The sequence below is a fragment of the Grus americana genome, chromosome 1 (assembly GCF_028858705.1).
Source record: "Grus americana isolate bGruAme1 chromosome 1, bGruAme1.mat, whole genome shotgun sequence".
NCBI classification, from domain to species: domain Eukaryota; kingdom Metazoa; phylum Chordata; class Aves; order Gruiformes; family Gruidae; genus Grus; species Grus americana.
In genome coordinates this window covers 197025468-197169646 of record NC_072852.1, presented here as the reverse complement: position 1 = coordinate 197169646, position 144179 = coordinate 197025468, and the positions used below count along the sequence as shown (strand labels likewise).

At 43.5% G+C, this 144179-nt stretch overlaps 3 protein-coding genes and 2 non-coding genes across 7 annotated transcripts; 4 read left to right on the top strand and 1 right to left on the bottom strand.

Moving 5' to 3' along the window:
• Positions 1-51702: 51702 nt before the first annotated feature.
• Positions 51703-94908, bottom strand: USP12 (ubiquitin specific peptidase 12). 2 transcript variants are annotated; one of them, XM_054821927.1, is made up of 9 exons: positions 94571-94908; positions 81298-81378; positions 75121-75334; positions 71368-71594; positions 65018-65094; positions 64710-64793; positions 62022-62219; positions 59527-59605; positions 51703-57413 (listed from the first exon to the last, which is right to left on the bottom strand). In XM_054821927.1, the coding sequence occupies exons 1-9, from the start codon at positions 94616-94618 to the stop codon at positions 57312-57314; spliced, it is 1110 nt and encodes a 369-aa protein (XP_054677902.1). In that variant the 5' UTR covers positions 94619-94908; the 3' UTR covers positions 51703-57311. The 2 variants fall into 2 exon arrangements, with proteins under 2 accessions (XP_054677902.1, XP_054677910.1); XM_054821935.1 differs by lacking the exon at positions 62022-62219.
• RASL11A (RAS like family 11 member A) lies at positions 94657-124528 on the top strand. The gene is made up of 5 exons (XM_054821950.1): positions 94657-94686; positions 122929-123085; positions 123213-123269; positions 123346-123425; positions 123629-124528. Exons 2-5 carry the CDS (start codon positions 122965-122967, stop codon positions 124079-124081), a joined length of 711 nt encoding a protein of 236 aa, XP_054677925.1. The 5' UTR covers positions 94657-94686; positions 122929-122964; the 3' UTR covers positions 124082-124528.
• Positions 110690-115223, top strand: RPL21 (ribosomal protein L21). Of its 2 annotated transcripts, none has more exons than XM_054821973.1 (6): positions 110690-110785; positions 111936-112014; positions 112638-112699; positions 113554-113666; positions 114108-114258; positions 115087-115223. In XM_054821973.1, exons 2-6 carry the CDS (start codon positions 111948-111950, stop codon positions 115174-115176), a joined length of 483 nt encoding a protein of 160 aa, XP_054677948.1. In that variant the 5' UTR covers positions 110690-110785; positions 111936-111947; the 3' UTR covers positions 115177-115223. The 2 variants fall into 2 exon arrangements, with proteins under 2 accessions (XP_054677948.1, XP_054677937.1); XM_054821962.1 differs by having other exon boundaries at positions 110736-110814.
• On the top strand, positions 113268-113342 carry LOC129201974 (small nucleolar RNA SNORD102). Its single transcript, XR_008575551.1, has one exon. It is a non-coding gene; the product is annotated as a small nucleolar RNA SNORD102 (small nucleolar RNA).
• On the top strand, positions 113726-113858 carry LOC129201988 (small nucleolar RNA SNORA27). The gene has a single exon (XR_008575566.1). It is a non-coding gene; the product is annotated as a small nucleolar RNA SNORA27 (small nucleolar RNA).
• Positions 124529-144179: the final 19651 nt, after the last annotated feature.

The window sequence follows — 144179 nt, the reverse complement described above, 5'->3', positions numbered from 1 at the left end:
TTTGGATTTGTGAGTAAAACAGCGCTGATAACACACCAGAGCTTTTGCTGTTGCTGAGCAGCACTTGCACCACATTGACTTTTTCTCTTTTTCCCACTCTGCGCCACCAGCGAGTAGGCTGGAGGTTGACAAGGAGCTGGCAGAGGCCACAGCCGGGACAGCTGAGCCAGGCTGACCAAAGAGTTATTTCATGCCGTACGACTTCATGCTGCAGTAAAAGTTCAAGGAAAGGAGGAGGAAGGGGGGACATTCATGGCTGTGGCATTTGTCTTCCTGAGTAACCTTTACGTGTGCTGAGGCCCTGCTTTCCAGGAGGTGGCAAAACACCTGCTGCTCAAGGGAAAAAGTGAACAAATTCCTCTTTTTGCTTGTGTGTGCAGTTTTTGGTTCACCTACTAAACTGCCGTTATCTTGATCCATGAGTCTTCTCACCTTCCTCCTATCTTCTCCCCATCATGCAGGAGAGGGGAGAGTGAGCTGATGTGTAGGTACTTGGCTGCTGGCTGCGGTCAACCCACCACAACCCCACTCCCTGTCCTTGGTAACAATTTCAGTGAGGATGATGGGGAATTGAGTCTCACTAAAGTAATGTGTGCTAATGGGGTCCAGCTGAATCCCCTGTTACCAATGTGGCATCAGAATCCACATTTGGGCAATAGGTAATTTCTGCTTCATTTCACCTGAACTAGCAACCTTTTCTTGGTAGATCTCCTCAAGGGGGACACAACAGAAGACACCAAAGTTGAACTGCTATGTGGTTTTGTTGTTCTTTTTTTCTCCTTTCCCTTATAGTTACATTTTCAGAATAAAATTTGTTATTGATCACCAGAGCTCTTCTCCTCATCTAAGCTGGTCATTCCCAGCTGCTCCAGTGCTGCAGGACACTGAGGAAGGCACCTGAGATCCACATGCTGCAGCATGGTCTGGTGACAAGATTTCCATCCACCTCACCACAATACACCATTGCCCAGTTGTGGGACCAGCCATGCATGAACCTATAAGGTACAAAAACTATCTGGATATTATGTCTAATGTCCACAGCTCAAGAAAAACACTGAATAATCTGTGCATTCAGAGAAAATGCCACAAGAAGTAAGTGATCACAGCAAGAAAACCTAACCAGTTACTGCCTAAGGCTCTGTGGAATGGGTTACGTAGAAAGTAGATCATCTAACATCCAAACGGACATCTAAAATCTGCCCAATGAATCATACCTCAAAGTGCCTATTTTTTACCTTTGTTTATAAAGGGTGTCAGACAAGTCCCTCAGAGACAGATGCCATATTGCGATCCCCTAAATTCAGATGAGATGTCTGATCAGTGGTACAAAGAACATCACTCAAAGGGGTCCAAGCAAGTTATCAGCATCTGGAAGACTTTCCTCATAATCTATGTTCACCCTATGTTTGGTCACATTTTGCTGTGTAGCTAGAGGTTCTCCTGAGCTCCAGTGATCTGGCAGAGAATGGCTTGCTCTGGTCATTTTAACTAATTCAATTCATTACAAACTTTGTTGTCAGAGAAAATATGGAAACCCAGAAAGAGGCAGAAGCAAAAGAGCTCCTCTAAAGCCACAGGAAAAAGATGATGTAAAGTAGAAGCCAAAGGGGAAAAAAGTGGAAAAGATCTAGCCTAAAGTCAAATGAGGGGGGGGAAGCTGGCTAGAAAATTTCATTAATTCTGGCTGGAAAGAGAAAAGGAAATGAAAAATGATACAAAGAGCAGAACTAGCACTTGAGAGAGAGAGAGACGAGAACGATGCTGAAAAGAAAGATGCTGGAGAGAAAGAAGCCCAGTAAATTAATTGAAATGCAGCAATATATGCTGCAGAGAAATCCTTTCAGCAGGCTCAGAGAATATGTCTCCATTAAAGTTTCATAGTGAAGGCTCAGTGGGATTTTCAATATTTAAAAAGTGTTTCTGAAGGTAGCCAAGGGGAGATACACTGGTAACTCTTGAAAGGCTAATGCATTAAATTTTATTATGTCTTCAAATAGCATGGGACACTGTCTAACTCTAGGTTGCTTTAAGAGAGCACTCATGTCTTGCTGTGCTCCCTCCTCTCATTAAAATGTCCCTGTCTGGGGTGTTTTACATCCTCTGCTTTTCTCTCTGAGGATCAATGGAGAAGATGAGACAGGTTCAGGAAGGTTGAAGGCAGAAGCTGGGAATTGTGGGGCTGCTGAAAGGCCGCTGGTCCACCACCCCACAGCGCTGGGGTAAGAACCTCACACCTTGCAGAAAGGCAGAAGTGGAAAGACAAGGTCAAGGCAAACGGTTTCACCATGTGGCCCCTGATGCAGAGGAGAAAGAACACTGGTTTCATTTGTGCAGACAGAAATGACGGATGCCATCCTGGTGATTGGCAGGTGGTAGCTTCGACTGCCTTGGCATGGGACACAAAGTCCCCAGGCAGGGACAGTTTGTCCTTTCTTGAAGTCCTGTCTAATGAGGAGGAGCGAAAGCCCAAAGGGAAAATTACTCACAAAAGCCAAAGCTCTTACAGGCAGGGCCATCCCACTTTTGCCAGGTGCATAGGTGCCAGTCTGAGAAAGAAGGAGTGAATGTGTGCTTTAAAGCCGAGAAGAGGAGCAGCAGCACAGTGGAGGGGCAGCTCTCTGCATGGAGAAGCATCCCTGCTCCAGGAACAAAGCCCAGCTCCTCGCCCCTAGTTTGGTAGCAGCTGTCAAGCTCTCTCCTCCTTCTTGTACTCAAAGTACCAGGCCAGTAAAATAACTACTTGAAAGTTGTAAAAGAACATGATTTAGTCTCATGGCACACACTTCTAATCCTCAGCTTTTAGGGTCTCCAGAGATGCTGTGCACCCCCCGCACCCAGCCCCGTGGCACGTTTCAGGACAGTGCACGCTTTCAGGGCTTCTAACACTAAACAGCCCGAGTGAGAAATGTAGCAACCTGTTCCCTGGCAGGGAATTTTTTCCCGGCGGCGGACCGGAGCCCCGGTCCCCGCCGGGTGGCAGCATCGCCCCGCCGGGCAGGCAGCACCGCGCCCCGGCCGGAGCTGGTGGCAGGCTGGGGCTGCTGGCGTTAGCGCTCCCTTCGTGGTCATGGCTTCGTTTCATGGCACACGCATTTCTTTTGTGCCATCCTGAATTTCAGTAACTTTAAACAACTTTCTAGAAATAACATTGCATGTGTCACGGTCCTTGCCTAAACAGCATAAATCTCTCTTACTGCCTCACATCATAGACTGCTGCATTGCAAAGCATTCCATACAAGGATCGGACTCCAAAAGCTTCTACATTGACTAGCACTTACAGGAGTTATCCTGTTTTTACAACAAAAACATTTGGCCCAAGATTAAGACATCTACATTTAGGCATCCACCTGCACACTGTGTAACACAGAATCACAGATTGGTAGGGGTTAGAAAGGACCTCCGGAGATCATCTAGTCCAACCCTTCTGATAAAGCAGGATCACCCAGAGCAGGTTGCACCTATTGTCAACAGAGATCTCATCAATGCAGCCTGCTGAGCTCAGCTGGTGATTTGGAGGACTAGCCTGTAGCCTTGGGGTTGGCAGCACTGCTTATAAGGGGGGCTTAGAGGCTGGGCTTACATGTAGCAACCTGTAGGCAGGCTGCTAAATTTCAGGGGTTTCATTGAAAATTGAACTGCTCCTCCCATGTAGCTACTTGAGGACAGAGTCATCTCATCCTTTCACATCCAAGCAGGGCAGGGCTCTAACACAGTACAGTCCCACCGGGCTGGCACTGAACCAAAGGTGGGTGCCACTTGGCCAGTTTCTCAATTAATTTAGAAAATGACAAGCTGGAGGCTGGTCATTCAGATTCAGCCCCAAGCTCCATCTACCTCCTTTCTCTCGCAGATACTGTTAGTGGTGGATGCCAAGGACAGGCAAGCATCTGTAATATGTCCCTCACCCAGTCCCTGTTATATTTTCAGCTCAGAGCCTTTCCCTGGGCTTGGTACCCCTCAGCAGACCCCTCTTCCAAGTGTCTATCTGTGTAATGAAGACACAGGTCAGGCCATGGGATGGGAAGGAAGATGTGGCGCTGGGCGCTTTCTTGGCATGACTTGTCTGGCCGGAATGTGAAAGAAACCAAGTTCCCTCCCACAACTACACAAGGAAAATAAGGTGGTAGCTGAGATGCAAAGGTCTCAATTTGGCACATGTATAAAACCAGGTGGGAAGAATCCCATCCTCACAGAATCGTGAGCTCAAGAAAGGCACCTCCACCTGGTGGCCACTCTGTTTTGTGCTGCACGGTTCTCTGTAACTGCTGCTCATTGACGATTTTTAGTATTACATATTTTTCAGTGAGAAAGTATGCAAAATATTATCTGTTTAATGGAACACGGGGAACCATGAATGCTAAGGAAATAACAAAAGTAATAAGTAATTGTTCTTAGAAAATGTGATCCAATGCTTGCCTGAAAATTTAATTATCGTAATGATTGAAATTCAAACAAAAAATGGGACAAAACTTGAAGTGAGACAGCAAAGAGCACTGAATGTATTTCAAGATTTTTTTCATCATAAGCTAGCTGCCTGTTGAGTCATAGTGACCAAACCTGAAGCCTGTTCTCCTTTGCGTGACTTTCTTTGATGTGCAATTCTTTCCTTTTGGTATCTGTGAAATACTGAAAGCGAGATGGCTTTATCTTTCTCCCAGACAGCTCTCCTGCTCCAGGTTTCCTAATCCGATGCCAGGGATACAAAGACAGAATGAAATGACCTAAGAAACCGGTCATTATGAGGAAAGGACAGACTGCCAAACTCTCCTCCAGCTCCCTTTCTCCTCCGGGACGGAGCTCACGTGGGGCTGTGGCACATTTGGCTCATAGGCAACACAAGCAAAGGGGTATCTGGGCTGTCTCCTGCTACAGAGCTCAACACAGACATGACGAAACCTTGGCCAAAGTCTGAAACCTTCAGTTTCCAAGTGACTAATGCTGCTTAAAAGTAGAAGCCAAGATAGGACAACAAAAAATTATTTGTTGTCTGCCCCAACAGCAGGGCAGGGTTACCTTTTCTCTCTGATAAACTGAATGGTTTTGACCCAGATTAAAATCTATGGTTTGAATTTAGAGATAAGTATCATCGTATCAGCCTTGCGCCAAGGCTCAGAAGCAATTTGTGGCAGCAATGATGCAGCATTTCACAAGGCTGGATGAGCCAGGTGAGGCTGCAGGATCTGGGCAGCTTGGTCAGGCAGATGCTAACCTCCACTCCACATCTGGAGGGGCCCAGGGGCAGGGAACAGTATAAACTCTAATGAATCCGTATTGCCAGTGGCGGGAATAGAGCTAATTCCAGGTACTTGAGATTTTACAGCCACAACCGTGGATTTAATTATCACTTTACTGGGCTTTAAGTGAGTTGTAAGACTAATCTAAATTTAACTTGCATTACAGGGTCGGCAGTCTCTTTACAAGCTTCCTCAACAGACAAGTGTCAAATTAGGGCTATATCAATAGATAAAGGGGAAAAAATAAAGCTATTGATGGCCATAGATTTCCTAGCTGATATCTTTATACTCTGCTATAAAAGCCTATCACCTGAAAGAAAGTGAAAATTGTTGACATCTCTTGCAAATGCTAATCATTAGGAAGCAACTTGAACTAAATATAATTAGAATCAAATAATGTGCACCTTTTATTGAGGAGTAACAACACTCAATATCTTCTGCTATTTACGCTTGCAGATAATGAGTCATTACTTTGGGACCAAATGCTTGAGCCCCTCCAGCTGCTGCAAGACCGCGCCTGAGCGTTGCAGGTGCTGGTGCCAGCGGGACCTGGTGCTGTGGCTGGGCACTTGATTTCTAGCAGGTTTTGAAAAATGCAACGCTTTGCTTGGGCACAAATGCTTTCCAGGGCGGAGAGGACTCTGCTCTCGCCACCCGCCTGGAGCCAGGGCAGCCCATGGCTCCCAGGGCCTCACCCCTGGGCGCAGTGGAGCCGCCCGGCCGCAGCAGCAGACCTCCGTGTGCCATAAAGGGGTGGACTTTGGCAAAACGCTGCCCTTGGACTTTCATGCACCTGCACCTGCTGACCTGTCTAAGAGGATTTTCGAGGTCACGGTGCCTGTGAAACGGGCCAGGCATGGGCTCTACTGAAGGGTTGCCCCAGGCTTTGGGGGACAGCTCTGGAGGTGGGATCCCTTGAGGGACACCCAGCCCCTGGGTTGGAAAAGCCCATCTCCTGTCTCACTGACCTGATCTGCATGACGTCCCTTCCCACCCTGCCGCGGGCAGCAGGAGCCAGGGCCTGTCCACGTGGCCGAGATCCCTGGCAGGCAACGGAAGGAGGGGAGTTGCCTGCACCACGGCTGGGACTCCTGAGCAGTCATTTTGCTCACATAGATTTCTCTCTCCTGGCTATTTCTTTACCAGACAGGAACACACTATGTCATATGTCTAGTCCAAGCCAGTTGTCCAAGCCAGTCAATGGAGAGAGTTAGGTACCTCCAGGGGGTTATTAAACCTGGTCTCTGATGAACTGTGCTCAGGAGATGCCTGTCCATCTCCCTTGCTTGCTCAGAGCGCTCAGATGACCAGCTTAAGGCTAAACACCTACATTTGGCAAGACTGACATTAGCCATCTAGTGAGATGAATCCTCCACAACCGTGGAGAACAGTCCCTGACAGGCGCCAACTACACAGCTACTAGAAATAAACTATTTAGCCCCCTTTATTCAGACTCTTGTATAAGAATATAGCTAAACCTAGCACACAGCATACCCAAACTAAATTATGCGTTTCTTCCCACCATCCCTTCATCCCAGACCATTGATATCTGTTGTACTCTCACCATAAATTCCTCCCCTTTGCAGAGCTTAGGGACCACCTCTGAATGACCCTGGCTGCTTATCTACAGGGTCAGCGCAGAAAAGAGATGGTGGTGCTGCCCTGGATCTTTGCAGAAGGGCAAACCTTGCCCACCCTCAGGATCTGAAAGAGCTGAGGTTGGAGGGAGCTCCCTGGTTTTTTTCCTCCCAGTTACCTGGGAGCTGAAAAGGTAAGCACAGCCCTGGCTGAAGGAATGGCCTCTGGGTGAACCCCATGTTCTGCATCTATTTGCATTCCTGAGAAGTGCTTCTTATCTTTTGGACTTTCAAACCACCGAGTTTCAAGAAATACTGGAGTGAAATTATAGCTGCTGATGATTAAAACACTATATTTAGGCTTCACTGTAACTTAAACAACAGATTATGAACTCCAAAATATTTTTTACATAAACTCTCCCCCCATAAACAGTGAGCTAAAATACCCAATTTGTTCCATTGACTTCAGCCAAGTACAGCACAATTCTGGTTATACATTAGACCTAGGGACAGCCTCGAACCTTGAATTAACCAGGAAAATACAGCGAGAATATCCTAGCTGCAAACTTCAAGTATTCCTTGTTAGGAGGAGCCACTTGGCTTCAGTCAGCATTCAGACTGTGAGGTTTGTTGGTTTTTGTTTCAGAAAGACCCCACGAAATTTCAGTCATGTGAGACCCACCGCCCAAGGTGAAGTGCCCGAGTGGAAACCTAGCTTTGAAGGGATTTAGTCCTGGGTTGGGGGTAAATATCTTAGGTAAAGCAATGTGGATAAAGCCCTGCTGAGCCAGCTGACCTTGAGGAAGGCAGACAGGGTGGTTATCTGAACTTCACTTATCTGAAGTTTCCTGTTGTTTGAGGTGGGATTATGTTGTCCACCTCACACTGAGAGAGGGGATTCTGTGTGCCTCAACCAGCCTAAGGCGCATGACCCAGTGTCCACAGTTACATCTCAGGAAGGCAAGTGTCCCTCCTCTGGAGAGCGAAGTGGTTTAGAAATTAAAAGCCAATATGATTCAGGCTGCACAGCATATATGCAGTCATGAAGGGGAGCAGCACAGAGAGGAAAGAAAGAGGGAATAATTTGGGGGGGGAGATGCTGAGCTGAGATACAGTGGTGAGGCAGTGTGACACCCCCCAGGCAGTCGTGAGGATTGCATGCCTCCAGGGTTTTTCCAAAGCCTCTGGTGACTGCTGTGCAACACCAGGACAGGTATTTTGGTCACTTCTATAATGACTTTTTATCAGTCATCTCTTAAAAGCCTGCTGGTTCTTCTCTTCATTGTAGGAATTTGGAGCATCCCACACCTATCTCCATCCCAGCTTTCTCTGTAGCTATGCCCAGCAGAACAGCTTCCCCTTGGTGAGCCTGAACCTGGGACATGCAGTGGCTCCATCCAGACTAGCATATAAAAGGACCACGGTGAGTCCTTGGGCCCAGAGAGCAAGTAGCATGGCTGGCCTGAGTCCATACAGCTAAAGTCCCTGTCACATCCATGCTGCCCACTGGGAACTGCAGAAGAGCAAAGCCTTCTGCACGCTGGGCAGCTCCAGTCACTACCTCAGGAACTCTTAGGCAGTGTTGTTGGGCAACAAGTTCCCCACACAGACTGTTCACCTCCTCCCCATGCCCAGCTCAGTTCCAGTCCTCACCTGGAAACCAGAAGTGGAAAAAAGTCAACCATCTCAGTCTAATTAATTCTCCCCAGTCAGGAAAAATAAAAAATACATAACTGATGACTTAAGCTGGAGTTCCCATTGTTTTCAAAACAGCAGTGTCCGTCTGCTTGTAGGTCTGATGGTCTCATGTTGTACTGCTGACACAAAGAGTTAAATAAAAAATAAACCCCACAAACAAACCAAAACACTAAAGAACACTGAAGAATTATTCCTATTCCCCTTTTGCTTCACAAAAATTATCTTATAAAAACTTCTCACACAAGCAACAGTGAAAGAAACAGTATGGTATATTTGCAGTTAATTTTCGGCTTATGAAATCACCTCGTGAATGAAATGTGTGTCTGAGTTGTGTGAGAGTCAAGAAGGGAGAAAAGATAATGCCAGCGAGGGGAGAGCAGATTTATATAGTGTCTGCTGGTTGCCTTTCATTTTCTGAACAGCAGGAGGAGATTAATGATATTGTCACAACAACATTAATGATGCTGTAAAATCATAAGGACAAAGAGAGCCAGGATTTGATAAAAGTGAGATTTACAGCTGCATCAGTCAATTTAATTATCTTTTACTAGGCTTAAACTAAGCAGTAAGACTAATCTCCATTTAACATGTTTTACAGGGTCTGCAGGCACTTTACAATCCTCCTCCATTCAGAAGTGTCAAATTATGGCAATATTGATAAAAGAGTGGTGTAAATGGTTGTCTAGTCAATCCCCGAACCAGTTAATATCTTTCTTTACTGCATTGTAAAAGCCTATTACTCTCAAGTTTTGGAGTGAAATTTGTGGACAGTAATCTGAGTTGATAATGTTTAGAAAACAAGTTCGGAGAAGATAAAGATCCACGTCCACCTGCCTGCGCTCGCTATAAAAGGCAGCACTGGCTGCCTCTGTGCCGGCTCTGCTGCCTGCCCTCCTGCCCTGCCAGACCTGCCCCGGACGGGGCTGCTTCCCCCCCCAGGAATGAGCTTTTACACTGCGGGGAGGAGAAGCAGCCCCAAGCACTGTCAGGGCTTGGCAAGTTTTTTAGCGTGGGGTGCTCTGCAGCCCAGGACGATGGGTCCCCACTGCCCATGGGGAGCAGCGCTTCTCCCCAGCATCGCTTTTTGACCAATCCCTGGGGCAGAGTGGGACCAGGCACCATGGTGGTGGCCCCATCAGCTCTGCTCTGTCAGTGCCCCTGCTCGCACAAGGATGGTAACTGCACCGCGAACCCCCGTGCAGAGTCTTGCCTCTGCTTCCCAGAGCAGCAAACACGCATGGGGATTAAGCGATGGGAAGCCAAATGATTACCTAAGTGTATAACGGGATATTTGTTCTTATTACCTCCTGCAAAACCATGGTAGATTATATATGTTAATTTTCATGTGCTGTTTTTAAAAACCAAGTCCCTCGGGTACTTCAGGTCGCTTAACTTGATTTTTCACTCTCCATCACTTTGTGGAGTTCCTTATACTTCCACAAAGAGGGGAGTAAAGCCCAACCACCTCCACTTGACAGGCTGTTTTATGGCCGCCAAGACCTACCTTTGCACAGAAGTATCTTTCTTTGAGCTACAGAGAAGCAAGCTTCTGGCATCAGGGACAGAAGAAAAATGCTTAAATTTGCATTTTTTTTATGTCTTTGATTTTCAATGAAACCGAAGAAAATGTAACTCACAAACCAGACAGCAGCTCCCAGCAAAATGCACACTTCAAGCCTGGGGAGTCACTTAGCAGCTCAAGAAAATCTAAATCTTTCTTAATGAGATCAGATTCTCCTTCCCTGCTCTCCAAGCAGAGGAACGCCAGTCTGTCTCTGGCCAGGTATGGCTGGCACTGAAGAAATGGATTGTCTCTGATTTACTGCAGGCTTTTGCTCCGCGAACTTCGTGATGGAAATTTAGATCCCACTTTACCTCTATTTCACACTGTTGCCTGTATTTAAGTGCTGTGGGCCAGCCTATTCTTTAGGCCATCCTTTCTGCTGGTCAAGTGGCTCTGAAGGCAATTTCTGAGATACTTTGGTCCCACTAACCCATGTTACTGGGCATTTTTTGGTTGAGGAGTCAGGCTTTCTGGGAAACAAACTTCAGGGCGCAGGCATGCCCCATGACATTGCAGTACAGTCGTTCTGCTCGTGCATTGCTTTAAAAAGTCAACAAACATAGAATGACTGAGCCCAGTGTTTCCACAACATCTTATTTTTAGCTGCCTCAAAAAGTTTTTCTACTAATAATGAAATAATCCTCTGACAAGAGCCTAAAAATATTTCTCTTCCCAGGCAAGGAAAAGAAGCATACATTTTTTTGACAATTTACCCAGAAAGTTTACAGCAAAATATAGTAACAGAAGTCAACTTTTCTGACTACTAGTTATGTCTGAGACACCCTGCAGCCTTATTGCCTGCTTTCTTTAGCTTGCTGACACATCTAATATCCTAAATCATGGCAGGTGTAATGTGCTTCTGATAGCGCTGAGTGTTCTGCTCATCTTGCAGCCTTTAGGTCTTGGGACAGCAGTGCCCAGCCCAAGGGTCAGTGCTCCTGGTGCAGGAGGTGCTGGTGGACATGCTCAGGAGAGACATCTCCTTCTGCAGGACAGGTGCCAACTCAAGCCCCAGCTCAGACCAACTCCAGGATCTTCCTGGAGGACGGACTGTTAGAAAATCAGATGTGTTAAAATCAGATGCATTGTGTGGGACAGGCTTGGCCGGCCTGTCATGCAGTCCACGTTCCCAGCTGCTGTCCCACTGAGCTCAGCTGGTGGGACACCACTGGTCAGCAGATCCCAGCCCAGAGGACCACAGACTGGAGCAAGCCAGAGCTCTGCAACAGCTGGAGGGAGGCCTTGTGCACCGGAGTTTTGAAAAATTGGGAAGCTGGCAATGCATGGCGGTTCTCATCAACCTGAGCCCACCAAGACCAATGATCCCCTCAGTGCTCCTCTGTCCAGGGACTCTCTGAAGAAGGGTTTTCTGGCAAAGTGCTGGCTCACCCTAAATCGATGGACTCAAACTTTACTGGCCATTTCAAAGAATCTCCACTAAGCCTAGGGGAAGGGGTGTAGAAATTGATAGGAGTTTTGTCCAAACAAGGTCTTCAGGATTGCGCCTCTGTCAATAAGTCCTGCAACGTGCTTGTCCATGCAGGAAACAGGGAAAAAGTCAGTTTGGGATTCTTATCCATCCGATCTTATCAGGGTGGTAAATCTAGTCTTTGATCTTTTGTCAACAATGCACAAAGTTGGAGGCTGCTGCCACCACCCTGCTCAGCGATGCAGTCATCAGGGTCTCATAAACCATTTATGAAACCTGTCATAAACTGGCCTGATAAGGAGCAGGACATTGGGTTTCGGGAGTCAGCAGCTTCTTGGGGAAGATCTTCCCTCTAACTCCAAGGCTCCTTTGTTTGAACAGCAAACACAAGCCACCGATTGCACCCTGCCATAAAAGCTGGGGGCAGGGAATTTTCACCAGCCCTGGTGCCTGCTGAGTTTGTGTGGCAGGTCCTGGCCTTCACCATTTGCCTTCCCCACTCGCCAGTCCTAGGGTGGGAGGGAGAAGAGGGGAGGAAGAGAGGAACTGAATAAAATTGTAACTGAAGAAGGAAGAATTTATCTACAAACGGATGGTGGGACTGTTTCTAGAATAAGGAAGAAACGGAAGTTTGAGCTGAAATACTTTTGGTCCTTTTATTTCTAGTCTTGATGAATTTTGCAAGATTCTCTGGGTTTGGTCCCATATCTGAGCATGGGGTAGGACATGATGAAACCCACCTTCTGTTCCCATCTCCCCCCAGTTACTGCAACTATGACTCTGGACGTGTCACGGTCCCTGCCTCTTCCTTGCTTTCTTTATAAGGAAATGAAATTGGCCTGCCTGACATGTTCTCTGTGCATATGTTTTCTTTCACAATTTTTTTCCAAAAGACTAAGTCCCTAACAGAAAATGAGGTGCCTCCAGTGTCCACCCTGAGGCACCGAAGTCTCAAGAACATTGTTGGGACAACAACATGATCACGCTGCGGTGCCGCGCAGTGATTTCCACTCACTTCAGCAGCACAGCACCTCTCAGAAGCCCGATGTCCGCATTAGCACCATTATCTTCCTGAGCTAGAAGTTAAACAGCTGTACCATGCAGGGGACCACGTCAACCACTCGTTGGGATATTTCTTGTTCTTTGGAACAATTTTGGCCTGGGAGATGCAGTTGGAAGAGGAAACTGCTGCTAGTGTGTATGTGTTGCAGTCTTGTTATTTACACAGAGGATTCAAAACCTTGATTTTCTGAATGCACAGAAAGGGCAATGACAAAATGTAGCCTATGTGCACAACTTAAAGCCCTGCTTCTGGTTAGCACTGAGATCAAATCCTTCTCCCTTTGCTGCCATGAGGCCACATTTTTCATGCATATTCCAGCTATCTTCGGGAATTTTTTTCAGGAAAGACACAAAATAATACATGAAATATTACTTGGAATGCAGAGACACAAAATACTGTCTAGTCAATCTCCTGGCTTATGTTTTTCTTGTATTTGCTTGTGTTTTCTGCGATGATGTATTCACAAAGTTGTAGTGCAGACCACTGCTATTTCTGATATCTGACTTTGTAAAGAGGCTTAATCGTTTCTTATAAGCAAGTTAAATCATGCGGACTACACCCTACCATAATAAGATATATTTACAGCTACATATTTATTTTATCATGTAATGTCTACAAGATAAGCAGCTGTGATGTTCTAATTGATACTGTTGTATTATTTAGCTATGAAGCTACTTAGAACTTTGGTGGTGCAATCACATTTTCTCTACCTGTTAATTCAGTCTTGTTTCAGGGCATTGAAGTCACTAATAGTAGCAATCGTTCAGTGCTAGCCAGAAATTGGCATTGGAACAATTCCAAATGAGCGAGAGAGATACATACAAAGATACCTTAATTAGGTATCTGTTACGAGTTGCTTATAGTAATAAAGCACTAATTCAACTCTTGCGTATAACCACAAAACAACCATAATAAATTTCAGATTTGGTAATAAAACTACTATATACCTTGATTAGGTGATAAAATAAGACACTTTTTAGAAATATATATATATAATACAATATGCTTCTAATCCTAAATATTTTTTTGCATGCAACATGTTGGATAAAGATTCCAGGGGTACCAGAGAGCTGCCTGTATTTTTCCATCAGCGAAGGTGACTGAGTGAAAGACTGATTGCGTTGGCTAGCCTTTGCCTCATGCCATTTAGGCGACCCAGTTCTCTTCCTCGCTTCGTTGCAAGCAAACTCAAGACAGAAGAATCTCTACTTGCTGCAGTCAGATGCAATTAGTCAGTTGATCGATCAACCTCTCTCGCTTTGTAGCACGTCTTAATTGTGTGAACTTGCTCTGTCCCTGTATCAGGTTATGTTATTCGACAGGGGGAAAAAAGAAAAAAGGTCTTTTAAATGTTCACACATTATCTAACACCACTCAGAGGGATACAGGCAATGTACAACACTTACTCTCTTGTATGGTAGTTTACAGAAAATGCAACAGTGATGGAATTTTGTACACACTGGTGCAAAGTCAGTGTCCAGCATCCTGCATGGGTGGCCTTCTAGTGAGCCTCAGCACTCTGGAGGTGACCAGAGGTCATGAAATTGCTGTTCCAGGGCTTGCTTTTGGATTTGAAAGAAGGGTTTGAATCAACTAAACTAACGAGGAGGACGGGAACCTCCTGCTCCAAACAGCATGACTCCAACCAGGGACTTCCACTGGGGAGCTGTAGGATGCAGGCCCACAACATCATGTTAAATTATCTGCATGAAAAATCCTGGGTACCTTAGTGACAAGACATGCACAGAGAGCTACATGCAGAGCAAGATGTCTGGAAAACCTAATTTAAATAGGTACAAATTCTAGACTGCACGTGCCTATGACATGTCTTCTGACCACAGGAGAAAAGGTGGTGCTGAGGCCGTGGCGCAGGGTCTGCGGAAGCGCCCGCCGGAGCTCTGCACCAGGAACAAGAGGGATCCTGCATGAGACTGCGCAGCGATGGCACGAGTGCTTTCTATACCATGACCTGGCAGTTTTGGAAACTGAAAGTGCTGTGTGACTAAGTGTTTATATGGGTCCTATAAATCAAAGGACCGGAGACTCTGCTATCTGTTCTTCAATTCTCTGTTCTTTTCAGCTCTTATTCCCCCTCCCTGTTCAAAGGAAACTGCTACCAAAGTTAACCCTTATGCTCTCCTCTGATTTTTACACTACCTTCCAGACTTTTCCACTTCCATACTTCTCATTCTTGCCCTTCGGCTTCTCTTTACAGCCCTGCATTATCCTGGCAGGCCTTTGTCTGTGTTATATTTTCTCCTACTTTCTGCCCTTATACCCTTCCTACTCTTACTCGCCTCTATCCTATCTTTCTGCTCCCTGGGCTGCAGTTAGGCTGCTTGCTCAAAGTGCCTCACTGAAGTGTTGCCATCGCTGGAGGAAGGAAGTGATGCCTGGCAGCCCTGGAAAGCAGTCTGGGTTGCTCACCACTCGCTTGGCCTTAGCCACCGTGGTGGTCACAATAACTAAGCTGCGTACATACAGGAGAAACGCGAGTGCATCTCTGCACGTTGTGTACTGGGGTATATACCTACAGGGCTCCCTTCCTGGGAGCAGAGAAAAGCAATGTGTAGCCCCCTGGGCTGTCCTCGACACTGATAAAATGTACCGGTGGCATCATTGCCTCCAGACGGATCTATACCAAGTGAAGAGCAAACCCACCTTCCCCACACCCTCAGAAGTTCAGTGCAGCGTAGATCATCTTCTGCTTTGCTACGTGCCAAGTGGGACTGTGCCAGACCCTAGTAAAAGCTAAAGGCAAATGGTTACGGTAACTGGAATCAATGTGATGTGTTGTCCCACCAAACATTAGCCCAGGAGAGTCAGGGTTTACAAGGTTTCTGGGACTGCTTCATTTAAAAGCAGAATTTGAAGACATTTGCCAAGGGTGCAGAGCTCTCTGTTTTGATCAGCTCGACGAGGACACGCTGGCCATTCTGTTCTGCTGTTGCACAGGATGAAGATTAGGAGATCAGCTGTTACCGGGAAAAAAATCCCTCTCCTCCAGTCAGAACTGGGAAAGTGTCCCCACAGAGACGTTTTGCACAGCAACTTCACCTCTCTGTCCCACAGGGATGAACTGGACATTTCCCCTCTGCGACGAGGGTTGCTGGCCTTCAGGAAGACCCTAAGAAGACAACCCACAGAGAAGTAAGTGCACAGCCCTCGGTGCACACTTGCCCTCTCTCCACTCATCAAGCAGCTCCATTTTCAAGATCTAAAGATGGCTTCACGGAGGGAAAGTTTTACACCCTTTGTGCCCCCTCTGGACACATGCTGCCTTTTCTTAGGCACCAGAGAAGCCAGAGAGCAGAGAGATGCTGGAAGTGAGCTTTGTTCTTGCGTTCATGAAACAGCTCTTAATTTCCCTAAATTGTTCTTTCCTGAGCACACGGTGCTTTCATTCCTTATCGACTGCAGTGAAATAAGCCTTTACTGAACATGTATATTTTATATCTTAAGGATGACTCCCTGTGATGTAGTTGGTAAAATGGAGCAGAGCTACATGTGAATTATGTTCATTATCCCTAATGAGTAAAATTTGCTTACTACAAACTCTGAGTAATGCTGAGGAAGATTATGGATAAATGCAACCAAAGTGATTCAGCCCCCAAAATTTCAAAGGTTTTCAGAGTATGCACCCAGACAGCTGGCTGTAACTGATGAAAAGGCTTTTGTCAATAGTGCGCGGCCTTCTTTGCACCAGTTAGTGCCAAGTGATTTTGTACCGCACATAACTGTCATTTCTGCAAAGCATCGGGATCTGAACTGGTGAGACAGCAGGGGAGGCTCGAAATTCTACTGCTGTTGCACACACACACACACAAAAATCAACAGAGCCCTTTCCTAGTCTCATGAAAAAGTCATACCTTTCTGTGTTTCAGGGAAAGAAGGATTACAGTAGATAGCATCCTGATTGCAGCACACAGTTTTCTGCAGGAGTTCAGCCTCCTGGAACCAGACAAACCCCTTTGTTCAGCTCTGGCCCCACCAAAGCGTGGACCTCAGCAGCCAGGATCAGGCGCTGTGCAACCTCCTGTGCTCTCTGGAAGCTGCTACAAGGGTTTGATTAACTCCAGCAGAAACCGAGTCTGCCTGGTCTAGCTGACAGGCCTGGCTGGTGTTGATACCAGGTTTGCTGTCTGTTACTACACACTCAGGCTTACCCAGAACTCTGTGCCTCACGTAGGCATCACACAAGGCAGTGGACCATAAAATCTGGATGTGTAGAGATGTGACAAAACCAGCTGAAACTCTACTGGAGTGATGGTGGGAAATAAACATCCTTCCATTTCCTAATGCCTTCTTGATAAACGTGAAAGAATAAATCTCTCAGCCCGAACAGCTTTGTCACTAATCAGAGTAGAAGGAACATGCTCTTCAGAAGGGTAGACAGACTCTCGTGTTGGAGATAGCCATCTCTGCTCTCTCGTTTTGACCTCGTGGAGATGCCTTCTGTGTAGCACAGCTGGTGCCCTTTCTTAGAATTGGTGCAGGTGATTCTCATGAGTTTCTGGTACTGAGAAGAAGGAAACATTTTCTTTATTTGTGAGCTCTCAGGAATGTGTTCCAAAAAGGAGCTGCTCTGAGTGACTGCATGGTCATGCACTTCTTGTAGACTCACAGACCCATAGAACGGTATGGGTTGGAAGTAACCTTTACAGATTATCTAGTCAGAGACCCCTTACCCAGCAAGGCTACTGGGTTTGAACTCCTAATTCCACTTCTTTATGGACTTTTTACTGTCTCACTTTCACGGGATTTGAAGCAGATGTCTACCCTGAAAGTTACCAACCAGAAAGGATATGCAGGAGCCAGCAAGATAATGGCTAATCAAAACAATTGACAAAATGGCTCTGGTTCCTCTTTGTTTGAAATTATTTACAATTTAGGAGAGCAGAAATAGGATAGTACTTAAATTCTTGAATGAATTCAAGATTGAATGAACTTCTTGCTGAAGCTCAAGGCTTCAGCGAATCACCAAAGGCTTCAGGAAAAGTTTCCAGAGTCCTGAAAAAAAAGAAAGAAAATAAATGGACTTAAACAAAGACCTCTAGGAGAAGTCTTTTCTGTATGTGTGAATCTCGTAAGATTTGAGTCTGAGATTTCATGTGTTCGGAGCAGTGCACTGAAGACAGAGGCACCATCCCATTTCACCTGACTGCTCTTCAATCCCGATTCTGTGGTCTTACAACCGCAACATCTATGTGACCTCATTATCACCCGAGGAAAATTCACCAGCCTGCTTCCTCCTCGCCCTGTGTCCCTCGGGTCACCCGCTCCCCCTTGCCTGACGGAAGCAGGAGTTGCTCCATTTTCCCAAGAGGCCAAGAAGTACAAACGGGCAGTCCTGCAACGCTCCGTATTGCTGAGCTCTGAACCACGGCCAGCTGGCTGGCTGTCAGCACGCAATCCAAACACCGGCCAAGGCTGCGCTGGCTGCAATAAACCCTTCAGGGCTGCAAAACAGGTCAGAGATCTCAAAGAATACAGCTCTGCTTCAATAATGATTAACAGGATGGTGGCAAAAGTCCCTGAGGCTTTGGCCGGCTCTGTGTGTGTGCATGTACACACGTGTATACCCCAATGGGAAAGTTTACCTGTCCCAAGCCCAGAAAACCCTTTGCAGGGGCAAAGCCTCCCTCCTGGTGGGCCATTCACTCAACCCATACTATGGCCCAGTGTTCCTGACGTTCTCTGCGTTGGCAGAGATTCCTTACTGTTACATTTAAAACCAAGAGCAGAAACAAGCACAAGGGATCAGGCTGGGTTAGCATTTCCTTAACTTCTGTAATGGATAAATATGCAAGACCAGATTCCAGTCTCTGGTTCATGAACGTAAATCTGAAGTTGGAGACAACTGGAGTTTTCTTAACTTTTGGACCCCCTGACTGAGAGCAGAATCTGCACATCTGACCTAAACTGACGCCATATAATCTTTTGACTGTTGTGTTATGTGCCAGTGCATATCTTAAAACCAAATGATTATCTGTTAAATTGCTAATTTCCAAAGCAAAATAACTTTCCAGTTACTTGTGGATCCCATGTGAATTTTTACCTTGTTCTTAACTTCTCCTTCATGTGTTTTAGAATCATAAAGTCTAGGAATTTTTCCCGTATTTTACAAAGCACGCTATTGCACCTTTTTTTGAAAACAGGTGTTTAAAAAAATCCAACTATACTACATAAGCTGGTTACTCTTGGTATATAACTCTGTGTGTGTTTGTGTGTATATATACTCATATAATGGATCTATAATGGCATATAGATAGGTTCTGTTGTTAGATGGACAGCTAGAAAGAATAACACTCATCATGACATCTGAATCATTAGAAGTACCTATTATCACTTTCCCTATGCTCCATTATATTAAAGAAGTTTCCAAAAGTTGAAATACTGGGGGCAAATAATGGGAACAAGGTGGAGACAGAATCCCCCTCTGACGCTTCTTGGTTTCCCCTTGGTCGAGGGGTCAGCAAACAGACACGCAGGGACACAGCTGTGGCTCAACCCCAGCTCTCTTCTGAATGATCTGAACCACCTCGACTGCTACTTGCAGTTGAAATTGCCCAAGCATGGCCATAACAGGTAGTCTGCAAGCTACACCAGGCACCCACTGCCAGCCCTGGCTGAGCACGAGGTTCCATCCGCGCTGCTGGGGCACCTAAAGCAGCCAGCGATGGGACAGCGAGCCCTGCAGTGGGGCAGGGAGCTCCGCAGTGGGGCAGGGAGCTCCATGAGGAATGCCAAATCAGGTCCCTTGTAATCAATGACTGTTTCCTTCCTTTGTCAGGATCTTGACTGGCAATCTGATCTTTGCAGGAGTTTCCTCTATCCCAAGCCAGTGTCAATAGAAAAGCAAATGGATAAAATGTAAATGGAGACCACAAAACTCCTGGGTAAAAGCGGATAACATTCCTTGACCTTCCCGCTCATAAAGCTGCATTACTTCCTCCTCTACAATGAAGATTAGTAGTTATATAGTATTTACATTAGTTTATATGGCTACATCCTCAAAGCCTTTATTCAGCTCAGTAAGGCTCTGCCAAAGCCCAGGTGCGGGTTTGCAGAGGCAGTGGGAGCTGTGGCCTCCCATTAACACGGCCGGCTCTGGCTCATGCTCTCACTCATGTACTCATGAGAGAGACTGGAAGACTTTGAAAAAATAAATGCCCAGCTTGTAGACAATGATTGCTAGGCTGGATGAATTCAGCCCCATGACAACCTGCTTCATTTAGCTTAGGCAAAGCAGTTGGAGGGGAATAGAAAGGCAGCTGAACCCAGTTTCAGCAGCAGAATATTTTTGGGCGCATTGTTTAAGTCTTCTTTTGTATGCATATGAAAGAGGAAGACAATAGCTGAAGGAGCAATCACTGGAATTAGGACTCCGGCTCTCCAAGTGCTTACACCAGTTGAAAAAAGCAATGCTTCTGAGAAAAAATGAGCTGATGTTGGTGTAACCCTGGAGGGGGAAACAAGCCTCCCAAATGAATGTAATGCAGCCCTTCTATTTGTTCTGCACTTGTCCATAGCAGAAATACCAGGAAATGTCTTTATTCTGGAGAAATAAACACTGTACCAGTTTCCCCTTTTAAATAAGCATTCTATTAGGGAGCTGATTTTTTTTTTTTTTAAATTCTGCTTACTGGTTTATCTCTGAGAAGATAAATAATTTGCTTTATGATATTACTTAGATTAATTAGCTGGTGTTTACATGGCACACTAAGTATGCAGAGCACTATAAACGCTCATACCTTTTGTAGAAGTCATTGCATGCAGCTTGGAGCACCTTTGGAGTATTTTTTATGAAAGGTTAAAATGTTCTGGACTCCGTTCATTCCTTTCTTGAGGCTCAAACAGATGTTTCAAACACTCTTCACTGACCTCTTAATATTATCCAAGAATAACATGGGAAAAAATGTAATGCTGCCTCAGACAAACTCCATCCCATGTTCATCCATCCCACACCTCTCCCCGAACCTTCCAGGAAGATCCCTAAGTGAAAACACTATTGAATTGTTCCTTTCAGTTACTGGCTGATTTCTACTTTGTGATTAAAATATTTATTGATGATAGCACCAGGGTGTGAGGCCCTCAAATAAAAACAGCTTTGGGATCTTCCTGAAAGCAAGGTTTTAAACCTTACAGTATCTGATTATAGGGAGCTATGAGCACAGCTCGCTTCCTTCCTTCCTTCCTTCCTTCCTTCCTTCCTTCCTTCCTTCCTTCCTTCCTTCCTTCCTTCCTTCCTTCCTTCCTTCCTTCCTTCCTTCCATAGCTGTGCTTGTGTTTTCCCTTGCTGCCTTTATTTTGCATTTTTCAGCCTCTTCATTTGCTTCTTAGCAACACATTTTCAAGGCAACAGTGCCTACACTCTTGTCATTAAGCCTCAATATTCATCGCATAAAGACACAACCACACAGTTTTTGGTTTAGCTGATCCCTGTGTTATGGTTAAGGGAAGCGGCCCGGGAAGAAATAACAGCACACCGAGGTGCCAGAAGGGAGTGAGGCTGGTGGCCAGGTGTCCCTGGCCTGTCTGATTCCTACCAGGCATCTTTGATGGTCACCTTTTCCTCTGCCTTCCCTAAAGTCAGCCTGTTGGGGCTCTGGGAAAGGGCTCTACCCGGAGCACAGATGTCTGCAACGGGGCAGAAAAATCACTCCCTAAGAAATCCCTTTTGCTCTTCAAATGCTCAGATGACCTAGAATCATTTTGTTGCACTCTTTCTTTCTTACGTACGCTGGCTGGCTGCACAGCAGGCAGTACAGACCTCTCCTGGAAAGACGGAGATGTGGATTGAAATGTGCTCAGTCAAGGACTGGACTTACATCTCCACCATTCTCGAGGCGTGCGCTGGCCACAGAGCTGAGCAAGCAAAATTGGGGATGGCATTAGAGGAAGGCTCTGTGATGGCTCATCTGTGGTTCATTAATGACAGTGTCACCAGCACATGGGGTCTGCAAAGCCACCCTGAACAGCAGATGCCTCTTCTGGCTCTAGGAGGTAAAAAAGGGATAAGATTTGGGTATAAAAGAGTGTCAGTCTCAATGACAGCCATTAAAGGAGAAAGTCACTCCTCCAAGGACCATACTAAGAATCTAGGATCACCCCATGTTAGGATCCAGGCTGCCACATCATATGAACAGTGAGACCAGACTCTACTTCACACACCCGGGCACTTTTCCTTGTATAGCCCAGGCCCATCTGGAAATGTAAGGCAGGCACTTACATATTGCACACACCTGCAGCTGCCAGCACAGGCTCTTTGCATTTCATTTCACACACTTGCAGTTTGCAGAGAGGCTTAGCCCTTTGGCTCAGGTTGATCTCCAGTGCCTGATTCAAGGGAGCCCTAGAAATATGGTTTGTCACTCTAAGGATGTGTCCAGCCCCTCCCATGTTTAAAATGCCTCCCTCCGGGGATTCAGCAGGCATTCTCCGGTGTTCAGTACAGAACATTCCCTATCGGCTGTTTCAGGCTGTGGCAGGATGCTGTGTCCCCGCAGGGATGAGAATTTGCTCCCCCTCTGGTCCTGCAGATATTCCTTCTTTCCACACTCTGGTCTCCACTCTGGCCTGTCTGCTCTGAATCCACACTTCCCTGCACAGGGACATGCTCCGTGTGCGCCTCACTGTTGTGGGGTTCGTACGCCTCCAAAGATTTCCTTTGTGCTTAATGAATGGTACTCATCGGCCTTACTTAACATTTACATGGTGTTTATAGACAGGTGACAGGGGATATTGCTTTAAGGCTAGAAAGATACGGAGAAAGCTGACAAAGGTGATCAAAGGTACAGTAAGGCTTCTGTATATGAAAAAAACCAAGTAGAAAGAACTCCTTAGCCCAAAAATGAGACAGGAGGATATGCTAGCAGGTTATAAATTACAAACAACATGGAGAAGATGAAGAAGGAACCACTCATCAGCCTTTTTTAGTACAAGAGCTAAGGCAACTCATACAAAAGAAGCAGACTGTAATTTCAGGAAAAACAAAATGAGATTTATTTTTATACAGTGTGGAATTTAAACAGTTGCACAGTGTTTAAATTTGTGATGCTACCTGTGAGAGGACATTATGGATATAAGGTAAAGGTGCACAGTTTCACGTATGTTTTGGACATGCTCAGGGAGGTGAAATCCACTGATGTGCTTTAGGTGCAAAGGCCCCAGAGGCCCCTGAGCCATAGATTGCTGCATGATGGAACAGATTTTTTGGAAACATCTCAGTATACATGCTTGGTCCTTCTACTTTTTCTTGAGCCACTTCTGTTGGTTTTCGCCATTGGAGGTGGGCAATCAACACAACCTTAACAAGAGTAAATAGCCTTCTTCTCTCTTCAGCCATCTGCTTGGGACAGGGTGCTAGGCTGGCTTGGTATGGCCGCTCCTGTGTTCTCACCATCATCCGTATGCCATCCTGGTTTAGTGACAAGCAGTGGTCTTCTGAATATTTTGAGAACTGCTCAGGAACTGGGTCAGGTAACTCACATCATACTCCAGCTGCTGGATTTACACAGACCTAATTGCACATAATCACCCAGTTGAACATGGGACAGAGTTGCACTCGCCCAGCTGCTCTCCTGTTGAGGGTCTGCCAGTGCTCCTTGTACCCAGGGATGCTGAGGATTGGGAGGAGGAATGCCACCCCCTCAATCTCCCTTCCTACATCCTCACCCCAGAAAAAGGAAGGGTGGGTTTCTGACTATGCAATTTCACCTTTGCCTCTCCATCACCTGTTTTTCTCATCTGCGTTGTGTTTCAAAACAGCTATGCACAACAACAGACATGGCAGAGGTGGCACCTAGAGGTAGGCAGATTTTAGGAGTGGATGATCAGTGACTGGTATCAGGCAAGACAAAACTACTCTAGATCTGCCCAATTAACTCAGCAGCACAGAGCTGAGTGCTGTTTTCTTTCTTTCCCATTTCCCCTGAAAGCTAATGCTCTTTGCAACACCAGCAAAATGTCAGCAACCCCATTATTTTTTTACCCTCGCAGCAACCTCTGAGCACAAAGCTCCCAATCATTAAAACCACTTGAGTTTGGCCCCTGCTGCTGGCTCCACAGTCCCACTGTTCAGTACAAACCATCAGATGTAGACGCTGTGGTGCCCGAGCAGCCCCAACACAGCTCTCACCGCGGCTGCAAAGCAATCCAACAACAGCAAGGGTGGATGCTCCTCCTAGGAAGAGGGCTTGTGTGACAGCAGCTACTGCCGAGAGTACAGCTGGGACCACGGAGGCTTGGCTTGTAAAACATCATGGAAAGAAAAATTACTATGCCATGGAGAACAGGGAAGATGGGATGAGAGACATGAGAAAAAGGTGAGACCTGCTGCGTGCCAGGTGACCAAGAGAGATGAGGCTGGAGCACAGATCTCCATGGCAACACCATTTGGGGAGGCCTCTGCTGCAGCCGGTCCCGCTGGCATGACACGTTGCCTCAGCTGAATGTGTCGGGTGTACTGTGGTGGGCAAGGATGCGCTGAGCGGGACAGAGCCCAGACCTTGTGTCTGAAGGGTACAACAGCCCGTTAGCCCCCCTCAGCTGCACGGGACGCAGCCTGGGCTGTGAAGCAGTGCTTATTCACCTGGACATCGCACAGACACCTCGGGAGTAGAGACACAGCTATGGAGCCGGGTTGCTTCATTTTGGATTTGGCTATTGTTTACAATATCAGCCACCCAGCAGCCCACACGTGTTGGCCAACAGAGCCATCAGCATCACTGCCTCACTGCAGGGTGAGACTTTGCTGTTCCTTTTGACCAATGTGCTGCTTTTGACCCTGCCCGAGCCGGGGCTCTCCTCAAGAAAGGAGGCGAAGTGGTGGTAAGGCAGATTTGGAGCTGCTCAGGAGCTGCGCTCAGCCCCAGGGCTCCCAAAGCCTGCCTGCCTACAGACCTGCCTTGTTACTGACTCCAGCATCGAAGGCGATAATGCCTGACTCCAGCTCTGCTTTCGGCTGGAGGGTTCATAAGAGCTCTCACTTGTGCGGGTTCCTTGGCGTCTGACAAGCCGAGGGCTCAGCTACAGCTGTTTGCTCAGCAAAGCTGCTGAAAAGGGTCCTTGTCTCCGTCCGGCTATCCACTTTCAGGACATGTATACAGACACAATTTTCTTTGAAAGCTCTGTCCGACTGCCAGGTCAGACTGAACTCAGCCAACGTTTTACACTGAACACGGAGGGGACACTACCAGCTCAACCGCTCTGCATGCTCAAACCAAACAAGGCTAATAAGTAGCTACCAACAATTAACTTCCCATCTTGGAGGACATGTGAGGAGAAGCCTAATATGGGTCTGTTCTGATTAGGTAACATTCAATGTGGTCATTGATAGGACAAGTGGTAATCATTTTAAAATCAAAGAGGGTAGATTTGGATTAGCTATAAGGAGGAAATTCTTTACAATGAGTATGGTGAGACACTGGAACAGGTTGCCCAGACTTGTGGATGCCCCATTGAAGTGTTCAAGGCCAGGTTGGATGGGGCTTTGGGCAACCTGATCTAGTGGAAGATCTCCCTGCCCATGGCAGGAGGATTTGACTAGATGATCTTTAAAGGTCCCTACCAACCAAAACCATGCTGTGATTCTCTGCTTCCTTGATTATGGGGATGATGGAGTAAAGGGTGCCCTCATAAAACTGGCCCACGTCAGCAAACCGGGAGGAGTGCTCGGGAAGATGGAACTAGGATGTCATATGAGCTGGACTGACTGCAGAAATGGCCTGATATCAAAAAGATGAAATTCATGCAGAATAATATGCAGAGTTTGACACTCTTGATGAAGAAAACAGGGTGATATAACAAGGCAAGCACCAGGTCATTACAGAATGTAAAGTGACCGTGTTCTCTATCTCTACCAGCAGTAGGACAAAAGTAGCCAGGCTTCTGTGAAAACTGTGGAACACAGGAACACTTTCCAGGGTCTAGATCCAGCTGCCATGTCCCAGCTGCAGTTTGTGATGGGATCTGGGTGCACATACCCTTCATTCCCTGAGATCCTGGTTTTGGAAGGATGGCCAAGCGCAAGGGACAGGGATGGAGATGTCACATACTCCAACAGTCTCTGTGGAGAAGGCACTGGCCTCACTGCTTACACACAGCCTGGTGTGCAGCAAGGCTTTGCTGAAGATTTATTTGCTTTTGAAATTAAGACTTTTCTTTTCTAGGATACTCACGACTCAAGGGAAATTGTAGAATCCATATGTAGACCACAGAAGGCCAGTTGGAGGCCTTTGAAAAACAGGCAAGGCAAAATTCTGTCAGAAGGTATCCAAGCAGACGAGTTACACTAAATTATCTGCTTCAGCCTATTATACTTGATCTCTGATTGATAAAAAGCCAAAATATTCACACATTTTCTTTTTCAGAAAGGGGAATTTTGTTTATTAACATACAACGAAAACCCACCTAGCCACACTGCTTTCAACTTGCCTTCGACTTCAGGAAATTGTGATCATGCTGGGAACTTCTCTGTTAATTCTATCAGTGCTTGGAAACCAAATACCCTGGGGCCTTAAAAATGCCATCATCAGACAGGCTAAATACGTAAATAGACATTCGTGAACCAGAAAGCTGGCAGCATGCATTGGGTAGAAAAGTCTTTAAAAGAGATTCTCTTTAATAAAAGACAATTATAACAACATGTGACCATAGCAACAGCGAAGCGAGATGTGGCATGGAAGAGGTAAATATTCCCTTTAGCAGATGAATGGCTCTGCTGTCTTCCATTGAAATTGTATGCTGAAAGGCTAACATCAAAGATTTGTTCAGAAAATTGTTATCTCGGAATGCCCTGCACACACACAACTCCCCTGAGCCTCGGAAAAGCCTTTTCTCATTTTACAATGTGAACGCTGTTTCACAGGGATGCATCTGTATTAGTCCTTAGAGGCCAAGCCTGGGAAATCTAGAGGCCAGCGAGTCTCCCTCCTGCCTGGTCTCCCTCAGCAGTGACGCCGGGTCTCCCCGCCATCCCCAAGGAGATCCCTGCTCTTCCGCCCTTCAAGTAGCTTCAGCAGTTTGGGCCCTAAATCTCTGCTCACCATCTCCAAGCTGGTGTGAAAGAGCAAGTGAATTCTGTGAGAAATAAATAATACATCTGCCTGTTCTGCTCCATGCTGCATTTGTTCCTCTCGGAAAGACAGAGTGCACAGGAGTTTCTTCTCCTTCTGAGAACCAGAGCCACCGACCACGGGGCCAGGTCCACCATGGCCACACAAGCAGAGAAAAAAAACCTCCCATTGGCAAAACGAGGTCCTGCAGGCCTTTGATTTCAGTATTTATTCTTCCCTTTCGATTCCTTGCATGAAGTATTTCCAGGTGACCCTGTGTGGGTCAATAAATAATATATCATCCCCTGATGAAAAAAACCTAGTTATGTCAAAGGCGCCTTTCAGTCTGAGGCTGGCTGGAGTTTATCTCTTACCTTCAACTGGCAGTTTAGAAACATTACGACAATCAGATAACCAGAAATGAATAAGCACTTCGATGGTTCAATATCTCACTCCACAAGTGACAATAAAAAGCTCATAACTTTTCCAATGGCACGTTTATATGTGCAGCAGGCAGGGGAAGCGGAGTGGCAGAGTCTGCTGAGCCCAGAGAGGTGGCACGCATTGCCCGCGTGCAGGTCACATATCTACCACTTAGTGGAGAGACCACAAGCACGGTTCTCCACAAAATGTTTATGTCTCTTCAGAGCATGACTCCACAGACTATGTTGTTTTTCCTGGGGACCTCATTAGGCTGCAGAAAAAAAAAAAAGGCTCCCTTGTTCTTACCATTTTGCAGGTAGAAAAAAATGAGGGTGACATGCAGGGGTGGCAGGACAAGGTTATAATCCACAATTTGTGAGACCACTTTGGCCCCTCCCCATGTCCCTGACTTCCCATCAGACCTACAGCGGGAGTTTTATAAAACCTCAGGGAAAATGCACGGCAGTTTCTGATGGAAACGGGAGGGGGTGAGTTGTAACAGGCTGCAGTCATCCCTGATGAAAGCAAGGGAGCAGGAGATCTGCAGCAGCTCCAGCAGCGGTGAGTTTAATTTGCCTCTGTGTGCAAATGTGCTGCATATAGATGGCAAGGCTGGAAGCAGAGGAGGTGGAAATCTCACCGCTCTCCGAGAAACACTCCTCAGGACTGCACAAAAAGTGGCTGCAGCCAAATTTTCTACTGGGGGAACGTCATCTACACCAGAGGAGCCTTTTGGCTGCATTATTGCTGGTTTCTTGCTAATGCTCCTCCGAGTCACCTGTACAGGAGGAAACATTGTGCATGTTCAGTAAGCAAAGACATTGCTTTTCAAGGTTTTTCAGATTTGAGGGGTGGGAGGAGTTGGTAACTGCTTGAATGGCAATGGGAACCAGATTTTTGAAATCCAGATCTCCCCTTGCTAAGCAACATCACTAGTGTGGACTGAAGGCCAAGTCACATTTCTCTCCAGGTTGATGGGCAGAGCTGATAAACTGCCCTGGTTTAAGATCAATCTGTATGACACAAGCACATGTGTCACGCTGCCTGCTGTTACAACACGGGGTGTTAATGATGACATTTAAAGTGTTCTCGGGGCTCAAGTCCCCCATTTATCTGCAGAAGAATGAACTGGGTTTGGCTGGGATAGAGTTAAATTTCTTCATAGTAGCTGATACGGTGCCATGTTTTGGATTTGTGCTGAAGATAATGTTGATAACACCGGGATGTTGTAGTTATTGCTGAGAAGTTCTCACACGGCATCAAGGCCTTTTCCGCTCCTCACGTTGCCCCACCAGCAAGTAGGCTGGGGGTACACAAAACATTGGGAGGGGACACAGCCAGGACAGCTGACCTCAATTGACCAAAAGGATATCCCATACCATACGATGTCATGCTCAGTAATAAAACTGAGTGGGGAGGAGGCTGGTGGGGGCTAACTATACTGGGTGACTGGCTGGAGATCAGTTTGGTGGTGGTGAGCACTCTTTTTTTTTTTTTGTATCACTTGTTTTCCTTGGGTTTTATTTTTCTTTTTTTAAAAAAAATCCTTTTTAAAAATTATATTGATTATTAAACTGTCTTTATCTCAACCCACTAGTTTTCTTACTTTTTACCCTTCTTTTCCACCCCCCCCCCCCCACGCACACACTTGGGGGGGGATTGAGCAAACAGCTATGTGGGCCTTAATTGCCTACCGCGGTTAAATCACGACAACCCACAAAGCGTGCACGGAGGGGGCTCACCTGCCCTTTGAGGACCGGGGAGGGGGAGACCGGTGCCGGGGTGATGCTGGGGTGGGATGGGGGGTGGGGGGAGGGGCAGCACAAGGAGCCATTCTGCTCCACCAGGTGGCGCTGTGGCACCGCAGCGCGCTCCCCTTGGTGGGGGGTGTCCACTTCTTCCCCCCCGAGGAGACCTCAGAGCAGCCTTCCAGTACCTGAAGGGGCCTACAGGAAAGCTGGAGAGGGACTGTTTACAAGGGCATGGAGTGATAGGACAAGGGGTGATGGGTTTAACCTGAAAGAGGGTAGATTTAGATCAGATATTAGGAAGAAATTCTTCCCTGTGAGGGTGGTGAGGCACTGGAACAGGTTGCCCAGAGACGTTGTGGATGCCCCCTCCCTGGAAGTGTTCAAGGCCAGGTTGGATGGGGCTTTGGGCAAGCTGGTCTAGTGGAGGGTGTCCCTGCCCATGGCAGAGGGGTTGGAACTAGATGATCTTTGAGGTCCCTTCCAACCCAAACCATTGCATGATTCTATGATTCTAAAGTTCATGTGAGCTGGATGGTCCTACTGGCACAGAGAAGTCAGTGATGGAGGTCTGTGCATCCTCCCGGGGTCCCGGCCAGCCCATTGCAAGGCACTGGCATAGGGATGTCCTGAAGCAGAGTGAAGGAACAGAGTTGATGGAGATAATGAAGTGATTTAGATGATGCTGGAAGGACGGGGACAGGTGAGAAGAGACAAACCTGTAAGACTCAGCAGTGGGGTTGGGGAGAGTAAGTATGCTAGAACAGGAGAGTGTGCAAATAACTACTGGACCAGGGGAACATGGACACACACACGTGCACACTGGCTGATTTGATGGTGGAGGAGAGGGAAAGCGAATACCAGCTTTTGCAGAAAGGGAGAAGGGTGAGGAAGAAAGAAAAGAGGAAGAAGGAAAATGTGGACAAATGGGGAAGGCAGAAAATGTTTCCCAAAAGCAAGGGCTGGTGCCAAGGCTAGGTGGGCACGGGAAAGCTGCAGGCAGGGCCAGAGCCGGAATTTTTGGAGTGGGGCTTCCTAGCCCATGGGGAGGAGGCGAGTGGCTGCTGTTGCTAGATCTGCCCCCCAAAACTACTTTATGCTCTGTGATGCTTCTTTGGCAGAACAAAGTTCCAGAGGGCTGGTATGTATGTAAGGGTTGAGATACCCTTCTGTTACCCCAGACGTAGGTCCCCATGCTCCTGTCTAGGCTGCGCTGTCACAAAATTAGAACAACACAACTGCACCTGGGAGTACGTGAGGGACCCATTTTTCATTCTCAGGAACTAGGACTCTTTCTTGAGAATCGTAAAAACCTGTTGAAGAGAAGGCCCAGAGATGTTACAGTCGGTCTTTCTGCCAATGCTGAATTATTCTTAGAGCACATTCTTACAGCTCTATTTAGTTACATTTTAAACAGCCAATAAAACAAATTCACTGTCTAATCCATCTTCCAGAAAGCTCGGTGGATATACAGATTTAGTTTTAATTTTGCAGCTCTCACAAGCATTTCTTGTCATCTTTGAGATGATTTGGGCTTAAGTATAAGCAAAACAAGAACAAAATTAGTAGACTCATATCTCTCAGTCAGTTTGGACTTTCAATATTGGCAACACACTGCTGTTGTTTAAGTTCAGTCTGGTGCAATAACTCTAGCTAACATACAGTAATATCTCTAAAAACATTCAGTGTTGCAAACAGAAGCAATAGGAGAATGAGCAATAAAAAAAATCAATCATACTCTGACTCTCAGGTTGGTGCTTCTTTGGGGAATCGCCTATTAGCATAGAGATTGCCCTTCACATAGTATGTGATGTACCCTGGACCTTGAAAAGCCCGAGAATAAATGGGCTTGAACTTGAATAAGTTGAGGTTGGCAATCAGAATTTGAAGAGTTCTGTGAAAATGAGAGTCTAGGACAGAGTCTTCCTGGATGAGCAGGAAGACCAGACCCAAGTTGTCTCCCCGATGACTTGAATGACTTGCAGAAAGGATGAGGAGTTTGTCAGCCGTGGCAGCAGGGGACGTGCTGCAGGCCTCTGCTCCTGGAGCACTCAGGTTTGCTGATTAAAGCATGAGGGTCACCCAAATGAGGAATAAAATGAGAAAGGATCATTCCTACTCTGAGGAATGGAGAGGAGGTCGCATGGGGGTGGCACTTCCCAGGTGCTGTCAGTGTTCTCAGTGATGTCTTCTCTGTCATTGCAAAGGGTTTGTAGGACAGGTCCTTCCTTCCTTCCTTCCTTCCTTCCTTCCTTCCTTCCTTCCTTCCTTCCTTCCTTCCTTCCTTCCTTCCTTCCTTCCTTCTCCAGAGTATGTATCAGCAGTAATTCCCCTCTGCTGAACCTCAGGGACCTCACACAAGCTTTTGGTAGGGATGTGGCAGCTGACTGCGTGGCTTTTTGGCCACAAGCTGCTGCAGAACCCACGGGGGATGTCCATGAGCCAGTGCTCGTGTGTCCTGACTGCTGACCCCACTCCTTCTCCACCAGCTGATGGTGGAGATGTTGCTGGTTGCAGAGGAATGTGAAGACTTGCCAGTGCTGGGTCCTGTTCCAGGTTTCAAGAAAGGAGTGTGCTGTACTGGTTGCAGGCTGTTCTTCGTCTGCTTATCCCCTCCAAGCTAGCTTGACCCCTTCTGCCCCTGCTGTCTCCAATCTGTCTGTCTCCTAGTGCCCTCCTTCTCCTCCCCCCATGACTTTTATCCTCGGATGAACTTATTTCTGTCTGGCATTTGAACAAAGACACTTCCTTTCCCTCCTTGCTTCCCTGTGCCAGTGGGAGAGGTATCAAAAGCAGAGGTTGAGAGGCTTTCTGGCCTCTGGTCCATGGCATTCAGCAGCTGAAATCATTCCAGAAATTCCTGCTCTGACATCGACCTGTGGATGAAGCATGGGTCAGTGTTCACTAGAGATGGCCTGTGTGCAGGATGGGCAACACACCAGGGATGTGCAGGGGCAGAGCAGGCTCAGCGCCGGCATAAACATCCACAGAGAAACTGAATTCGGAGAAGTCTCTGGGGAGCATGTGAGATCTGAGAAACCAGACGCTGATAAATTTCAAAAGCATTGATGATTTGTGGTGGTGTTTTGAGCCCAGAACTTCTACTGTCACATCCCGTGATGTACGAAACAGTTGTCTGCAAAACATTTCCGCCTAATTTAGTTCGTGGAAACAGCTGAAACACCACAATCCTGTTACTAATAACAAGCTCAAGGCAGACCACCAGCATGGGAAAACTCAGTTCAAATGATGCCTACTTGGCAAAATTGTAAAGCCACCAAAATCACAGGGATGGCATAAATGAGAGCCTAAGCTGCAGGTGGCACAACGTGGAGCATACTTTGAAGTGATAGCTACCAGTCTGCTAGATAAGCTAGTGCCATCGTGCTCCCTTCCTCCTTGACATCCACTAGCAATGAGTCAGTAATAGCAATTATTTAGATAAAAAAACAACTAAACAACCTTTTATTAAGTCATCAGAAAAGCACATTTTCCCAAGCTGAGTCACCCCAGCATGACTGTCCCTCTGACTAATGAGGTTCTCATGCCACAGTCCCTGCCGCAGCATCCCTGCTCCAACGATCTTTCTGCTGCCTTGCTCATTACTGCTGTATCTTTTGCCGGCTTTCATGTGTAACGATGACTGAAGCGAGGCCTAGGGAACAATCTGCCTGCATTTAACACCAAACATGGTGTGGTTTGTGGTGATTCTTATCAGTGGGTTGAGGTACATTTTCTGGATGGGACTGAGAAAGAAAAAAAAAGAAAGAAAATAAGCCCAGAGCAAGCCTATGTCTGGATACTTCTCCAAGATGGAATGTGGCACGGCAAGTAACTTCCCCAAGGAGAAAGGGCAAAGTGGCACTGCTCGATCTGTATCAGTGCTGTTCGCTTCATCTTCCTCTTACTCATTTGAGGAGAGATGCTCCCCAGATCAGGACAGTCCTTTTAGACAAGGCTGAGCCTTTCCCCCCAACCCCGTACAGACACTTCTTGCAATGAAGGTTTTATTTGTGCATAAATTTTTCAGCTCTAATTCTGTGCTGGCTTTTTCCGGGATAGGTATTAGATGCAGGTGGACTAAGCCAAAATTGCTCTGTTCCATTGCCAAGCATGAAATGAAATGAACTACCACGGGTTTTAGCATTACTGGCTTCAGAGGACCTTTTTCTGGAGAAACATTTGCATCCCCAAGGCTGCTGGCCAATGTGACTGGCATGCCAGGGCTGCTTTGAACCCCACACAGCTTTGGCCAGCTTCTAGACCTCAGTTGGCACTTGTTTGGCAGAGAGGTCTCAGTAGCCACCATCTTCTCCCCCTCTGAGCCCACTATGTTCAGACATGTGCCTCTGCACAGCTTTATGCCCCCACATCCACTCACAGCTCCAGTCTCCATCCCACACGGCTTGGGCTTGAGCTCTGGACCAGCAGCTTCTCCCTGGCTACCCGTGACCTTCCCAACTGCTGCTGCTGCATCAGGAGTGAACTGTCGCAACACTACGCGGGGCTGCAGGCAGGGGTAAGAGGGCACCCCTGGGGACTGGGCAGGAGGATAGATGAAGTGGCTGTGAGAGGCAGGCGGTGCCAGAGAGATGGGGAAAGTAGGGCTGGTGGGGTGAGATGGGCAGAGACACAGGGTACAGAGGTGTGTGATGGCTGTGGGATGCTGAGAAGGGCTACGAGGATGATGAGGGGACTGGAGCATGTCTCGTGTGAGGAAAGGCTGAGAGAGCTGGGTCTGTTTAGCCTGGAGAAGAGAAGACTGAGAGGGGATCTCATCAACGCTTATAAATATCTAAAGGGCAGATGTCTAGAGGAAGGGGCCAGACTCTTTTCAGTGGTGCCCAGTGACAGGAGAAGGGGCAATGGGCACAAACTGGAACACAGGGAGTTCCATCTCAACATGAGGAAAAACTGCTTCACTCTGAGGGTGACCGAGCACTGGGACAGGCTGCCCAGAGAGGTTGTGGAGTCTCCTTCTCTGGAGATATTCAAACCCTGCCTGGACGGGATCCTGTGCAACCTGCTCTGGGTGATCCTGCTCTAGCAGGGGGGTTGGACTAGATGATCTCCAGAGGTCCCTTCCAACCCCTACCAATCTGTGATTCTGTGATTCTGTGAATGAGAGGCACTGGGAGGGACGGGGGCTGCTGGGAGCTGTTGGCATAGACAGCCCTCAGGGTGATGTTTGTTGGCTTCTCAGGAACTCAAATGTCCTTTTTACCTGAGTGGGTTTGGTACATGTTGGTTTTGCATAACAAATTTTCCCAAATGGTCTCTTAGGGTATTTCCTGTAAGGCCTGAGTGTGGTGGGCTGAGTGCCCTTTAATAGGACCAGCTTTTGAAGGAATAAGATGTACTTTCAGCTAATTGCCTGTGTGCTCAGAGTCGCCCCTCATTTCTCAACTCCTCGAGCAGTGCAGTTATCAGGAGGGCAGAAGTACTTGCTAGAGCTTTCAAAGAAATGATACAGAGAACGGACTGACATTGTTACCATCCATTGAGAACAATCTATTTTAAATAACATCATTAAAGCCCCCACTTATTAATTACACTTTATGAGTTTGTAGATATAAGTTTTCTGAAGAAGCAGCATATGTAGACCTATTGCTTATACCAAATCCACAACATGAAGCGTTATTATGTTAGCACGTGAGATATATGACTGAAGTTTGTGAGCAGCTACTGAAAGTGTGGTCTTTTTCGAAGACAAACAAATCTTTTTCTTTTTCTCCATCTTTTCCCCCATGCAGGGAAAACTTTGGTGACAATGAAGGATATGGGCGCTGGGGGCTACCTGAAGTGTCGGTAAAGCTTGACTGGTGCAAAAGAGACGATTGGTTACTGAGTGTGCTAAAAAAGCCCAGCATCCCATAAATTAATCTCTGTCCTTGTCTAAATTAATAGTAATTTCCATACAAGTGAGAAGTGTGCATCTTCCAGTAGCCTGCCGTGTAATCTCAGGCACTTCTGTTTGTTTGCTTAAGGTTGTAGAGCTGCTGGACGGCTACATCTCGCACCCTTCGCAGCAGCTGTGTCTACCCACTACCCACGGGAAGGCTCTGCTGTTCCTGCGTGGCTCTGGGCGGGGGGACTGCGTTCCCCAACTGCTTGTGCATCCCATACCTTCTCCCCAAGGGCTGATTTGGTGGGGTGAGAGAAGGGTGGCTCTGGTTCCCGAGACCTGGGAGAGGCCAATGCAGGGTTGTCCCTTCCCCAAGGGAGTGAGGGAGGAGGTGGTATGGGGCCAGGAGAGATGCATCCTACCAACAGCTCCTGGAAAGCCCAGCCCCTGCCCACTGAAGGCCAATACCCATCCTCAACCCCCTCAAATATGTGCCCCGCCATCTGCCCCCACACTTCTCCCTCCCTACTGCCTGCCTGCTGCCTGCAACAGAAGTGAATTTGCCTTCGCAGCTTTGAGCCAGCTCTGGCATTTCTGAAGTTGCTGAGAAACCGTTTGTTACTGAATAGAGGTGCTTGGGAAAGCAAAACAGTTACCTGGATCCCCTAGAGCCGGGAGACACAGGCACAGTTTAAAGTCCACTGGCTTGTGAGCGATGTACTTAGCTCCTCCAAAGAATGTGTCTCTGGGCTTATTTCTCAACCCAGAAAGCTCAAAGGAATATTTTCTACAGCATCATTTTCTTGAAACAGTCACACACACCCCTCCCCAGTCTTTGCTAATTATCTTTCGTTCTGCTGTGAAAATCATAACTTAAAATACAGTTTTAAAAAATTCTAAACAGACAAATGGAAGAAAAACACTACCAATGACATCAGCAAAACAGATACTAATAGACAGATATCAAAGGGATGCTGCCTTCAGCTACACACTTGAAATACTGCTGACGTCAATCTGGGGCACATTTTAGCCTCCTATGCTTTGCATTTAGGAAGCTGAAGTACATTACATATAATTGGTTCCACCTACATACAATTTGTTGTGGAGAAAAGCAACAAGATGCAGGTTCTCACCACGGCTGTAGGTACATGGCATGTTCCTGACACCCCAGCAGTTTTCCTGCAGACCGGCCTTGGTTGAGCGCCCGCAGGGCAGTGCTGGTTGTGCTGCCACAACTCCCAGCCACCACCTCCTGGTCCTTTCTCGGCCGAACTGCAGACAGGGACTGACTTCAGTACATGCACAGGAAGGACCAGGAGTCCATACCCACATACCACATACAGCAGATGACAAAGGGGACACAACTGTTTACCAGGACCTGTAGTGATAGGACAAGGGGCAATGGTTTTCAACTGAAAGAGATTTCAGTATAGACTGGACATAAGGAAGAAATTTTTCACAATGAGAGTGGTGAGGCACTGGAGCAGGTTGCCCAGAGAAGTTGTGGATGCCCCCTCCCTGGAAGTGTTCAAGGCAAGGTTGGATGGGGCTTTGGGCAACGTGGTCTAGTGGAGGGTGTCCCTGCCCATGGCAGGGGGGGTGGAACTGAATGGGCTTTGAGGTCCCTTCCAACCCAAACCATTTTACGGTTCTATGAACTTTCACTTGCATTTTCAGTCCAGGAGCTGAGCAGGTCCTGTCCTGGACATTACAGATTGCTCAAGAAAATATTGATATGGCTGCAGAGAGTTTTTCCCCACGGCTGTCCCAGTGCTGATGGCACTGACGTACTGACTCAGCTGGGTGCCAGAAAGCATCCATGGTGGACACAGGACCAAGAAGGTGGCAGGCCCAGGGCACTTCAGTGTTTGGATCCCAGGTTTCTGTGACTCAACTGACAGCATTAGTGATGGAAAAAATATGTTGAAGGCCCTTTCTATGAAATGTGTGACTGTTGGCTTGATCACCTTAATCAGAAAACAGGTTAATTGAAATAAATAATACTGCTACAGTATTTATAGCTGCACAAGTTCTATCCCAGCAGGCAGATCAGGATCCCATGTGGGCTGATGGGAGGAAAGGAAGGCAGACAGGAGCACACTGCTCTTCTGGTGGAGAGGAGCAGGGACTCCTTCTTAGCAAGAGCCTTGCAGCAAGATGCTTCATGGTGGCAGGGAGCTGGCAAAAGCTCTGGCTTGCCAGTGCCCCCCCCCCCCTAGAAGGACCGGACATAAATGTTTTCGCACTCCCGTGACACACTGCAAAGTCTCCCCCTGGGCCCCCCATCAAATTTGTGTAGCAAGAGATACTGGCCCACTCCTGCTGTGCTGTCTTGTACTTCCCAAATGGAGATGGTAATGCCAGAGGGTTTCATAAAAACCTTCATGCTTATCTGCACATTTTGAAGAAGCAAATGCCCAGGTCTCTGAGGTGGCCACACCAAAGTCATTCCCCCAGACAAGTGGGGGATGGTGAAGTGGGCTGTAGAGAGGTAACATGAAGACTTTGTGTCTTCCCACTGCTGTGCTGCTCCTCTTGTGGAGTTGTTGCGGGATATTCCACTCATGTGATCTCATTTTAAGGTGCTCCTCTTCTCTCTTTCCAGTTGCTGTTTCTCCCAAGCAGAAGAGCCCCCAGGGCGTCTCCAACCTCCCAACAGCAAGAGCCTTTCTTGGAGGAGACACTAGCGGGGTGACTCAGGGAACCCCCTGAGGGTACCTGGACTGAGCTGACAGACCCTAGTGTTTGCATGTTGTTTCTCCAAGTTATTCTGCCATCCCCCCTCAAAAACCCCACAGTGGCCCACGGTTGCCTTGCAGCCATCAACTCTCACGGCACTCACCCCACAGAGCTTCTCCTTCCCTCCCCATGCCCCTTCCAAGCAGCTGCATATGGGTGAGCACTCCTCCACCCTTCACATGCTTGAGCTCAGCACAACCAGCTGAGGAGCAGGAGAACAAAGGACAACCCTGAACCAGTCGCTGAATTGGATGAGCCCTTTGCTCTGTAGGGATCTGATATGGCAACTGATTTTGGGCTCTTGCAGACCTGCAGAGAAAAGGCTGTGTGCGCGATGTACCGGGGCTCTGATTCTTCACGCACACCAGGAGCTCCTGACCTTTGTTGAAGGCAGCAGGTAGTACAGGTAGGTTGGACCTTTGGAAATTAGATCTTTTACCGTTTTACTGTATCTAAAGGGAAGTTGGCCTATATCTGAAGACAGCAGGCAGAAGAGGGAGGAATGAAGTTACATTTGTGCTCAATCTGACCTACTAAACCAAACAGCCCAATGCGAGCATTGCAATATCGTATCTTCGCCTCCTACAGACTTGGATTTAAAGAAAACAGTTTTGCAAGCCTTCCTGTAGGTTTTTCTGATTCTTTTACTTGTCTGTGCCTTAAAATAAATGTGCTGCCTTAGCTAACCCAAGCTGGGTCTGACTGTCCCTTTGGGGAGATCCTATGTGACCCTCTGGAAGGGAATGTTACCTCTGCCCTGTCTGCCAGGGGACATGAACACCCTTGTCCAGATGAGAGCTTGTCTACCGAGCTGTGGGTCCAGGGCTGCAGCTGGGGCTCTGCAGAGCCGTAGGGAGATGCCTAGCAGGTGCCCACCTGCAGCCAGCCCCGGCTGCCCGGCATCGAGCTCCTCAGGGCTCCTGCAGCTGCAGGCAGCACCTCCTGCTCGCCCCTGCAGGCAGTCCTCACTGCACGCCATGTCTGGGCACCTCTCATTCTTTAATTACATCTGATACACGTCATATACCCGAAACAAGGCCATTTCATGTGAAGTGGGAATAATTGACAGAAAGTTCTGGTAAGTGACCAAGGCACTTGCAGTGCAGACTCACAGCACCTGTCCCCTCTGATCTCTCTTTCCCCACCAGACTAAAACACGCTCTGCGGTGGCATAGAGCAGGGAAAAGACGCTCAAACCCAGAGTCCTGCCCTCTGAGCAGGGAGCTGCATCCAGCAAGCCAGCAGAAAATGCTGCGGAGAGCAGTGACCCAAACCTGCCCTCTCTTTTCAAGGCTCCTGCCTCCAGCCCGCGAGGCGATGCCCATGTCCACTCATGGCTCTGTGCTCACACGGAGACACCAGCCAGGGTGTGGGATACTGGCTGAGTGTGTGGCCTGAGCACTCCTCCTGCAGAACTGGGGCATGGTACAACAAATAACACAGCACACAGGTGGAAACCGAGAAAGGGGAAATCTTCTCATACTCAACTGGTGTTGTCCTCTCAGCCAGAGGGACGGGGTTCCTGTTCCTGATCTCTTTATATAGGTTATACACAATAGACCTGGGTAGAAACAAAGCTGGAAGGGAGGCAATGGTTGCCTTTAACACCATTCCCTGCAAAAATCCCTGGCAAGGCTCTGCGGTAGGAGCACTTTGAGGTGGAGGCCCTCTTCATGCCCATCCCCGAGGACTTTTCATATCATTCCAGATTGAGCACATCTCCGCTCGAGTTTCAGTATCATTGTCAGAACTGCTGGAAAGCAGTTTTTAGCATTTTCAGTACAACCTGATTTTCACAGAGGCCCTAGCCACCACAGGAAAACACGGCTGGCAGCTGCTACGTTCAACGCTGCCCATGCTGCCTGTATACCTACTGCTCATCGCAGCTGCCCATGTACCACCGCTCATCGCAGCCCAGAGGCCTATTCTTGCTTTCTTTCTAGTATTTCTACCTTAAATAACAGAATCATCTATCTTTATATTCTAGCAATTTGTAAAACATCAATCAATTAACTAAGAGATGGGTTAACCAGATGGACCTGAGCCATCGCGGTGCTAGTGTGCCTGTCTACTAGTGACACCATTATATTGTTGCCTGGAGAACTTCTCCTCCTCTCCCTGGTACTTCCTTGCAGTCATTGATTTTCTAGACATATTTTTCAGAAGAATGGGTTGTATTTGTCAGAGGTAAAGAAGAGGGGGACAATCTGTTTTGCTAACAGCAGCACGCAATCCTCAGCTGCCTGGGGAGAGATGAAGAACCCCAGTCCCCAATCTCTGCTGCACAGAGTCCTCCTCCTTCCCCACCGATGGCAGCGAGCCGACAGACCGCTTGTCGTTCTCTTGCCTTAGTCAGACATACTTGTGGGGCTGGCCCAAGCCCCCCACCAAACCGGCTGGTGTAAACCACACTGGGAGGGATCCTCAAACATGGTGAGCAAGAATTTATGACTGGAAGTCCAAGCCACTGCCTACTTCAAACAAGCAAACTGTGGCAGAGTGGGTGAATAATTCATATTAAGTGGAAAGATATTCATGGATGCAACCGCAAAATCCTTTCCATGGGTTTATCGTCAGCTCTAAAAATAAATGACTGCCTACTCGGTTCTTTCTGCCTTTGATGACAGCTGAAATATTTGTGGGACTTTAATACATATGTCTAACCTCAAAGCAGGAAGTGCGATTCAATGAGTTAGAGGAGCACCTAAAGAAATGCAAATGCTGGCCGGACTCGGCTGCTTGGATCGCTGCTCAGGGCAGCCGGTTGGAAGCGGAGACGGCTCTCGGCTTTGTGCAGAGCAGCAGCACGGCAGCACAGCCTTGGGGCTGCCCTAAGGCAGGTGGGCTGGTCTCAGCCAAGGCGTCGTACTTGGATGCTGACCTTAATTTCAACAACTTTGTCCACAGCAGAGGGCTCAGGGGTCAATTCGGCCGCAGACTCCTGGGATATTTGCTTATACCAAGAGTATGCCCTAGTTCAGGATGTTTCTAAGAGAGCTACACACCAGCAGAGCGCTGCAAGGCAGACTGACCAGAACTAAGGCCCTAGCACTGGTACCAGGGTTAGTATTTTCATGTCATACCTGGAATCAAAACATCCTGTCGTTATTTAACCCTGTCCCACCTCTGACTAGCCTCCCTGTGCTGAGGCTTAAGGGGCCCTAATGGAAGCTTCTCAGAAAAGACCCAGCGTAAACGTAATGAAGGACTATAAATAATCAGCAAAAATGAGTGCTGACGTGTGTTTTGATAGAGCTATTGGAGGAAGAATTTTTTTTTAATGGAACATACAAACTCAGATGGAAATAAAATGAGATATAGCCTAAAAAAATGCATAGCCCCTTCTGTACAGGGGAAGTGCTGTAATAAAAATCCAAACTATTTGAAGAGCTTGGGAGGGCAATGATGTTAAGGAGACATCCCTGGGATTTGAGGCAAAGCCACTGATACTTGGCAGGGAGCTGGTTTTTCCGTCTTCAGCTCTGAGATGGTTTTCACTCCCCAATACCTCAAGAAAAATGAAAATTATGAAAACTTTAAAATAAACAACTAGTGGAAAAATTAATTTGGGTCTTCTCCTTTACCCATCCACCAGCATGCATGAAGCACTGAGAAACTTGATGACCTTTGAGACTTCTGCGCCTTGCCAAGGTTTGGTTCAAAAGTTACTGGAGAAACAGCACAGAGAGAGGGCTGAGGGTGAGGCACAACATTTGAGGAACGCTTTCCCATGGTATGGTCTGGCTGGGCACAGAGGGTGAGGAGAGGATCCTGCAGAGCCCACCGGCACAGCAGCCGGCACGCCAGCACGTCACCGGGGGCCGAAAGCCCAAACCCCGCTCCTCTCTGAAGCAAAACCAACCCATCTGCTCGGCTCATCAAACTCCCGGGTTCAGCACCTCCTGCCAACCTGTCCGCCATCGCTGACCTGCATTTTGTTCTTGCTTCTATGGTAAATGTCAGGGGAAGAGGTAAACACCTTCACCTCTAGTTTCCCAGCCTTCAAAGCTCTGGGAAATGTGCTTCTCACCCAGGACACGGCTGGCAGCAGCAGGGATGAGGGAAAGGGGGTCCTGAGCCCACGGCAGTGCAGCAGGGAGCCAAGGGCAGGGAAGCTCAACAGACCTCCTGGTTGATCCAACCTGTTACCAACAACAGTGATGCCAACCACCAGGGTTTCCATGGATTTTTGATCCATTGGGGATCACGGATGAAACCTTTCCCTGTCATTCATGGTGAGGTCTCCCCCAGGCTGGGAGGCTCGGTTAGCTGGGGCAGGCTGTCACCCCAGGCCCCTGGGGAGCCACCGGCTGGCGGGGAGGGTCCGACACAGCAGTGGCCGAGGACCAGGAGCCTCCTGAGCATCCCCAGCACCTCACAGACGGACCTCACGTACCGGACAGCTTCAGTGCCACCCAGCATCTCTCTCTGCATGGCCCGGCATTTGGTGCGTGCGCTTTCCCTTTGGAAACACGGAAGATGAGAGTGTGATCTAGAAAACAGGTTTTTCTAAAGAGAAGCAGCTGCTTCCTCTTTCCCCAAGATTTCAGCAATAAATATGGACTGTCTGCACCCTTTGCATCACAGCTTGTCAAAAACACTATAAAATATAACTATGAATCCCGAAATGACATCCACTTCACAGGAAATTTTAAAATCTAAAAATTGGCATGTTGAGGCTTTCTGAGTCAGAGGAAATTTCAGTTTTGTTCTCAGCTGGAACAGAGAGGAAATAAAATTCAAATATCCAAATCTCCCTCAAGCCAGTAACGTCCATTTTGCCCAGCGCAACAACCACCAAAGCAAACCAAAACGCTGTTAGAGGTAGCACCAACATCCAACATCTTCATCCGCCTTACAAATGAGAAAGTGCGGTGTGCTTGTCTCTGCTTGAATTAATAGCAGGTAGTTAGCACATCCCTACAGTACTGCTGCACAGGCACCAGCTGGAGGGAGAGATTGCGGCTCGGGAGCCGATTTCCCAAACAAGCCATGGCAGGCACGCAGCACAGGCTGGGGCTGGAGCCCAGCCAAGCGAGGAAGCGGCGCTGCTGCCATCGGCTGTGGGGAAATAAGTGCAATTTTCAGTAACTGTTTATAAAAAAGATAGCAATATATTTTCATGTTTCAGTGTAATTGGAATGAGTCCTCTTGACTTTGCCAGAGACAGTTCTTAGATGTGTAGCAGCTTAAAGTGAATGGGGTTTGCCATAACTTTAGGTGATTACAACCGAATGTCACATTATTTATTCATCAAGGGGGATTTGTCAGGGGAGGAATATCACATTGTGAATTATCGCTGGAGAGAGAGGTACTGACAACTGTGCTCAGGTTTTTAGTACCTAATTAGCGACATGCTGGAGCTGCACCTCCTCTCATTACTCCTGATTACAGCCTCATGCCGTTTTGTAAAGAATTAGCACAATGTTTATAAAAACCCTTCCTTGAGAGTTTGTTTCTGAGGTTTTTTTGCCTTGCTGCCAAGCTGCTCACCTCCCCTGGGCGGGGACGAGAGCTGATATTTTGACAAGGTGGGGGGTGCTGGGGAGACGGTGGTTAGCCGTCCCGGGGGAGCTGCCGTAGCAGTGGGCTGGTGAGGGAGCAGCCGCCTGATGCAGGAGCAGCAGCATCATCCTGTGAGCAACCCGACTGGGAAAACTCCTCTCTTCGATGAAAACCAGTGCATCAAACTAGAGTGTTGTTTGGATGATAACTCACTCCCCATCATGAACACAAAGGCACAACTTTTCAGGGAACGATCCTGCATTCTCTCATTACTTATCAACAGAAAAATAGACTTTCTCAATGCCGGTGGCGTGCTCTTCGTTAGGCAGAAAGCGGTCCTCTAGCAAGTTCGTTCTGTCATTGCAGAAGAGATGAGACAGACCTGCTGTTAAACCCAGCAGCGGTACGACAGCTGTATACAGAAAAGCTGTTGTAACGCACAGTTTGTTTTATCGTGGCTTTTCCTCCTCGCCTTACCCGGCATCTGTGGGATTTCATGGGCAACGCTGTCTGGGCAAGCTCTGAAGCCAGGGATTGCAGCAGGGCAGCCGGAGCACTGCGCCCCACATCCGCCTCCCTGGGACCCCCTCCTTGATGCCCCCCGCCTCCACCACCACGGCTTAATTACAGCAGCAGGAAACCCCAACGTGCCTGCTATGCAGAGCAAAACATTAAAATAGCAATGCATTACGTGGAGCCGAGAACAAGGAATCCTATGGCGGATGGAAATTCCCACCACCACCAAAGGAGGAAAAAATATAAAGGAATTAGAAATAATATTGAACTAATTTCATCACAAAATAAAAAAAATGTAGTTTCCATCATTGTCATGGGGAATATAAGTATAAATCTGAGCTCAACAATAATGAATGCCTCCTATTTGAGGGTCTAATATCCTCCATACATAGCGATTGCTGCGATTGCCCTTCCACAGCGTATAGGGCCCCAGTAGAGGTAATAGCCTGGTGTCCCCCCCCAATTTAAGGACAATGCAGTAAGTCACTGGGAGATATAAATGGATGAGAGAGGTGCAAATTTAAAATTAGAATATGAGAAAATGATGATATTATTAGCAGCAGCCACAGTACATCAGATGATTTTACAGGTGAGTTTGAAGGATAATTTTGCTTAGGAAGAAGATAATGAAGTGAAGTCATCTTGCCAATGCTTTTAGTTTACAGCTGACTAAATTCTAAGCAGAGCACTCATACTATACATAAATGGAAATGAAGGAAAAGGTATTGTGACTTTGTGAGGTAAATGAAGTTGACAGGGTTGTCCAAGCCAGAGTGCAGATAGAGCTGAGGACCAGACCACTGAGAGGTAGGGAGTCCTGGGACAAAAGCACATAGCTTTTGTACAGTACAACACAAACACTGCACAGGGTATCCAGGCTGAAAACAGTCAGTGGTAGTGTCCGCTCTGGCAGGCAGCGTTGCTCAGGCCCTGGCGAAGGGTAACCTCACGTTACATGGACCAGCATCATAGAATTCTATCTACCTTGAGTCTGTGAATCTGCAGCTCTCAAAGGTGGGACTCGTGAGTCAGAAGCCAAATGCCGGGGTTGCGGTTGGGGTTAGACTTGAATCTGCAACAGACGCACCCTCTGCTGAGCCTGGGCAAGGAGAGGCTGAGCACTTCTAGTATGGATGCAGAGGGAACAAGTCTGAGACCAACTCCAAAGGAGGAGAGAGTGTGAGCAAGAGGAGAGCAGGACTAGAGCTGGTGGGACGAGTTGGGCTGGGAGTCGAGGCTGAAGAAGGCAGCGGGAGGAATGGAGAGCTGAACCACGTGGGTGCAGACATCTGCTCTGAGACACAGGTAGAGTTTGGAGGTGGGGAGCAGGTCATATGGAAAATGAGACTCACACAAAGAAATTGGGACCAGAATCAGGGAGAGTGATGGCAAACATGGGGAAGGAGACCAGTCAGATGGGAGGGGAGGAAATTGCTGGTTCAGACTGACCATGTATGAAGTAACATGAGAAGTGTGAAGGCAGCAAGAGAAGGGTTCCAAGTTCAAATAAGTCACCTGGTTAGAAACACCAGCAAGAGGCACCTCAAAGGAAGAGTCATGTACCACTTAGAGGTGTCCCACAGGAGCAGCTGGATGAAATTCATAGCTCGGCGATACACAGGAGGTCATGTTAAGTAATAATAGTTCTTTGGTTTTAAAACACGGAAAATGGAAGCCAGGCTATTCTCTGTGGTACATGGTGGGAGGATGAGAGATAATCATCATATACTGAAGAGAGAGAAGTTCAGACTTGTGAGGAGAAACTTCCAGAGCAAGGACAGTCAAGCACAGGTTGCTCAGAGAGGCTGCAGAGTCTCTGCCTCGGGCGTTTTCAAGACCCGAAAGGAAAAAGCCCTGAGCAACCCAGTCTGACCACAAACACTGTCTGAACACAGCTTTGGGAAGGGAATAGTTCCTGCTCTTTCACTAACCAACTGTTTAATTCCCCAGAGTTAAAAGCAAACAAGAGGATGGCATGGGAAAGCAACTTAAAAAACTTGCCACGGGCAGGTGTGAGACAACAGAGGATTAAGTGGGAAACAATCTCCTCCAGCCTGGGGAGTCAGCAGCTCACTCCAAGGTCACCTATCTTCTTCAAAAAGTCTCTGTGAAGCCCATTTTCTATCTCATATGGCTCATTTCTTTTCATACCAAACTATTCAGAAGATAACCATCCTATCTCTTGCTCTGTTAGCTCAAATGCCAGGTTTTTCACACAGATCCAAAGTTTCCAGTCCTTCTAGATACTGATAAATTATCAGCCTAAGAAAACACATCTGCTTCTCCCTGTTGCTTTTCATTTAAATCCAGAAAGCTACAAACAAACTCCAGTTAATATTATCAAGTTTGTAACTTCAAGCATGCGAAGGGTAGAAATGGGAGGAAGGCAATCTTGATCCAGCCTCCTGGTGCATACGCAGTAACACCCAAATACTTAGACTGAAGCCACTGCAGCATGTGAAGACCTTGAACAACCACAGCAGCCTCCAGATATTTGTACTCTCTTAAACCCTCCTGACTACCCAGTAGCCTGATGGACTAAGGGCTCCACCAGGTGGGATCTCCTGCTGCTGAAGAGTTCACATAGCAAAGTTATGTCCGAGTCCTAAAATCTGGGCTCCCCATAAACCTGTCCGATGAGCTGGCAGGCAAGCAAACGGGTTGCTCTCTTCGCTCTGCAGCTGTTTCACCACAAAATGGTGAATGACATTCCCACAAAGCATTTCAGTTTTCCCAACTCACTGATTTCTGATGAAATTATCTTTGCTGGAAAATTCCTACCCAGATGTAGCTCTGAAGACACAGCTGCACAAATACAGCGGGAGCTCTCCCTCCCCAGAAAGCGCTGTACCCCACTAGTGGGTTTTACCCTGGCCATTGACGGTTTGGTGATCTCCAATTCTTTGACTCTAACCAGAGAGAGAAGGATGAGATTTGAGAAAGTTTAGGAGCATTGCATTGGCACGCTGAAGACCAGGAATAGCACGATGGATCTGAGCCAGTATCTTACTGGAAGCTAGCGCAGGGCTCAGAGCGCCGGGGTGTTATGTTTACCGTGACGAGTGCTGCCTGGTAGGTGGCCCGCTGCGTGCTCAACAAGCTGGAACTCCTTCAAAGCTCCCTCCTGCAATCCCATTGTTTGCCCAAGCAAATTGCTGGATTTAATTTTTGACACCGAAAGAGAAACATGTTTCAACAGAACTGGATTCCCTCTTCTCACAAAGCTGCTCGTGCAGCCCTGCTTTAAAAGGCCTGTATCACTGACATGAACGCAATTGCTTTCCCTCACAACAGCACTCTAAACCAAAAAATCCCTGATACACCATTACTCATCAGTGAAATTCCTGATGACAATCAAACGCTTAGCACATAGTGTGTGTGACGCTGCCTTGGGAGGACCGGTCTAACAAAAGTGTTTGAATTCTGCGGCAGAGTGTAATGTTCTTCCTCCCCCAAGACAGCCAGAGCCGTCCCTGGAGCACGGGGAACCGGGCATCCCAGCGGGACCGCCTGCTCTCTCCAGGCAGCACCGCTTGGGAGGCACTGAAGGTTAGTCCCAGGGTGAACCTTCAACTGCCTTTTTCATGAAATCGTGAATTTGGATAAATCTGTTCCATAACCATAGTGTTTCGGTTTGCCTTGTTCTTGAGGAATACGGGGCGACACTAATCATAGTTTCACAGTTTGCATGAAAGTGAGGGCACACGTTATGCAGAGCGGCCAGTATTCCTCTTTGCTTACTAGCCCTAATCCAGCGACAGGAACACCAAATTTAGTTTTTATTCTCAGGGTGCTTTGAAAAGAGCACAAGACAAGCATCAGGGAAAGGCCAACAGTTACATCCAGCAACCAAAGCATGATGTACAAAGCGAAAAACCCAAACCCTCCAGTCAGCTGGACATTCTGTAGCTCAGAATTGGGCTTTATCAATCATCATCATCAATGTTTATTTCAGTATTTTATCAGACATACACACTTTCACAGAATTATATGTATATATTTTTATAACTACAATTTTGTAATTTAGTTTGTTACACGTCATAGAAGGGGGCTTTTCTTCTCAAATAGCATGTATGCTTATCAAAACCAAAAAAGCTAAGGTCAACAGTATAAGAAAACAGAATAAGCACAGTTCTCCAAATATTAATACTTCAGTTCTGAAGATTTAAAATGCTATATGTAATAAGAGAGCTATTAGTGAACTGCGAATGAACTAATCATAACTATGTTTGGCTGCATTCTTCAACTCGGTTCTAGTTTGAAACTCATTCATCTGAACATATACAGGAAACCAAATTTATTGTGGATGATTTCTGCAAGCCCCAAACGGTATCGGAAGGAGACTAGATTAAATTCTGGTAAAAGATTTGTGCAATTAACTGAGCACAGTGAAGTTATGAGCAGAGACTGTTTTCAAAAGACTATTTAAAGAAGACAGAACTTCTCTCCCACACTTCGTATGTGAAAGCTCTTGCTGTTGATGTTAGTATTTTTGTATGAAGAGGATTAATCATCCATAAACACAAATCCGTGCTCCCACAGGTTTGAATACGCTATGCTGTAATGCCACGCTTAGAGCATTCCTACTGCGCTGACCATTGCTGTTACTAGCTCCACCAATTTTAAGAAAATGAAGATTTAATAATGCAAAAATTTCTATTCAATTATATGGAGCTGTAGATTTTCACCACCACCAGTGAGATGGAATCTTTACCTTACGTGAAACTACCGAAAAGTTCTACTAATAAATCAGGTCAAAATTTTCAACTCTGTGTAAAAAGTTAGGCTTCCAACTCCGCGTTAGGCATCTCCAGTAAAATGACCTTTCCAAAGACCCTGAGAGTAGGTAGCTCCTTTCCATTTCAGAGGACTTCTACACTTAACACTGAAAAAATATTCAGAAGACAAGTAGAATTTTAAAACATACTGAGACAATTAGCTGCAGGCACTTGCATTTCAAAAGTTTTTGTTTTTAAATACATAGCCTGTTTTCCAGTATAAAAGTAGCAGCTTGAAAACATCCATATTTAGATACTGCAGAGTTTAAGCATTTGCATGTCTACATTCAGCTTGCATTTGCACAGATATGTCAAAATGTTTTTTAATTCCTCCTCACGCTTTAGGAGAAACATTCAAGAACTGACAGATTTGTGGAAAAAACCCCTCAAGTCGGTCATAAGCAAAAGTCAGTGATTTACATATAATTATCTAGACATCCACAACAGACCAATCTGCCAAAGAAATGGAATGCCAATGTGACAGCTAACTTCTGATCGCCACATCTTCCTTACTATAATTAAAAAAATAACAGCAACAGTGGGAAAACAGCATTGATATAAGGCGACTTAGAACTTTAATTCACTTAATCATCTATTAGAAGTATTTCAGTACGTTATTAATCACAAAACATCAAACTAATTTTCAATGAAAAATATCTCCAGCCTCAAAATTCACATAGACCTTGCTTACAGAATGGGAAAAACACTTCATTACTTTTAATTTCACTAGAAAAGGTAAGACATTTACATTGAATCAGCATCTCCAAGACGATGCTTGGGGAGAGCTGTTGCTTCGAGGGTCCATATGCTCTTAGGGAGCACCTGGAAGGTTTGCTCTTTCAGATATTCAAGACCAGAAACTTTCAGCGCTCCTTGCTTCAGCAGGAATTACTATGGATTTTGCACTACACTATCTTTGGTCCTTATTGATAAAGGTATTTAAAACACATGAATCCTATTAAATCTAAAGATTAATTGGATTTTTGTAATCTCCCTGCATGCTGACCCCTACAATCTTATCCAGCCCTTGAGGGAACTAATCAGAAAATCAGTGCTGCTCTTAGTACTTAGGTAAATAGCTATGAAACATCAGGAAGTGCTTTCTAGCCATGCCCTGCCAGCAATGGAAATTGGAGTCAGACCATGGTTTAATGAGCTAATCTTCATGAGCAGATGCTAAATGCCCCTCAGTTAGAAACCACCGAACAGAGCAAGTTAGAACAAGGCTGACTTGAATACAAAATCCACCAAGGATACGTGTAAGTCCTAGAAGCTGCTGTACCTGTTGCACACAAGTGGAAGAGCAGGCAACCAGCTTACGCAGCCTTCTGCCCAGTCTTACCTCTAATTTTGCAGGGAATGTTTTATAAGATAGAATTTGTACGTGCACTTCGCGTAGGTGGCTGCAACGCTAGATTACAGCGGAGTGAGCAGCAAGTAGGCTGGAGCCCTCCAGGGAAGATTTGTGGCAAACATTTTCTTCTAGGGAATCACCAAAGTGGGACTGGATTATTCAGGACTCTGGAGAATGACAGAGTGTCTGCACAAAGCCAAGAGTTCTTTTTTTCTGGGACACGTGGCAGCTATGTTTTCACATTATTCCTTCTCAATTTCCAAACTAGGTATTTGTGGAGTTAAAGACAACTATTCATGTGCTGTAACTATTATCATGGGTACATTCTTTGTGGAAGTTGTCCATTGACTGAACAGCTGAGTCTTCTGATGTATGTGGATGTATCTGACCTAGAGCATAACCACCAGGAGATGCCATTTTTGGGACACGCAGGCTCACAGTGCAGGCAGATAATCTGTATAACACAGACTGCTCCATCAGCCTGGACGGTCACCGCTTTTAGAAGATTTCAAGGCTATGGGGCTTTTTTCATTTCACTCTAATCCTTATTAATAAGCTTTCAGTATGCTAGTTAGTTTTCTTTTTAAAAGTTACCAATTTTTCACAGCCAAAAACGGTGTTTCACTGCTTTATATTCTTTAACAGTTACTATTACTCACTGAAGTACAGAATTATCATGCATTGTAGGGTTTTTTTTTAAAATGCCCAAGTTCTTTTTTAATCTTTTTTTCCCCAAATAGATCTTGCACACAATCCCATAATGAAGAAAGACAAAAGACGGCTTAAGAACTATAGTCACTTTTGTCTCAATTCGCCTCTGGTGAATTATGAATTTTTCTATAGGTAATATTTAGAAAAAAAGAGGAGGCAACAATGGTGTTGTGACATATGTATGGAACATATTTCTTGATCTCAACCTATAGTCCCTCCTCCTAATACTCTGCAATTCAGAACAAGTTACCAGAATTTTATCCAAAAAAAAAAAAAAAAAAAAAAAAGAGTGAACACATAGGCTATTCCTATCAAAACTATATCTTCCAAATGGTCTGCTTTTTATCCACACCTCCCCCCCCCCAAAAAAAAAAAAAAAAGGAATGGAAAGCAGCAGTGGCCAGTCTCACAGCCTTGCATATGCATAGCAGGTACAGTCCTGCTGAACGCAGTTTTTCTCTAGATATTCACTGAGGGTTCTTGGTGGCTGCTCTGCAAAATTTGGGTCCTGCTAGAATACACTGGGATTAGCAAACACAGGGATACCTCCTTGGTATCTAACAGGTCTTAACACAACCTGCTACTCATTCTGATCAATCTCTGTAATACTGCCATGCCTCCACACAGAACTCTAACCAAACTCGGAAATAATGCAAAGGGTATCTTTTATAAAAGAAATGTTTCCTTTTTTAAATATGTTTCTGGTTCTGTAATAATCTTAGGGAGAAATGTTGAATGCCTTTCAGAATCTCCTTAAAAAGAGGAAGAAAGGGGTACACCAAGGTTGTATTTGTTCAATCCCATGACTACAATTTCTTTTTTTTAATATTGAAGAGTGCTTTCACCAGAGAGGCACGAGGATTAGAAGGCAAAAAGCTACAGATATTTCCAGTGCAAAAACCTTAAACATTGATCTCCTCTCTGAGATACAACTCCGTAATTTAGCAAACATTGCCTGTAGCTGCGTATCAGCAGTATTCCTTGACATGAAAGATGCAAAGAGAAGACTGATGTGACATAACATTAGGATAATCAGCTTCGAGAAACACAAATAAATGTGCACGCATGAAAGTATGCAACTCGAGCTGAATGTCGTTAGCACATCTCAGGAGAGCTGATTAAAGCAGCCATTACACTAAAGCAACACTTAGTGAAATAGAGTTGAAATACCGTAACAATCACAGCTCAAAGCAGTTGATCTACATCAACTTGCCTTACGATGTGATGACATTCAAATTCTGAACAGCCAATACTGGACAGCAGTTAGATTTTTAGGCATCTGTGGATATTGAATCACTTAATAATATAGCATGCTAATAAAATATCTGGAGATCTTCTGGTTTTTTCTAACTTAAAATCAGTAACAGAAAATACAAAAATGAATCCTAGTGAAAATTCTTTGTAGATCAGACCATTAAAAGATTACATGCCATTTGACTGACATATATGCATAAATTGTTTCTGGAGGAGCACTCATTAATACAATCATGTCAACCGAACAAATTTGTGTACAGATGAAAATTTTAAATATAGGCTCAAAGAGCAAATTAAACACACACACAAATGCAGGACTCTTTAATAAGCAACAAAAAGCCTAGACTGGCAGGATTTTTGAGCACCCCCGAAATTCTCCAAACACCAGCAATTCGCATTAAATGTAACATTCTGTCTTTTAGGAAATGCTGCTTTTCTATCTAGCATGTTACTAAATAACTGTAAAGTTACTTCTCCATATTCTCCGAGAGATCCTGCTGTGCGTTTTCTCTCCTGGATTGCATAACCTGCGGAATGCAGCTCAAGGACATGACTGATGATCCTTCTGTAATTAAAGCTCCCTAATGCTGTCAACATCAGTTCTATACAAAGAGCTACTTAGAAAGTACCTTGCCCTTTTCTGTGCCCTTGCAATCTCTTATGCAGGCAGCAATCACAAGCCATTAGAGGGAACGAGAGAATGTAATCTGTTTGTATTTTGGGGGAGAAACTGGAGGATATTACTCAGTTCATTTCAAAACTGGTGATGCCTGCAAACAATCCTCCTCATATATCCAACATATTCTTACACAAGTTCCTCCAAAGGGATTTATCAACCATAATAGGTTTTCTTAGGTTTAGCCTAAAAATTAACTGACTTTAAAAAAAAAAAAAAGGTAAGAGGCAGACAATTTTGCAGACATTTTTGAATATAGACCAAAGAAAGTTTATTTCTGCCTCACCACACTCTATGCTTAAAACTGGAAACAATAGATTCCAGGGATCTCTGTAAAGATGAAGCCTGTGGTTTTTTGCACAGTAGTTCACTTGTGTAGTTCATTTATAACAATCAATCAGCAAAGCTGCTGCAAAATGAACAACCCTTGAATACAGATTACGTAGAATATTAATTTCAGTAATAACTGAGTTCTTGGAAGCTTGCATGTAAAGAGACTAATGTATTATACATCTCACATTATGCTGTGAGAGGTTAGAGGACTCTGAAGCCTTACAAGACAGAAACCATAAAATGTGCATATTGCATTATCAAGAGCGAAAACAAAGACCAAATTTCTAAGATGCACAAATTTAAGATCAACCCAGACAAATGTGGAGGGAAAAGGAAAAGTTGACACCTTACACTGTAAAGCCACAAAAACAAAAAGCAAACCCTATCCAGATTATTTAAACTTTTGGAAAAAAGTCACAAAAGTATCTGCAATGTAATACTGCAGCCACAGATTATTAACATGTACTGAAATGAGGTTTTCTCCTCTTACAGAGAGAAGGCTAACTGACGAGATGCATGCTGGTTTAATCTATAAATACAGTTTCAAATAACTGCTCTCAGGCAACTTTAAAAAAAAAAAAAAAACAACCCACAAAACAACTAAGCCAACAATGAAAAAAATCCCAAACCCAAAACAAACAAACAAAACCCCCCAAACCACCACCCGACCCTTTTTGGCATCCTTAGTTGTTGATTTGTTTTCAACACTTTCTAAAAGCTCCCACTCTCAGTCTTCCAGCCCAAGCTGAGTTCTGCCATCCCACAGTCAGCAGGTAACAGAGAAAAAGACGTCACCTCTTCACGTGTAAAAGTAGACAAAGCTTTGTGTGTGAGAGAGTTCATCCCTGTTCTTTTATAATCCATGTTGTGGAGGTATAGTATGCTAAAGGACAACCACTAATTTTGAATGAGCAGTTATGAAGAAAGTTAGGAGGAATGTTATGAGGATCTGTTTATTACATTAACCGTACATGATTAAGATTGTTCTGGTAAGTGCAACTGGAAATTTCTGTAGAAAAAGGTAAGAGGAAACAAAGCTAAGTCAGCTCTGGTAAATGAAGACTGAAGATTTCACATATCAAAATTTCTTTTAGTTACAAGGATGAGCTTAATAGTAAGACTATATGTGATCACCTTACACCTACAGCTGAGAGACCGGACCAAACAGCACAAGGTAGAGTTCCTTTAATTTTAATAAGGGAATTATGAAAATAACTAGAGGCCTCAGATACTTCTGGTTTGAAACTTTACAAACATCACCACAAAAAAGTAACCAAGCAATACAGACTTTCATCTGTATGTGATCCAAATCGTGCATATGCAGTGATGCTTGTGGAAACACTGAGACAGAGACACGGGGCACAAGCCAGGATGTCCTGCCTGGCTTCAGCCTGCTGCTCCAGAAGGATGCAGATCCTCTGCGCATCTTGTGCTATACCTGCCAGCCCTATGCAGATGGCGAAGGATACAGCAGAAGACCTGAAGCGGCATCAAATCCCTACGTGCTAATATCTAATGTCACCTAAATAAAGGCAATCTGATTTATGACAAACTTATGAAAACACAATTCAGTTTAACCATTCATAAATGTACCTGAACACCTAAAAGTCACTATTTCTGTGCAATGAAAGGCTGTGGATGTTGTTGTCACTGCTACAAATCTGGCAGGGTATGAACTGCTGTAAAACTCTAAGTATATATATTCATTACAAGCAGACACGATACCAAATCATACATGGATATTATAACCAGCTGCATCTTTTCCTTCTGATGCTGGGCTCCCGTTCTTTGGTCAGTCTCTCTATTATGTTAGTGCTGTAAACACTCCCATTTTTCTTTCCTCCTGTTTTCCCTCCCGCAAGGTGGCGATCCAAGAAATCCCTTAGGTAACTCAACTGCGTATTTTATAGCAAGGTACAGATTTTTTTTGAGGAAATGGAAGTCAAGAAAGAACAATATTTCAAAACACTCCCTTCTCCTCTACCTCAGAAATCAACAACTCACTTAAAAACTAATTCTAGAGAAGTACACCACCAAAACCATGGCTCCGCCAAACTATTTTCCTAACAACACATCTAGAAAGATATATAATGCAGTGTATTTAAACCCACTTCCCCCTCCGCGGCTCAGGGCAGTTAACTTAATACAGGAAATTCCAGATACTTTTTAGGTTTGAAAACACTGAAAAGCACAAAAGGCAGCTGACTGACCATGCAGGCTCCACAAAGGATACAGTACTTACCTTTAGAGAACATACTTTATTTAATAGAAGGTTTTTTTGCTCCAATATACAAAATAGGGGATTGTAGTCCCAATTAACATTTACATAGTTACACAGCAAATAATTTCCACCATTTACAACAACTGACAACTCTCCCACACTCCCCAATGTATTACAGCCAAGAAAAATCCTATAATGTTTTACATACCAATCAGTTATATTTTGTACTTCCCTGCCTCTTTTCTTTAAGTTGCCGTTTCTGTTATCAGTTTAATTAAGAACTTACAATTATTTCAGCTGCACTAAAAGAAAAATGAAATATATAATTTGGAATACTATGTCAAAAACCCTATACAAAATAAAAGTCAGTATCTTATAAAAATACATTGCAGGAATAAAACTAGTGAAACAATGAAAATGTTTTAAATTTTGTTACGGTATAAAATACTCAGCAACTAGCCTCAGCTTTTAACTACACAAAAAAAAAAAACCAAAACCCAAACATTTCCAATTAGCAAAAAGTAACGTGACAGTTCTTTTACAACACTGTACCTTTAGTATGCAAAGGACTTCATCCTTCTAACATGCACCATTATCCAACTGATTCACCCCTTAACCCTTTTCCCACTGAAAGCTGAAAAAAGGTTTTAAAATTATTTTAATCCTTTACAAAAAATCCAATCATGTTTTCTGCATCTCCCACAATATTTAAGCTTTACTTTACAATGCTGGTAGTTTAATCATGATACATAATTTTATATAAAAGAATTCTAGCCAAACCAAGGCTGTAGAAACTTTGCATTTTACAAAAGCAATTTGTTACAGTATGACAGTTGCTAAGTAGCCCAATTTCTTTAGTGACCCTGTTAAAGATTTGTTCAACTGAGTGAATAGGTGAAGTCATTTCCTGAGCTGAAAGATACAGGTAAGTAAATAGTCAGTTATAGCAGCAGACAGGAGACATTCTTTTTAAAAGCTGTAACAGTATCAATAAAATAACCTTAGAAAATTACAATAATGTAAAAATCACTAGCTGAAGAGGGAGTGACAAGGACATCCAAGACCTGATTGCCATAATTGGGAATGCACATCCCATGACTTTCCAGAAATTACATTCAGCTACTGTCAGACAACGTACTGGTAAGTGGAAGAATGACAAATCACAGTAGTTCACATTTCTTACAGATCAGGTGTTTTGTCAAGGTTTAATTCCTAATGGTATTGTTTCATAGAGCTAAAGCAAAGGAAACTGCTTAGTTTCAGAAATTTTCAATCTACAGGACTTGAGTATTATTACTTTTAAAGGAATGTGGTATCTTCAGTCTCATGAAATTCCAAGCCTATTCCTTCTTATTACTCAGATGTAATTTACACTTGAGACCTTGAGTGGTTTTTGAGATGTTCCCATGTAACTGGGAACAGAAGTGGATCCATTTTTAGGAGAGGGAATAATATTCTTAAAATGGTTTACTTTGATCCAAATCATTCTAATTTGCTTAGCGTATGAACCATTAACAATTTATTAAAGAACTATAATGACCAGTATACCACCACTGCACCATCATTTTCTTACGATATGCATTCTTAAAGTCTTCTATGTCATAGTTTGATCACTTTTTTTCATCCATTAATGCAAAGAGGATATTCTAATTTAATTAAATAAAGTACCTCACTTAGATACCAGTTCCTCCAGAAGGAAATCTCTCTTCTGTGTTACTCCTTTTTTACAGATATTATAGACATTGTTTTTAGAATTTATGTTGGCTCTTCTTTAACATTTAAACATAATTAGTTTTAATTCAAATTAATATATAAAATTTCCAATACTTGTTAGAATAAAGGACAATACACAAGATCCTAAGTTACAATAATTTATAAATAAAAATAAACTATTACAAACCAAATCTTTCCCCATACGGAGATTAAAAGCCATAATCTTGACTGATTGTTCCCGATCATACATTATAAATAACGTAAGCTTCTTCAGAGAAGCAAAACATACTTGCCTCCCTGACACCAGTTTATATCTTCAGTTAAACTACTACCATCAAGAAGGCAATTGTGTTGGGCCCAGATATATCTTCTTGCTTACACGTTAACCCTTCCAACCTCATTCTTTTAAACTTAAGCACAGGAAACTAAGTTCACAAAGAGTCCTTTTCCTTTGATACACAAAGTCTGTATAAAATACAGATTTTTAATGCTCCTATTGCACCAATCTGGCAGTGCAGTTAGAACCTGATTCAAATTCCACTGAAGTCCATGAAAGGTTCTCCAGTGACCTTAATGGGCTTTGAATTAGGACCACAGAGATAATATTACCTAACGGAAAGCTCCTGCAAGAGTGGCTGGTATCTCTCTTTTTGCTTATGGGATGCAGTGGAGATGTGTAGTCAGCATGATACCTGAGCAAATAAAATGAAAATGATACAAAGGTTTTAAGAATCCCAAACTCTTTGCTTAGTTGTGTGCAAACTGTGCTACTGCTCCTGGAGCTCCCTGCTTTCCTCTTTTTCAGTGCTTGCTCCATTCCAAGATAGAGAAGATGTGAGGCATAAAAAAATCTCTCTTCACTACAGTTTCCCCTCAGTCCCGAGACTGATAGAAGAGGATGTAACCAGACTCAGAGTTCTTTGAGATGTCTGATGTCAACCCGTAGAATTCTTCAATAGCTTGTGCATCGATTTTCTATATGTAAAAACCCAAAAATTTCAAGTAAGAATATCTTGCATATAAGTGACATTAAGTTCCACTCTAAAAACTATTGTCAAACAAAAAAACTTTCACATAATTACATAAAGTAATAAAATCCAAATAATTCTTAAACTTGTTATGTTTTGGTTTCCCCTCTGCCATCAACTGCACAGAGGGTAGCAGCTGTATATATTTTATATAAATATTGTTAAGTATTAAGTGAACCTACCATGAGTGCAATCTTATGTGCGTTGTGTGCGCAAATTTCACACAGAAAAGTTTTAAAGACAATGATATCCCATTGAGACTTTGTATCAATATGAAGAATGTAAGTACAAACTATCATTTCTAAATTTCTAAGCAGTGCAAGCCAATCAAGTAGAGAGGAGAATAAGGAGAAGGCAGAGTATGAAGGCTAACTTTTTCGATGGTTTTCACACGGAATCTTTGCTTGTGATCCTGTTAGCTTAGAAAGCCTCCTATAACCAAGATTTTGGGGGAAAGATGCAAAACTTCTGTTGAGAAGGTGAAAAGAGTACTGTCTGGTTTTCATTGTCATCATTTTTGGCTACAAAAGAAACTGAAACTGAAAGCAAGCTCTCTTGCCACATTTTAAATCAAATGCAATTAGACTACAACCAACAACAAGGTGGAAAGATAAATTTTCCATCACTTAGGCAGATTTTATTTAATCTCATTTCCATTATTTGGAATAAAATCTCTCTCAGGAAGGATTGAGCCATTCCAACTTGATGAACCATGGGCCTAAGACTCACTGAGATGTTTAAGAATAAAAAGATTCTTTCCTTCCTCTTTAGAAGGGATAAGAGAAAAAAAAAATACATTTCTACCAGGTGCTACTGCTTTGGAACCGGAGAGATTGTCCCTGATGTTTTTGAAATGATGTGATATCTACTACAGCTCTGTTTTCCCTGGAGGAAAGTGAACTTTTGACCCTACTGAGACATTTCAATTTACTGTGTATCTTGATAAGACACAGAGGCAATCATTTTACTTTCCTAACAGCTCTGTATATGTCCATGTTTGTCATTTCCTGTGTGAAAAAACATCCAGAATGTGGCCTGGAGATAAGAACTCTTCAATACTCTTGACTCATCCTGCCAGTTAACAATGTAAATCCAATAGTTGTCTCACTCATTTTTCTTCTTTTCAATTATGCAGTTCTTGTGTATTGTAAGGAAAACATAAACTATTCATTTTATAGGTTTATTTAATTCAAATAAAGTGAGGAAAAGGACTTGGACAGCACAATCATACTTTTGGTCATGCATAAGCATAGACAAAGGGAAAAAAAGGAAGATGATAGAACAAGCAAAAAACCTGAGATGATATAATATAGGGACACCAGTAGTTTCTGCTCTTTCTCTCAGTAAAGAATAAAAGACAACTGATGAAAAAGAAAGATCATGAAGTCAAAACTGGGGAAGGGAATTCTGTTGTTCCAAGAAAGTAGTTAGAAACTTTTTGTTTCGTTGTTTTTGTTTTTTTTTTTTAACAATAAGAATTCACGGAAACATGGCTAGTATTAGCAAGAATACCTCTAGAGGCAAAAGGCTTCTGTTTCAGGGATTAACTTTTAAATTTTAGGGCAAAATCTCAAAAATCTGAATTTTCTTCCTGTTTTGATACTCATTACACCTTTGTCTGAAACCACCCAGGATACTTGATAAAACAGCCTACCAGACTGATCCATTCCATTAAATCATAAGATCCTAGAAAATATGAACAAATGGCTTGCTCCAACAAATCGCCCTCAGAAAAGAATTGCAGTAAAACCAATTTATCTGTATCTTTATTTGCCATGTCTTCTGGACACAAGAATAGCTTATTAAACAAAGGTGAAAGACAGTGGCCACAAACAAAGCAGCTTCTTTGAAGAAGTATAAAAAACAAAATGCAATTCAAAGTATTGTACAGTCACATTGTAAGGCGCAGCTCTGCACTCACAGTTATTGCTCATTTAGACTGGGGTTGAACCCTCTTTTCATTAGCATACCAGTCCTTTACTTTAAGTAGTAATATACACTGAGGGGTGCATGCACTCTGGTTGGTATAAGAAAAAAATCCAGAGTTACACAAAGCTTACCTCAACGATATCATCATCAAAAAGCAACCAAAAATCATGACTCTTCACTATTGCAATATAATGTCCTCTGTTAGGGCCACTGTAAAATAAAATTAGAAAAGAACACAGACAATAACACACATGTATGTACAAATGTATTTCATTAAATTGTCTTTTTCTTGTAGAAAAGCAATACTTAACAGTCATTAAAATGGCTACCAGTACAATTTCTGTTTGGATGTTTCTTTTTTTTTTCCCCTCCACTTATATCATCTTCATAATGAGGTCTTTCTTATCTCTGCATTTAATATTTTGCTAAAAAAAAAAAGGATTATAATTTCAAATGAGGAATAAGCAACACAGGCATTGAAAATATAAATGATTTTTTTTTAAAAAAGAGAGAGAGAAGTGAAATCAAGAAAACATTCTGTGTTTCATAGGGACAGAAAAGATCCCAAACTATTTCTGATCTTCAGAAAGAAAAAGCTGTAGAGCTGCTGTTGATTTAGTCTCAATCAGGAATTTCTTTATCTGGTCCACTGTAAACAAAAACTGAATTAAACTAACAGTTTAGAAGTCTCAAGAATCCCCACAGCAATGAGAAGGGCTCCCAATTAAATAAAAACTGTTCTAATGCACAGCTCTTCAAGTTTATGGCAGACAAGAAATTTCTCCACAATTATGACAGAAAAAAGAAAAAAAAAGTGTCCTATTTCTAATCCAATTTCAAGTAAGGCAATAATACACTTTCTGAAATAGCTGAATCTTACAACTGAAAGCAGACCACTAGTGAAAGCCTTAACTGGCTAGCAGCACTCAGACAATTTTTATGTCTAGATCAGGGAGGGAAGGTTGCCATCTGTGAGGGACATGCCTGTGTACCAAATCACATAACCCAGCAAAAACAGAGTTCATCTCCTGCCATGGGTCTGAGAATGGGTAAGTTTCCAAGGCTGCAGCTTGAATGAGGGAGAAAGAAATGGTCAGAATTGGACAGAATGGTCAGAAATGGACAGGTTCTATTTTCCCTAAAATCCAGAACAAGAGTGTCTCAGAAGACTATGGCACAAAGGTTTATTTTCCAAAACTGTCCTGGCCAACTTGAGATCTGGTCATCTTATCTCTACTCTAATCCTAGGTCTATCTAGGGAGGAAAGGGGGTGGAACAACAGGCAGTAACTGGCAACTAGAGGGCAGCTCTGCCATTCTGAGGGACTTCAAAAGTCGGAAGAACGGGCTAAGAACGTCATGAAGTTTAACAAGTACAAATGCAAAATCTTGTGCCAGACTAACTCCATCCAACAGCACCAGCTGCAAAACAGCTGGCTAGATGGGCCCAGGAGTTCAACAAGTTGAGCTGTTAGCCAGCAGTGCATCATTTTGCTGACAGGGCTGAGCACACATGGAGCTGTACCGTAGGAGTAGAGCCAGCAGTGACATGATAATCCCTGCCACTCCACTTTCTGGGGCCCGGAACTGGACATGGGATTCCAGAAGAAGGGAGAGACTGATAATCTGGAGGAAGTCCAGTGGCAGAGAGGCTGAGGGAGATGGCTTTATTCAGCCTGGAGAAGACTACATGAGAAATCCAACTGCTGTCTTCCACTACCCAAACCAGAAGAGTGATAAAGAAATGAGTCAGGCTCTTCTCAGAAATGCACAGTGAAAGGACAAGAGGCAGTGCTCACAAACTGCAGCAAGGGAAAGTCTGATTGGATATAGGGAAAAAAATCACTGTTAGAACACGGATGGACTGGAACAAATTGCCCAAAAGGCAGTGAAATCGGCATTCCTAGTCATGAAATTCAGCCCAGTGCAATCTAATCTAATGTCAAAGTTAGCCCTGCTTTGAGCTTTAAGTAGTTGACCTCCCAGTGTAAATTACTCTATGATTCTAAGTGTTAAATCATCATTTTTAACTTCAGGGCTTTTGTCTACTCAATAAGCAGCTTGTAGAACAGCCCTGATTTTAAGACTTGAAGCCACAAGAACATTTACTGAATATAGCAAAATCGAATACAAATCTAACAGTCATATTTCGAAAGCAAGGAAAAAGTAATCAACATAACTCATACTACATGGATGTATTTCAGAAAATGTTGCTCAAGCCTTAAAAAAACCCCCAACATCTTAAAGGAAATGCTTTATAAAGGAATGTGTTCTCTAATGCTTTCCTTCCTAAGAAACTTTTTTAAAAAAAATTATCTTTAAATTTTATTAGAGTTATACGATATTGTGTGTTTTGTGGTTTGTTTTTTTAAGACATAGTTAAGTACACACAAAGATCTGTCACGTGAAATACATTGTTATCACTTTTCACAATGAACTATCACTGCAAAGCCATATGTTCTGTCAGGATTAGTAGCATCTCCCCACAATGCTTTCTTTCCTAAGAAACTTTTCTTTTAAGAGGTCTTTAAATACTATTAGAGTTATGTGATATTAGGTGTTGTGTTTTGTTTTGTAAACATAGTTAAGCTTATACAAAAATCCCTTGTGTAAAATAGAGTTATTACCTTCCACAGTGAACTACCACAGCAACAAGGTCATACATTCTGTCAGGATTGGTGGCATCTCCTGAGGTGTTAAATAAACGAAGCTCTAAAGGAAAAACTACTCTATAAGAGAGTTTTGTGTATCGATGCAGCTGATCCATGTATTTAAATCTCTTCAAATGGAGAGCTAGAATCATAGGCAGCTTTTTTACTTTCATCCTGAAAAAAAAAACAACCAACCAACAGTATTTCCAATATCCAGCCAAAACATTCGGTTGGTATCAAGAAACAGGAAACCTGTCTTACTGAAGTCTTTAAGAAATTTTGCAAGCATTAAAAGCTGCTCAAATAATAATCTGTTTAACAAATACTGAACATGTTCTGTGTTGCTAAACTGAAGGTGGATTCGAACAATTGAGAGACTTGTTAATGTATTTAAAATAATAAGCTATAATATATAATAATAAGAATAGCCATAATGAACCCATAGAATAATTTAGACATAATGACCACATAGCACAGAATTCAATTTTTAAACGTACCTCCCCATAGATTTCCTGAGTTCCCAAAAGCAAAACCTAGATCCCACTTGGTATACAGTGGAGATATGGCAACAAAGTTGTTCCAGAGATCCTGTTCCAGTTGAGTTTCTCAGTAAACCAGCCAAGTCAAACAAGCTTTTTAAAACAGGCTTTGTTACACCACTTTGTTACATATGCATTACTCCAAGTTTTCATATCAAGCCATTCATTTAAACATTGCCAAGGGGTACAAATAGCCCACTGTTATTCACCTTACCTCATGCTACCCAAACAAGATAATGCTGTGCTCTAGCACAATAATTTTGTACAAATGTTGCAGCATTATTTTATGGCAGTCAAAGGCAGAAAGTGATAATCTAGTTTTACTGAGGGCTCACTGGCCCCTTTCCCTTTTGAGGTATTGAGATCTCACATCAGTGCCTGCAAATTCTCATCAGCCATCCACAGCTGGCCTGGCAGCAAACACAGACTTCCACTCTCTGGGCAATAAATTTGCCCACACTAACAGAGCAACCAAGCTGGAGTGCTCTGCTTCTTGGCACAGCTAATTGCCTTTGATCAGCACTGTGCTGAATTTTTCAAAGTGCCTTCAGCCCCGAAAGGCAGCTCAAAAGTCTCAAAATACAGCCCAGGTTTCAGACATGTCTACTTAGACCATATTTTCGGAATGTCAGGAAGTATGTTTGTACAAGACAATCCTTTTTTCAAAAGTTAGGGGGCTGGGGACAAAATCCTTGAAAACTCACCTTTCTTCCCTTTCTCTAATTAAACTTACGCTGATAGTAACCTGTAGTAAACCCTGCTAGACTCTAATTTTCTCCATGGCCCACAAGGGAAGTAGGAAATGAAAAAAGCTGGAGAAGAGCAGAAAGATGACAGAAGCAACTATTTTTACAGGAGTTACATTTTTATTATATTACTGAGATATGGATATAATTTCTGCTCTATTTCTTTTTTCAAAATGAAAGCCCTCTTCTTACAATGCAACCGTGTTTGATAATAGGAGCTCTTTCACTGGTGAAGAAATTCAGGATACCACCTTTGCTAGTTGAGTAGACACTATCACAGATAAGCTCCACGTTATAGAGACAGAAGAAAATTATGACTGCAGTAAAACTGAACTTAAGCCCCACATAAAAAGCAGAATATAAACAATAAAAGCTGTGTTTGGCCAATATGGCAGTGCCTATGGTACAGGTTTATGTCAACACAGCTTATATTGGTCAGGAATCACGTTACCTTCCACACAGAAAAAGAGCTAAGGCAACCGAAAACAAGACAGACCTGGCTTCACAACCCTCTAATACACAGCAATTAGTAAGCTTAGGCAACATGTGAAGGCAGACTTTGCAGATGAGATATGCCAAAAGCCATGTGCTGAATCTACGGTAAACCAAATAACCAGAATCAGTGGTATAACCAGTAGAGCATGTCAGCGTTCCCATCCCTTCAACTCATCTATAAGCAGCCAAATACTTTCTCAGATAATAAATACCACACAGTATATAAAATCTGAGGTTTTTCAAAAGGTGTAAACAAGACTAGAGGAATTATTAGGCAGACAAGAATTGTTTTTAAACCTAATGAATGTCGGGCTTCCACAGAGCTTCTGATGCTTTTCAGGAGCACTGCTCAAGCAGAAGTTTAGTACAACTAATTACGCACTTTTAAGAAACCAGAAACTTGGTTAACAAAAAAAGTTACAAGCCTCATTCTTACTGAATCAGAAAGAAGTGCTATCAAGCTGATTCTTACAACAATTGGGAAAATTATTTTATTATCACGACAAAAACAAGTTTAAAAAGTCACATGAAATCAGTGACTTTTCGTCATTACCCATAATCTCTGATTAGTCACTGGCAGTTTGTTTTAACTTGTCTTTTTAACTTATTTTTGGTCTTAAGACCATTCTTTTTCTCATTCATAAAATAAATAACGATTCAAAGGAGTCCCAAAATGCTTTACATGGATTCTCATTACTCATGGAAGTAGGATCATTGAATTCAAGCAAGAGGCACACAACCAATTTATTCTTAAGTGGAAGAAGAATGAGAAAAATTAAAGGAAAAGGAACATTCTCCCCCTGCCTCATACACACACACAAGGAAATACGAGTATTTTCATTAAATACATGGGTTATTTTTTTCCCTCCCTGAGTCTGATGTACCTTTTATGTGCTTCTTGCTTACTGCGACATTCTTCACAGTAATATTTGTATTCACTGCAGAGAGTTTCTGTATTGCTGAAACCCCTGAATAAAAAACAAAAAAACAAAAAAAACCAAAAAAACCACGCTATAGATACTAGTTTCTTATCTGAAATATACATATAAACATGTACAATATAAACATAATTTTATGCTCTGGGGTCTACATAAGCTAAAATTTGCTAGGCATGTGAGCTTTTAGTTTTAATTCATACTTTCTAGGTAACAGATAAAAGACAAATTACCAAAGTTCAGATTTTTGCATCTACCTTAAACAATGAGTAATTGAAGTATTCTGCTCCACATCAACTGAAAGGTCTAAGAAGTCCTCATCTTTGCTGCTTATCTGCAGGAAAAATGAACCAATAGATTGTAGTTAAAACTAGTTATACTAATTTACTTCTGTTTTTCAGTACCATTGTCTATTGACAGCATCTTTTACCTTATGACAGCCCTTTAAAAATTGTTACAAGTGGACTATCTATTTCAGAGACTTGCTAGATCTGTTTCTGATTTTGTCCAGGAAGAGAGAAGCGTACATGTGTCTGTGGGGGTATATAATGCCCGTTATCATTATGCCATAATTTCAGCTCAATAATATTAATGCCAAGTTCCTTCTACACCTCACTCTTTTGAAAATAATACAATCACTGCGATTCTTCTATTTAGGGCTCTCACCTCTGTTCTTCCCCTATGATTCCCTCCAACTGAAAGTTATGTATTTGGATATCACAGTGTCCCTGATAAAGAGCACAAATATTTTGAAGCCTCTTCCTGACTAGATTCATACTCTTAAATAAGCATCAGCTAGCAAATTTGTTGGTAAATGAGAGCTTGGGACTTGGTCTGATAGAAGCAGAATAGTGCATAGCAATTTCTTACAAAAATGCAAGAACAACAATTAAAGTAAAAAAAGAAACTCCTAGAAGCAGAGAATAGATTCCACCACAAATCCTGAAAAACAGTGATGGACGAAATCCACAGCTGTCCTGAAAATCAACTATGTTATTAAAAGGTTTAGGAAATAGCAATCTGCAATCTTAACTTTTGTCTGCTAGTGTTTCCTCTGCCACTGAGGAGAATGTTCTGTGCCTTTTATGACTCTTAGGTACAAAAGTAAATGCTTTTAGAAAAGGTGCCTGGCCGCAGTTTCTTGATTGAAAGCAGAAAAAGTTAAAACAGTTACAGAAGAACTAATGTAAGTTTACCTTTAAAACATGAGATTTATGTTCCCTTTTAAACTCAGAATAAAAATAAATTTGGAAAGTTGTTCTCTGACTATCAAGACACAAGAAGCACACAGTTCCTATGGGCAGCATGCATGGAGAATAAAAAGATAAATACAGGTGGTCAAGACAACTATTTTTGAGAATTAATACCATAAGGCAAATACAAAAACTTACGAAATTAAGTTAAAAGTTTCTACCAATATTTGTGAGAGAACTGGGAAAGGATTCCTCCCACTCTTCTGTACCTAATCTTTCCAAGAATAAGTATGCGTGTACAAAAAAATGTCACTATGACAGTATACATCACATATATATCATCATTTAGATGCTAAAGTATAATGTTTATACTTCTAAAGAGATCATGGCACATATATAGAAAACTTCCATTATGTTTTTAGGGTGGGAAAAAAAGCCACTTGCATCTTTAGTGTGCTGCACGTTTCCTGTCTTCAGGGATGTTCTATGGTTTAGGTGTGTGGACAATTCTTCAAAATATCCCACTGCAAACCATTTTTGGAATTATCAAACTTGAATTTATAACACTAAGAACGCTGGTGGAAAACATCTTAGCCCGGGGATTAAGAAGAGCTCAGAAAAAAAAAATCAGTTCTAGAAAATACTCTGCTGCAGTCTTCAGCTAGGACAGCTGGAATTAAGGAGTCATGTGATCAGTGTTATTCAGACATGCAATTAGACAATTCTTCCTCTCTTGGTCTAATCAAAGAAAATTCCATGAAACAATAAAGATTTCACAGGCAGCTTTATCCCACGCAGAAGGCGAGGAGATGGAGAAGAAGAAAGGGATGTGTTGTATTTGGTTAAAAAGAGATTGGTACTGAAACCAGAAGTCCGCAATAGGAATTTTTCCGTTCTTAGTGATAATACTGATAATGCTGCCTTAAAGAACCTCTCTTAAGTTAGCCAGTCCATTGTGCACCTAGGATCATGAGGAACCATTAAAGGCTTTACTGAAAGAATAGCCAAATGCATTTTTTCCATCTGTGTTGATAATTTAGAAATCACTATTCTTAATTTTTAAGATTTTTTTAACATTTGTATTTGAACCGTACATTTTTTTAACATTAACTCATACATTTTTAATTATAAAAAAGAAAAATGATATAAAAGTCACCCTCCACTCTAACTCTCCCACCCCCTTCTGTAGAGGTTCTATTTCAAATAAACATCACTAAGTTCCTTAGACTAAAATCGCCAATGCTATGTATTTCAATCATCTATAGAATTAAAAAAAAAAGATGGACACAGTCAGAAAACCTCATCGCTAGCAGAATCAAGCCCTGATGTGTTCAAAAAGCGATCTGAGTGCTCCTAACACGAGCATCTGAATAATAGCGAAGAATTTGGGTGTTCCAGTATTCTGGCTAAAGGTGATGGTATGTTGTTCTCACATCGAGGACATAATCTGTGCTCAAACTGCTCAGCTGTACTCTGATGACCAGTGCTATACTGAACAGAAAACTCAGAAGGCTAACACTCATGGAATCTGTATTTCTTTCTGTTTGGAATTTTACTAGGAATGTGAATCAGCTCACTGACAAAAAGACTTTTGCAACTGCACGCTCCCATGCGTGCTAAGACAGAAACTAGTTTTAAATGCAGCTGAAACAAAAGGCATGATTTATCTCAGTTTCACAAAAAAAAAGAGAGAAAAAAAAAGGAGGGCATAGTTAAGGCTTCTATAGTACTCCTGTAAGACAGACCACTGAGATTTTTCTTATTGCCTTCTCTCAGTTCAAAGTAGAATTGAGTCAAGATTTTTACACCTTGTAGATCCATCTGAACAAAAGAGCAAGACTATCAGCTGGAGAAAAACATTATTGACACATTTGCTGCTTTTGACCCAAGACAATTACTGTTTTTCTCTGTAGAAGTCCTGCCTACATTTAGCTGTTTCAGATTTAATGTTGATGAAGTCAATTACATTCTTTTCTGGTTTACTGTTATTCTTTCCTTAAATTGTGAGAGAAATCTGTAAAATAAATTAACTTTTTATCAATTTTTATTATTATTTTATTTTAAATTTTTATCAATTAGCCACAGAAATTTCTAATATTTACATCATCATACTGCCTCTGTCAAGGAAGGGGAAAAGCATGCTAACAAGAAATTACATTAAAAGCATGTAAAGACAACTTACAATCCATTTTGTAACTTATTTATTTTATAGCGTGGCTTGACACAACACAAATTTTGTTAAAGAATCATATCTCTGTCCCTTATATTCCACTGTCCATACTTAAACTGAGGATAAATATTTAGTCAGATCATTCTTTATCTTAAAGATGGGCTCATGAGACAGCGTGTCCTGGAAAGAAATGCTTTTCTATAACCAGAAGAACTGAAATTAGAATAAAATCTTACCATGCTGATTTTAGGAACATTTTGATACTGTCTCTCATAACATCCTTGTTAGCAAGCTTAGGAAGTGCAGGTTGGATGAGGGGTCAGTGAGGTGGGTAGAGAACTGGCTAAATGGCAGAGCCTAGACGGTTTTGATAAGCAGCGCAGAGTGCAGTTGGAGCGGTGTGCCCCAAGGATCAGTGCTTGTTCTGGTCCTATTCAACATATTCATCAATGACCTGGATGAGGGGACAGAGTGTACCCTCAGCAAATCTGCTAACGATATTAAGCTGGAAGGAGTGCCCGACACACTGGAAGGCTGCGCTGCCATTCAGCGAGACCTGGACAGGCTGGAGAGCTGGGCGAAGAGGAACCATATGAAACTCAATAAGGGCGAGTGTAGGGTCCTGCACCTAGGGAGGAATAACCCCAGACACCAGTACAGGTTAGGGCTTGACCTGCTGGGAAGCAGCACTGCAGAGAAGAACCTGGGACTCCTGGTGGACAACAAGCTCTCCATGAGCCAGCAGTGTGCCCTCACAGCCAAGAAGGCCAATGGTATCCTGGGGTACATTAAGAAGAGCATGGCCAGCAGGTCAAGGGAGGCTATCCTCCTCCTCTACTCTGCCCTGGTGAGGCCACATCTGGAGTTCTGTGTCCAGTTCTGGGCTCCCCAGTTCAAGACAGGCAGGGAACTACTGGAGGAGAGTCCAGTGGAGGGCTACGAGGATGATGAGGGGACTGGAGCATCTCTCATGTGGGGAAAGGCTGAGAGAGCTGGGTCTGTTTAGCCTGGAGAAGAGAAGACTGAGAGGGGATCTCATCAACACTTATAAATATCTAAAGGGTGGGTGTCAAGAGGATGGGGCCAGACTCTTTTCAGTGGTGCCCAGTGACAGGACAAGGGGCAACAGGCACAAACTGGAACACAGGGAGTTCCATCTCAACATGAGGAAAAACTTCTTCACTCTGAGGGTGACTGAGCACTGGGACAGGCTGCCCAGAGAGGTTGTGGAGTCTCCTTCTCTGGAGATATTCAAACCCCGCCTGGACGCGATCCTGTGCAACCTGCTCTGGGTGATCCTGCTCTAGCAGAGGGGTTGGACTAGATGATCTCCAGAGGTCCCTTCCAACCCCTACCATTCTGTGAATCTGTGAGTAGGTTTGGCCAGTTAGAAGATGATCATTCTCACTTAGAGTAAAGATATATTATACTTTATATTTAAGTATGCATTAAATTTCAAATTTAAATTAAAAATACACGAAGGTTATTGTCTTATCATTAAGAAGCAATAATTCATCCACTATTGCTGTGTAATCTTCTACATGAGCTATATCCAAGTACTCTGACATTTTAAGTTATATCTCTAAACACAGAAAGACTCTAAATGCCAACAGCTTCCGACAGACATTAAAACAATCATATATGCTCACTATATTTGAAACTAAGACACTATTCACAGTAATATTACCTATTTAACGTGTCTAAATGTGTTCTTAAGTGCCCATTTTCAGGTCACTGTGCTTTAATTAGACATGAGCTTATATATTGAACAGATAGAAGCTGATGAAATAGTTTCAAGATTATTAGGGCTTGGAAAACAAAGGCCCTAATACATTAAAACGAGCATATTAGAACAATGAATTTAAAATTCAACTGGCCAAGGAGGCACAGTGGCAAACAGGCATGGCATAGCCTGTTCAGCAACAGCTAACAGAAAAACAGAACTGAGCAGTATTAGTAAAACTCTCAAAATTGTGATAGGTCTGATAACTAATATAATACGCTGGCAAAGAGCATATCAGCATTTTAAAATTGTATTATGGACTGTACCTAGATCAAAATCCTGACAGTGGTAATTCACTATGCCATAGCGAGGAAAGGTAATGATGTCAGTCATGTTAAGAGACTCAGCCAAACTCATGTTTCAAGAAAAAAAAAAAAATCAGTTCAAGAACTACAAGAGAAGCAATTGACAGTTGCCGTGAAATATTAGGGAGGGGAAATCTACCAGAAAAGAAAATACGGTAGCTAGAAATCAGTACCTAAATTATTGAAGTCTGCAGTTACATTACACATGGCATTAGGAAGCTATTTTCTTTGAAATAAGAGAGAGGTGGGTATTTCTAGAAGACGGAAAAAATTACATGTGAAATATATAATCTGATTAATTCCTCCTTTCTAACATCATGCTGAAATATGTGCATTACCTAATTAAGGAAAATAGGTATGAAGAGTCATGCAAAAAATACAGTCATTTAGCTTTTTACAGTATCTAAGACATAGACCATGACAGAATTACTGTAATTTTCAAATTGTGCTGCTTTTTATCTTTCTCAAGCAGGTAAAATTCATTTGTAAGTTTTTCTGGAATATATGCTTTCTCTTATTGTAGAACTATTCTCAAAGAAAATTTTAGTATAGCTTACTCAGAGAATGAGCTTATATCTTAAGGTCTAGTATTAGAATTCCTGTGAACAGATATTTAAGAAAGGATTACTTTTCCTGCACATGAAGTTATGTTCTTTGAGAATCCTAATCTACTGTCTTAGTGCCAAAAGCCAACCATAGTATCTTGATTTCAATGGCTTTAAATTTAAAAACTAGAAATCAGTGGGAACTAATTCAGAATCCTTATTTATGGAATGTATCACTAAGCATGACATTAAGTTAGTAAGAAATTAAATTTGAGAAGAACTACACATCCCCAAGTACCAGGCTTCACTGCTCTTAGGATTACATCAATTTAGAATTTTCTAATCTAAATTTTGAAGTTGATTATAATCACACCGACAAAAATTCAATAGAGCATTTTCCAAATCCTGACCAAAAGCCTTTTCCTACAATTCACATATCGGCTGCTGAAATTTTCTCACTAACAAAGAAAAAATGCAAATGTACAGACGAATGTAATGTTTCTAAAGAAAGAAACTAATCTAGTATGTTAGTCTGTTGAGATAAATGAATCATGAAACATGAAGTTCTGAAACACGGAAGAATTCATTTTATGAAGTATATACAGACTTACAGTTTCACATGTAAGACATCTGGTTTCATTAGTTAATGTTCCCTGAAAGATTTCATGAACCCAGGTTGGGTCTGGCACGCTGTTATTTTCATTGTCAATGTTGCCGTTAGGTAGGCGACCATTTTGTTTCTCTTGTTTTCTTTCCTCTTGCAAGATATCCGCAATTGTATTTAACAGATAGTTTAAGAACTCATGTGCATCCTGCTGCATGTAGTTATCAAAAAGCTCTACAAGATAAAACAACAGAATTTTTTTTATTTAATCAGGTAGTTTTATACTACAAAAAAGTTTCTGAAAGAAGTCAGACTTCAAAACCAGTCTTTATTTCACGGCTTGAATCACCCATGACAATACAACACTGACCCAAATCACGGACTTCATAAACTAAGCCAAAAATATAGGGGGTGGGAAGAGGGGAGGGCAAGTCAGCTTACATTCACAGAAATCTCTCAGCTGATCAGAATTAACAGAAGAGTGAACCATTCTGCAAGAAAACTAGGGCATGATTCAACTACCTAAACACAGGTGGATATACACCTGAAATGTTCTAGCTTATCCTGTCCAGCCCCCAGATGCCAGTCCACAACAATTTGGATCTCCTACCCTAAAGGCTATGGTATCTCTGCCAAGCTTAGGTCAATGTCTTGGGTAACACAGGACATCTCAAATGGCATTAGATGTCGATATTTTCCAGAAATAAACTGAGAACTTATGACAGGAAATGTTTTGTCATCTGTATGTTCTATCACAGGAAGAACATGAACAATAAATGCTCAAAATATTGCTTTATTTATTTTCATTTTTAGGGTTTTAAGTCCACTGCTGCTCTGTCATAAGCACAGTGTCATCAATACTAGCAATGAAAATAAGATTAAGGTTAAAAACTTAGAGATACTGATACTTTTAAACAACTATTTTCTTTCACATAGCTCTTTAAGTAAGGCACTATTTGTAGAAGCCATGTCAAATTAGCCTAAAGTTCTAGCCACAGCAAGAGCAAACAGGTTTCAAATTAGGATTTCAAGTAATAAATAGATCTGTCTTTCAAGATCTGAAATATTGTTTCTGGAGATTGGTATATGTGGCACCTTTATTACTGGTGGACTTGTTGGATAGATAATAATGGATTCACTATGCTTTCTGCTTCATGTCCTCAGTTTGTCAACATTTCTAAGCATAATAATTTTAGGATTAATTCAGTGGAAGGGGAATAGTTTCACTGCCACATACTTGCAATGTATAGCAATGATACAGATTAAAGCATAAAGTTGAACTCTTTTTTACAAGTCTACTCTCTTGTTTGTGTTCAAATTGGTACTACCCTGAAAACACCATTTATTGTAGTCCCCTGGGATATCAACCTGAGACACCCTCTGCTGCTACAAATCCCCACATTAGGAATGGGGCTAAGAAAACCACAAAGGCATTGAATCAGATTTAGTAATAGTTACTTCTTCTCTCTTTGACCAGGAATTGTTACAAGGAAATTTATCTGCCAATTTAAAAAGCATTCTATATCACTGGCTAATATCATACAACTCTTTTAAAGTGCAATTACTTCAATTAATTATAACTTGCAATTTGCTTGTAGTCCAAAAATATACTGAGAGACTGGCCTTCAGTGGAGGGATAGCTCCTTGGACTGGAAAGATGAATGAAAAAATTACTCAGTAAGCTTAAGTTTTGAAGTGCATGCAGGGACTACATGGAAGCTTTACTATCATGATGGCATCCAGGAGTAAACTTCAAACAGAAAAAAAATCCTGAGTTATTAGCAAAGTAGGGAGAATGTGATGCTGATCTAGATCATTTGGAGAGGTTAAGTAGTGCAATAAGTCAGCCAAGAGTATGAACCAAGTAATTTATTTAATGAACCACTACACTATTTTTGAGAAGTAAGAGTAAGTTCAACTCCAGAACTAGCCAACTGTAAGGTCTTTATTTAATCAAGTAAGTCAAGGCAGAACAAAAGCTACAAGTCTCTTGAGGTAAAACACTTCAGAGATTCTTCACAGCATTACATCACAGACCTCTCAGGGCTATGTGCCCAGCCAGTGAATTAGCATTAAGTACAACAGAATGAAAGCCTCACATTGTTCATTTTACGATTAGAAGGAAATTAAGCAAACATAACAGTACACCTTCAGCTGACTTCAGGCAAGCAGCTGCTTCCCAGCCAGTTAAGCTTTAAGGTCATTAATATATGTATGCTGTATTCCGACTGAAAATAAAGATGGAGTGGCAGCATTGTAGTCTGGAATACATGAAGCTTACGTTCTCAGTCATCCCCCTGGTATAGCTGGATACTGGCTGGAACAGAATCTAGATCGGTGTTGTATACCTACCTGATTCTTTAACTAACTCTTCTTTAAAGCTCAAAATTATATACCTTTTCATTAAATACTTAATGGCACGTATGATGTCCATGTAATCGCTGCCAGACAATTTAGCCATGTATTTGTAAAAAAGGTGAGAGTATCATCATTAAAAGAGACCACAAAAGCCAACAAGAGCTGAACTTTCACATCTGATTTCTCTAATGAAGATTTTCCAATTGCCTTGTCCTGCTTAGAATTTTAGTGTCATGACATAATTAAGCATTAAAAAAGAACACTTTCTAAAAAGATGGCTCCTGTGGTTTAATTTCTGCTTTCCATTTGAATCATTCTCTACATTTGTCATAGTTAGTCAACATTCACTGACATAATGAACTATTTCTGTAAATGCATCAACATGCAAGCATACTTACTCAAGTATACTTACCGAAGAATTGAATCAAAGTTTTCTATTCTGCATAGGTAAGAGATTGTACATTTCCCAAGAGCTTTTTTTTAACAATATTATTATAACTCATGGTGTGTTAGAGGGGTCACTTCAAATTAGGAATGTCATTATAATATTTTATTTCTTATTTTTGCTACAGAGATGGTCATCACAACGTTTAAACACTTTTTTAGTCTGCATATATAGTCTTGAAGAGATTACAACAGTATGAACGTGTCTATTGCAGCAGTGTTAACTATGGTACCTCACAGAGTTTATTTACATCTAGTGGTTATTTTTTAGAAAAAAAAACTTATATTTTTATAAAACTGTATCCAAATAGAGTAGTAGATTGCAAAGTTTCATTTTTATTTTAACATTGAATTATTTTCTAAAACATTTTGACCAGTTAGCCCTGCAGATAAGAAAAAAGAAATGTTAAAAACCTCTGGAAATCTCTTGAAATTTAGGATATCAATTACATTAAAAAAAAAATTGGCCAAACCTACTTAGTGATTTTGAAATTAATCCTTTAAAAAGTAGGTCAAGCTAAGTATTACATAACTTCTAAATGAATTTAAAAAATTGTGGGTTTTTAAGCTAGATTCTTGCAGGGAAGTCTTAACGTCCTTTCTACACACTCAGTTTGGGAGACTGATTCCTGCATTCAAAGAGTACTGTTTTTTTTAAATACAGAACAACAGCTTTACAGTGAACTTTGAGTATAAAAATACAGTTCATAGGCAAAATTAGCAAGCAATTTCACAAGCAGCCACTGACAATACACTGAGTTCCCCATGAAGAGAGACGGACAAGGATTCTCTCTCAAAACAGCTCCACGGTTACACCCTTATTCTAGGGTCACCTCTTCTATACACGGCAGGATCAAGAACACTTTCCATGCGTAACACACATGTAGGTATACCACTATGTCAACTTCAGAATTAAATCATAATTGCTGTGATTATTACACAAGAAAAAAAAAGTTACCGTTTTCTTTTCGTAATCTGGTTATAAATTTCTTGGGAGGTATTACTCCAACTTTTTTCTTCTGGGTGGCTATACTGTGGAAGAGATCAGCTAAGCATGTAAGGAGATTCTCTTTTTTTCTCGGTTGACTCTTGTATGCTAAGACTTTGTCTCGAAATGGTCGACAAAAATAAAGTGCCTGAAGGACTGAATTGCAGTAGCATGTATTCCCAAACTATAAAATAAGAGAGAGATTTATTAGCTTGCATTGTATTACTGTAGAGAGGTAAAACTAAATCCAAAGTATAAGAGAATTCATAAGCAGGGGCAAATTTTCTGCAAGTAATTTCTTCTTGACTTGAAGATAGTAAAGCATACCTCTGTTTCGCTAAGGATTAACAAGTACACTGTAAGTAAATGCAAGAAAAACCTAAGTAAATTTGAACAATACTACAGAATTTTGTCTCACTTGTAAATTTAATTTATTAGTAATACTTTGCATTTACTTGGGTCAAAATGTTCAACAAATACCACCAATTTCACAGCTCCCAAAATATGCACAGGTAAAAATATCTATCTACCTACCACACATCAGCCGCAACATTAAAGAACAGGCACAGCATGACCTTGTACTGTGAAGAAATTCAGCTGTAAATAGAGAGCTTCTCAGACACTTCAGAAATTGGATTCTCCTAAACTTATTAGTTGTGATAAAAGTCAGAAGTATCTGCTTTAACCTGTTCCTACATTTTCAGTTCTCATTTTAGGGTGAACAGGATTGGCATTCAGGAGTTTTCTTAAAATATGGCAACATGGCTTGTTTGGGATTCAAAGTTATGACATGGGTGGTAGTTTCAAATCTAGACAGAAAGGAAAATACTGCACAATTTGGACACGTGCATTTCGAAGGAGGCAGGCCACTGAATTGAAGTGGGGCAGCTAGAAAAGCATCCGTAACTCCCTCGGTACCAGGACGCTCCAGGTGTCCCTCTTCCCCAGACTCTTAAGGCACCTGAGTCTTGTCATCACTGACTGTCTCCAGCTCACCCCAACACCGCAGACCTCCCCATCACCTCTGTGAAGGCACCGTGAGCTGCCAGTGGCTAGAGCCACTCTTGTTTTATGCTGCCCTCCTCCAGTGAAACCTATTAACTAACACTGAAAGTGTGCGAAAAAAATCCTTACAAGGCCCTCAGGAAATAATCCAACCTTTCAGCTGCAGTCACTCAACCTGCAAATTGAAGCTCGTACCTACTACACATATTCTGTAAAATATGAAAATAATGTCATATTTTATATAAAGACAGTAGCACATACGGGTAGCAAATTCTAAAACTACGTTGTGATGGGGAGACTGTTACATAGCAAACAGGGTGCATTTAGAAATATTTTAAGAGCAGGTTCTTTCAACAGAGAAAAAGAACTAAAATCTTTTACATCTTAGGAATAACAGCAAAGTAACTGTTTTTTGGTCTCTCACAATTAAGACAGTGACAAACAAGAGCCGCATGAAATTTAATCAGAAAACTGGAAAGTAAATTGTTTTCCTTTATTTTAAATTAATGAAATCTGAAGAACTACTTTCTAAATACCCAAGACACACTCAAAGAATGAGTAAGAAGTATATTTCAAAAAATATATTAAGAAGTCTTAAGATCTCCATATTAAAAAGGAAATTAACGCCCATTATTTTGATTTCTTTAAGCTAGGGAAAATGCTTATATTAGCTTCTTTGTGGTCCAAATCTGTACTCAAGTAAGTCAACGAACTTAAGAGAAAAACCAGAGCTTTTTTCCTTAAAGGAAGCAGATGAAATCACACAGTAGTTCAGATCAAAACATTTAATATTGTAAGCTAACAATTTATGAGTTTATAATTAGAAATAGCCATAAAAAGATAACTACATTAAAATGTTAAGAAAGTTTTTAAAATTAAATCAAATAGGAAAGGTGCTAAAATTTCTACAGCAAGCATCAGAAGATGAAAAAGCAGCAAATTAGAAAATTAATAACATTCCAATTTTAAAAAGGAACAGTCTGATGATAAATTAATTAGAATGGCAAACATTCAGTAAGAAACAACCAAAATATGAAGCAACAGACAACTCAGAACACTGAACAAAATTCAGGAGATTAATTTAATATGAAAGTACGTCAACCTACATGCTTGTGGATAGGAAATAAAAGCAAGCAGATTGAGTTCATAAAAGGTTTTCTTCAACCAAATTCAGAAAGACAGTAGGCAATAGAAGATAGATTGAAAACAACCTCCTGAAGAAAATCTAATTAGAACCACAGAATGGTTTGGGTTGGAAGGGACCTCAAAGACCATCTAGCTCCAACCCCCTTGCCATGGGCAGGGACACCCTCCACTAGACCAGCTTGCCCAAAGCCCCATCCAACCTGGCCTTGAACACTTCCAGGGAGGGGGCATCCTCAACTTCTCTGGGCAACCTGTTCCAGTGCCTCACCACCCTCACAGGGAAGAATTTCTTCCTAATAGCTAATCTAAATCTACTCTCCTTCAGGTTAAATCCATTACCCCTTGTCCTATCACTACACTCCCAGATAATTAGTTCACATTTGTTTGCTATCTAAAGTATCAATCTTCATCCCTTCAAAACCTAAAATCTTTTTAAAATAAAAGCTTCCAATCATTAGAAAATTATAATAGTACACGTACTAAACAACAAGGGGGGGAAGGTGGGGAGGTTTCTAGACTAAGCAAATAGTGAATTTGTTACATGAATAAATGCTGGTCTTGCCACCATTATTCCTTTACTTCCCATCTTTGACACACCTCATTTAGAAAACCCCCAAAACCTTGTTCCAGTCTCCCCATCCTCCCACCACATACTGCACACTGAATATTTGCTTTCTATTTCTGCTTCTTCAGCACTCAGCTTTCCAGCTAACCTGGCCAACACCACCTTCCTTCTCCCCTCACATTACAGTTTGCACTGCCTCAGAAGCACAACACTTGCAAGAAGATGTGCAAGCGCTGCACTGTATAAAAAGAAGTTTGCAACCATAATCTGTATGTTTTGTGTAAACACTCCAGCACCACTCTGAAATACGAAAACACATAGCACTGGAAGCCTATTAAACTGTTCAAAGCAAGAAGGATATTTAGCTAGCTTTAGAAATCAGCTAGATTTATTCAAAATATAATTGTAGAAAAATGAAATGCTTGTGAAGTCTGCCACTGAGTAACAGTAGAAAACTCTAACAAAGTCAGTCATTGCCATTTTATATCTTAAACTGTCAGCCTGTACAGGCTACTGAAACTCCTCTGTCGCATGCAGGGGAAGGTAATAGAGACTATATAGAGCAGAGTTATTTTAATCTATGCTTTCAACTGGTTTATGGCTTGCCTCCTTGTTACTGTGAGGACCACCTTAAGACGTGCATATCTAAGAACAGTAAAAACCCAAATTTTCTCTTTTTTTCAGTTCATATTGTTCTTTTGCTCTAAATTCTGAGAAATCAGATTATTTCCTTTCACAAAAATACTGCACTCTGTATGTTTGCTATGTTTCCCACACACACCTCTCCTTTTTTTTTTTTAAAATCAAAGTTACGACACTCAAACCTGTGTGGAAATTTAAAAAAAAAAAAAAAGAGAGACAATCTGTAAAGCAGCAACAAAACCACCAGACACTCACTGAGGCTTATAGCCTTATAGTTTAGTCTGCTGATGCAATGTACAACTGAGAAGAAACTTGGTTGTTGAGCCCCACAGATCCACAAAAGCGAACAAGAGACCTACAAGAACGTACATCTGCTTAGAACGCTGTCTTTGTGCAGCGCCAGGGTTCCTCCCAGCTCTGATGCACTGGCAGCTCTGACAACTCTTATGCGTTGCAACGGGCCATGCCAGTAAATAGGATTTCTCCAACACACACAGATCCATTGCAAGAGACTGAATAACCAAACTTTCTGCTCTGCAAGTCCAGTAAACTGCTGAAAAGCTACCAGAGCAGCTCTTACGAAATTAAAAATGTTCATTATTTCATACTTGTTGGATAAATTGTTGATTTAATTTGTGAAGCACATAGATTTGAATAGTTTGCATTACTGCACTGTAGGGGGAAAGAAGACTGATAGGCAGACGTGATGTTCCTGATTGCCCATGTGCATGGGACATCATACTACTAACATTTTCATCTTAAATATTTCCTGCTGATTTAGTGAATGGTATTGTCCTTTCAAGCCTAAGCTGAATCTTCCATTTAGAGCTTTCATTGACAGAATCAAACATCCCATCAACCATCTGGTCTTCCATATGCTTCCCATAATTGCCCTTTCTTAATTCTTCTTTTACCTCTCAAATGGTTCTTTCAGCACATCCTCTGAATAATCCCTAGATTCCGCCACAAAGCTGGAGAGGAGATAAGATAGTGCTTCTACCTTCTCTTCTTTTACACCACCTCTGGATAAAGGCTACATTTACCATTGACAGATCTCTATTTCAGAATTGTCATCTTTATCTAAAATCCTGTCCTGCATTCCAGACATCTCAAATAGCTAGCTATCACAGAGTTGGAAGAGAGCTATTGATTTCCATATTATCTCCATTTTTTCCATTACTCTGGACAAACAAAATGGATAAACAAATTTAGCAGTAAATGTTAATGAACCTCGTGAGAGCCTCACTTCTTGTAATGGCTATAAAACAATTAGAGAAATCAATGATGCCAAAAATTGTGATTTCTATCACTTCTCAATTTAATAGTACTCTTAATTTATTACCTAATTATCTAATATATCTTTTAATTATCATTAGCTCTGTCATTCTTTCTGAATGGCCATTGGCAATAGTTTGCTAATGAAGAGGTCACAACCTTTCCTTTTCCTGATAGATGTAAATGCTGCAAGCTTATTACATATTTATGGTATATACATACTATGTTAGTAAACACAATATGTAGAAGAGATCTGAAAACCATTCAAGCAACAATATGCCTGAATTTTCTTAGCCAACCACTGTACCTGAAAAAACACAACACCAGTGTGCCACAGATGTAATGGAATCCCATTTTACTATCTGTTACATATCAAAGAATTTTGGTCCACAAAACTTTACTCTTTTTCTTAAGGGTACAAAATATGTAAAACTTCAAGATTAGGTGTACAATACAATTTTACTGTTAAGTCTTAAATTCTCTCTGGACTTGGACAAGAAATTATGAAAACAGGTTATCTGTCAACAGAGTAACAGATTTGAGAAAGATAAGAACAGCTTTGATGGAAAGCCTAAGCTCTGCTACAGAACTAACAAGTATTAACACTTAAACTACTGTATCTCCTCTTTTCAGAGAAACAACGTGTCATTTTGAAGGTATTTCAACTTCAGGAGAAAAGAAAAAAATTACTAATTTAAGTCATGGCATTTGAGATTCGTGTAAGTCAGCTTATCACTAAGAGTGTTTAGTGCCTGCACAGTGTATATGTGCATTGCAGACTCTTGAACAATGCCAGTGCTAAGAACCTAGAGGTAGAGACATATGTTATAGTAGCAGGACAGCATTAGAAGTAATTAGTTTAATTAAGAAAAGCAAGATGATAGCTCTTGTTAAATCAACTTGGTTTAAATATGTACTTTCTGAAGCCCCAATAAAGAAAATCATTTAATATTTCATTTCAGGATAATGCAATTTCTAACAAGATATACTTTTCATGGGTAATACCAAAAATAAAAATTGTAATTATTCCTTAAAACTATTGATTGAATCAAACAATTCAGTATGGTTTTCCCCCCACTGCTTTCCCCTTTGGGCTCAGTATTTTTTAAAAATCTTAATACAAATAGCAGATATGAGCACTTAATATCATCAACAGTCTTTCAAAGATTTTTTCTTTTACTGTATTTATGCACTCAGACTGGCATATTATGAACTACTAACTACGTATTTTAAACAGCTTTTTTTAAGATTTATACATTAGCAAGAAAAATATTTTTAAAATATCCTACAATTAGTAAAATGAAATAAAGTATTAAATACACAGTTCGATTTCCACAATTATTTCAGTAACGTATTTCAACAAATACACTGAATATTGAAACACATTTCAATAACTATGTATATTCAATTACTATATTTTTCAGTGTTTTAATTATTCACTCAGTTACAGTCTTGTAATTCAACAAATCCACTGGTGGCATTTCAAAGCAATGAAGTTATGGAGTTAAACTTACATTCACCAAACCAAAATAGTGCTCATTGACTGGAAATTGTTCCGGACCAATCTCTTTCTCCAAAGCTGAGGCATTGGCGCCCTAAAAAAATCAAAAGCAGTAAAATATCAGTGTTGCAACTACGTACAGAGTGAATGTAACTAGTTGAGGGGAAAAAAAAAAAAAGGTGAAGTTTTTTGGCAAGGATAAATGACCACAACCAATAAACCAACAAAAAAACCCCAGCAACAAAATCCTGGTCACAATTATAGACCTTGCTAACACCAAACCTGTATCATAGAATCATAGAATCACAGAATGGTTTGGGTTGGAAGGGACCTCAAAGATCATCTAGTTCCAACCCCCCTGCTGCGGGCAGGGACACCCTCCACTAGACCACATTGCCCAATGCCTCATCCAACCTGGCCTTGAACACTTCCAGGGAGGGGGCATCCACAGCCTCTCTGGGCAACCTGTTCCAGTGCTTCATCACCCTCACAGGGAAGAATTTCTTTCTAACATCTAATCTAAATCAACCCTCCTTCAGCCTAAACCCATTACCCCTTGTCCTGTCACTACACTCCCTGATAAACAGCCCCTCACCATCTTTCCTGTAGGCCCCTTCAGGTACTGGAAGGCTGCTCTAAGGTCTCCCCGGAGCCTTCTCTTCTCCAGGCTGAACAATCCCAACTCTCTCAGCCTGTCCTCATAGGAGAGGTGCTCCAGCCCTCTGATCAGCTTTGTGGCCTCCTCTGGACTCACTCCAACAGATCTCAGACCATAAGACTTTGCATTTACTAAATTTACTTACACTGAAGCTCTTTCTAGTCAGGAGGGAGGAAAACAAAAACAAATGAGAGACTAAATACTGAAAACATATGAAATACCTTCCTGTCTGTACCCTGAAGGGAGGGGGAGAAAGTGGAGTTTGTGACCAAACTTAACGATCATACATGGCAAATTAACCAAACTTGTTTACTTAGTCTATTGCTTAATGCAAGGACAGGCTTGTAGGCAGGATATTATTAGCCATGAATGCAGAAAAATCAGTCCTTGGAGTTCTCTGTTGATTTCTACTCTCAGGATGTTTAGATTGTCTGCAAAACCATTTCACGCAGGTCTTAAAGCAGACAGCAAGTCTTCTGTGCCTCAACTTAATGGTTACATACTTATAATCAAGAACCTAACACTCTTGCACCACAAGAATATTATATCAACATAATCCAAAAATACCTTAGAGATATGTTTCCAAATATGCTCTGTTCAAAAACATCTCGAAGTTGTATGATTTTCATGTCTTTTCATGCAATTATACTCTTTTGATGTTCTGTATTTCTCATTTTCAGAGTGGAGCTTCTTTAATAACAATTGCATTAATACAGTATTGCAAAGCAGGTGATATGAGGCCAAATGATGAGCTCCTCTTAACAAGTGTAATTTTCATACTGTATATCGCATTTCAGAAAAAGTTAAGAAATGCAGATTGTTCATAGGAAGCAAAGAGACCGGTCTGTTCCACTTACATTGAAAATATAAAATGTTCAAAGTGCTTTGCTAAATACGTTGAACTTTGTAAAATTAAAAGACAACACAGTACAGCTAGTGTTGGTGTGCATTACAAATATTGCAGCCTTTGCCCAACAAATCTGTTGCATCCTATCCTCAAAAAGAAGTCAGAAAAGGTAGCTTTGGTTACTCTGTGGTTCCAATCGATGACTGTTGACTGAACTGGTGCAATAAACATTTGGTTTCAAAGGAAAGAGAGGTTTTTTATTTACAGACAGAATAACCTCTCTTCTGGAAAATTCAGAGAACAAAAAACCCCTGGCTTTCTATGAGCTCTTACGCTGATTGCTTTTAGAGAAAAGCAAATGTATCCAACTCTAAATCCCTTTTGTTGCATACAACAGCACTGAGATATAGATATAGCCTCTATCAAAATAATACATGAGCATGAATATTCCAGTCCAAAGTCAGGCCTAAGTGAAGCTAAAATAGCACATAGTATATAGCAAACAATCTTAAAACCAGATGTAACTCCTTCCCAACAAGTTCTTTCTTTACACCATAAATGTAGCAAATAGCCCTGGACATTACAACAATAAAATTAAAATAAATAAATCAAAATCACAAACTGCATTAAAAACAGCACGCAGGATTTCACAGATTAATTACAGAGAAGGGGAAGGGGGATAGAATTAAAATTAGGACTGTATCAAAACATATAAAATTGAAATGAAACTCTATTATGTGGTATCTGCCCTGGCATGATCGTGGTACTGCAGAACTTCAGAGTGGTTACACAATCTAGCTTATTAATTCTGAAACTGGAAACACACGGTCAAAGGCCCATTAGGAGGTAACAACTTGAAGTAGAATAGAGCAAAAGAGAGTGTAACTCCGCATGTGAGACAGTACAGCTCTGCTCTGTTCGCAACATGGCCCCGGCTGCTTTTTCATCAGTCTGCAATTATCCAGTATGATAAAGCCTCTCCTTTACTGGGGATTTGGCTGCGGGGCTTACTACTCTAGAAGCTGTTCTCAAATGCCAGTTGGTGTCAGTGGTAAGGAAAAGGGGTATAAACCCTCATTTAACATTAAAGCACTCCACGACTTCTGAATATGTAGTTTTGCAGCCTTATTGAAATACACCCACAAGCTTGGGCAAGGTGGATATTATTTACAAATAAACTAAGGGGGGGAAGAAGGGAACTGTGGAGGCCTTTTTATCCTATTGTTAAAATCTCTACTTCTTTAAAAATAAATAAATTCAAGAGCAGTCTTTTAGGAAATTCTTTCTCTTTTCGAAGCTGGGGTGGAGTAGCTGCTTTATTCTATCTTTCAAAGGCAGAATATTATGGTATAAACTTTGATGTTTCTGTTTTGTATAGACCTGAACACTGTATTTAGTTTTCTAGCACAATAAAGACCCTGGCTTGGCAATGAGAAAGACATACTAAGATATGCCAATGTAGTTATGGTTTTCTGATTATTCAAGGCTGTTTCATTCAAGGCTTAGACTTTCACATGATTTCAAAGCATGCCATTACCTACGTTTGAATGCAGTTGTTTATGAATGTTTTATTACTACAAACCAGCATGGATGTTTTAAACCAATGTAAAAACCCTCAAGTTCCTTATGATTTCCCTCTACAGCTCTCTTTGTCTGTCATAAAGGATGCTATTGCTCCCCCCAAAGTAATCATTTATACTGTGCACAGTGTGTTGGTTGCAGAGAGAGAAAACCTAGTATGCAGCAGGGGCTTGAAAGAGCACGCTAAAAAGTATGTTCACATCTGCACCTTAAAAGCTATTTTAAAACCTAACTATCCCTCGCTGCAAAACATTTCCCCTTCGTTATTACACTAGACATTATCAGTCCCAGTTGACTCTTCCATTATGCAAATACAGACGCAGAGGGGAAGCACTGTGACACCACCAACGATTAGGGTACCATATCGCCTTTTGGGCAAGAGGTCAGCAGAGGTGGAGTCTATCTCTTTCCATCAGCCAGGATGGACTTACTGGGCTTGGGATCTAGACTTGGAAGATTTCAGTCTGTGATGTACACTGCAGAGTATAGAATTTCTTCCTTTGCCACTTAACTGGGATGTGGGAAGATCCCAAAGTGAACTTCTCTTTTTTTGGGTTCACTGAACAACCATAAAACAGATGCTCAGTCCCCACACAGCAACTTGGCTTTGACATGGCGCCGGGGACAGAAAGGAATATCATCAACTGTGGTTAGTACCCCCACCTCCCGTTTCCCTACCCTTCTGAGTGGAAGCACACAAGGTCATTACCCAGAAGTGGGAAGGACCAGAGACACAACAGAAGTCCAAAAAAGCTGATACTGCAATAGTACTGGCATTTACCAGGTTTTGCATCATATTAGTATAAAACCTATACATCACCATAAACTGCCTTACATTAACCCTCTTCCAGCACAGAGATAATTAAATTGTACAGGCATACAGAACACATATTTGTCATAGTTACCGCAATATAACTTTATAAAGTGGAAAGTTTAGCAACTAAGGTGTTTATACAAGAACACAATACAAAATCAAGATTTGCTTAACTTTTATTTGTTATTGAAAATTATCCTGGAAACAATGTTAAAATATCCATGATTTTTTAAGAGTGTCCTCACCCATAATGAAAGTTAGGTGTAAAGCTGAACTACTGTACACTTCATCCTGTGTTTAACTTCAAACTGATACGAGTAATCATGAGTAAATCATGAGTAACCTTAGTTTAACCATGTTCAAAGCAGTTAAACATTTATTGCTTATCTCCCTCATCAAGTTAAAGAAAAAGGCTATATTATTGGATTTATCAAAGATCCACTTAGATACTAATTTCTTAATGAATGTATAAGAATCCATGTTTACTGTGGAAGGCCCTTAATTAAGTTTCTCAACTTTTATTTGCCAAAAAGCTCAAGGTTTCTAGAAATGAACACATTTAACATTTACCAAATTAATGTTCGATTTCAGTTTAGTGGAATCAAAAAACAGAAAACACAGTGGGAGAGGAAAGTATAGCATCTTTTAAATACAGTTGAATTTTCCTGATTTTCAAGCTTTACAGATATACATTCTCCCAAAGTTCTAAAATAAACTAAAAACCCCCTGACATTGTACATTTCAATGAAAAGGGCAGGGGGGGAGGGAAATAAGTGCAGACATGTGATGAGGTTTTTTGTTTGTTCTTTAGTTTTTCACTTGCTAAAAAGCAGTAATGTTGTCAGATACCATTTATGTTTTTATTCTTGCCTTTTCTCACTGCCTCAGAGGTCACACTACTGTGGTGCTACATGTCCAACTAGTACTCCTGAGACATATCAACAGCTAACATATGGATAAGCTAACTGGAGCCAATCTGTAAAGCCAAACAGTTGGTGCTTGTGATCTGACATACACACTTCGGGTTTCAGAGGGGTTTTGCCCGATTAGTTCTAGGCTGGTTCTGTGACTGAACACCCAGCTGCAGCTGAGCTATATTGCTTTAGTTTCCTCCAAAAGACCACTCCAAGATGCAAACCAAAGTATGGGAAATTGGGATGCCTGGGAGGATCACTTGAGAATTGCACACACCTTACCTGAACTAAAACACTAATGAAAATGCACACAGCACTCGTCTAAAGAAAAAAAAGAAAAGCCACCCTATATTAAAATACTGTCTAAAACCATGTCAGCAAGTGGGCAAACAATTGCAGTTTTAAAGCGTCCTACTTTGTTGTTATCATCCAACCAAATAGGCAGCATTTCTCTTACAAAGACTTCATTCATAACCAGCCCAATGTGCTTTGAAGATCACACTGGTGTTAGTCTTATTGGGGGGTGGGGGGGTTTGATCTATCCCTTTCTAGAATAAATATCAGTTGATAACTTGGTGGGTCATCTTTTCAGTAGTTTGCTGTGACAGCTTTATGCTCTAGCTTTATTGAGTAGTGGATTCCCTGAGTAAAACCAAAAATTCCACCTTTAAAAGAAATTTCTTATCTCAAAATTTACATTTGCTGTCAAAATTCTGAAGCCCCATTTCTCCCTTCAGACATGTACTATGCTAGATCCTTCCCTATGATGCTCTCCACCTCCCTCAAGAAGCAAGGAACAATAAAGGTAAAAGGTGACTTACATAACTAAACCACGTTGCATAGGGATATGTAAGCCCAATTTTTTAAACATGACCTTAGCTATAGGTAAGTCAACAACAAAACCGTCACAAAACAGAACTTTTGTTCTTCCTAGTGACAAAAGGCATTATAAGTAAAAGGGAAACTCGGTAACCAGGAATAGCAATGTTTTCCTGAACAAGAATAAAACATTACAAGCGTGAAATTAATTTAATTATTTATAATTAGCAAAAATAAATCTCAGTATGGAAGCACTCATTTACTAGTGCTTTCACCTTTTTTTTTTTTTGCCATGTATTAGAAGACTCTTCCTTGTCTGTGCCACTAGTGAAGGTATATAGAATTTCAGAGCCTACACTAATTAGTGCACTTGTGACTGATGGAATCTTCTGTTAAAGAAGAAATACATAACGCTACTCTTCCAGTTATGTTTTATTAGAATACATGAATTCATACTTTTCCATGTATTTATATGAATCAGGATTAAAAGCAAACAGAATAGCTATATTAAATCGGTTTATATCTGTTGTTTCAACTGCAACCAAAATGGAAATGCATTTCTTTTGATACTGTTTCCAGTCCAGGAAGCAGAAGTGAAATATGCTGAGTGGGATTCAATAATCCTTGTTGTTCATTTATTTGCAAAAGAACATGCATTGGTAATACACAACTTGATAATCTCACTAAGAAATATTTAGATAGTTTCAGTTCATATTTTTAAAATACTTACAAATAGTGTTATTTTCTTAACTAATTAGTCTAAGACATAGTCCTGCATATTCTAACTATGTGCAGCTAAGACAAAAGGTTTTTTATTGAGTACAAGGTAAAAACATCTCTGCCTGGGCAAGGAAAATGATAGCATAGGACAAAATTACCTTCTCTTCACATTTGGTATGTCTACCACACCCATCTTTTTGAGCCCCACTGAGCATACACAATGTATTTTCCTTCAGAGCAACTAGATATAGTCATACTTCCTTCTGGTTTGAACACTGAAGTCAAAGATAAGTTACTCTCACATATGAAGCTGAGACTCGGAAAATTAGGGCTCTGGGCTTGGCTCTTTCGTGGAATGGATCTTCAAAACATGAAAAGATATAATGATGCTTCTATAATTCTTCCCCAATTGCTGCCAGACTTTGTCTATTACCTGCCCAATACAGAATGAAATCATATTGCTAAAAACTAAAATACTGCCAACAAGATAAATCATATTTATACTGTCTAATTCCAGACAATTAGTGGGGCAATGCTATTTATGATATCAGGTGGCTTTGCTTCAGTTTCCTCCAATCAGATGGATCTGCAATAGCATCGGTGCAACACATCTCATAATGACACTTATTAAGTGGGGTCCCAAAAGATCAAAACTATTATCTTCAAAGACTTTTAGTTAAAGGTTGAATTACTAGCAGACAAGATAGGAAGTCTGTGAGATGTATTTAAAAGAGGATCTGATGATGATCTTGGAAATCTTTCATTGCCTAAAAAGTACAGACAGTTATAAGCATTGTATTAATCTTTTAGAAAAATCAGACTTACTTAATCACCAAAAATGCAGAGGGGAAGAAAAAAAAGGAAAAAAAATAAGAACATGTTTGCTCAACCGCTTTTGTTGATAAACTGCACACTGTGGTGTGTTTCACATGCTTTTTTAACCCACATAATTCCTGTTTCATAAAAAGAAGTATGTTGTTTTTATAATTTCCCATTTTTATGGCACTATAAAAAGAATTTGAGTTTATGAAAAATGGTAAAAATGTTTTCCAGTTCTGGTCTACTTATGTTAATACACCGTTCTGGTTCTACGCTACAAAAAGATCCAGATTTTTTTTCCGCGTCAACTGTAAGATCAGATAGACCTTATTGAAATAAAACATTTGTTAAAAGCATTTAACTTTAGCAAAGCAAACTTCCTAAGCTAGGAAAACAAAAGTTACCCCCTATACAGGGCTTTTATACACCTCTTTCCTTCAATAAATTTGAAAGAGAAAAGTAGGTAACATCAATTAATAGACAGACATCCTTTTACCACATTTTTACAGAATCATTCCTGGAAGTTTTAATGCAAATAAGTTGCTTCGGCAGTTTAAAAAGTAAGCTTTTCTAGTAATAGGATCAGTTATTCCCACAGACACAGCTAAAAATTCTGTTGGCAAGGCTTGAGTCCAAATTTGTTTTTCATTGTTTCTTCATGCTTAGAACTTGCAAGATGAATATAGGTGTATATATACAGGTAAAAAGAAAAAGGAATCTTTACATAATTGAAATTATCCAACTAAGTAATATGCCAACTAAATAATTCTCTGTGCTGGTATAAATATTGTTTTACAGCTACACAACTTCAGGACTTTTTTCTTCGTGTCTCATATTTGACATTTGTTTTATATTAATATAGAGTCAAATTCATATTTTGACGTAAATTTAAAACAAATTTGTCTAAATTAATTAGTATACTAAGCAGTGTCACAAACCCAGTATTGTAAAGAGCAAATGTACAGACTCATCTTTTATTACCATACTGTGGCATGTTACATCTACAAAAATGATGATGACAAATGCCATAATCATGCTTGAGTCTTAGTATCACATTTATCACGAAATATTCTCCTGATAAGAACTCCAACAGATGAGTGAACCTCCCTTCTGTGGTTAGAGCTCTTACCCCAGCTGTCTAACAAGCACTTCTCCAAAATTTAATGTGCTTGCAACAGAATCACCACAAACGAACACGTGCCTTGAACACTCCAGTCCACTGATCAAGGCGGATTCAGGTCATGATGCCAGAGTGAAACGCAGTGGCTGAGACACAGCACATGTTCCTTCTTGCCAACCTTGCCACATGAGCAAGTCAGGCAGCTGGACAAAGAAATACCATAACACTGCTATTTTCTCTGTGTTGCTTTAGTCCTCTCCTCCTCTGCGCTCTTTTCTACCACCTCCTTGCTTTTGAAGCTATGTTTTTCCACAACTTTTCTTTCCTTGCTGTAACTCTCAATTCTCACTTCTTCCAGCATGAGTCTTCTGTACACTTTCCTGTGGATTCTGTTAACCTGATCATCAATTAATATTTAAGTATTAAAATTTGTGCTTCAGAGGAGACAGTGCAATTAGCAGGAACAGGAGTGAGTCCATCATAGCCATTTGTGACTGACTGCAAACTCTGGCAAACAATTTACATTAAGTGCAGATTTCACAATCAGGTTTAAAAACCCCATTGTAAACAAATAATTCCTTAAGCAGTAATGAAGTCCATATATGTATACCTATCTCACAGCTAGTTATAAAATTTCCCTGCACTTAAATGTTTTTATAAAGCGTCTCTGCTACGACATCTGAGTTAGGTGCACTGCAACCTTCCCTCAGCTGGGCACTTAAGGGTCTGGCTCCTCTAAGCTGCCTTTTTTCCCCACATGCTTGTTCAAACTTAAATACCTCCGAGACCTCTTCACCCTTGTCAAATGTGACTGAAAGGAGCAAAAGGGTACTGGTGCCAGGACCCTTAGACAGGAGACAGGCAGGAAAAGGACAATAGCCATCCATTCAGCATGATTCCACAAGGCTTACTCCTTTCAAAAACAAAACAAAAATTTGGATTGTAAGACATGCACAGACTTCTCATGCAGAACACACTGTTACATCATACAATCGACACCTAGCTACAAACTGCGTATTTGATGTCAGTGCTGGGCGGGCTGAATCGATCACTGAAGACATTCAGTGACGCTGACCTTGTATCTAAGATGCTACACTGGCAGACAGAGAAAGGAACATGTAGACAAATACTTGAAACATGAAGAAAAGATTTTCATGTCTAATGCTACAGCCTCTAGATTAGCACCATTTTTAAATTTCATTAAACTTTTTCAGGTTGTGCTAACATAATCAAACAGTTTCCAGAAGAAATGCTGAAAAACAAGTACTACTACCATTACAACTTCTTTCTGTACATCTGAGACTGATGTCTTTGTAGCTTTTTGTAGCTTTTAAGCTACAAAGATAATTTCTATCTTCTCTTTACTTCAGCTGTTATAAGACTTGATACCTTTCAACTGCTGGTAAATGTTTGCTGGATTCTAGACAACAGAAGCAAAAGTCAGGAGTACTAGATTCAATCTATTTCATGGTGAGTATACCTTGTGGCACACCTTCATTGCAGTTAGCACGGGTTACTTTACCACTTCTCAGCCATGCATAAAAACCCCATATAATTCAGTCAGGTAAGACTTTGACTGCACAGTTTAATGCATAGATGAGGATGAACAACCAAGTTCTACTTTTACTGCAAAAGCATTAAAAAAAAAAAAAGACCACACATTTTTAACCTCATCCATTTTGCAACAAGAACAGTAGCTAAACCATTCAAGGGAAAAAGTATTTTTCAGAGCTTTTCCACCATGTAATTAAGACTTACTACAGCACAAGGAACCACAGGAGTGGTGATGTAGAGCAAAGAAGTCCAAGGAAGCTCAAAGGGGATACAACACTCGGAGACAGTACTACAGGAAGAGCTCTGCCATCACTGGTATGAACACTGGAGTACAGATCAATGAGCTAATGAAGCATATAAAAGAACCAACCCTTTGTAGACAGAATGTGCTCTTGTAACATCATCTCAAAAGGCACCGTGGCTAACAAACTAAAATTACTGGATGTTGCTCTTCACTGTACCCACACAACCTGCCAGTACTGTAAAACGTAACATATTGCTGTCTAATATTCAGAGCTTGAACAACAAGGATAAGACGCATAAAATATACGTGAGTCAGCAGAAGTCAAACTTGAATTTGGATACAAAAAAGGAAGTAATGAAATGCAGGACTGCGATGGAAGAGCTTCTTCAACATAGTTCCAGACTGCTCTGTTACAGATCATAAGTGTATCTACATGTCAGGTTTGGGTAGGCACAAACTGTCTCTTGACAAAAATTGCCTGTTACTGGTTTTGTACTAATCAAACACAATAAGAGAAGCAACAGCCTCAGAGTTCTTGTAAGAGGCATGGGGAAAGGCAAGAAAAACTTGTGAGAATTTTTAGGAAGTTGTCTGGCAGTTTATCAGTGGGTTGACACAAAGAAGAATTGCCAGGAAAAAAAAAATAGTATTACTCAGCAATTATGTTCCTTTTTGTTTTCACAAAATATATGCTTAAACATGAGTATATGAGTCTTGTTGAAACTAAAAACATCTGCTTGACCATAACCACATTGTTCTAAACAACTCCGTAGTAAATATCAAGTGCTTCTTTCACACTATCCTTACTGAAATATTTTAAGCACAATCTTCTACTGAGTGTTCAAAAAACTTTTACAACAGGTATCCTAGCTGTCCCATCTCACAGTACTGTTAAAGCTCATGCGTCAGAAAGGCACAGGAAAAATCTTACGCCTGGAGTTTATCCACCTCAGTGCAGACGATTGTGATTGGACAGATAATACCTAATGGCCATCAGAATTCCAGCTTCATGGATATAGACACCTTAGTTATTAATAAGATGATTTTTAGTTGAAAAAATTGTTTTGGGATTGACCTAAATGTCAATGACGTCATGTCAATGTCATAATGCCATTTCTAATAACCATATATACAGAATAATCTTAAACCAGCTGCTTGGCCAGGCCACACCCATGACTTCTATGCTCTCCATACTGGACCTAAACCAAGAGGCTAGCACTGAATATATGTTGACACAAAGGCTAGTGGTCAAATGTGGGTGAAAGGATGTTAGCTAGAATTGCAATAAAATGAGATCACCCTAGCTCAAGGATCAATCACACTGACTCAACAGTCTAACCTAAAATCTACCTACCTCACAGAGGGAAAACTCCTGAAGTACAGGGTGTATGTCCTACAACATTTGGCCATATAAAGATCTTGGTATACTGCTTGAATTTGAGAAGTCAGACTGTGTCCAGTTCTGGGCTCCCCAGTTCAAGACAGGCAGGGAACTACTGGAGGAGAGTCCAGTGGAGGGCTATGACGATGATGAGGGGACTGGAGCATCTCTTGTGTGAGGAAAGGCTGAGAGAGCTGGGTCTGTTTAGCCTGGAGAAGAAAAGACTGAGAGGGGATCTCATCAACACTTATAAATATCTAAAGGCAGATGTCTAGAGGAAGGGGCCAGACTCTTTTCAGTGGTGCCCAGTGACAGGACAAGGGGCAACGGGCACAAACTGGAACACAGGGAGTTCCATCTCAACATGAGGAAAAACTTCTTCTCTTTGAGGGTGACTGAGCACTGGGACAGGCTGCCCAGAGAGGTTGTGGAGTCTCCTTCTCTGGAGATATTCAAACCCCACCTGGACGTGATCCTGTGCAACCTGCTCTGGGTGACCCTGCTCTAGCAGAGGGGTTGGACTGGATGATCTCCAGAGGTCCCTTCCAACCCCTACCACTCTGTGATTCTGTGATGACTCTCCAAGTCCAGACAAAAAGATGCGATCTCCCATTATCACAAAAAATATTACTCCAGCTGATGAACAATCACCTGAGCAATCTCACCCCACAGGCTTACAGACATTCATTCAAAATTCTCACAGGCCACCTCTGAAATGTCTGAGATGTTAAAACCTCTTTGCAGCAAGGTTTATGAAAACTGTAAATCAGTTTCCAATAATATAAAATGTAAGCACTTCCCACTGTTTGACATTATGAGACATTATAATCCCAATTCAGAGTGCATTTTTCCCCTTAACCATCTCTTCCCTTCCCCTGTGGAAAAAGATTTGAGAACAAGAACTTTCATTTGGCCATAGAATAGGTAGAAAAGAGCACAAATGCAAGATCTTCAGCTATGGACTGTCAACATATTTCTTCCATGACAAGTAAGAACTTCTACAGACCAATTCTTCCTTGAATTCAGCATCACTGAATCTACTGAGCTCCCCACTCCTCTTTAAAAAACCCCGAGAGCCTTATCACATCTATGTATCTGCTTATAGCTCTAATTTATCGAGAGAGAGTAATGAAAAAGCAATCGCTGGAAGGAGGCTCCTATCAGGACTCGGATCGATGCAAACAAGTCAAATTACATGCCAACTCGTGGAGCGTGCTTGGCTGAGCAGAGAACGCGGGATGCTAACACTTTTCCGGGTAACCAGAGGAGCACCCGGCTGCTGGTAGGCAATTACAGCCCTACCACATGAGTCAAGTACTCGGAGAGCTGGGGACAATTACGAAGTGGATCGGGGGAAGGAGGGCGCTTCTAGAAACCCTGCCCTAAAACCAACATAACCGGCAATAAGCAACCCCGAACTGGAGGCAATGTCCTGAAGCTCTCTCTCCCTGCTTTCGGCACACTTCGGGGGGAAGCTGTGCTCAACCCCCGCCCCCGCACTTCTACCCCGCTCACAGCCAGGATTCTCCCCTCGCCCCCAGCCCACCCCAATCCCATCAGCGTCCGCATCAAGGCTGAGTCTCCCAAAGCCGATTAACCCCGCTCCGCTTCCGATCCCCACCCACGGCAGCGCTCCCGCTCCCCAGCCGAGGACGCCTCCCCACCACCCACCGCCGGGGCGCTGCGCAAACCCAGCCTCCCCCGCAGCCCGCCCCTCGCACGCCTCTCCACAGCCCCTTCCACGGCCCCGCGTCCCCACCCCCGGGGAGCCGGCAGGGCAGGAGAGGGCGGCCCCGACCCCGGCCCCTCACTCACCATGGTACAGATGGAGGCGATTTTGGAGACTGTCATTAGGATTTCCATCCGCCCAGCGCCATCTTCCGCCCAATCACAGCGCCGAGCCGAGCGGAGCCGGGCTGGGCCGGGCGGGAGTAGGAGGGGAAGGGAAGGCAGGCGACGGGGGCAGCCCTCACCGCCCCCGCCAGCGCCCGCCGCGGGGCTCACGCAGCCCCGACGGCCCTGACGGCCCCGACGGCCGGGCGCGCGGCTCCCAACCGGCGCCACAGAGCCTCGCTCCCCCTAGCTCCGCGCGCGGCTGCCACCGCGCGAGCCCGTCCCGCCCCGCCCGGCCCCGCCTCCCGCCGGGCCCTAGCGCCGCCGGGTCACCGGCCGGCTCCCTCCCGCCCCTCAGCCTCGGCACCGCCTGGCGCCCCGCTCCCGCGCCCCGCCCCCCTGCCAGCTCCTCTCCGGGCCTGGCTCCGCCACCCCGCCGCCTCCCGCGGCGACGGGCGCCGCCAAACGCGCATGCGCGGCACGGAGGGGGCGGGGCTGGGTGCGCGCAGGGCCGCGTGAAGGGGCGGGGCTCCGCCATCCTCAGCCCGGCCGTCGCGCTGCGGAGAGGTGGTGTGTGGGCTTGGCGCTCGGGGCTAGGGCTTTCCTTGGCTGCTCTCAGCGCCTAGGCTTTCCTTTTCTTCTTCCTTCTGTGGCCCGGGAGTTGAAATCTAACGGGCGGTCGCTGGGTGAGCACTGGCAGCCGAAGGGTTGGGGGGAAATTAATGGATGTTTCCGTAATGCAAGTGCTGAGCCACTTCCAGGGAAGGAGCTCACTTGTGGCCTGGAGAGGTGGGGAGAGTGAGTTGGTGTAACTCGTAGCCAAATGATACGAGCAAGTTAAAAGAACTAAAAAAACTTTTAATTGCTCTAATGTTAAACTAACTTTGAAGTGACTTTTGATGTATCAACAGCAGTTGTCTTGTCAAAGTTGTTCCTCTTGGGTCCCTTTGAGGAGGAGGGGGATGTGGAGAGGCATGCACCTATGAATTCCTCTCTTCTTTCCTTTTTTTTGCTCTGTTTCTAGATTACTGGCTCTCTGGTTTCTGTGATTCTGGGATTTGCATGCCCCAGCCTCAGACATCTTGGAAAATACAGCTGATCTGTAGAGTAATCATTTATATCAACTACTTGAGGTGTCTGCTTGGGAATGAGATGATTCATCTAGATATGCCTGTTTGCAGATTATAGCGGAAGTGTGGATGACTTGTTTGAGATGTTGATGTCTGCATTAAAGAAGCATAAAGCTAGGTAAGATAATAGAATCATAGAATTGTTTAGGTTGGAAAAGACCCTTAAAATCATTGAGTCGAAACGTTTAACCTAGCACTGCCAAGTCCACCACTAAACCATGTCCCTAAGCACTACATCTGCACATCTTTTAAATACCTCCAGGGATGGTGACTCAACCACTTCCCTGGGCAGCCTGTTCCGGTGCTTGACATTGATGTCCTGTCTTTTTTTCATATATGGGAAACATCTAGCAGATCAAGATGCATTATTATTAAGAATAATATCTATGTGCATAAGGCCTAGATCATAAATGCATCCTTTCACTGTAAAAAAGATATATATATATAAAAGATTAAATCATTATACTTTTGATGATCTTCAGAAGTAAACATTCTTTAGCAATGAAATGAATGGAAATAGTAAATTTTCCTCCAGCTGAAACATAAACAATATATAACTTTAGAAAATCTCGTAACTGAAGTTTATTGCAACCTGAAATATCCTCAAGCAATTCTTTTATATAATATCTGTGGTCTAGAAGTGTATATTTCAAAAGTATAGTATTTGAGAAAATGAATGCATTTTGGATGACTACATTCAGAAACTGTTGCCACAGAAACCATGGGGGAGGACAGCATCAGGAGAATGAGAAAGAATAGAAACAAAAGAAGTGGATTGGCCATTTATGTGCAAAAAAGTGAGAATGGATATTTGGCTGGCTAGAAGTGTCAAACCTTCAGATATCCAGCAGTTCATCTACTGAAATACAACGCTACGAGATCCATCTGTAATATGATTCCTTACAGTATTAATCAGACATGCTACAAGAGATACTCCTGTATAATCCAGAGTGGACGAAGTCTTCAAAAAAATGACCCGAGGAAAATAGGACAGCATGCTGTCTCCCTGAAGCAAAAACACAAAAAGCAATTGCACTATTGCAGAAGCTTGTAAGATTATCTGGGAGACAATTCAGTTTGGAACCAATTATGTGGCATGAAGTGGAACCATACAGGCCATAGAAAACTGCAGGAATCTTGAAAGGCACTCAAACGGAAAGTTAGAGATTGCCTTGAAGTTTCTTCCTACCCATAAATTAGAGAAAGAAGGCAAAATGTACTTGGTGTGAAGTGCTCTGTCTGTAGTTCCAAGGGAAAATTTAGACGTCGTGGAGTATTGGACCACATTTCGAAAAGAGTGGGGGATGTATGGCTATGCTGGCCTGCATCTGACAGGCGTGGGCTAATCGTGGCTCAAGACTAAGCAGAGCAGCTGGGAAGTTGCTAAATTAGTAACATACAGAGACTGATTTTTTTATTTGTTTTTAAATGCTATGTAAACTGAGGTGCTGTGTTACAAGCAAACTGAACCCATGCCACATAGAATGAGGGGAAATACAGAAACACTTTCTATACTATTGACCAGTAAAATGAGGTAAAATATGAGAAAACAAGTGTGAGAATTGGAAATTATCACTTAATTGTCATCATCAAGCCCCTTGGGGTTATTGGAATTACTCATAAATTAAGTATTCCAGCTATTTGACCAGCTAAGGAAAAACAGGGTGAGTAGACCAGCCTTGGGCATGTGTCTGTGCATGCTTGAGGAGACAGAGCTCTGAAAGCAGTTACAAAGTCACTGTAATGCATATAGATCAGTATGGCAACCAACCCTGTCTGAGATGAGATACCAGTCACAACTTGTATCACTGGGGAGAAACAAGATCCACCTGACAAAATGCGACAAGAGTATCTTTGCAAACTGGGCAGCCAGCCTGCTGAGGAGAACTTTAACTGGGAACAAGGAAGTCTCTTGATCACAGACCCTGGGTTTTGGGGGAATTTCAGCGTGCTTGACATCTGCTACAAGCACTGCACATCAGAATGCAAGCAATAAAGGAGATTTCTGAAAGGCATCAAGGATAACTTCTCAATACTGGCTGGGCCAACCAGGGGTGATTCACAGCTGGATCTGCTCTTCGCTAGCAAGGAAGAACTGGGGGATGTGGTAATCAAGGGCTTGGCTATCAAAGCCTGGGCTGTAGTGACTGAGGAGTGGAGTTTGTGATCCTCTGGGGGCTGAGGAAGGAGAGCAGTAGATGACAGACCCTGGTTTCAGGGGAACAGACCAGTTTATTCAAGAAACTGGTAGGTGGGATCCACTGAACAGCAGCTCTGAAGGGTAAACTTGCTCAGAAGAGCTGGCAGGAGAGCACAAGCATCCTAATACTGAGAAAAACAAATAAATGTATGAGTATTTTCAGTAATAAGAAGGCAAAACTGATGTGCTGTGACGAGAAAAAGAGTGGCTCAATAGGAAATTAAATTAAGGCTGGGGTTATCATAAGATCTGTATTGTTTGGTAAATTCATCCCATTCAGATACAGCATGTTTTAATACAGGCACAAGTAGAATTACAGTGATACAGTGAGCAGGTCATGTCTGCAGAGATGGCTGTGTTGTGGAGAACAGTGACTGAAAAGAAGTTAAGAGTTGACAGTGTCCAAACCAGCAAAAAGTCATTTCCAGTCCAATGCTATGGTATAAGCAAATAATGGAATCCTTGACCATATAACCAGAGATGTGGCAAGTAGGAAGAGATGTTATTTTTCTTCTACGTATGGCACTAGGGAGATTTTTGGGGTAATACTGCGCTAGCCTCTGGTATCCTTGTCAAAAGAATGCAGAGAAATTATTTGAGGCTGGAGAAAAATTTTTGCATGGAGAGACTTAAAGAGCACAATCTGTTAGGCTTATCAAAAAGAAAACTGGAAGGTGGCTACAGTGATCTTTAATCTTGCACAGTGAGAGGCATAACAAGAAAAAATAACTATAAGCTTGAAATCAAACAAATTCAAATTAGAAATTACATACATTTTTTTAACAGTGGAAGACATTAATGGTTGGAATATGCTGCCAAGAGAAATGGCACATCCAGTATGTCTTAAGGGCTTCAGTTAAAGAATAGATGCTTTTCTCACAGATGTACGTTAGTTGAACAGATAGAATTAATTTCCCTGCCCTGAACGTCTCTCAGAGCATGTACTTCTTGTTATTACATAGTATTTGAATTACCCTAACACCTAGAAACACAAGTCAGAGGCCAGAGCCCTTTGCCCCCTTAGTCACCATGTAAGACATTAAGACAAAGCCCCATTCTATCTTCTGAACTTATACTCCAAATGTACAGAGGCAGCAATAGACACAGAGAAGCAAAGAGAAAATATAGCAAGTGTAAACTGCTGCTGTTCACCCTGTGTCTCTCCTTGTTTCATAATTTTGTGGTTTGGCAGGAGCCCAGCTTACTCTGGGGTGTGTGGGTAGGTTGGCTTTAGAAATTGAAGAGTAGGCATGGTACAGGTATGTTTGTGCTTGCATCATCTATCCGTGACTACAGATGGTTTTGCTGAGTCTGGGGCATGTCAGGTTTTTACTAATGTTGCTTGACAACAGAATTGGTCCCATAAATCTATTTACCTGCTCCGCTAACCAGTCAAACCACCAACTGGTTGGCCTATTGCTGCAGTATCTGAATGCAGACATACCACATCTGTTGTTGGACTAGTATACAATATGATGGCAAGATCACAGCAAAATAGGACTGTTGGATAATTCAGATTGGATGGGACCTCTAGAGGTCTCTAGTCCAAACTTCCACTCATAGCAGCCAGATCTGAGGTCAGAACAGGTTGGTTTGTGTATATATACCTCTTTACTTGTTCTGGAAACTCTTAAATTTGGATCCAGGCATAATAGCAGGGGGGGTTGGTCCTTGCAAGAAAACCATCTGAATTCACCATCTGTATTTTTACTGACACATAGCCCAGTGAGGTCATCCACCATTCTCATGATATATTAACCTGCCTTACTATGGAAAGGCACCTTACTTTGTGGGCAAGGGGCGTTGCAGGATTTGTGCTATGAGATAATAGAGAGTAAGACATAAAAGAAATTTTCCCCAACTTGTATTTCATAATTCCAAGAAGACCAGAAGCTGCATCAAATTACACAGAACTGGAATCTTAACACATTATGTGAGTGAAATTGGATCCTTCTGGGGAACAGAAGAGATAAACAGGAAATATATTTGGAAAGTCATGTTATATCAAACCATTTTGTACTGACTGATGGGTAGTTAAACATCTATATTAGTAGATTAATCTTTGTAAATTATGTCGATGGTACATTTTCAGAAAGTATAACTATTTTCCTAACAGTTGTACATGCTCTCTGGGAGCCATGACGGGGGGTGATGGTAGACTAACTGGATATGGGAGGATCTGAGCAAGTAGTTAAACAAGTGATACATTTTATTCATAGGTTCAAAAGAATAAATTCAGTCTTGGTTGTAATCATAAGCAAGACATTAATAAATTATTATCACAGGCAACTATACAAACTATAAAAAGTATGATACTATAATTGTACAATAGATAAATATTACTTTATTCCTTAGTACTTTTCATCAGTAAATCTCAGAATATTTTAGAGAGGTGTGAGAAATATTTATTATTATTATTATTATACCAAATCTATAAACAGAATAAATTAGGTGAGAGTTCTCTGACAGGGTAAAATTTGCTCATGATGATTTTTCCCTTGCACTCATTTCGGAAGACCAAAGCTTTCCTCAGTAAGGGTGTTGGGTTTTGTTGGTTTGTGTTTTGGTGTTTGGTGGGTTTTTTTAAGCAGAGGGTAATACTTGTTTCTTGCAGAGTTCACACGTGGGGATATTTTGATACTTCCATTTTCACAGCTCAGCTGATACTGGGCATCTTGCCGTATATATATAGCTGGCAAACAATTAACCTGGTATTACACAAAGGATTACTAGCATCTGAAAAGTTAAATGAGAAAATAAAAAGAAAATCATGCTACTAAACTGAATACAAATTACTACCAACAGCACTTAAAATATACATCAGTTAAGAGAGATGTCCAGTAAGACTGTAAAATATAAGAATTTAGTTGTGTTGAAAATAACAGGAGATTTCTGAACTGTTATCACTGGTGGGTCTTTAGACTCCTAAAAGGAGATGGAATTCTAACTGAAAATAAAGTTACAGTTCTTAGAAAAAGAGTCTGTTTATAAAATGGTAACTCTCTTGAAAGATGTCATTGTGTTCTGCAAGAGAAATGTGTATAGTTTGGGTCTCAGTGATCTCCATATGAAAGGACATGAGGTAGGCACAAAAACAATAACTGTGTGCTTGTGACATTGTTCTGAACAGAATCTTTTGGAGAAATAGGGCCACAAGTATATTTAGAAATAAGGTTGTTTAATATTGTAATGAAATACTTTCAATAATAGAAACTCCTCTTAAAAAATTAATGGCTTTGATCCTTGACACAGACACTAGGGAAACCATTGTCTCAGTAACCCCAGTTTCTCCTTAGTTTGAAAACCTCAGGAGTCAGTGACAGTGCTCTAACACTAACTTGGAAAATCCATTGCTAGAGGTGAGAAGTACAAGACGCTTCTTCGTTCTCTATGTTCTCTACCAGAATACCAAGCAAAGCTTCCCGCTGCAGTCAGCAAGATAGTGTTTTTGTGATCTTCACAGTAGTTCTCCAAAAGCAAGGTTAGCTGTCATGTAATAACAACAGTGACACACAATGTGACAACAGGCAGCCTCCAGGTGAAGAGTCTTCGTATCATTAGTCTCTCCCACTCATCAGTTCTCTACAGTACCAAGATATCAAGGAAGCTGAGGAGGAATATGTAAAACAGCATGCAGATAGCGACACAGTGGAAAAAATTATCAATAAGAGGTAGAAAAAATACTGGAAACAGCTTTGTGGAGATAATAAAATTGCTACAGAGCATTTACTGTTAATAGCCTGTGTTTTTCATGATACTAATGGGTGGTTAATTATTTTTAAGTGAAACGTAATCCACAGTTAGCAATATTTTGTGCTTCCGCTGATCTAAAGCTATTGTTCAAGTGCACGTTGCAATCAGTTCTCAAACAATGCTCTCTTTGTCAGCAATACAGAAGTAGAATGATTTTGATTTCTTCTCTTGGAAGATTTATTCCCTGGAAAACCCACAGTTTCCCTCTGTATTTGCAGATGGTCAGTTAAATACTCCCATCTGGTTATACTTGTTTTTCTCTGGTTATACTTATTTTTTTCTAAAAAAACCCCAACAACTCAAAACAAACATCCAACCACAGGTTATTGCATGAGCAGCAGAACTAACAAAGCTCAATTTCATATGGATTTGTGCCCTGTGTCTTTATACTGCAGTAACCCAGGCATCACCTCTTTGTCCTGTATGGCCTCATTTCCTGCTCTCATTTCCCCTGCAATTTCATTTCCTCTTCTTCCCCTGCAGCACTTCTTCTTGCCATTTGCCCTGTGTTTGTTTTTCCCTGTTTTGCCCTTTCACCTGCACCACCTCTCCCCCTTGGATAAGCTGTGGCTGCCTTGGAGCAGCACGTATGCTAACTAGCTCACATTACTATTTTGTATATCTATGAAGGACTCCACAGCATTTCGCAAATATTAATGAATCGATCCTTAACAATAACCCTGCTCCATAAATATGCACTATTATTCCTACTATACATATGGCAAAGCCAGTCTAGTTTATCCTTGGTTGGTTGTAGCTTGGTCAAGTTAATCCTCTGTTAATTCTTCATCTCACTTCTCCTTGACTGACCATTAATTTGTCTTTTCTGGCTGTAGTGTTTGTTAAGAGCAGCTGTTGTTGTCTCATTGACAGGGGTTGTCAGAGCGTAGCCAACTCTCATTATTTTATCACAAGCCTTGTGATATGTGATAGTTCCCTTCAACCACTGTTCCGAGGTTCAGGTGATGAAGATTACTTGAGAAATTCACCTTATGCTTATTCTAACATGTTTCTGGCTCAGTCAGCTAGAAAACTGAAAAATGTGATGGCAGGACTGAAAATGTTCAAAATAGGGTGAAAATAAAAGCATACCTATTTTTAAAAATACAACCATTTTAAAGCATCTATACCTTGTGATATCATGGGGTCTGTCTCAGGTTCATCATTTAAGATACCGGTATGTGTAAGACTGCAGAAGCGAAAGACCATTTCCCGTTTTGGAAGGGAGGCTGGCCTGCAAAAAGCAAAGCACTCAGTGAAGGCTGACATTTTCTGACCACAAATTCAAACTCTGCTAAAGCACCTAGGAAATAATATGTAATTGGAATTATAATCACATGTGAAGTGCTTTAATGCAGAGAACAGTGTGCTTTTTATTCCTGTAGTTTCTGTATTTGACTCTTCTTTCCTCTTCTTTCAAGAAGAGGCTATGAAGGCAGGACAGGATTTTCTTTTAGCAACCGAAGATATGTAGAACTAGAGTAAAACAATAATCTTTACTGAAAAATTGTTACAATCTGCTCAGTACTTGAATTTGCAATAATTCTGGTTACTTCATGCATTATTAAAAAGAGCATTTTGTAGCACTATTAAAATAATCAACATGCTACTTTGTCTTTATGTACTCATACAGAAAAAAAAGTACTTTGGCATAGTTTGAAGACAAATTTAAATTTGTGCTTACTGGAATTCAGCAAACACTGAGTAGAAAACATTCATTTACTTGAAATACTAGCAGTATTTTACATAGCCCTTTCCTTCCAGCAAAGTTCTTTGCTGTTTCATAAGCAATTAAAAACAATGATATTAATGGATCTGATTAGAACAATTAATGAGAAATACAACTGGCTACCTCAGATACCAATATGCTAATACAATGCCTTCAAGTATTTACAGAATAGAGAATGATTCCACCCACATTTTTACTTTACACTGTTGCATCCATCAGGCATGTTGCCCTTTTAAACTACAACACCTGATGGTTGAGAAGTTGGAGTTTTGGACTCAAAATGATCTATGGCACTTATGGAGGCCTTTAGTCCAATCCCCTGCTCAAAGCAGGTCTAGCTTGATCAGGTTACTCAGGGCCATGTTGAGTTTTACAAAGCTCCAAGGATGTAAATTCCCCCATCTCCCTGAGCAACCTGGTTGAGTTTTTGACCACCTTTACATTATAAACATTTTCATTATCTTGACTCAGAAATTTCCCATGTTCTAACTTCTGTCCCTTGCCTCTTGTTCTTCTACTGAGAGGTGTCTGTCTCCGTCTTCTCTGCACCCTCCCATGAGATAGCAGAAGAGAGATGCAAGTTTTCCTACTCCTCTGCCAGTTGAGCAAAGCCAGCTCTTTCAGCTTCCTCCACATATGTGCCTGTGCTTCTGCCCTGTGACCATCTTGGTGGCCGTCCACTGGGCTTGCTTCAGTATGTCCATGTTTCTTGTGTCCTGGGGAGCCCAGAACAGGACGCGTAGTCCAGATGTTGTCTCACAGGTGCTGAATGGAGAGGAAGAATCCCTTGCCCTGCTGGCTAACCTCTTGCTAATACAGTCCTGGATGTAGTTGACTTTGCAGCAAGGTCATACTGCTGTTGTCCACTGGGACCGTCAGGTCCTTTTCAGCAAAGCCCCTTTCCACACAGCCAGCCCTCAGCCTGTCCTATTGCATGGGGCTGTTCCAAGCCAGGAACTCCGTGTTTGCCTGCCCAGAACTTCCAGGTCCCAGTCAGCCCATTTCTCCAGCCTGTCTCAGTCCCTCTCAATAGCAGCCTTGCCCTCCCATGATTTGACTGCTCCCAACAATTAGGTATCATCTGCAAACTCACCTGAGAGTTAGCAGCGAAAAGATTGTTTTGTAATATAGTTCCAGTGAGATGTCATCAGTTCAAACTCAGTGTGCCATTATAATAAACTGTTCTTATAGGTGATACTTTCCATCAGGTATTACATTTCACCAGCAAAGCTCATATTCAGATCTACGTAAAGCTAAATCTCTTTGCCCTCCAAAGTTAAGCCTGTCTTGAAAAACCAATTGGCATAGGTTGAGCTTCTGTTAAAATTATACTTTATAGTGAATAAAATAGTCACATGCTAGATATCAGATAAGGAAAAGGTCAACTAAGTCTGGCCCTCACCAGTCTGCATTTTTTCCTAGAGTGCATTTGTTCCGTTTTGGCCTTTGTATTTTAAAGTGATAAAAGGCCAATCCTCTCCTGTTTATTCCTTATAGACAAAAATGCTTTGAAGACACTGAAAGTTTTGCCTGAGCAAAATCATCAATATACAAGAACTGACTTTGTGACACTGAAATCACCAAGAGACCTGCCGTTGCATGAGTGTGAAATGAAAAAAATTGTCTCCTAGTTCCTGGCCAGCAGGTTAAGGACAAGCACTGAAACATTTACAGCCAGGAAAAAAAAATAATTCAACCCTAGGAGCTTCATGTTTTGCAGACTGTAGTTCAGTAATAACAGGAAGTATCTCAGAAATAATTGGTGCACAGTAAGTAAGCTAACTGGGACTGTTGTGTACAAATATGATCACTGATACTCAAGAGAGATGTGTGGGAATGGGAGCAAATGCACAGAGCCTGCTATGTGTCTGGAGGCTCCAAAATCCTGGATTATTTAGCTTAGTAAAACAAAAGTGTAAAGGGGATATCATTCTTCTGTGTAAATAATGACAGAGGAAGAAAAAGGGCAAACGTTGTTCTTCCAGCTAGAAGCACACATAAGATCAGACATAAACAAATGAACAGAAAATAGCAGTGTGTTCCTAATCATTTAGTCAGTTATTTCTTAAACTGTAGTTAATAGCTCCCAAGAGGGCTAGCGAAGGGCTTAAGGGGAATTGTGAAATACCAGATTTTTTAAAATATATTTTAACATTAATTCTACACTTATATTCAATACATTATCAAAAGAAAATTCCCACAAAAATCCTCACATTATGCAGATTTACTGCTGGCAGCAGCTAAGTTCCTCCATGACAGAGGAGCAAAAAGTATCTGTAATTACCAGCTGTGCCAGCCAACAAGTGGCTAACCTAGTCAAAACAACTAAATATACAGCGGAGCTGATGCTGACAATATGAGGAGTTGCTTGTTCCTGGCTAGATGGGTTGGACTCGGGGAGGATACGCAGAGACAGGTGACCTCAAAAAAGTAGTAGCATTTACAAGAAGTTTGAGAAAACACTGCATTAATGAAAAGTTTCCTGTGTAACCACTCCGTTAGTAAGGGAGGAAAGGGACATTAATTGCATTTGAAATGAGGTTTGATAAATCTGAAGTTTGATAAATGGATTACATTATTTGCTACCTGTGAGAAGCCAGTCACAGTTACACAACAGGGTCCTTGCAAGTTCCTGATGATTACTGTATGGTCAGTAACAAGTATTCACTGACGTACAGATACAAGTAGAATGCCATGTTATTCAAATAAGCAGCTGAATGACAGAATTTGTTCAATATTTCAGATTTTATGTGGCAGTCAAGATAATGATTGAAAAAAAGCCATTTGTCTGGCTTCAGTATCAATCTACCTGCATCTAGTAACATTTTGAATTAGCAGTTAATGTATAAGTAACATGAGTGTAATGAAAACTTTCACCCATGTGTGACGTGCTGGACCTCATCATGATTCTTGGTCTATATAGATTTTGCCTTTTCATTTCTCTCAAAGGCACAATGTCATTATTTTCCATTCCTCTCACCATGAAACGCCTCACTGACAATGCAGCTCAGCACAGCCACCTGTACTGGCACTTTTGCGATTCCACAGTGAGCCCATTCAAGGAGTTTGTCTGTACAGTCATTTTTGGAAGATGATAGGTTGATTAGAAACAAATTTCATTGATTTTAATTCCCATGAAACTATGCTCAGGCTTATATTTACAGAATGGGGTTTGTGGGAGAGGGGTTGGACTGACTACCAGAAATAAAAAAGTTGTTAGAGATAGAATCATTGGGGAGCTAGAGACCATGGAAGGGGACAGAGGCATGATTCTGAGGTGGCACATAACAAGATTCTTTTGAAAAAAATGAACAATGGAACAACAGGGTCAACTTAGAGGTGACACAGATGACTTTGGTCAGTAACTTTTTGATCAAAAGTGCAGGGGAGATGCTGCACTTCTATGGATGGGAGCCTGCCATGGGGTAACCAATTAACTTCACAATCTTGATTTTCAATTTAGACTCTTGGTTTTTTAGCATTATCACAAGAGGAACTGCAGATTTCAATCCTCTTTATCTAACACCTATTCTCAATTATTTCTGTTAAAATTTTGCTCCAGTCATAATCAGCTTTTTTTTTTTTTAATGTAATGAATGCATTATGTGAGACACAGGACACCTACACCCTACTGAAGGGGAATATTTTTCATTTTTCACCTCAAAGCCCTTTACAAACTCTCATTAATTTAAATTCCTTCCACACCCCTGCTGAATAACCTAACACAAATGGAATGTCACGCTCAAGACTCTGTGTGTATCACTTGGTTCTCTGAGCTAAGGAGCAAGCCAGATCCCACTGTGCATTAAAATTTCAGTGAAGGATTCCTGACAACCCCATGTGCAGAATCGTCATAGCGCATTTATTCTGTAGAGAGAGAGCTGTTTTCCAGACAGATGCTGCAGAGAAGTGTCAGAAACAAAATGAAGCTCTCCCAAAGAAGATACCAGAATCCTGACTATGGGAGCTTGGGGATTGGAAATGGGGGGTTTTTTTTGTATGGTACTTTCCACTCTGAAAAACAAAGTGATGTTTATCTAGTCCCCACTCCTCAGGCTTCTAATGAGCCCTCCCTGTCAAGCTCCTTTCCCCACCAACTTTTGAGTTGGTTCCCATTGAAGCTGCTTTCTCTGTCTTGCTCTTCCTTCCCTGTCAAGCTCCTTTCCCCACCAACTTTTGAGTTGGTTCCCATTGAAGCTGCTTTCTCTGTCTTGCTCTTCCTCCAAGCCAGGGAGAATAGGAGGGAAACTCAGTCTACCATGGTGTAGTAAGATTTCCAGAGTATGTGAATGGGTGGAGCACCAGCCTCGGACCTTCACAGGGTTTTAGATCTTCACGTTAAGCCGGGCATTGCTGCTCGCGTTCACCCCAGTCTTGAGGATGTTCACCCCACATCTTGAGGATGTGGTGTTTCTGAAGCAGAACCAGATGTGTTTGCTGTACAGCCTAGGAGAAACTGGAATCTGGACCCAACAACTACAGTTTGATCAAGGAAGAGCAGTTCAGGTTGGGTTTCTGAGGGGATGAGGCAGGACAGCAAAGGAAGCACCTGCAGTCTGGAATGTAGAGCTGCAGGTCTCTCCCACGTCTGCTTGGCTGCTTGCTCTGGTTTCCAGACCAGAACTCACCCCACAACTCATGCACCTTTATCTGCTGGAGACAGCCATTATTAAGAGGTCCTTTTGTGAACAACATATAAAGGCTCTGCAGTCTAAGTGCTGAGTAGGCCACAGATCTGCCATGGATTTGGAAAACCATGTATCAAGCGTTGCTAGATAGCATGGACTTGCAGATCAGACCCAGACAGTATGCCCATGGAATGATTCAATGGAGACAAACTGAAACATGACTGCTTCTTTGAAATGTGGAGCTAAAGAAGGATCCTGGGAATGTGCTAATCAAGGTAAATTTTATGGATAAAAACATTATTAAAATTTTGAATAAACCTGTCACGCAAATTATTCAGGAAAAACGTAGCAAATCCTGAATGTCTTACTTGGCCCCCAATAAAGCAGAGTTCAATTAAGTTGACAGTTACTGCTCCCTTATGAATTACACTTACATGCTTTATATGTGGACATGAGTTTCAACACGTGGAGTTTCTTCCCCATTGTTTCCTGCTTGATGTGGAGAAGATTTGGCCTCTATGTAAATCACTGGCAAGAATAGAGTTCAGCTCACTGAAAATGCCTTCCTGCCTTTATTGAATAATGCCTTTGTGCTGGTTTTGGCTGGGATAGAGTTAATTTTCTTCATCATAGCTAGTATGGGGCTGTGTTTTGGATTTGTGCTGGTAACAGTGCTGATTGATAACACGGGGATGTTTTCGTTATTGCTGAGCAGTGCTTAGACAGACTCAAGGCCCTTTCTGCTCCTCACACCACCCCACCAGCGAGGAGGCTGGGGGTTCACAAGGAGTTGGGAGGGGATACAGACAGGACAGCTGACCCAAACTGACCAAAGGGATATTCCATACCATATGATGTCATGCTCAGCATGTAAGGGGCTGGGAGAAGAGAAAGGGGGGGAGGGGGAGGCGTTTGGAATGATGGCATTTGTCTTCCCAAGCAACCATTACACGTGATGGAGCCCTGCTTTCCTGGAGATGGCTGAACACCTGCCTGCCCATGGGAAGTGGGGAATGAATTCCTTGTCTTGCTTTGCTTGCATGCGCAGGTTTTGCTTTACCTATTAAATTGCCTTTATCTCAACCCACGAGTTTTCTCACTTTTACTCTTCCAATTCTCTCCCCCATCCCACCCGAGGGGGAGTGAGCAGCTGCGTGGTGCTTAGTTGCCGGCTGGGGTTAAACCACAGCCTTTTCAGGATTTGGGTTCCTGTCTGTACTTTGCTTGATATCCTCCCTGAAATCTCTCCATCTGTTGCCAATATGCTTCCCCACCTAACAGCTGTCCAGGCTTATAACTATCTTCACACTTGGAAAAGTTTCATGGTACCTAGGCTGAATGTGTATTAAGTGATATAGATTTTTCTCTGCGTAGATACCGGGTGCTGTAAATTCTAGATTTTTCATGGTGCAGAGGTGGAATACAGACACATTTTTCTAAATATAACACTTTACTCCACGAGATTTTGTGTGTAGACAGGGCCTCTGTCTGTCATAACACGCCCTGACAGCTAGCTTTGCAGGCAGAACCTGATAGTGTATTTAATCCTCCATATCCATTTTGCGATCCATAAATACTAAACTATCTTTCAAATGATGATAGAAAGGGCTTAAGCTTAAGTTTTGCAAGACAACATTAGAATAACTGTGAAGTTAGTCAGAGGATCAAATATGTTTTTATATGCCACTTTAAGTAATCATCCCTCCCCTAAATTAAATAAGTGCTTCTTTCATTCAAAACAAAAATTCCTGCAATAAGGGCAACTTCTCGCTGAGACACGTTTTGAACTGTCCCTGCGTGTTTAGCTCAGGGGAGGGAGGCCCTCTTTTGACTCACTCCTGCCTGCAATCGCCTTCCCATGATGATTCCCGTCTGCTCTGATATTGAGGATGCACAAACACAATGAGTCACGCCGTCAGCTCTGGAAGCTCCTCACCAGTCCACTGCATTTCCAGGCACCACACAGCTGATGCAACCTGTGGCTGTATAAAAGATCTTTGTTCAGAATCTGTACTTTGTTTATGAAAAAACTGCCACACAAATTGGAGATTATGGCATTATAATAATAAGAAACCCCATCACCATAATAAGAAACTCCAAACCTGGGCAGCCTTTTTGCTTCTGCTATTGGTTTGCTTCTCCCACCATGCCTTCCTGCCCAGGACTGCCTGGATCTCCAGTCAGGCAGCTGTGACTGACACATAGTAGCAGAAGGGTCACATTACTGCAAATTTAAATTTCGGTGCACTTCTTTAATAATGTAAAACAACTTCTTGGCTGCTTATATTTTAAATTACCAAACATCATTCCTTATGGACGGCGGGCCAGCCACTCCACCACACAACGCGCTCCTCAGGAGGATCCCCGACAGACACCTGGCTCGTTTTCCCCGCTTCCCTGCCACCCCCGCTGCCAAACCTCTCCTAGCCTCCTCTCACGGCACAGCCGGGACAGTAAAACAAACAAACAAACAAAAAAACCCCAACAAAACCCGGCATTTGTGCCTGCTTTAGCGAAAGGGCCAAACTTCTGCCGGGCCAGGTTCTTGGCCGTTTATCAGGATCAACGTACAAGGGCTTCCTTCACGAGATTTACCTCAGGCAGGCAGGCAGGCAGGCAGGCAGGCAGACGCCTCCCCAGGACTTTCTCTCAGGCGCGGCGCGGGCAGCCCCGCGAAGGCCCCGCTGTTAAGGGCGACCGCGGCACCGCCTCTTTCCTTTCGCTCCGAGCCGCCATTTTGTAGGCACACACGGGGAGGTGTGTTGAGCTCTGCTCGCCGGCCTCAGGTGTCTCCGCGGCTCCGGGTGGTGGTGGGGAGGCCGGAGGGCGGCCGGGCCACGATAGCGGCGGGGCGGGTGGCTGGCTGGCTGGCTGGCTGGTGGCTCCGACTGGGGCGGTACGGCACGGCCTTGCTGGGGCTGAGGGAGCGGGGAGGCTGCGGCCTGCAGGCCGCGGTGCAGGGAGCCGGGCTGGAGCGAGCCGGGCCGGGCGGCTGCCGAGGCATGGAGGGAAGGAGGGAGGTGACCGCCGAGGTCGGTGACGCGGCGAGTGTAGGCGCGGGGGGAGCTGGGCTCCGCCGAGACAGCGGCACGTGGCCCCGGGCCTGTTCAGCCCCGTGGCTGCTGGCGGGATGTCGAGGCCTGGGGAGTGGCCTCCCGTAGGCCAGGCGGCTGGGGCAGCTCCCCGGGGTAGGCCCCGGAGTGGGGGTCGCCGGGTGCGGCGGGACTCGGGCTTCGCTAACGTGGCTGGTGTCCCTGTCAGTCTGCGTAGTGTGCGCGCCTTGTGTTGGATGCAGTAGCGGCCGATAAATCCGGTAGTGCAGATGGTGCCTTTTGGGGGCCTTGGGAGGAGGAGCTGAGGGAATGGGGCTTACTCGACCTGGAGCAGAGGTGTCTTTGGGGGCACCTGATAGCACCGTGATCACAAAGATGGATCCTGGCGCTTGACCGGGGTGTGTGGCACAATACAAGACGACTGGTTTAAGTCAAAATGAGAAGCTCAGACTAGTTATAAGGAAAAAGGTTTTTGTCATGAGAACAGCTGGGCCTCCAGAGAGGCTGCCCAGGGAGGCTGTACAGTAGTCTCTCTCCATCCTTGAAGGGGTTTCAAGACCTGACTGGGCAAAGCCCTGTGCAACCTGGTCTGATCTCATAGTAGGCCTTGCTTTAAGCAGGAGTTTGAGCTAGGTGACTTGTTAGCATCCATTCTAACCTTATGGTCCTCTAAATACTTTGTTCTATGAATGTCTAAGTTAATAACATTGCTTGAATTGCCCCAGCAATTTGGAAGTGGTGTTGTTCTGCATAGGCTTAAAGATTTGTTTTTTCTAAAATGTCTGAAAATGCCATCAGTCAAATTTTTAGTGAATGAACTAGTAGTTCTGAATACTTTGCATTCATTTTTACAGTAATTGGCCAAAATGACGAACACAAAGGGAAAGAGGAGGGGGACACGTTATATGTTCTCAAGGCCATTTCGCAAGCATGGTAAGTACAACCTTGTAGTAAGAACGCTGTATTAAGTTACTGACCTGTTGGATGTCAACAGTCCCCTAAGTAGCATTTGTAAAACAATGGCTTGTATCAAAGGATATCTGACAACTAGGGCTAAAAACTATAGAACAACGTGCAAGTAAACTCTCAGCTCTTACAGTTTATGTATTGGTATTCCAATTACTTTACAGTAGTAACTGCTAATTCTATCAGTGCTTGAAAATTAATTTGAAGGTGAAAAAAATATTTCAACAGTTACACGTACTTAAAATGTATGGTTTGTTGCCTCTTAGCAATGAGAAGCGATAACAGCTGTGTTCACAATGAAGTAGTAAATAGTTGTAATGTCTTTTCAACTTCTGCATTAGGAACGGCATGAAAGCTGTAATTTTTCCTTAGTTGGATTTTTTTTTTAAATTGGAGCAGGTGGAGAGGTAGTTGTAGAAGAAGGCTTGATTTCTCAGTTTTTTGTTTTTTAAATTTAATTTAAATTTGAGATATTTTTAAGACAATTTTATCAAATGCATCTGTGTCCCCCACCCCATTTGGCAGGGGAATGTGTGTGTGTCTGTGAAATCGTGAGCTTCATAAGTATCCAAATTTGTATCTCTTGACAGGCGTTGTCCCTCTGGCTACCTACATGCGCATCTACAAGAAGGGTGATATAGTTGATATCAAGGTACTTTCTAGAGTGCTATGTAATTAAAAGCTAAAGCAGTGTAATCCTTTTCAGTCTCCAGTTTCTTGAGGTAGTCTTTTTCATTGCTTGGGTCATGTGTGTCAACACAAGTACCCACTGCTCACTATTGAAGTGATAATGGAATGGCAGTGCTACTGAACCAATAGTAATGCTTCGGTGTCACATGCTGGTTTATGTGGGTTCTTTATATATATGTGTGTGTATATATATTTATTTATTTGTCTGTGCTCTGTTACTGTGTGTTCAGCTGAAAAAAGTAATGTAAGGATACATCATATAAATATGGGGGGAAAAAGTGAAACAGCATTTTCCATCACTTGCTATTTTCTAGAATTTGTCCTTTAAAATCAACTATACTTTAAAAATTAAGTTGTAGTGAATCTGAAAGCCTTTCACCAGGGAGTCCTACTTCATTGAATCCTTTAGTTTCATTTGAAATGTAGGGGGTTTGTAATAATCGCACAGAAGATGGTGTGTAATTTGCTTGTTTGTTACTTGAATCTTGGAGATCTGCACTGTTCCAAATTAATACGTCTTGACACACTGGAGCTTGATGATGATTGTCTCCTGTGATTGCTTGCTGAAAGCAAAGTGATCAGTCATTTCACCGACACTGAAAGCAACCAGAATTGTCATAGCAAAATTTGGTAGTCTTCAGATGTAAAATGCATGGTTATAAATTCTAATTACAAATAAAATAGGAGTATTTTTAAATCAGTCTCAAGTAATTTGAAGGATGTTCTTTAAATAATTTGTAAAAAAGTCCTTGATGTTGCTTTTTTTTTCTTTTCAAGTTAAAATTTACCCTTTATTCTTGTTTTACTTCTTAACAGGGTATGGGTACTGTTCAAAAAGGTATGCCCCACAAGTGTTACCATGGCAAGACTGGAAGGGTATATAACGTTACTCAGCACGCTGTGGGCATTATTGTTAACAAGCAGGTTAAGTAAGTAATGAAATTCTGTGTATCAAACCTTTGTATTTGGGAAAGTTGATCTGTAATTGCACCCTCCTTTCACTTTACCAGTTAGACAGTTATTGTCTTGATTGGTCATTCAAGGTGGGTAAAGTGTATATCCTTTTAATAACCCAAGCAAATGATGCTCATTTGACTTGGATCCTGTCAGAGGAAACAGTTTTTATTTTTGAGCGGTACTTAATGACATTGCCTAATGGGGATTTTCAGCCAACTTTCATGTTGGTACTGAAGCCCTTTTTAAATATTAATTCGTAGCTGTATTCAGCGGGATTTTGTATCATTCAGTCAGAAAAGGACAAGTTGTAGGGGTTTTTTGGGGGTGGGGGGGACTGGGCTGGAATACAGTGGTAATTCTTTGTTTGCTACAAGCTTAAGTGCAATAGACTAAAAACTGATTTCTTTTATTAGGGGCAAGATTCTTGCCAAGAGAATTAATGTGCGTATTGAGCATATTAAACATTCCAAGAGCAGAGACAGCTTTCTGCAGCGTGTGAAGGAGAATGAAAAGAAGAAAAAGGAAGCAAAAGAAAAAGGCATTTGGGTTCAGCTGAAACGTCAGGTAATATTTTTATTATAGTTGACACATTGTTCATTCAGGTCACAAAAAAAGCTAGAACCAAACTAGTTGAGTAAAATGTTGTTTTCTTCCAAAAAAACCAGTGTGTTAATTGAGCTCTTTCTGTCAGTTTTTAAAAAATAAAAAAAACCACCTCACATTAATGAAGCTGCTTATAGCATTCTGAAAAATCCAGGTCTGTGGCAGATTGTGTCGGAGGTGTCTGTTGCTGCCACCCTTGCTTGTGTTTGCAGTCCTTTTGCGGGAGGTTACTCTTTTTTTGAGAGCAGAGTGGCAGCATCAGCGTGTCTGCATCTGAGCTGTCTGACATGTTTGGTGTCTGAACAACACTGCTGTTCCTGGGTGCCTTGGCTGTGAGCAAAGGAATGGATGCTTCCTGTTGCTGATCTGCAGCAGAAGCTCTGGCTGATTTCTGGGATCAGTGTTATCTTTTGGTTTAGTTGAATTTAGCTGCAACAGTTTGTGTTGTAACTCTTGAAGAAAAGAATGAATAACTAGACCTTAGAGAGGGGATAATGGCTGTTGCTTCTGTAACCCTGGGGTACATCACTTCGTGATAATTCAGATTAGTAAATTGCAGAGGGTAAAGTGTAGGTGTTTTTCTTTCAGCAATGAGAGTCAAGCACACTTTCTAGCAGATCATTTGCTTACTGTTACTCTTTGAATCAAATTCTAAAGAGACTAGGAATGGTAAAATTGCTGTAATGTTTATATAATCGTGTGATAAATGGTTGTCAAAATTACTTTTCTGTAGGGTTGCTTTTGAGTTTTAGTGCCATGAGGTTTTTCTTTTTTTTTTTCTGTTTACAGCCTGCTCCACCAAGAGAAGCACACTTCGTGAGAACTAATGGCAAGGATCCAGAGCTGCTGGAGCCAATTCCCTATGAATTCATGGCATAATGCACATTTAAAAAAATAAATTAAAGTTCTGGTTTTGGACAAGCGTATGCGATTGTGGCTGATTCCTTTAGGATTTTTTGGAACAGATGCTTTAAAAACTCTTCTTTTATTGAAGTTTATTTAACTTGCCTTACAGGGTGCTTGGTCATTTAAATCATCTGCAGCTTTTGCTGGTCAGCTTAGTCATTTATATAGACCATAAATTCTGAAATTCGCTAATGCTTAGTGATGATCATGAAGGAATATGAGAGAACGCGGAATATTTCACCAGCAAACTAAGAGCCTATACCAAGAATTGTACAGTATCACTTGAAGGTTTTTTTTTTTTTTGGTGGGAAAAGAGATAATGGGCTTCAGATTTCATTGATAGAAGCTTTTGGCCAAGGGGCCTCAGATTAATACCAAAGAATTGTGGAAACTGCTTTTGAAAGCAACCTCTTGAGAAATGGCAGGGGATTTTGGTGTTTCACCACTGTAACCTGCAAAAGAAGGATTTTTAGAACATCCCCAGGCCAATAAGTGTTCTTTTGAAATAGTAGTAGTTTAGAAACAAGGCTTTTCTGAAACTGCCAGCCTTGTAACTTGATTTTTATCATTTTAATTGGCTGGCATAGCTGAACACTTGCATATTGTACATTTATTATGTGTCTGTTGAATCTAAACATCTATCTGGATGTTCTAATGCATTCCTCTCATCCCGTTGATTTTAGTGACAAATCACAAAAGCCCAGTGCTACCTGCCTGGGGTTTCTTGAATGGAAGAACATCTTCAGCCAACTACTGACTAACCAAAGCTATTTTTGTGAGCTGTGTTTGAAACAGCGTGAAAGTAACCTGCTTAGTTAGCTTTGAACATGCGTAAACTCAAGCTTTGCTGTTACACTTAATGGATAAATAAACTTTTCTAAGCGTGATGTAAGGCGTTGCTTAGCTAGCTCAAGTGATGTAAAACTAATGTCTACGTGTAGAGAGAGTAAAATACTAGAGAAGCTAGTGACATCAAGCAATTTGTAGATACTGACTTGAAAATTACTGAATAGTCAATTGCAGGGCAGCTAGTAGGCTTGGGAGTAAGAAATGGAGAGGTGAGGTTTGCTTTTTCCCTTAATGCTGAAGTGCCTTAATGAGCAGAAGTGTCAAACCGTACAGGTTGGTTGTAAACTAAGGGATTAATACCTGTTTGCATTTACCTAACATTTAATTGTGGGTATTCCCATTCTCATGGAATGTAGTTTTTGGACTTTGAAGTCATTGTCTGGCTTGGCCTGGTATTTAAGGATGACGGGCTTTAGGCACTGGAGGTTCAAAGTCACAGTGAGCAGGTACTGCATTTGAAGGTTCTCCAAGCTCCCATCTCAGAAGATGGACCTGGAATGACTTTGGAAATGCCTTGAAGAAAATGGAACAAATCTTACCCATCAACAGACTGACACGTGATATTAGTACTGTATTTTGACACAGTATGTATTGGGCGTGGCGGGCACAACCATCTCCTGAAGCAGGGTTGATGAATCTACCTTAACTTTCACTGTTGCAGCTTATGCATTTAGTTTTTGTGATCAAGTGGGGTTTTCTTGGAGCAGCTAGATCTGTATACTAAGCCTTAGACTTTTAATAGCTTCTTTGGCTTGTGGTCTTGCACAGCAATTTAAAATCAGTATTTGACCCACAAGATAAGTGTTGTTTTCCATTAGGCTTCGCACCTGAAGGAGTTAAGTGGGAGATTTTACAGGTGTGATCTCTGGTGATGATATTTTAAATTTCCTTCTTGTGCATGCTTGTGCAAGTTATTTTGGTTCTGTGACTCCTATCAAGACTCAAGTGGATTAGCTGTAGCATCATGATGAAGTTGTTAACAGTAACTGTAGGTGGTGGGTAGTTATAAACTTTTGAATTTATTTTCAATGATTTGGAGTAATAAGACTAGGCAGCATGCAGTGGTCTCATTTAAGAGCTGTGCTTCCAGAGGTGCTGTGCATAGCAACAGTTTTCAATTTAGTCTCGGTGGTTTTAAGGTCACTGTGCCAACAGTAGATGCTCTTAAATGCATATTTGGAAGTTGGGTGTGGACTGGGAGGAGACAGAGGGAATGCTTTCCTTGGTCAAGATTCCCAGAAATGACTGAAAATGAAACTAGGTTTTATGAGCAAGAGAATAGCTTTTTTGGTTTTTTTTTTAATGTTTGAAAACAAGACAGATTTAACCTGTCTTGGGTTTATGGACACTACCTGTTAGTTGCTTTTGGTGCAGTGGTTGTTTTCCTGGTAATCTCAGGTTTGCAGAAGCACAGCTCAGATGCTTACAGATCTCGGTATCTGCTGTTGAAGTTTGCTTCCCGTACGTTCAGCTGTCCTGTTTTTGCACAGTCCTGACAAAAGAGGGAGATCTGTGAATTGAGTTGTTGAAGAACTGCCTGTCAGGACATCTTCAGTCATGAAACTAGTGTTTAAATTGAAATGCATTCTTCTTGATAAAAGAAAACAGTTTTAGGTGTATGCAGAACTTGCAGAAGATTTGGGAGGGAAGGGGGTGATTTCAGCAGTTCAGCCTCTCTGCCGCTCTGGAGGAAGCGTGTTTCCTTATGGCGTTTGGAGTTGCAAGTTCCTCACCCCTGTACTTGCTCTGGAGGGGTTTTACACACTAGACCCATACGCTGTGACCAGTTCTCTGCCATCCTGTTCTGAGGCCGTGCCTGGCAAGCAAAACCTCGCAGCGAGCGTGCCAGCTACAGGCTAGGTGTTTCCACGCCGTGATGGTTGACTTTTGTTTCATTCCATGATACTTTGAATTGTGGAGAACTGTTGCGAAAGCTGCAAAGCTATAGGTTTCCCCTGTAACTCGACACACCTGGAGCTAGCAGAATTCGGGGAAAATTCAGGAATCCCTAGTTTACAAGGCAGTTGTGCAGAAGTTCAGTATTACATGTTACCAGGCCCCTTCCAGCACAGAGAGCTGGTGGACAGGCTGTCCCGATCCACCATGTGGAGAGTGAAGTGCTTATGGATTAGCACAAGCTGTTACACTTCAGTGCAGTGCTTTGTCTGTTCCACAGAGCCTGATTAGGACGTGGGGGCTGAGCTGTCTTCTCCATACCAGGTTTTACTGCCTCGAACCTTTACAGCTGGTTCCCTGCTAAAATCTCCTGTTGTCCCTTAGAGAAGCAGCAAGGAAGCCTTCTCCTGACCTGTCAGCTTTGTCTTTTTTTAGCATATCGATGACACTGAGATCTGAGGTTTGAGGGCTGTGTAGGCAGTATTAGTGCTAATCCTGTGTGTGGGCAGGAAGGTCAATGAAAGGGCAGAAAGGACTGGGGAGGAGGAACCATGCTGGTGCAGAGGGGCTTCAGACTGACGATCCTGGGCAGGGGAAGCGTGCATGCCTGAGGGGAGCAAGGGGTGTGCAGACACCTCCCGCCCCATTCCTGGGGGCAGGCAGGAATGTCCAAACAATTCATGCTTTTGTAATCTTCCTGTTGTGTGTAACAGATGGGGGAAAACAGTCTTGATGTTCCCTCCCTTGTCCTTTGCAGTGCAATCCTGGACTGGTTCAGAGGATGCCAAGAGCTGTGCGTACACCTGCCAGAGAAAGTGGTCCTCCCTATTCCAGCACAAGCAGATAGGATCCCCTCGTCCTTGCAGAGACTGCAAGGTGCCACGGGTTCCTGTAGTCCAGGGGGTGTGGTGGAAAGGCATGGTTGAATGGCTCATCCTTGTCTGGTGGCACCTCATGACTCAGGGGTGTGGGTAGTGTCTCCCACAGTGCAGGGGACACCTTGCTGCTGCAAACGGTCATCTTGCATGGGAAGAAGGTACCAGCTGTCCCTGCAATGCTGAGGGTGGTGGTATGGAAGACAGGTGATGAGCTTTTCATGTCTGTGCATCTACTTCAGTGAATGTACTACCAAGGTCTACATAGGAATCAAGTTGTAGCTGCTGGGATTTAGATAGTCATAACTATCCTTGCTCAAGCGTTGGATAGGGACATCACTCCCACCAGCCCAAGTGGTGTCCATACAGCTCAGGAACCCACAAAATGCAAAGCTCTGGTTGAGGTTGCTGATTTCATTTTCCACTATCTGGAGGAAGAGGCTTTGGGTGATGGCCCATGGGCCCTCAGTCACCTTTTTGTCTGTGCCCATTCCAAACTGTTTAGCCATTGATCAGCAGGAAATGGGGAGCATAAGGAATAGCTGCAGTCTTGAACATGGGCTTGTGCTTCTGAAAGCTCATAGGAGAGTGGTGAAGCCATGCCAGCTCACAGCAAAGGTTCTCACCAGTGCTCCTCCACATGGAAAACCTTTGTGCCTGCTGCCCGTTATCATGTGGTCCTGCCAGTCTTAAGCCCAGAACTTCTAGCTGATTCCACACTATCAGCAAAGACTCCCAGGAAAACACTGTGCATTTTCTTTTTTAGAGGAGAAAGGAGCTTCTGAGGCTCTCAGAATGTCCTCCCTGCCGCAGCACAGGAGGAAGCCACCTACTCCCTCCCCAAACGAACTTGCTGTTGAATGTTACCAAAGCTTGGAACAGGGAGGTGGGTCAGGCAGCGCTATGGTGTCCCTGGGACCCCGTGTGAGCGGGCGAGGGGATAGTGATAGACCATAGGGATGGTGGCATGGGCCATCTGCATGGGATGGGTGAAAGTACAGCCTAGCGCTTCCAAGTAGGACCTCCGGCCGAGAAAGGAAAGGCTTCTTGGAATAGCTTTGAGGCCCATACATCCCAGAGCTTGCTTAGTCCACAGAATGGAGACAGCTAATAATCTAAGTCCCCATGTGTGAGGAACCTGAGCCCCAGCTACTACTACTGTTGCACCAGTTGCAACTGCTGCTGTTGCACCAAATTAAATGTTGATGGAGACAGTCTGTCGCTCCCTGGAAATTAATTCCTTTGCAGGGTTTCCTACTTGGGTTTGTGCACTGTCATCTCTGTGCTTGACCATTGCCATTTGCCCTTTGGGGGTGCTCTCAGCAGCAGGCGAGGCAGCATGAGCTCTACAGCTGCCCAGACACGGGGAGCTCCTCACGTTTTTGTGAAAGGTGGTTGTTTAATGCTACTGCTTTCACAGATCAGCGCCTGGTAATCATCTGCCTGGAATGGACTCATTTCAGTAGCGTTTTTCCAAGGGTACGCTGAATGTACTCTGATAGCTCTTTTGTAAAGAAATGTATAAAAATAGCCTGTGTTGGCACTGTGAGCAAGGCCAAAGACAAGTGGTGGTGCATGACAATGGGAGCAGATGACAGTAGCATGAACCTCTGGAAACCAAAAGCTTTTAGTGATACAAGAGAAATCTTGTTTACAAAAAGAAAAGGGCTCACTGGCATGATGGGAAGTGAAGTAGAAATTTCAGAGGCAATCAGCTTTTGAGATTAAAAGTGGCCTTGATGTTACCATAGGGGTTCTTAGGCACTAGAATAACAATCAACAACACTTCTTCCATGTGCTTTTCTGCAGGCACTACTTTAACTGATGTTAATTAGCGTCGTATTAACTACTATGAAGTGTGTGTAATTGCACATCTTCAGCAAAGAGTGGGATGGAATTATTATCAGGTAGAAAACTTCTGCAGTTTCTGGGGCACCAGAGGAGAATCTTTAAATGGGGCAGAATGTTGCCTTGGGGAGGTAGGTGGTCCTCTGGCCACTGCAGGGTGCAGAGTCCGAGCTGAGCCTCTGCTCCTGGCGTGAACTCTGCGCCCACGGGAAGCGGGGAGCAGTTTCTTCCCATGCTTGCCCTCGTGGTGCTGAGGGCTGACTTTCCTCGGGAGCAGCTTGGCTGTGGTAGAGCAGAACTGACAGCGTTATCTGGTGCCCTTGTTCTGAGTTTTCATGTCACTGGAGGGACTGGAGCTGAGGGTGTCCAAAGAAGTTTGTAACGGATCAGGTACCTGGACTCTTGCATGGATGTAGGGAGAAAGTAAGAGGAAGGACAAGAGGAAAGCAAGGAAAAACATGATGTTGTCAGTGCATGCGTCTTCTGAGAGCTGTATGAGGGGGAAGGTGACCGAGAGTAGCACCATTGCACAGCCCTGCTACTGCCAAGGTTCAGCTCAGCTGCCTGTGTGTGGGTGTCCAGGGCCACCTGGGTGCCCTTGGGCATCAAGCCGGGGCCCAGCAGCTCCCAAAGTGGCTCAGTCCCTGTGTGGTGCTGGACTGTGGGACCACAGACCCCTCCTGCTCCTTTTGAGTACCCACCTGCTGGCATCTTACGTGTTGTTTCCTGCTGGCTTGTGTTATCTCCTTGATAATAATAAAAATAAAGCAGCCCCTGAATGACTTATTTCTCTCATAAACACTTACATGCTTGCAAAGTAGCATGCTGTGGAAGCAGCTTTGCAGGGAGACCGATGCATCCACACAGCTGTTTGCTGGTTTGAGGCTCATTTAATGGCATCCTGTGGTGGGTGCTGTTTTTCTCTGAAACTTTCTTCCACTTTAAAAACCTTCAGGGCCTAATCCAGACCTCAAGGCACCATGGACCACTTTGGTTTCAGGGTTGGCTGTTGCTTGATTCACAAATTGGGATTTTAACACCAGCTGTGGAGGGATGTATCTGGATGTATGAAACAAAATAGTCTGAGATAAAATGGGCTGCATCAGAAGAAGTGTGACTAGCAGGTCAAAGGAGGTGATCCTGCCCCTCTGCTTTGCTCTCATGAGACCCCACCTGGAGTACTGCATCCAGCTCTGGGGACCCCAGTACAAGACAGACATGGAGCTGTTGGAGAGAGTCCAGAGGAGGCCACAAAGCTGATCAGAGGGCTGGAGCACCTCTCCTATGAGGACAGGCTGAGAGAGTTGGGGTTGTTCAGCCTGGAGAAAAGAAGGCTCCGGGGAGACCTCAGAGCAGCCTTCCAGTACCTGAAGGGGCCTACAGGAAAGCTGGAGAGGGACTGTTTACAAGGGCATGGAGTGACAAGACAAGGGGGAATGGGTTTAACCTGAAAGAGGGTAGATTTAGATTAGATGTTAGAAAGAAATTCTTTACTGTGAGGGTGGTGAGGCACTGGAACAGGTTGCCCAGAGAGGTTGTGGATGCCCCCTCCCTGGAAGTGTTCAAGGCCAGGTTGGATGGGGCTTTGGGCAAGCTGGTCTAGTGGAGGGTGTCCCTGTCCATTGCAATGGGGTTGGAACTAGATGGTCTTTAAGGTCCCTTCCAACCCAAACCATTCTGTAGTTCTGTAAATCGTTTCCCTTTGTTCATGACTCCAGTCCCTTGCTGCAGGGAGGGTGCATAAAGCAGGAGCCTGTTGTCGTGGTTGGGGCTGGCGTGGGGTGTGGAAATGCACCCTCCCAAACAACAGCCAGACCTGTGCTGCCGTCCGCCTGCCTCGCCGAGGGTGATGCACAGCAGGGCGCTGCCGTGCCCGCCCCCCAGCCGGGGCTGCGGGTCACACCGTCTGCCCGCGGGCCTGCACCCACTGGGGTCACCCCGCACCCTGGGGATGGGGAAGGTGGGGAGCAAGGGGCAGGGGCACAGCCGAGGGGCGAGCGGGGCAGCCGGCGGGCAACTGCGGGGATAGCTGCGGGCGGACAGCCGGCCGAGGGACGGCGGCGGGGGGCTGCTGGGCGGTACAGCCGGGGAGGCGGCCCGGCTGGGGGCGGTGCAGCGGGGGCGGCACAGCCAATGGGCGCTGTGCGCACGCTGCGGGGCGGCCCCGCGGACGACACTACCGGCGGAGCCTTTAAAAAGCCGCCGGCGGCTGCCCGCGCTGGGTGCTGCTGGCCGAGCCGAGCGGAGCCGGACCGAGCCGAGCGGAGGTATCCGGCCGCCGGGCGCCCCTCCCATGCGCCTGCCGAGCATGTCCCAGCCGTTCCTGCTGGCGCCCGTCGCCGAGTGCGCCCCGGGGCCGCCCGGCGCCCAGGTCCGTCTGGCCGTGCTGGGCGCCCGCGGCGTCGGCAAGAGCGGTGAGTGCGGGGGGGTGCGGGGCTGTCCGTCCCCCTTTCCCTCCCTCCGTCCCCCCTTCTCTCCCTCCGTCCCCCCTTCCCCTCTCCGTCCGTCCGTCCCGCGTAACGCGTCCGCTCTGCGTTTCAGCGATGATCGTGCGGTTCCTGACGAAGCGGTTCATCGGGGACTACGAGCCCAACACAGGTGAGGCGGCGGGCGGCGGGGCGCGGCGGGGACCCCCGGGGCCGCGGCTTGTGGCTGACGGCTCTCTGCTCCCCAGGCAACCTCTACTCCAGGCTGGTCCATCTGGAAGGGGACCGCGTTGCCGTGCAGATCCAAGACACGCCGGGGTGCATCCAGGTACGGAGATGCTTCGGATCGGTCGGTTCTTCTCTGCCACCTAAAGGCTCGGCTCTTGAGCTCCAGCTTCCTACGAGGCCAGGCTTAGTCTCCGAAGACAGAGCTCAGGCTTCCCTTTGGACCTGTTTAACGGTGCTATTTATGATACAGCTTTTATACTTTCGTGCCCTGATGCTAAATTTGTGCTCTCTGTCGTACCGCAGGTGCAGGAAGACTGCGTGCAGGTGCTGGACTCCCTCTCCAGGTGTGTGAAGTGGGCAGAGGGCTTCCTCCTGGTCTACTCCATCACGGACTACAGCAGCTACCAGTCAGTCCGACCCCTCTACCAGTACGTTCGCAAGGTCCACCCAGATGCCAGGACTCCTATCATTATCGTGGGGAACAAAGCAGACCTCCTCCACGCCAGGCAGGTACAGGCGAAAGAGGGACTACAGCTGGCAAACGAACTGGGCAGCCTGTTCTTGGAAATCTCCACGAGTGACGACTCCCAAGGTGTCTGTGATGTTTTCCAGTATCTTTGCAAAGAGGTCAGCAAACTACAGCACGCCGGCAGCACGGACAGGAGGCGGTCGTCCATCATCCCTCGGCCCAAATCTCCCAACATGCAAGATCTAAAGAGACGTTTCAAACAGGCTTTGTCTTCCAAAGTCAAATAAACCCTGCTGATGAGATCCTGCGTGACTCAATATACTTTATTTTTGTAAACTAGTTAATAAAAATCTTTATTTTTGTACTAATGCCAGCAGTATGGAAGTAAGTATGTTGAAGCTTGCGATTTCCTTGCCATTCTCTCTTGTTTGACTGGTTAGTTATTTTTACAAAAAAAAAAAAAGAAAACAAAAGGCTACGTAGCAACTAGATAGAGGTAGCTGGAGAAGGGGATTTTTACCAAGAGGTTTTGATTTAATTTCTGTTTTGGTCTGGGATTTGCTGTTTTACTCTGTTCAAATGACTATTTTGGGCCTCAGTTTCCTGTTTGTAAAATGGGAATGATGATGTAACACTCTCCTGCCTTTATAAAATGCTTGGAAATCTTTCCATTGATGGAAAGCTTTATATGGCGAGAAAACAAAAAAAGCTTTATTAAACATGAAAATATAAAACTGTCTGTAAGCATTCTGATTATAATAGGATCACTTTCCTCCCTCAATGACTGCTGTTTTGCTTGCACCTGTAACCACCTGAATGACAATAAGCCATTAGGAATGAGTTCCAATTTCTGCTGTGCTTTAGAGATCTATCCCACAGAATTAATCTTTTGAGCCCAAGGCATTTAACAGGAGGGTTGAGTTTCTCCTACCGATTACCGTGGGACAAAGAGCTGAGCAATCTGCAGCAGAGGAGTGTGTGGGATGGCTGTTGCTTTCTCTGGAGAAGTGTGATAGGTAGGACTGATGCGTAGGTTCCCTTAACAGAAAATAGCTACATTTAAAAGGAATCACATCTTTATCTTCCCCAGGGCGATTCTGTAGTCATTGGAAACAGGTTAGACTTTTCACTCTTATTTCACAAAAGCTCTGCATCATACTAAAATGGTTTTTATTAACTGTTTGATGGATATCTAAGCATGGAATGTGGGTTTTGTACTTCAAATGTGCCTCTGAAGTATGTGTGCATTGTGTTGGTAAAAAATAAAGCTCTGCTCCATGCTGAGTAGAATGTGTGGAAGTGGAGTAACCCGTACAGGAGGAAACTTGCTGTCCCTGCTCACACACAACTCCAGTAAGTGATTTGGTTGGGGTTTTTTTTTTTAAATTATTTTATTTTCATAGGTTAAGTCTAAAGACCCTTTTCTTCTTGCCTTTGTTAGGAAAGGCAGGTAACCACTGTGTAAACCCCTTGTACTTAGTGGGCAGTATCTGTTATTTCTGACCTCTGGGACTTGGAATATGCTGGGATACCTCCGCTCCTGATCTGCAGATAAAAGTCTTCATGCTGGTGGTAATTGAAGGAAGGGTTGGCTGAACAGGATGGCGCTGTGCGAGGAAGCATCAGAGGCTGATTTTACTGCTGGGGGGTGGGGGTGCCAGCGGCACTATTCCTCATCCAGGGCTACGGTCACAACATCAGTCCAGGCATGTTACCTGTGTATCTCCTCTCTGAAGGTCCTGTGCGGCCCTACCAGAGTGAGCTGGAGAGCTGAAGGGAGCATCTCCAGACCTGCAGGACCAGACTGAAACTGGGACTGCAAACTGGGTCCAAAACTCTTGAATTAATGGAAGTGCAAAAGCACAGGAACAGCTTGGACAAATAAAAGTACTGTTTAAAACACATTTTAAATATCTTTTCACTGTGAGGGTTGCTCTGCCAGGCCCAGGACTCTTGGCTGGGGGCTTGAGGGGAGCAGGAGGATGGGGTTCATCAGAACGAGCACATCCCTGGCAGGCTCGAACTCACCACATAGGCTACGCCTATTCATGGGGAAATTTGAGGGGGGGTTTGAAAAAGTCACAAGTGGGATATTTATGCAGCATTTCACCATCCTGAAATTAGGGGTAACAAATTGTTTCCGAGAGGAAATTATCACTATGATATGTTTTTGGTAATTTCTTGAACTGTAGCTTTTGTCTTTGGAAATAATGAAGCTCGATTTCCTACTTATGCACCCAGTACAGATTTTCACCGAGCAAGTTGCTCAAGGTTTGCAGCCCATACATGGACACAAAATATGCTAAAAGGGCAGGTACTGCGTACTGGACCTCTCTGCATCTCGCCATGGTCATCAAAGGCCAGGTGAAAAAAAGCAATAGGCACCGACCTCTGGTGCTTCCCGCTGCCCCCCCGTCAGCCTTTAAAAGCCACCGGCAGCTGTCCTGGCTGTGCCGTGGTACAGGGGGAGAGTTTGGGCAGGACGCTGCCAGGCACACGAGGGGAAGAGAAGAGCAGGAGGGTAAATACAGGGATTCGCCCCATCTCTCTCCTATGGGGAGAACCTAAAGAGATGTCCCTCATTACATAGGCACTTACATTCAGGTGGAGGTGCAAACCCTCCCAGCCCGTCCCCACGCTGTCGGGCTGGCTCGGCCACATGTCAGGAGCAGGATGAGGCGCCTCGGGGATATGATAGGGAATCTCAGTGGGTAAGGCATGCCCACGGCGGGGAGGGAGGGCTGCTCTGACCTGCCTCCAGTCTAAGGCAGCAGCTGAGCTGGGGTGTTCTGGATAACGCTTTCGAGTACAGATACATAAATTAGGCATTGAAGCTGTTTGTCAGAATTTGCCCCGGCTGGCACAGATTTATCTTCACCCAGTTGTCTGCAGCCCGTGCGACCCTGAGCTGACAGGCGAAGCGCAGGAGGAGCCCGCTGGCTCCCAGCTCATTTTGCCCTGGCATTTTCTTCAGTCCCAGGCGAGCGCACAAAGAGGGGCAGGGAGGGAAAGCCATCTCTCAACTGCTAGCAGAGGAGCTCCAAAGCCTTGTTTTTCTTGGACCACAGCCACTTGCACCCTCCCTACTGAATACTTGCCGTCACTAGTCTCTAAGCCTTCCACCCAGAGGCCAGGGCAGTTTCGGGAGAGTAAGTGGGGCACGGCCTGGCCTTTCTCCTTGATCAGAGGAAAATATGCGTCTGCCTCCTTCCTCCCACCACCTCCGCTATGAAACAGAATCACAGCAATTTCCCCTGACAAGACGGATGAGTGGGTTTTCAGAAGCAGGGATATGTGCAGCATCACGCACTATTATGGCTGCTACTACATCAGCATCTCCCCCCCATTAGGCTATTTTGTCTAGTTATCTCCCAGCACTGAAATAATTCAGTAATGCTTTAAGACTTCATGAATTTTAAAACAGCTGCTGCCATCAACCTGTTCCGTGTGCCACAGATCCCGAGACAGAGATAGGGATATTTTCTTCAAAAGGCTTTATAGATGTCCTCTCACTTTCTGCCCTGCCCGAGCAGCCTGGACCCGGGCTGCTTCCTCGCTGCCTCCTGGCAGGGCGCAGGCTATCAGCACATGCAGTGGTCAGTGCTGCAGGTCCATGCTGTATTTCTATGGTTTGTTTGGATGAAGGACTGTGGACAAGACGGACCATGTTCCTGTGTTGGGCAAGAGTTGGGGTCCAGCTTCAGACAGGGAGCAAAAGTGGTCGAGGCTCAGACAGACAGACAACTAGAAACAAATCTGCCTCCCATGCCTGGACCTCCTATAAAACAATTTAATTGCTGGGGGACTTCAATAGCTTTTGGTGAAGCTGCTGTTTATTTAGGAAGGTCTGAATAGGTTTAGAATAAAGTCCTTAAGGAAAGTCGACCTTTTGCGGCAGTTGTTGGACTTGGCACATGATTGTTGGCTATTCACACCAGTAAGACAACAGGATCTCTTCAGCTGCTCCCAAAGCCAGGATCCGAAGCCAGTTGTCCTTCTAGGAGCAATATCTCTGGGGTTGATGCTGTTGCTGCATCACTGCATCGAGATACAATGCAACCCTCCAAAGACCTGTCTTCCTGAGACACCTTCAAAGTGATGTTCCTGAAAAGCTTATTTTGAGTTAGAGCGTGGCTCACAAAACAGCTGCTCAGCTTGGATTTTGGGTAATTGCTGACAATTCAGACTTCCAGAAAACCCCACTGATTCTCAGACTTGCTCTTCCACTGCTCTCCTCTTTCCACCTATCTAAAAAGAAGAAGAAAACAATGCCTTTTTACTTAAAATAGCTTTCAGATAACTGGTTTATGAAGTTTTCTTACTACATTCATTGTTTATACTCTTGACTGAAAGAAGCATAAATACATATTGTGACTTGTTATGCCAGTGTACATTGTGGAGCACAACCAGTTATATACTAGCTTCCCACATTACCAAAAGGAAAATTAGGATATATTGAGCATCCATTTCACTAGCCTATGATACTCAATTTACAACTGAAAAGCTATGGAGTAAAGTCAGCATAATGATTATAGAGCTCCATAGACGTTACAGATGCCGTATTTGAAAATGCACTTGGTTGTTTACTATCCATGCTTTCCTTCCTGGACTGAAAAAAAACATCCAGAAGAGAAATCCTCACCCAGAGGCCGTCATGGTGTGAGCTGCTGTGTAGAGGTGGCTGCTTTAGCCCCGTGCCTCGTTCTCTGGGCTTCGTTGGATAAGTGCTCGGACAAAGGCATCTGCTGATGTGCCTGAGCTTTGCGGGGTCGCGGTTCAGTGAACTGTATTTTGCTCTTCATCTGTGCACGACATCACCATTAAAATGTATCTGTCCAGGAAATTGCGCAAGGTTATTTAATAGTCAACCTGCATTACTGGGAAGCAGTAATTAATTCTTAAAGCTCGAATATTTATCTTCTAAGGTATTTGGCACTTTCCCCATTACTAAAAACATCCTCTTCTCAGGTTTCAAATGGTCCTGGTAAACATTTCATAGTAATTTTCCCCCTTGGGATGGTAAGCCAATATCAGCAAATATTGTTTCTGGGCGCAGCTCTGAGAAGAGGGGACTAAACTCTCCCCACACTGGGGCAGCGAGGTGAATTACAAACTCCGGTCCTGCAGCTGATGCTTCCTTCCCCTCCTGCAAACAAATCCCAGCGCAGGCAAAGCGTCTGTTGTCCGAGGCTCACAGCCCTGAACCCTTCCAGGAGCCTTTAAGAACATGGTTTGATCTGACCCACACTCAGCAAGCAGACTTCCCACTGACACCGTTTCTTTTGATACTAAGAAGTCCAAAGGGCTCTTTAACCCTAGGAGATGGAACTGGCAGAAGCCCAAGGAGTGCAGAGATCTTGGAGAAACCACAGCAACGGCAGCATGATTTGGCAGTCTCTTAGGATCTAAACCAGCAAGGAGATGTTGCCTACCTGTAACATGACAGCAGGCAATAAATATGGATGTGATTAGACTGATTTGGGTGAAAACAGATGGGTTGCACTCAGCTGCTGGGATGGAAAAGGCCTGGCTGCCACCCTGTGATGCCCAGTGCCAGCGATGGGGGCAACCGCTCCCCCAGCCTCAGGAGTTAGCCCTGGGCCCTGCCCCACACCTGAGCTGAGACATCTCAGCAGCTTCTGAGCAAAGCTTCCTCTACAGCCCATGAAGGGAAGGAGGCACATCTGACCATTTTGCACCTCCACAGGGAGGAACCACCCTGGCTGAAACCCCCATCTTGGGCAGCCACCCCCTGGCCCCCGTCTGTGCACCGCAGCAATGAGGAGACAAGTCCATGGTCCAGATTTACAGTATTTCATCATTCTTCACCATCTTTGAGCAGCCACATTTCCTCCACCTGCCTCTGAAATGAGCTGGGACAAAGCTGGTGCAGGTTTTAGACATGAAGTAACCACTCCATCAGCACAGGCAGGAGGGACATTTGAGCATTTTATACCAGAACTATGATTTTGTTACCCTTTCTCTTACCCTTTCATGTCTCAAACAGTGTATAGAGGCTAAAATAAGCGAGCTTTGTTGGGGTTTATCGCATTCTTCAAAGCGCCCAGTATTCCATTCAAGTGGCAATGTCCCTGCAGATTAAGGGTGCTTAAAACACGGCGTTTGTCAAGAGGGAATTTTTCCATCTTTCCGAGCGCTGCTCACATATGGCCTGTAAAAGACCTCCTAATGGACCATTTTGCTGTTGCACCACAAGGCTTTGGCTGTTATTTAGAACGTGCGGATGAGCTACAGCACCTGCTCTGTGCTAGGGGCTCCCCATCCCTCGGCCACCCAACAGGGGGAAAGATGCCATATCATTTCAAGGAGGGCCTCGAGAAAGCACTGGTGCTTCTGGAGTAAGCACAAGCAGGTGCAGTTCTGCAGGTGGGTTTGACTCCATTTTCCTTTAAACAGACACCAGCAAGTGATTTGCTATTTAAAAGGTATATAAAATGTCAGCTACGGAGGTTTATGTAGTTTTCCGGCGCATAGCAAATGGATGCAGATGGAGCATGACTTCTGGAGTCCCTTTAGTATTTAAATAGGAAGATACAAATGTAAGAGACAGTCTGAGTCTCACGTGTCTATCTCATGCCAATGATCTTGGCATAGAAGAGCCTGTATAGAAATAAGGGCTATTGATAGGAGGCAGAGCTCTGTGCTAATTCAGGCTCATACCTTGAAGATAAAATATGTGTCTGATTGTTGAGGTGCCTGCTAATTTTAGCTCTGGTTTTGAATAACAGAATAGCGTTATTAGTCTGATGTAAAACTGTCCATATTTCTTACGCAAAATTGCCATCTCAGTAGTAAAACAGCCTACTTTGATTTTGCCTAGATACTAAGGAACAGTGGACAATAAATATGCATGCAATTAGGCTAATTTGAGTGAACAAAGAGGTATTGCCTAATATAGCTAAAATTCCAAGAACTCATGCATCAGATGCAATCAATTGTTTTCCCTGGCTTTTGATTGATTTAGGGATTTCTGAGCAAGCTTGCTTAGAAGATGTTATAGTCCATTTGCTTTCATTAATGAGATGTTCAGATACGAAGCTGGTAAAATATAAGCAAGATCTGAAGCAGAACCGAGTTATTTTAATCTGGGCAATGAGATGCCTTGCTGCCTACATCATCCCCTTGCAGAGTAAGGGGAAAACATGGGAGGAAACTGGCACTTTCATGGACACGTGGACACAGTAGAGAAAGAGAGGTAAGGAGAGGTCGCTTCTGCTCCCCACCGTGCTGCACAGACATGTGCCTCCAAGCTGTACAAAGCAAATTGATGATTATAAAAGCTTCTTACTTAGGCGGAGGTAACACGGTGGGCTCCATCTTTCATTGCTTGTGCCCCCCCTGGTCTTCAATGCCTTGCTAGTAGGGTGCTGAGCTGGGGGACACGACTTACAGCTGTGGGGGGGCTTCCCCTCGCAATCGACCTTAAGTTTCCACAGTTGTGCCTATGCTGCCAGCTGACTCAATCCCAGCCCCAAGGACCTGTGGACTGGTCCCTATCCACTCTGCTTAAAACTAATTGTCGCTAGATCAGATAGGTCTACATGAAATAGCATTCAGTTCTGGGTCTCTTCTGGGCCCTCTGGGATACTCAGGTCCCTAATGACAATTTTTCCCTTTTCTTTTCTCCTGCAGTTCAAAATATCCAAAATGATACAAAAGCTGGGTTTGAGCACATGAGAGTGGCATTTTTATAACGCAAAACAGGCTTTGTGTTGCATGTCATGCAGTGTGGCATGAGGTTTGTGGAGGCATTTCAGGGTGCAATGCCTGATCAGGTCCTGTTAAAGGTTGTGTTGGAGGAACCTAGCACCATCCTGTCCATGCTGGTTTTGGGGTCAACTTGTGTGAATGAGCTGTTCCCAGAGCAGTGCCTTGGGGCCACCCAAGGTAGAGCTAGGCAGTGAGCTGTCAGCTGGTGGTCAGAGGTCCACCACAGAGGTCCATGACCCTCCTTCAGGCCCCTGAAGAGACAAACCTCCAACCTCCGGTGAAGACCAGGATTTTTCTGTATAGCTCGCCACTAACATGGAGAGTTTGGCTCCTTTGTCTTTGTCATTCCCCTTCATGTAGGTGCAGGCTGGTTTTAGATCTCTCCTAAGCCACCTCTTTGCCAGACTACCCAAACCCATGTCCCTCAGCATCTCCTTGCAGATCTCTTGCACTGCTCAGCCCCAGCTTTCTGTCATCTCTTCAACGGACTATCTGCTTTGTTCAGCTGTGAGTCTCTGCCCATTTCAGCTCCTTTCTCCACAGGACCAGGTCCTCAAGGGCCATCCCTGATCCTAGAGAAATGCATTTCATTTCTTCACCACCAAGAGCTCCTTCTTTTCATGGCTTGAAACATGACGGAGCCACACTAGTGGGTGCCTGTGAGAGCATGAGCTCCTTGGAGAAATGGCATGTAATCCTCCCCTGGGGGGCTGGAGGATCAGCTGGCCTTTCTGGAGCACCCAGCAAAGCCTAGAGAGGGTGAAAGGGATCTGGAAAAATAAAACAGAACAAGTATCCCCCCCCAGCACAGCTGCCCCCAGAGGCATTGGGCTTATTGCCAGGTGGGATGGATGTGGCACCCTCCCTCTGGCTGCTGGAGCAGCTCCCATCTAGAGGGAAACCCATGCCCTCAAGCATGACCATCAGCTGTGGCTTGGACACTGCCAAGGGGCATTTTTAGATGACTGAATTTAGAGAATTACTCGGCAAATACCAGCAGAAATCTGGTATAATTGTCATAGTTTCCACTCTCAATAGTAAGTCCTTTTTGGTCTCCCCATGTCGAAAAGCAACAGACCCGTGGTCTGTGGTCTTGTGGTCAGGACACTTTCTCCATCTCCAGTTCAGCAGCGTGTCATGGAAACATTGAACCACTGCATCAATCATTATCAAACGCGAGAGGTGGGTCTCTGTACTCGCTGGAGAGGAAAGCCCTGGGGCTCCGGGCGCAGCTCGGCTCTCCAGGGGAGGCTCCAAGAGCTGCCACCCTTGTGAGGGCAGGAGCTGCCCCCGAAAGCTTCAGCCAGGCCTGGGCTGAAGCTCTTCCCTTCGGCATGTGCATCTCCAGGAAAAACAGCAGCATCTAATCACATTAGCCCTTCCCCGGCCCTCCTGCAGGTCAGCTTTACCCCACGGGAGCAGCAGTTAAAGACCCAGACGCTCGCTGCCGTCTGGAGTCACAAATCAGTATCTCTGCCCCAGTTAGCTAAAGCCAGATGTGATAAAAGCAAAACCAACCCCAGAACTCCACATTTCCTAACAAAATCAACCTATTCCTTTGTGAGCTTGTGCAATGTGCAGTTTCACAGCACTTCAAAAGTGGTTTATAAGAATATTAACCCACGGATGTTCACTGTTTTGTTTTAGTTCCCAGCGAACACTCAGGATTTGCTGCAAAACTGTAAGCAAGGTGGGATCTAGTTTGGGGATGGTATTTTGCATGCTGCAAAGGGTGAGGGAAAGGAAGATGATGTTTCTTTTGTGGGGTGAGTAGTGTACATATAACAGTGTGCACTCAAGCAAGGAAATTATGGACCCTACAACACAACTGCTGTAATAGTTTACAGTATTTAAACAACATTTAAAATGGGAAAACCTCAGGAGGTGTCCTGCAGTTTGTCAACAGCAATTTTTGTCCTAAGGACACTTTAGAGCAGCAAACTCCTTAATGAAAGATTTCTCAAAGCAAGTGGAAACTTGGAATACTTATATTTCTTATATTTCTTATATTCCCTTTCTGCTCCTAACCATAAACTCTGTATAATCTATCTACAAGCAGATGGACCGAGAGAAGATTTAATACTGACAAACACCGACAGTGTTTCTCCTTCCTGAATAATAAAGATAGATTTGTGTAGCCATTGCTGCCGCTCTCAAGAAAATGCAGCTTTCCTCAAAGAAACCATCCACAAAGGCAAGCCAGACTTCTTTTCTTATTAGTTTTTCTAAAGTATTTCTAATGTTATGTATTTTTGCATTCAGAGTACAAGTCCCATGGTGTGACTCGGACTAGATGATCATTGTAGGTCCCTTCCAACTGAAATAGTCATTCTATTCTATTCTATTCTATTCTATTCTATTCTGTTCTGTTCTGTTCTGTTCTGTTCTATTCTATTCTATTTTCAAAATAGACTTTTACTTAAAAACCCTTGGCTACTGGAGATGAATCTCTGCTGCCATTCAAGGCAAATTTCTAGCCTTCATATGTGACAAAAAAAAAGTGATGGGCTATGATCTAATGTGACCCAAAGGCTCAGAAAATGAGAGGGCATCCTGAGCTCCAAAGCTTATTTTTCAAATGATATGATTTCTAAGTCAATATGCTGATGTGGAGACAGAGGAAGGAAAGAGGGAGGATGGCTTGCAGTGATTTTCTCCCTTCTCCAGCTTTTCTTTACTTTAAGGAAGTGACCATGAAATCCATAGGAAGGAGCTGGGGAAAGCGGTGTCAGCAGAAGTCATCGGCTCCTAGAAACCTCAGAGATGAAGCTCTTGAAGGGACCTTCCTGGGAGCTCCAGACAGGGCCGGCTGTGCTTTGGGAAAGAAACTGCTGGTTACTGTACATCATCTGCTTGTTTTCCTGTTGCCCTTTTCTTCCTCCAGAATTGTTGAGCCCCTTGATTCATCCCTTATGTTTGGAGAAAATGTTGCTCACTGGAGACTCAGACAGCTTTGTTTAATCTTCCCGGGGCTGTGCTCAGAGGCCTGAGCAAGTTGTTACCAGCAACAGCTATAATTTGAACCAGGACCTTGTTGCTATCAATCAACACCGGGCAGAGGGTCGTGCTCAGCCAGGAGACCCACAGCAGGCGGCTGAGGAAGGAAACCTGCAGAAAGCAGACACCTTGTGGGCACCAGCCTGAGCTGAGGGTTGCTGCCTGGGTGAGGTTGCATGGAGAAGGACAGGAGGTACTGGCACCATCTTAGCACTGAATCAGAGAAATAAGCCTCTAAAGAGGGTGGGGAGTGGGCATTAGTCCTGTGTCCTAAAATGAGCTCAATAAGCATATCAGGGATCAATGACATATGAGCAGCCATGGCAGGTTCTTACCCCAGGGCTAGCAGGGTCCCTACCCACCAGAAACTTAAAATGCTCAGAAAAGTCTTTCTGAGTATTATTTGCCTCTGTGCATAGGCTGACGCCGAGCCCAGGAATGACAAGGCACCTGGGGAGGATGGATTGCTGCAGCAGGGAGCACCCATGGCTGCGTGGCGGCACAACGTGGGGCTTTTGCTGGCTGTCCCAACCTCGCAGAGACCGGCACGTGGCAGCTCGGGCCGAGCACAGAAAAGGGAGCACAGGAGAAAGTTACAAGGTCTTTTGTAAAGGAAGGGTTATTTTTTTCCTCTTTGCTAGCACATAATAAATGAATATTTTCATCTCGTTAGCACTGTGTCATTAATGCATAGCTGTACTGTTTGTGTGTGTGTAATATTGTCGTGCTAAACATCTGTTGAGTTCTATGTGTGCACAACATTTTCTGCTGAGCTCCCCACCAAGCAGAGGCACTGGCTCCAGGCCTGCTGAGGACAAACTCCTGGTCCCCCATGGTGGGGTGCAGGGCAGTGCATCCCAGCTGCACCCCCTGCCCATCCCTGTCCCCATCCCTGTCCCTACTCCCCTCGCTGGGGTGCTGGCTCCCCTCCCTGCCCCCTGTTTGTGCCAGGAGGGCGGGCAGCACCCCTCCATCGCAGGCATGGCTTAGCACCCTGTCCTCCTGTCATTCCCCAGCATGAGTTATTGTGGTGGCAGGTTTGGTGTTTGCTATGTAGCTTGGTGTGGTATTTTTTTCTTGAAGAAGGAGATGAACAGAAGAGCTGATGGGTCAGCAGGTAATTGGGTTTGTCTCTGCTGCAGTGGCCCAAATGGGTGATGGATGGTCCAGCCAGGGGGGAAGGAGCTGCTGTCATCCCCTGCTAACGCACCTCCCGCACTCTTTCTGAGGGAAGGGGTCTCGAGAGAGCAGCCTTTGGGAGCCTTCTGGGAGGGAAAAGCATTTGCACACACTGCTCCACATCTGCTCAGTTGGGACACCGAGGTTTGGAAAGTGCCAGGTTTACTCAGACCTCCGTGCTCTGTCCATGCACGCCTCCCAGTACAGCCTCAAAGTGCTGGCTGATGTTTATTTTTTTCTTCAGAAGCCCCAGTTGCGTTAGGCAATCTCAAACACAGTGTTTCCAACTCCTGTGTGCTTGAGCCCTCCTCCAGAGCCACCTCTGATATGTAGCTGCTGCCTGGTTTCGGCAGGGCTGGGCTTAATGCCTGTGGAGCCCAGACTTGCCTCTTTCTGTCAGTAGGACACAGTGGCCCATGCGCCTGGGCTGCTTCAGTTTGCCCGCCAGAAATTTTTGCTGGTCAAATGAGGAGAGAATGTGATTAATTTGCTGGTTTAACTTCCCACAGATTACTTTGAAGACACCAGTCAAGTTGCAGCTGGCTTGTGGCTTTTAAGAAAAGTGCTAGGAGATTTCTGCAGTGTGGCTGCTGATGCTCAGCTGAGCCAGAGAAGCTGGGAGAGAGAGTGAGATAACCGGGAAATGATGCCGTGGGCTATTTCACCATCACTTCCCTGCAGAGGCAAACACCACATATCCTCCGACCTCATTTCTGGTCTCATCTGCCCACCACAAACGCCCTGCAAGGACATCACATTTGATGAGTGGCACTGGGAGAAACTTTTTGAGTTCTCGAGCTCCTCTCTGCTGTCCTCCGCTGACTAAGCTGTTGCCAAGAGCAAGTGGTGCTGATGTCACGAGCGACCACAGCTGTAGGGGTGTGTGCGTGTGTCGGTTCCCAGCGCTCTCCACCCTCCACACTGTGTCCTTACACAAGCATTGGGGAAGGTGCTTGACACAAACATTTTCCACTTAAAGCAATAAAACAGAGTCTTGATGGCATCATTTGCCAAGCAGCTACAGATAAACAAAACATTTTCTTTTTTTTTTCCCCAAAACCGAGGCTACGCATTGTTTTCCTCCTACCAGACCCAAGTGTATCCCACGCCGACACTGTGCTCAGTGCCGTGGGAGCCGAGGGTGCTTGGGGCACGGAGGGTGTGATCAGCGCCATAACGGCTACGCCATGCATCTTGCCTGGTTGGTAATGTCAGTAAGAACACAGCTGGTATGCCGCTACGCCCACATGCTGCAGGAGGATTTGGCTTCTTTCCTTCCTCCTCATAAGAAGTGCAAGCAACTGGTTGAACTGGACTGTCAAACCTGCTTCGGTCTGCTTCTGTTTGCAAAGCAAAACCTCCCAAACCTCCGCACAACCCACGGGAAGGATGATTAAGTGAGAGGAATGGGTCAAGGGGCCTCAGGAAGGTACTTTTCACAGCTATTACCTTCTACCTGTTGAAACTCATGCTCCTAAGCAGATGTCTTGCTTTTCCAACATCCAGGCAACTTTGGTATTTGAGCTGCTAAAATCAGAGCCAAGTACTTTCCAAAATGGTAGTGAATTGCTTCAGTCGCCCCGGATTGCTCAGCTTCCCCACCTGCTTTGCTGAGCAGCCGGCCTGTGAATTGTGATGCCAAACTTCCTGGGTGCAACGCCTTTCATCTCCGAGGCCCCCGCTACGCTTTGCAGAGAGATGTTCTGATGGTATTGCATCATTCCTGAAAATTGTTTTCTGTAATAAGAGCAGAATTATATCTTAGAAATCTTACCACTTCTCAAGGCTGCTTGAGAAGCAAGGCATTATTTTACTGACTGTGATATCTGACCTTTAGAAAAGCACAGAAGGTTGTACTGGAGGCAAGAGCCACTGTGAAGACCTACTGCCAAAATTTATTACAAATGTATTCCTACATCTCCTGTAAAGATTTATTTCTGTATAGACATAGATAAATTTCAGTTTGCGCTTAATGTGCTTTCTCATTTTTTATTATTTTCAGATTACTCCCACATACAGTCTGATAGCTATGCCGTGTCTTCTTGCAGTCATTGGTTGACTGCATCATGAACATCTCTGTTCTGGTCACAGCCATGCGTAGAAGTGAACTGAAAAGTCAGGGTTTGACACAAAGAGAATGTCAGAGGATGAATACATAGGTCAGCTCTTTTTTTTTTCTGGTTTTTTTTTTTTTTTTTTTGAGAAAATTGCCTTTATTTTTCAGGAACAGCAAAGTGGTAGTGGTTCTTTTATAAGAATACAAGTAAAAACAATTTCACTGATTATGGTTAAGAATGAGACCCAAGAAAAACAACCTTTAAGTATAAACCTGTTTTCATGCTACTGCTCATTTCACAAAAGCTTGCTGAGTCCGGCACTCTTTCTGGCAACCTGAGGGGGAGAGGGATTACATATTCCACACCAAGATGACAGAAAATGCTTTAAATGTTTAGCTTTTGGTTTGTGGTTTTTTTAGAGAGCAACAAAATCTTCATTGATTTTTCTGGAGATCAAAGCTAAACATACATAACCGGAAAGAATAGCCCCAGGGAGAGCAGAAGAAAATGCATGACACTTTACATTGATTTAGCCATTATGTTCTACCGGACAAATGGAATATAGCAAGAAGAGCCATTACACAACGCTGTTCACAAAGGTGGCCTTGATATTTACAAGTACTTACACACAATTACAGCTTTAAGTACAGTAGCAAGTGGTAGAGCTCTGCCCTTCCCTCTTTATCTTTTATGTCATAGAATGACACGCAGTGCTTCTTAGTCATCCAAAGGATGCCACAGAGGTGGGCAAAGCATCACTATGTTCCTTTTTATAGGGGAGGTACTAAAAGGATGGAGAGAAAAAACCCTGAGCAGATACAAAGAAGAAGGAGGAATGCTTTTCCATGCAGAAGAGATGCTCCTCCAGGTCCTACTGGCTGCTGGCAGCTGAACTTCTCAAAGTCCTCTAACTCCCACTTCCAGGGGGACCCACTCAAGGTACTGCCTGAGGCACCAAAGAAGAAGTAAGGGTTTGAATTGGGGTTTGCCAGTCCCAGGCTTCACATTTTGGGCAGTGGAACATGACCAAACCAGCCAGCTACTAAAAAAAAAAATCTCTCCTGAACAGAAGGAAATATTATGTGATGATTATTTAAGATCCATCTGGTGATTTTAGAGAAGGAGTTGCTGCCAACAGATTCTTATCTCACTTTTAGTTCCCAGTGGAGAAGGGATGAACTCAAGTTGCCTTTGACTTGATAAAAATATATTTAGGATTCAGGGATGGGAAACACTGCATACATCTCCTTACAGAACAATACATTTGCTTTCAGCCCAGAAAACCTGATAAATCCTATTTAGGACTGAATCACTGCTACCCAAACTTTTATGCTCTTAACCTCACCTCTATTTGTACTTTTTGGTTCACTTGCAGGCTTTCAACCCTATCCTACTTCCAGGACCATGAGCAAACTTCATATCCTACTTCATGTGAGCATGAACCTCTTTTTGGATCTTGAAGTCTAGGGATATGCTAACGGCCTGAGGATAGACCAGCTATCCATGTACCAAATACCCACAGTCTGCATGGCTTTGTCCATGCTGCTAAATACAGTGGAGGCTAGATCAGTATTTCTGGAGATGAAATACTGCTGGAGACAGACCCCAGCCTCACTGCCAAGCTGCTCTGGGTGTCCACACTGCTTAGGGGTAGTCCTTCTGTAGAAGATTTCTCTTGGAAAGAGCTAGTTGAAGAGATCCAAACTGGAACCAGGGTCTGAGTTCAAAGTGTGGACAACTGCACAGGGGATCCAGTGCTTGAGCTCTCTTCCTGGGTCTCTTTTACTCAGTAGTGTAGGCACATCCTTTAAGACTGCTTGGTCTTATACTTTTACCCCACTTGTTTATGTGCTTTTCATATTTAATCTCATTTTTAGGACAGTTCTGGGCAGACCACCTCTGGGCCTTGGCCAGCAAAGACACCTGTTTCATACACAAAGGCAGCAAGTTCTTACTCTAGCTCCCCTGTACAGGGTCCCCTGTGCACGGTCACAGCCCGTGTAGCCTTGTAAAAGTCACTTGTGCAGGAGTGAAAGTACCACTGGGGTTCAACTTCTGCCTGGCGTGCAAAGAAAAGGGGTGGAAGTCAGAAGACAAGGAAGGTCCCAGATGACCACTTGTCCCATCTCCTGATTGACCCTATTCAACCCCTCTCTGTAGACTATACCTGAGAAGGAGGGGATGGATGGATAGATAGATAGGCAGACAATCTGTTTGATGTGTAAATTGCTTGCGCTGCATTTTTCCCCGGGTTTCTTTCTGTCCTTCCTAGTAAACCTTTAGAACAGAGCAGCAGAAAAACTGAGGTAGAGCTGTCAGAAATACAGCAAAAAATGAGGTCCGAGGTAATGTCAAGTCATGGAAACATTGGTCACAGTTGCCTTTGAGGTTGAAAGAGATACCACCAAATACACGGTATGAGTACAGTAATGCCTGGACCTAGTCTCCAGGACTTTCTATCTTGTGGGAAAGTCCCACCAAATTCCACTTGACTCTATAAAACCAATAATTGTTGTCCACAGCAGTATCTCATGCATCTGCTGTTTTGCCACCAGTATTTCCATAGGTAACATCCCTGTAATAACCTGCATTGCACACTTGCCCCTGCCCTCTCTTTTCCAGACACCTTCACTCCATAAACAAGGTGAGAGGACTGTACCTTTGCTAAAACAGTATCTGCTTTGTTCTGGGGACATTTGCAGGGTGAGTGTCAGGACCATGGGTGTCACTTCACCTTAGCTCAAGAACTGTATTTAAGTTCAGGCCCTCACCCACGGTCCCTGCTCGATCTCCATCGCCGACATGCCTGCGCCTGGCCATGTTCCCTGCTGCGCCCTTGCTCTTGCTGCTCCCTGGCAGCAAGTGTGCACACTCAGGACACAAAAACAAGAAGAGGCTGGGATCTTTTGACCTGTTTGCTGATGTGAAGTGTTTGTAAATATGTGGAACAAAGAGTTGTCCTATGCTTTGTCTCCGTAATGGTCCCCTTCAATTAACGGCATTGGATCCTGTGACATCTTAGCTTATGTAATTGCCTGAAGGTATAGCTGTAGGGCTGCGCACTACTGCTGCCGAGCTGCTGCTCCTCTGCCACAGTCATGGAATCCTGTTTTTGTTGGACTGCTGTGCGATAAAAGCTTCATTCACTCTGTAGTGGTGGTGTTCCCTTCCAAGTGGCTCTTATGTTTCCTCTCCCTTATTTCTCTGCTGCAAGATCTTTATTATGGGGAGCTAAAATGGAACTAATTCATTGTTTGCTAACAACTCCAGCGTTTGCGAGGCAGCTGCACACTTACTCTCCATAAAATAAAGAATTCCCATCATTATGGGCCTCGCTTGGCCCTCTCTGGAACTAGCAGGACTTTGTTTTGATATGAGTTAGGCCTCAGATGCTGAGGCTGATATCAGTAAGTACAAAAAGAACAAGCCCAGCTTTCAGAAATGTTGTATAGGATGGACGCAAGCACAGTTGCTCCAGAGCTGGGTATTGGGCATTCTGGTCAGTGGGGCTGATCTTGACATTAACAGCCATGAACTGCTCTCCCAGAGATGATGCTGTTAATTTTCACCTGTTTTGCCTGCTGGAAGCCAGTCTCTGCTGCCGAAGAGCCACAACGTGGTTCACGAGCAAGCAATTGTACCTGATGTTTTATGAAACTGTAGTGAATTTGTCATCACAACCCTGCTAAAAGGAGTATTGGGCAGGTAATCACAAAGCCAGAGGAATTGTCTGGTCTAATTCTGCAACCCGAAGTGCATGGCATAACTTCAGCTGCAACTGATGGTTTGGGGTTGGTTCCCTCTCCTGACAGTGTCACCAGCCAAGCTATCAATACTTGTTGATTCAGATGGTTGGCCACTGCTTTGGGCAGCGATCTCCTGAGTTTCCAGGCTGGCTTCCCAGGCTCCTAGATGTCCACAAATTCCAGATGAATCACCTTTGTGGATATATAGGGATCTGCTGCTTCCCTGACATTGGAGAGCGATTATGCCAGTGTTGGTATATTGAATGGTCTGAGAGGAGACCCTGGCAGTCTTGTCTGCAATTGTTTTGAATAATCTAGGGAACTTGACCAAGTTTTGGGAACAGCACCTAGATTTCCATGAAGTTTTCAATTATTTCATCAGACTTAAGTCTACTTTACTAATTGTAAAGCAAGCCTGTTCATTGTTTTGACTGATTTTGTCTTTTTCATGAACAGCACGTAGTTTTGGAGGGGCTTCTAATTTTTAAGGGATGCTCTGTATTTGATAGCTTCTCCTCCTGGCTGCATCCTCCAGCCACTGTTACTAGACCTGCAGCAATTTGCACACAGTGCCTAAGGAAATGACCCAGTGACTCTTGGACAAGGAATCTGGCAAGGTTTTTCTCTCAGCTTCCCCAGTGCATCTCTGCCCATATGATATTTTTGCTGTAACTAAGTGTAATTCACAATAAATATCTGCTCAGGTATAAAACAATCACCTACTTCATAAAAGGTCTCCAGTTAAATTGCCCATGTTTGTGTGGGAGTGTTTTCTTTTCTGCTGGCAAAGAGTCCTTATAAGGAGTAATAACATTGAAGAATCTGTTAAAGAAAAATGTTTATCGAAGGTTTACTATTCCACAGGTTTTACTGTAGAATCATTTACGCAAAGCTGTGAGTCACAAGCTGAAGTTCAGTGTCTGAAATTGCTGGCAGAGTGAATGAATTTTGTGCATGACAAAGAGATCAGTAATCTGCATGCATTACAGTCAATTCATAATTGCTTTAAAATCACATGGCAAATGATTATAATTAGGACAGGAGCTGTTAAAATCAAGAACAAAAGAAGGCTAGAACCTGAAGCTATTTACTGCTATATTTCTTCTCCTTCAAGGTTTATGAAAGACGTCCTACCTCCTAACCGGAAAGCACAATAAAAATCAACAGTGCCCCTTCCCACTGCTGCCGTGTCAGTAAGTTTGGCAGAAATGTCTGTGAAGTGCAACATCTACTCGTGGTACATGTCACAGGGACCTAGGCATAAAGGCCCAAAATAGACAGGTCTTGACAGCAATAACTTCATTGTCGTGCCTGGATGGTTGAGCCTACCTAGCAAATTGAAATGACCTCTGTCTGTGTCTGGGGTGTGCAATATCTATTAATATAGACCTTCCTCTAAGGTGTTCTCTCTCTAGAAGCAAGAAGGAGAGCTGTCTGCATGTAAAGGGAATATCGCCCAAAGTGAAAGATGCCTTGGGAAATAACATGTCACTCTTGAAAGAGGTGACTGTCCATCAGCCCCACAGACTGGAGAAGGACTGGGACTGCAGCTAAGTGACTAGAAAAAACAGAACAGAAGGAAATCTTGAAAAGAGGTATTTTGGTGATAGAGGCTAAAGCCAACCAACCAACCCCCCCCCGCCCCCACCCCACCCCACAGGCTGATAGTGCAGACAGCGATCAATTACCAGTCAATGGGTTAATGCAGTGGTGATATAAGAAGGCATACACAAGACTACACAAGCCCCAACCACCCGCTATGAGCTCTTGCCACAGCCCCCATCTCGCTGGTGGTGCAGAGACACAGTCCCTTCCTGCAAGGAGCTCAGCGCCCCAGGACACAGTGGGAGATGGCAGATCTCTTGGCAAGGTGAGGAGCTGAGGGAGACACCGGGACCACCTTGAACACATGCGATGTGGTGATGCGGCACCTCAGCACGTGAAATATCACCTAGAGTTTTGAAGCCAGCAGAACAAAGACAAGGTTTTAAGGAGGATTTCATTGCAAGCTATGGCTATTGCCTCTGGGTATTTGGGTTTTGTCCATGCACGATGGGCAGGGTGGGAGGCAGTACCTACGCGAATGATGGGCCGTGGGGTAGTGCAGCCCCACCGCTGCCAGCCAGCGAGCTCCCCCAGCCCCATGGGAGTGAGAAACTTTCTGAAGATAGCTCTGCACAGGAGAAGGATGCTGACTCCAAAGTGCGTAGGCATAACTGAATCAAAGAAGTGAACTCACCCAATTTACGGCAGCTGGTACAGATCATTATTTAACTGAATCAGAGCAGAGCAAATGCTTCCTACCCCATAAATCCAGATGAACCTGATTAATCCTGGGAGATTTTATTATTGAGAGATTATATTTATTCTTCATTTGAGGACTTGTTTGAGGGTCTTTTTTGGCAAGGTCAGCTGTGGTGCCTAGCCTGCTTTCCCACCTGTCTAGCTATCCCCAACACTATGTGCACTATGTCATGGACACGTGGCACAGAGGTGCCATTTTGGGGTTGTCACCCCAGGGAGTGAGGACATGAGCTAGCTGCTGCCCAAGAAGGGGACCATTGCTCACCCCGCTGCTGGTCCATGCAGCAGCAGAAAACCCATTGCTCTGCATCTGAGAGATGCCAAGACTCTGGCATCCTGACTTTGGTTCTGTTCTTAACCACAACTTCCAT

Bases quoted from the DNA above. Each gene is read 5' to 3' on its own strand.
- USP12 (XM_054821927.1), bottom strand. From the start codon at position 94,618: ATGGAAATCCTAATGACAGTCTCCAAAATCGCCTCCATCTGTACCATG. The intron at 81,379-94,570 runs GTGAGTGAGGGG...TGATTTTTTTAG, and splicing joins TCGCCTCCATCTGTACCATG to GGCGCCAATGCCTCAGCTTT. The intron at 57,414-59,526 runs GTAAGCTTTGTG...TTTTACATATAG, and splicing joins TTGATGATGATATCGTTGAG to AAAATCGATGCACAAGCTAT.
- RPL21 (XM_054821973.1), top strand. From the start codon at position 111,948: ATGACGAACACAAAGGGAAAGAGGAGGGGGACACGTTATATGTTCTCA. The intron at 112,700-113,553 runs GTACTTTCTAGA...ACTTCTTAACAG, and splicing joins GTGATATAGTTGATATCAAG to GGTATGGGTACTGTTCAAAA. The intron at 113,667-114,107 runs GTAAGTAATGAA...TTCTTTTATTAG, and splicing joins ATTGTTAACAAGCAGGTTAA to GGGCAAGATTCTTGCCAAGA.
- RASL11A (XM_054821950.1), top strand. From the start codon at position 122,965: ATGCGCCTGCCGAGCATGTCCCAGCCGTTCCTGCTGGCGCCCGTCGCC. The intron at 123,086-123,212 runs GTGAGTGCGGGG...TCTGCGTTTCAG, and splicing joins CCGCGGCGTCGGCAAGAGCG to CGATGATCGTGCGGTTCCTG. The intron at 123,426-123,628 runs GTACGGAGATGC...GTCGTACCGCAG, and splicing joins ACACGCCGGGGTGCATCCAG to GTGCAGGAAGACTGCGTGCA.